This window comes from Oryctolagus cuniculus, chromosome 1, assembly GCF_051225735.1.
Source record: "Oryctolagus cuniculus isolate XC-2025 breed Fujian yellow rabbit chromosome 1, ASM5122573v1, whole genome shotgun sequence".
Lineage (NCBI taxonomy): Eukaryota > Metazoa > Chordata > Mammalia > Lagomorpha > Leporidae > Oryctolagus > Oryctolagus cuniculus.
In genome coordinates, this window is record NC_142867.1 from 97957942 (window position 1) to 98102120 (window position 144179).

Genomic DNA, 144179 nt, shown 5'->3' on the forward strand with positions numbered 1-144179 from the left:
ACTGGAGTTGTATGAATGGATCAGTGAAATGCAAACCAGCAAAAATCAGGGACTCTCTGTACTTGCCTCTCTTAAGTTATGGAGTTACTGTGAGAATCAAAAGGGAAATTGGGCACAAAAATCACAAGTATAAAGTACTTTACAAGCACAAGGTTTTGTGATTCTGGTTATCATTGTTTTTGAAATTATTTTGTGGGCTCCTATTTGTGCCATGATTTTTTTTTTTGTAATTGTTTTTTTTTTTTTTTTTTTTTTTTTTAGACAACATGTTGGTTTTCCCTGAGGAAACATTTACTAGCTAATGTCATAAACCTGAGAGTTGCAGGCTGGTGCGATGCCCAGCAGAAGCATTGGCCTTGTACTTAAAAGGAGAGCTGGATCTCCAGGAGGGTCTATGGAGGCAGCACCTGGAAAGATAGAGAAAATGAGACAAGTTTTGAGTGAAAGGCATGTGCATTTTCTGAAATTTTCAACAGCATTTTATGAAGTAAAGATATTATATAGTAATAAATGGAAAGCAATCACTACCAAACTCAATCTTTATCAAAATCCTTTAGTGTATCAATAATAGAACGAAATTTGGATAGCATTGGGGAAAACTGGATATTGTACAAATAGAAAAAATTGAAATTTTTAGTTTGTAATAACTTTAAATAACAAATTATTAATCTTTTCTTTGTAAAAGGGCTACACATTTTTTAAAAAGCAAGAAAACTTACATCAAATGAATGTCTTATTTCCCAATTTCCATGCTTCCCTATAACCCCTATGTTAAAGGTTTGCTATGTGTTTTTCAGCATTTTGATCTATTTTAACTCTCTTCAAGCATATGTACTAGCTCTCTTTCTCTCCAAATAAACACATTTATTTATATGTGTTATATATTTTTATGTTTATGTATTATACTTTATTATATATTATTTGTATATATAAACAAAAAGGAATTCATAATTTAACTGTGTTCTCATTCTTCCTTTTACTTTATTGTGAGTATTTTTTGATGGAAGTGTATTCTGCTCTATCTCATGGTAAAAGCAATTTTAAAAGCTAATTTAGAAATAGTGACATGGAGAATACAAAGTAATACTTGACAGTAGTTGAGGAAATGAAAAAAGGAAAGAAAATGAGTGGAAGAAATGGAAGCTAGTAAACAGAATGATTTGAACAATTATTTCTATCTCTTCATCTCTCCATCTCTGCTTCTTTATGCTGAGATCGTTTTTTCTTTATAATGTGAAGTACTTCAAGGACAAATGTTTGTTTCGAATATCCTTTAAATGTCTTGCTAGTAATTTTTATGTAAATGGACTAGAGAACACGTACAATGAGCATGCAGGAAATGAAAACCCAGCTATTTCTTTTGCTGTATATAGCCTCTTGCTAGAATCAACCAATCTATATAGATATCACTTTGGAAATGGGATTTATTCATGTTATTTCTATTGTTTTGCTTACAATTGAATGGAGAAGCATACTGTGACTTTTGCTACTTAAAAACAAGCAATGCTGTTGAAAAATATTTGACATACAGTGTTTTTGCAAAAAGAAAAAACCCTTGAAATAATATTTTACTTAGAGTGACCACTGTAATTCCAGAGATTTTTTTTTATGAAATTGAGTTTAGACTCTTAGACTTATCAGTGTGATCAATTGTGAACTGAAATTGATCACTTGGACTAGTGAGATGGCATTGGAACATGCCACCTTGATGGGATTGTATTGGGATCCCCTGGCATGATTCTAACTCCACCATTTGGGGCAAGTCCGATTGAGCATGTCCCAAATTGTACATCTCCTCCCTCTCTTATTCCCACTCTTATATTTAACAGGGATAACTTTTCAGTTAAATTTAAACACCTAAGAATAATTGTGTGTTGATCACAGAGTTCAACCAATAGTACTAGAACAAAAGAAAGAGAAAATACTAAAATGGATAAAGTATTACACTGTACATCAACAGTCAGGACAAGAGCTGATCAAGTCCCTGTTTCAAGTCTAGTGTCTGCTAATACTAGCTGATAGAATCAAAAAGGGAGAGAACGATCCATCATGGGAAGCAGGATACACAGCAGACTCATAGAACGGCAGATGTCCTAAATAGCACTCTGGCCTCAGAATCAGCCCTTAAGACATTCGGATATGGCTGGAGAGCCCATGAGAGTATTTTAGGCATGGAAAGCCAAGACACCCTGGGGAAAAAAAAGACCTAAATGGAAGATCTCTGCGAATGAGATCCCAGTGGAAAGAACGGGGCCATCAAAGAAGGAGGTACCTTTCTCTGAAGGGAGGAGAGAACTTCCACTTTGACTATGACCCTGTTGGAATAAGATCCAAGTCGGTGAACTCAAAAGGCTTCCATAGCCTTGGCAACTCATGACAAGAGCCTAGGGAGATTACTGATGCCATAAACAAGAGTGTCAAATTGTTAAGTCAACAACAGGAGTCACTGTGTACTTACTCCCCATGTAGGATCTCTGTCCTTAATGTGTTGTCCAATGTGAAGTAATGCTATAACTAGTACTGAAACGGTATTTTACACTTTGTGTTTCTGTGTGGGTGCAAACTGATGAAATCTTTATTTAATATATACTGAATTGATCTTCTGTATATACATATAATTGAAAATGAATCTTGATGTGAATGGAATGGGAGAGGGAGCTGGAGATGGGAGGGGTGTGAGTGGGAGGGAAATTATGGGGGGGAGCCATTGTATTCCATTAACTGTACTTTGAAAATTTATATTTACTAAATAAAAAATAAATTTAAAATAAAAGAAATTGAGTTTAGAGTCTCTAACAGGTCTAATAACCTAGATATTGTTAAAATGATTCTTAAAGGAGGTCTCTACACTGGCCAGTTGAAGCAATAAATTCAAATGCTTTTCCACTTTCTACTCCTGGAAATGACTCTGGAGATATGATTAAGGAATTGTTGGAATTAGCCGTGTGATGGAAGTAGTGCTATTGGCCCCTCTAAATATAGACTCTCTGATTTGAAATAAAAGACCAACTTTCTTCCACTTATTTCCAAGGTGCCTTAATACTTGACACAATTCTTAAATGGAGATAAGGATAATGAAGAAATGCATTTAGCTAAGAGTTTTCAGACACTTTATTGAACAAATAGGAGATGGAATGGGAATGGGTTGTGGGTTACAAACAAAAGTTTCAGTCAATGAACCAACAGGCAATGAAATCTTGCCTGCCAATGGAGCACTTATAATGCAGCTGTATAGCACCTGTTAGCAGGAGATGAGTGTTTAGGTACAGAAGTCAAACAACTACCTGAAGATCAATGTTAACATTTGGTATTATACAATATTATTTTTTTGTAGTGCTGAATGGTGGACAGATTCTGTGATCCCACCTCAGGTATTCACACCTTTATGTAGTCCTACCCCCTTTACCTCCCAAATGTGGGAGAAGTCTGTACCTTGCTTCTAACTAGTATAACAAAGGGCAAGGAATGTATGAGATTACGTGCACAAAATTAAGTAATGATTATAACTTCCATCTTGTCAGGAGACCCTTTCCTCTTTGCCAACTTTGAAGAAGCAAGGTTTCTTGTTTACTTCCTTATGGAGAGAGCCAAGTGGCAAGGAAATGAGAGCAGCCTCTGGTGAACAAGAAACTGAAATCTTCAGGTTGGTACCTTGCAAGGAACTGTGCAGTACTACCAATAATCATGTATAATCAGAAGTGGATGTTTCTCCTGTATAACCTAAATGAGAAAGAAGTCCTGGCCACCACTCTCTGTAGATGACCCAACTAAGCAATGCCTGGACTCTTGTCCCATAGAAACTGATATAATAAATGTGTATTGTTTTAAGATGCTAAATTTCTAGTAATATTGTTATACAGCAAGAGATAACTAATACATTGAAGCATAAAATTTATAGTTTGATAATTCTAATAATTTAATTGTATTTTTTCAATTTCTAAAAATAGTTTATTTTTTAAAACTATTAAGACAAAACTGTACCCTGAAATTAACTTTTTACATTCATCAGTCTTAGCAGGACATTCCAAACATTCCCAATAATCCACTCAAAAGTGGAAAAGATCTCTAGAATGTACTAAATCCTGTGCTATTAGCTTAATTTTGTTTCTGTCCTTATTTAAAAAGAAGCACTATATTTTCCTCTTCTGAGGCAAGCAGCCTTATCTGTAGCACTGACAGAGTATTCTAGGCTGCCTCCTTTAGGGGCAGAGTGCGTGGTACTTTTCTTCACTCATCATAAATATCATGGAAACAAGAGATCAGTGTCACAGTTTAGAGGTCCAGCTCTATAGTCAAGAGAAAGGATAGAGAGCAGAGTGCACATTCCCCTCTGCTGTTAGAGAGATAAGGCATCTTTAACTTGCAAGGACTTCTTTTTCTGCATCAATCAGTTGCCCTGAATAATTTGGAAGTTGGTACAATAAAGGGGCTTACATATGTGAATGTTTCTCATTGTAGAACTCTTGAGATTAGAATCTGTAGTTTGGGAAATTTTTAAAAAGTTTTCAGTTTCTTTTTTTTAATTTCAAAAGCAGGAGAGAGCATGCCACATGAATGAGAGAGAGAGAGAGAGAGGAAGAGAGGGAGAGCCTTCATCTGTTGATTCACTCCCCAAATGCCTATAACTCCCAGAGCTGGTCCAGGTTGAAACCAGGAGTTGGAAAATTAATCTGGGTCTCCCTCATATGTGGCAGATCCTTGAGTCATCACCTTCTGCCTAAGGGATTATTAGCATAAAGCAGGAAACAGAAGTGTATAAGGAACTTGAACCCTGTCACTCCAATATGGTTGTGGGCATCTTAACTGCTGTGCCAAACACCCACCTGAAGCTTTTAAAATGCAAGAGTGGGGCTGGTGCCATGGCGCAGTAGGTTGATCCTCCGCCTGTGGCACCGGCATCCCATTTGGGTGCCAGTTGAGTCCCAGCTGCTCCTCTTCCAATCCAGATCTCTGCTGTGGCCTGGGAAAGCAGTAGAAGAGGACCCAAGTGCTTGGGCCCCTGACCCGCAAGGGAGACCAGGAGGAAGCACCTGGCTCCTGGCTTCGGATCGGAGTGGTTCTGGCCATTGTGGCCATTTGGGGAGTGAACCAACGGAACGAAGACTTTCTCTCTGTCTCTCTCACTGTCTGTATCTCTTCCTCTCAAATAAATAAATAAAATCTTTAAAAAATAAAATGCAAGAGTGCTTCAAAAGTACATGGAAAAATGGAATTAAAATATAATTCATTTTGGTGAAATGTTTTTTGAAATCCTGTATCTTTTTATCTTAGCATACATTTTCCATGAATTTTTTGAAATCTTCTCATAGGAAGGATATTCATCATTTTTAAAGACATTCTCTCTTTTCGCCTGTTTTAAAGTATAAAATAATAGAAACTGAAACTATTTAAAAAATATTATTGCCTCAGGAATAGTGCCTCCTGCAGTGGCAGGAATTACTACACTGCTGTCACCAAAAATAGGTTTCTCAGAAGGTAGCCTCAAAGCCTTTTTCATTCTCTGCTTCTATTGGGAATTTTAGGGAGGAGGACAGTGAGCGCAGGATCCATTTCACTTTAAAGCTCATCCTTTCTGCCTCTCTGCATGCCTCACAATGAATTTCATGGACGAATCATAGAATTAACTTTGTTAACGTGTTCAGTAAGCGGAAAACAAGATGCCAACTCTGTGGACTTGAATGACATGGAAGAGAAATAGGCCAGAATTGGACTAAACTGCTAAGAAAGGAGGAAGACCAAGTTTACCCACTTAGAATTGGAATGAGTTTTTATTTTCTTTCTTTCTTTAAAAACAGATTTATGGCTGGCACCGTGGCTCAATAGACTAAACCTCTGACTAGTGGCGCCGGCACACTGGGTTCTAGTCCCGGTCGGGGCGCCGGATTCTGTCCCGGTTGCCCCTCTTCCAGGCCAGCTCTCTGCTGTGGCCCGGGAGTGCAGTGGAGGATGGCCCAAGTGCTTGGGCCCTGCACCCCATGGGAGACCAGGAGAAGCACCTGGCTCCTGCCTTCAGATCAGCGCGGTGCGCTGACTGCAGTGCGCCGGCTGTGGTGGCCATTGGAGGGTGAACCAACGGCAAAGGAAGACCTTTCTCTCTGTCTCTCTCTCTCTCTCACTGTCCACTCTGCCTGTAAAAAAAAAAAAAAAAACAAAACAGATTTACTTACTTATTTGAAAGTCAGAGTTACAGAGAGAGAGAAAGAGAAGGGTCTGATACCTTTCTTCACTCATCCTATGAATCATTGTCACCATTCCTATAACAAAATACAGATTAATAAGAGAAGAGCATAACAAATTAATTTAGTCAGAATTTTACAGGGCACAGGAGACTTAAATTCTGAAACTTCTGTAAAGATGACAGGATATGTGTTATGTGTGCATATGTGTGCATTTGTGTTTGTGTGTGTGTGTGTGTGAGAGGGAGAGAGATCATGAAAACAAGAGATAAGTGATGCAGCTCTACAATCAAGAGAAAGGATGGAGAGCAGAGGGCGCACTCCCCTCTGCTATTAGAGAGATAAAGCATCTTTAACTTTTGAGGACTTCTTTTTCAGCCTTCAGTTAGTTACCCTGAACCTATTGGAAAGTTAGGACAACAAAGGGGCTTATGTATGTGAATGTTTCTCATTGTAGAACTCTTGAGATTTGAATCTGTGGTTTTGGAAAGATCATCTAAATTTTTAAAAAGTTTTTCATTTTTTAGTTCAAAAGCAGAGTCCGCACACGTGTGTGTGTGTGTGTGTGTGTGTGTGAGAGAGAGAGAGAGAGAGAGAGAAAGAGTGTTTCCATCTGCTGATTCACTCCCCAGATAACTGCAATTGTAAGGGCTGGGCCAGGCCAAAGGAAGGCGCTTCATCCATTCTCCCACATGGGTGTCAGAGGCCCAAACACCTGGGCCATCTTCTGTTCCTTTGCCCAGGCCATTAGCAGGAAGCTGGATCAGAAGCAGCAAAGACTTGAACCAGTGCCTATATGGGATTCTGGCTTCAAATGCAGTGGCTTTATCTGCTGCCCCACCACACCAACCCCAATTTTTTATTTACAATGTTGTTTTTTCTTAGTTACCCCTACTAATAACTGTCTCAATGATTTAGATTATACAGTTTGTCTTTTTCCACCTAGCCATTCACAAAATACCACAATTTGGTAATGGCAAAAAACAGATAAAATCTCTTTCGAATATGTTTTCACACTAATGTTTTTCTATTTTACTACTCAGAATTGACTTATTAAGTTAATTGGGAATATTTGACTTAATGAACATAAGGGGTGGGCTAAAAGGGTCTTGCTAATTTGAATCCTTAATCATAAAATATAAAAGTGACTATAAAAGTATTTGCCGTGAAGAATCTTCAAATGGCTCTTATTGGGACAAATTATACTAGCACTTTAGCACACATTTTCCTACTATGAAGATAAATACTATAATTCCGTCTCATTTATCTATCATTTGGAGTCCTTTTCCTATGACACTTTGTGTTATTGATCTTAATTATTTAAAATTATTTCACTAACTTCTAAATATTTCTAGTCTCACTTGTATGATTCTATAGGATATTAAATATTTTCTTGTTTTGATTCTCAATATCTTTGACTTCTTGAACTTCCTGAATTGTATTGCCTACTACCCCTTGGATAAAACTCTGTATCTTTAATGGCCTACATGGCTGTCCAAGACAATGACCTCTATCTACTTCTTAGGTCTTGCAGCAATTCTTGCTGAGCATTTTATGATTTGATGACAGAATTGTTCATGCTTTCTCACATCCATTTTGCTATTTTGTATATTTGTTAATAAGAGTATACTTTCTTGGCCATTCCCTACTCTCTTACCCATCTTTTTCTGTTTTTGTCAGCTGACTAACTCCATCAGTTTAAAACCATAGTTCAATCTTTTCCTCTTTCCTGTAGACATCCATGATTTCCTCATTTTTTTAGGAACTCTACCTCTGTGTTCTCATGGTCACCTCTTCATATTTCTGATTTCCTGCATGTAGTGAGCTCATCTTCTATGGTGCTGTCTCCCTCCAACTTCTTGAGGACAGGAATCATGCCTCCTTCATCTTGTATCCTACTTCTAGCAATGTGCCTGATCCATAATGCATGTACAATAAATGTGGACTAGAACTCGGCTCCCTTGATTTTTCATATTTATGCCCCTAATATTTCAGAGACCCGCATTTTTCAATCTAGCTTCTTAGGAATTCTGACCAGCTTGTGCATCTTATTTTAACTCTGGATAGTAATTCATGTAGTCAGTTTAGTACCATTTTTAGTAGGGTGCCTATAAGTCAGGGAGGCTTTTAGACTTGGAAATTTTTGCACACCATGAAGTAAGTTCAACATATGAAAGAAGAGCTGATAGTACAATAACATGAAAAGTAGTAAAGCAGTAGAGATTTAGTGACTAAAATGAGGAAATCTTTAATTTTAATCCTTTTCTGTGATAACTGCAGTGCTACTTTAAGTAATTTTTTGTGACTCCTCTATTCCTTCTACATATAGATCTCAGTAATACACTTCACAGTTATTGTGAAGACCAACTCAACCAAGTGACTGAGAAATGTATGCTTCCTTAGAAATTCTTCACAAAAATATAATACTAGGATTTTTTTCTATTTATATTCATTGATTCTGCATCATACAGAAGTAGTATAATTCATGTCTGAGTATCTGGTGAGTGCGAGACCAGGGTAACTTAAAAGAACTTGGTGAGGCAAGTGCTGTGATGTAGTGGGCTAAACCTCTACTTGTGGCGCCAGCATCCCATGTGGGCGCTGTTTCTAGTCCCAGCTGCTCCTGTTCTGATCCAGCTCCCTGCTATGGCCTGGGAAAGCAGTAGACTGCACCCATGTGGGAGACCCAGAAGAAGCTCCTGGCTCTTGACTTTGAATTGTCAAAGCTCCAGCCATTGTGGCCATCTAGGGAGTGATCCAGTAGATGGAAGATCTCTCTCTCTGTCTCTCCCTCTCTCTGTCTGTAACTCTACCTCTCAAGTAAATAAATAAATATAAAAAAAGAGGGGGCCGGTGTTGTGGCATAGTGGGTAAAGCCGCTGCTGCAGTGGCGGCATCCCATATGGGCGCCAGTTTGAGTCCCAGCTGTTCTACCTCTGATCCAGGTCTCTGCTATGGCCTGGGAAAGCAGTAGAGGATGGCACAAGTCCTTGGGCTCCTGTACCCACATGGGAGACCTGGAAGAAGATCCTGGCTCCTGGCTTCGGATCAGTGCAGCTCCGGCTGTTATGGCCACCTGGGGAGTGTACCAGCAGATGGAAGATCTCTCTTTCTCTCTCTCTGCCTCTGCCTCTGCCTCTGTAACTATGCCTTTCAAATAAATAAATAAATCTTTAAAGAAATAAGAATTGCTGAATTTTTTACCTTAGCAACAATTTTCACTAAGGTTGATTTCTTCTGCAACTTTGCTATTAGCTAGTGAATACCAGAGCATAGAGATGAGGCTACTTCCTTCCTTCCGTTATGTTTGAAAGTGAGAAAGGAAGTTGACAGACTCCTTGAGAAGAATATTCTCCCACTCATTTCTGAAACCCTTTGGAATTTTATGTATTTTAGGGAATGTGTAGCTGCCACTAGGTTTGGAATTTGGGCAAATCTCATTCTTGCCTGGGCTGGATGTCCTTATCTTTGCCTTCACGGGAATGAAATTGAAAATTCTTTTTTTTTTCAAAGGGAGATATGAATTTTTTTAAAAAGATGTATTTATTTCATCTATTTATGTGAATGGGAGAGAGAGAGAGACAGACAGACAGAAAGAGAATTTTCCACTATTGCTTTATGCCCCAAGTGACCATAACAGCTGGCGCTGGGCCAAGTTGGGGCCAGTAGCCAAGAACTCCATTCCTTGTCTTCTTTGTGACTGGAAGGAACTCAAGTATTTTTGAGCTGTCATATACTGCTTCTCAAGTTTGTTAGCACAGAATTGTATTGGAAGTGGAGTAGCTGGGAATCAAACTGGAACTCTAATATGAGATGCAGGTGTCCCAAATGTCACCTTAGCCCACTGTGGCACAATGCCTTTCCCAAAACTGATAGCTCTTAAATTTTAACACATTATGGACTTTGAGATAACAGACATAGCTGAGTTCTGCAAGGACTTGGCAACATTGAGGGCTGTCTGGTACCAAGAGGCAGAGAATCCATACAGGTGTCTCCCATTCCTCTTCTCTGTCCACAGGACTGGAAATGGAGTTAGCTTCAGAGAGAAACAGTCAACCTTCAGGTTGAGAGAAGGCAACCACCGGTTTCTTTTGGAAAGTCTGTGCAAGATTCTTTTCCAATGGCTGGCCAAACTTTTCAGAAGTTATTTCCCCATTAAGGCCAAGGTGGGTAAAAATAAAGGAAATAGGAATAAAGGAAATCTGGAGTCACATACAACATATTTATATCAATGGTTTGTGTTTATTATTTGAGCTCCTGACTGGTTTCCTGTCTCATGCTTCTATAAGCACTCCTGGTGATAATACTAATGATGATTAAGATTTATGGGCTAAGAACCAAGGGTCATTCATTCTGAATGGTTCATATGAATTAGCTCCGTAAATTCTCACAAAGTCCTATGAAATTGGTATTTGTCTTATTTTAGAGATGAGGAAGCTGATAGATGAAGAGATTGAGCAATTTCCTCAAGGTCAAGTTTGTGGTAAGTAGGATATAAATCTAAGTCATCTACATCCAGAGCCTGTTCACACCATCACTGTGATATTCTGTCCCCTAGAATTATTCTAGGCTTTTGGCTTGGGAACATTTAATGTTTTGGTTTCTGTGCTTAGATTTGACTCTATAATGAATATTCAGGCATGTGCCCAGTACTGGACCTGAGCCTCCCTCTCTTTCTTGTCTACTCTAATCTCAGTTAAAAATTAGCAGCCATTTTGTACTTAAGGTTTGTGCATAGAGAAACCCACAACACCCCTGTCTTATAAAGACACTTGTTTTTTTTTTCTTTTGTTTTGTTTTTATTCTAAAGATTTTATTTGTTTACTTGAAAGTCAGAGTTACAGAGAAGGTAGAGACAGAGAGCGAGAGAGGTCTTCAATTCACTGGTTCACTACCCAGATGGCCATTACAACTGGAGCTGCACCGATCCGAAGCCAGGAGCCAGCAGCTTTTTCTGGGTCTCCCATGTGCGTTCAGGGGCCCAAGGACTTGTGCCATCCTCTACTGCTTTCCCAGGCCATAGCAGAGAGCTGCATTGGAAATGGAGCAGCTGAGACTCAAACCAGTGACCATGTGGGATACTGGCGTTACAAGCCAGGACTTTAACCCACTGCGCCGCAGTGCCAGACCCAAGACACTTGTTACTAGGTTTAGGATTCATGAAGATAATCTCCTCCTCAAAATTGTTAATTTAATCAGTTTTTTTTCCATGTAAGATATTTTGTGCACTTTCACTGAATAAAGTAATATTTATTTATAGGTTCTGGGGGTTAGGATGTTGATGTAACTTCTTGGGGGCTGCTATTCACCCACTACATGTGACTGCAGTTACTTTCCTATATGGGCCCATGGCAGACATTGACAACTCTTCCCTCAGCTCTAAGTAAGCCCAGATTTCTCTTCAGGACAGCATTCTGGGCAACCACCTTCAATTGACTTTGAAGATAAAGCCAGTTTCATAGACATAGCTTGGTATATGAGGCATCTTTCATCTTTTAACCCTTCCATTTGGTGTCTGCTATTCTTTGAAAACTGACAGCTAAGGCCAAGTTTGTGTATAGGTAGATAAGAGGAATTGAAGAACTTTACTTCTCTTGGATATTGGTGGGAATATAAAAGTGGTGATGTGATTTAATCATTACTGAGGAAAAAATATTTTTGCATGTATGCTAAAAATCTGCTTTCCTCAACTTACTATTTTATTCCTTTTAGTATTTTTTGTTCTACTTTATACCATTGGTTGAACTCTTTAACACACAATTATTCTTAGGCATTTAAATTTAACTGAAAAGTAATCCCTGTTAAATATAAGAGTGGGAATAAGAGAGGGAGGAGATGTACATTTCAGCACATGCTCACTCGGACTTACCCCTAATGGTAGAGTTAGAAACGTGCCAGGGGATTCCAATTCAATCTTATCAAAGTGGCATGTCCCAATGCCATTTCACTAGTCAAAGTGATCAATTTCAGTCATAATTGATCATAATGACAGGATTGTCAAAGGGATCACATAAGCAAGACTAGTGTCTGTTAATACTAACTGATAGAATTAAAAAGGAGCGAATGATCCAACATGGGAAGCAGGATACACAGCAGACTCATAAAATGGCAGATGTTCTAAAAAAGCACTCTGGCCTCAGAATCAGCCCTTAAGACATTCAGATCTGGCTAAAAAGCCCATGAGAGTATTTTAGGCATGGAAAGCCAAGACACTCTGGCAAAAAAAAAAAAAAAAAAAAATGACCTAAATGAAATATCTCTGTGAGAGAGATCCCAGCGGAAAGAATAGGCCATCAAAGAAGAAGGTACCTTTCTCTGAAGGGAGGAGAGAATGTCCACTTTGATTATGTCCTTGTCTAAATAAGATCGGAGTTGGTGAACTCAAGAGTCTTCCATAGCCTTTGCAACTCTTGACAAGAGCCTCGTGTGATTACTGATGTCATAAATAAGGGTGTCAAGTGTTAAATCCACAACAGGAGTCACTGTGCACTTACTCCCCATGTAGGATCTCTGTCCTTCATGTGTTGTAGTATGAAAATTAACGGTAAAGCTACTACTAAAACAGTACTCTATACTTTGTGTGTCTGTGTGGTTGCAAACTGTTGAAATCTTTACTTAGTAAATACTAAGTAGATCTTCTGTATATAAAGATAATTGAAAATGAATCTTGATATGAATGGGATGGGAGAGGGAGTGAGAGGTGGGATGGTTGCGGGTGGGAGGGAGGTTATGGGGGGAAAAAAGCTGCTATAATCCAAAAGTTGTACTTTGCAAATTTATATTTATTAAATAAAAGTTAAAAAAAATCTGCTTTCCTGAATTTGCTTAAAGAATAATGCTGCTTTCTCTAGCATACTACCTGTTCTTAGTCACTCTACTTATAATGTAGATAATTTTCATAAAAATAGAATCAAAAAATATGAGATCATCGTCCAGAAATTTAAAGAAATAATTTTTCCTGGGCCTTGTCTGCATACTTTAAGTTTTTTTTTTTTTTTTTTTTTTTTGACAGGCAGAGTGGACAGTGAGAGAGAGAGACAGAGAGAAAGGTCTTCCTTTGCTGTTGGTTCACCCACCAATGGCCGCCGCGGCCAGCGCACCGCGCTGATCCGATGGCAGGAGCCAGGAGCCAGGTGCTTTTCCTGGTCTCCCATGGGGTGCAGGGCCCAAGCACCTGGGCCATCCTCCACTGCACTCCCTGGCCACAGCAGAGAGCTGGCCTGGAAGAGGGGCAACCGGGACAGAATCCGGCGCCCTGACTGGGACTAGAACCCGGTGTGCTGGCGCCGCAAGGCGGAGGATTAGCCTAGTGAGCCGTGGCGCCGGCTCTGCATACTTTAAGTTTTTTTGACTCTTCATTCATTTATGTAATATTGATTTTAGTTTCCTGTTTCTAGGTTTAAAATTTCTCATAGACAATATTTTGACATTAAGTAAATTTTTAGGGTTTTGGACTGTGATAATTAGGAATTTAGAGATTTGATTAAAATCTGGACCCTGTCACTGGAAATTGCGTTGCAATGGGCAAGGGGAAATTATAGTACCTACTCCATCAGTTGTGTTGAGAGCCATAAATGACATAAAGAAGCCCCTTTAATACAGTTTGCTTCAAAAAAGTGAACATTCTCTACATGCTTTAGAGATATAGATGAAAGATAAAAAATTCATTTAACTTAATATAGTTGAAATTTTGAAAACACAAATATTTACATTTCAGTTCAGTGATTGAAAGCTCATACAACAGTATCTCAATTTGTGGAAAACGAAATTCTTATTTTGGTGCAAAGCATCAAAATCAATGCATATGAGGTTCATGAAAAATGTTCATAATGAAAAAAGTATTCATGATATTCAAAACTATTTTGCATCAAAAAACCTTATCTTTTAATTCCGTTTCTCACCGTTTGATGTATGCTCGTATTGTGTAAAGCTTGATCATCAGCCCAGTGCTTTTTAAGCACCGACATCTAGGGTAGCTATGCCCTATCATTAAATATTGGCATCACTGGGGATGAATAGTTCTGAGGGCACTTGTATTCCATAAGATATTTTTAGAAATAGAAGTGGTAGGAAACACATTGTGTTAAAACGACATTATTTCAATAGGAATTTCACTGCCAAAAAAGCAATTCTGTTCTGTAAGTGGTTGCTACATTGATTTTTGCTGAAGCATTATTATTTACATGTTGATTGTCTTAGAACCAGGATACTTACATATTTAAAGTGGTTGGCCGGCGCCGTGGCTCACTAGGCTAATCCTCCGCCTTGCGGCTCCGGCACACGGCACACTGGGTTCTAGTCCCGGTCGGGGCGCCGGATTCTGTCCCGGTTGCCCCTCTTCCAGGCCAGCGCTCTGCTGTGGCCAGGAGGTGCAGTGGAGGATGTCCCAAGTGCTTGGGCCCTGCACCCCATGGGAGACCAGGAGAAGTACCTGGCTCCTGCCATTGGATCAGCGCGGTGCGCCGGTGCAGCACGCCGGCCATGGCAGCCATTGGTGGGTGAACCAACGGCAAAAGGAAGACCTTTCTCTCTGTCTCTCTCTCTCACTGTCCACTCTGCCTATCAAATAAATAAATAAAGTGGTGAGGAAAAGGTTTCTATATTATGTACAGATTTCTGTACTTTAAAAATACAATATTTTAACATAATTCCTTTACTTCTGATTTCTGGTTCCTCAACCCTAAGTTTTACATTGTATTGTATTATTTTTATTGTTATTTTCATATCTACTTTCTGCATGGCTTATGTATTGTCAGAAAGGAAGCTCACAGAAAGAGCAGTGTTGCATAACTACCTTATTAAACCTCTGCATAATATTATTTGAACCCTGTGGGGGCACTGATGGAGACCAACTACTAATGTTAAGCACATTGATGTGCTCCTCAAATAGGAAATAAAAAGTGATTGTGGCTGAGAGAAAGTGCAAAGTGGTGTTTAAGAAAGACCACACACTTTTTTTTTTTTTAAAGATTTATTTATTTATTTGAAAGTCAGAGTTAGAGAGAGAGAGAGAGAGAGAGATCTTCCATCTACTGGATCACTCCCCAGTTGACCGCAACGGCTCAGAATTGTGCTGATCCAAAGCCAGGAGCCAGGAGCTTGTTCTGGGTCTCCCATGTGGGTGTAGGTGTCCAAGGACTTGGGCCATCTTCTACTGCTTTCCCAGGCCATAGCAGAGAGCTGGATGGGAAGTGGAGCAGCCAGGTCTTGAACTGGTGCCCATATGGGATGCTGGCACTGCAGGTGGTAGCTTTACCTGCTAAGCCACAGAGCCGGCCCCAACCATGCACTTTGAAGGCCTGTATTAGCGGTTCTTCATTACTACAGCAATGAAATATCTAAGGCCACTAACTTTATACAAGTTTATTTAGTTTATTGTTTGGAGGTTCAAGGCTAAGGCTGGGCAATCCCATTGGCATGGTCTCTGATGAGGCTGGAGGTTGGCAGTGGTGGAGCCTGAGTAGAGGAAGGAGCACACTATGAGCAGGATGGAGAACAAGCAGCTGGTTCCAACTCAGCTTCTATATCCAAGCTTCTCCTGGAGATCACCTTCCAAGGGCACATCCCCACTGACCTAAGGACGTCACACAAAAACAGTACATAGGATTAAATTTCCACCCTCCTAGTACTTTAATGTATATCTTAGGGGTTTAAATATATTCACTTGTTTGAAGGCCAAATCCTATTCTAACTGTAGCAAGGCCATAGAACTGTTTTTTTTTTTTTTTTTAAGATTTATTTATTTACTTGAAAGGCAGAGTTACAGAGAGGCAGAGACAGAGAGAGAAAGAAATAGAGAAAGAGAGAGAGAGAGAAGCACATTCCAAATATCTTACCTATTTTGAAGAGAATTTGAGGTAGCATGCAGAAGCTGATGCTAAAAAGCAAATAGTGTAGGAGTCTAGACTAGCAATAAAGAGTTTTTTTCTGGAGTCAGACAAGTGTGGATCTTTGATTCCTGCATGTGACAATTCTGACAGAGATAGGAAATACTTCTGACCCAAAACTAAAAGGTAGATGCATGTGCTGAAGTGTGCATGTGTGAACTTAAATTTTTGGAACAGGAAAGGAAGATTTGGATTACTTTTTTATTCTGAGATTAGGGGCTAGTGGTGTCCTTACTTCCCACTAGGTCTTGACCTCCTTGTTGACTTCACTGGAGATAGCCTCTTTTTGAGAGTTAATGGAACTGTGATTATATCAAAGTGTTGAGGTGCACCAAGGGGGAAGGAGCCATACTACAATTATAATAACTTAATTCTTAGGACACGTGAAAGTGTATCAGTAATATATCCCCCAGGGAAATGGTAAACATAACAAAATCAGGCTGGGGATGAAACCCTTAAAAGCAGGCATATATAATAAAAGTAAAAGGATTATACTGATTATCAATGAAACAAAATATTCGCATTTGTCAATGAGGCTAAAGGTTCATACATACTTAGCATAAGTCTGTGCAATTTCCATCTGAAATGTAGTGTATTCTTAAATGGCTGCTACTTTAATCCATTTAGGTGCATCCTGAGCTTTACAGATGAGGAGTCCACACCTGAGGGAACTCTTCCTGAAGCCACAGTTTTGGGTTGGTAGAGTGCAAGAATAGGTTACTCCAAGTACTAACCATCTGTTTATGCATTTTAATTTTACCTTCAGGATCTGCTCAAATTTTATGTGCTATGTAGCAGTTTTCCTGGATTATGCAGTGTTGCTCTGGCCAATTTGTTCACTCAGACACTATGAGTATTCCACATTCCTTTGAGAGTGACTCCATGACCTGCAGAAGCACTAAAGGTAAAAAAAAAAAAATCCCCCACTCATCTGAGCGTCCTTTACAACTAACTTCAAAATGCAGCAACCTAAGGGTTGGGAAGAAGTTAGACAAAGGCCAACTTTTGTCTCCCCCCCCCTCTTTTTTTTGCTGTTTTGTGCTAGATATCCACTTGGTGGCAACATAAATTCCTCTATGAGGAGCATTATGATGTTGGATCGTTAGAATCTGGGTGTTATAAAGCACTTGTGGTGGTGCTTGCTGCAGTGGGGGCTTTCTGATTTTGGCTCCCTGATGCGCATTGCCCTTTACTACTGAGTGTATTTTAAGACTTTTAAAAAGAGATGTTTTATATTCACAGCAAAATTGAAAGGAAGTTACAGATTTCCTGAATACTGTCTGCTTCAGACATACGTAGCTTCCTTCCTACTGGGTATTCTTGATTTTAACTGTAGAAATGGCAACTTTGCAAGCTGTTACTTTAGCGATCAGTTATTTAGTGTTCTAATAGTTATTTTTGGAAGCATAAGCTGGAATTCATTTTCCAGTATTTTTAATGATTTTAGAACGATTAATTTCTTGTAAATTCTATCCTGAATACAATACCTAGAGGGATCTGTTACTTACATTGAAACTTGACTGACACAGAACAGCTTCCTTCATGGGTGGAATATAATCCAATGCCCATTTCATGAAGCATCTTGGAGTATTCTCTGCTGTTGTCCTATGGTGAGATCCTTTGTCTCTAACTGGATCTGACTCCAATTTTAGGCCATGTTTATTTCAGAACCCTGGGAGCTTTCACTGAGATTCTACCAATGGGTCTCATCACTGGCAACAGAGTGTCTCCTGGTGCGGGCTGCTGACATGTCAGCAGTCTTTAATGTCTCTGGGTTGTTAGAGATAAGTGGGAGAGAAGCTTGTACAGCAGTCTACATCATCTCTTGCTCTTGGCCCTCCTCCAAGCTAGCATTGGTCTGGATTGCTTCTTAATTTTTGAGCCGTAAATCCACTGAGGTATATTTTGTCTTCAAAATTCAGAGGCTGAAGGTGCTATGTCATTTTGCTAGTGACACTGACTTCTTTACAGGGGATGTCGTATGTGACACTCTAGAGCCTGAATGTCTGGAAACAAAGGTTGTATCTGTTTTTTATTTTTTTTTTATTTTTTTGACAGGCAGAGTGGACAGTGAGAGAGAGAGACAGAGAGAAAGGTCTTCCTTTGCCGTTGGTTCACCCTCCAATGGCCGCTGCGGCCGGCACGCTGCGGCCTGCGCACCGCGCTGATCCGATGGCAGGAGCCAGGTGCTTCTCCTGGTCTCCCATGGGGTGCAGGGCCCAAGCACCTGGGCCAACCTCCACTGCACTCCCTGGCCACAGCAGAGAGCTGGCCTGGAAGAGGGGCAACCGGGACAGAATCCGGCACCCTGACCGGGACTAGAACCCGGTGTGCCGGCGCTGCAAGGCGGAGCATTAGCCTAGTGAGCCGCGGCACCAGCCATATCTGTTTATTAGTGACATAAAATGGATATTGTAACATATCTAGAAACTATGCTATGCATTTTAATAGGACACTTCTTTATTCTCTGAAATGCATACATAATAGCTAAGATGCCTAGGGGATTTGATACTTCAGGTTTACCAGGTCCTTTCTGCACTGTGACAACAATATAGTGGACTATTCTTGTATCTTATGTATTGATGGGAGTTGTATTTGTTTTCCTCACAAATGAAAGTGAACTATTTTTGGTATTCTTTTGATTATTGGGAAAAGGAAAAGGCATGTTTTGGAATATGAGCATATTCCAGACGCTAGAAATGTATTTTGATATCCATAAACTCCCATTTTGACCAAAGGGCCAGAAGTTATTGATTCCTTTTCCTAGTCTAAACTTGCCAGTTTCCTTAGTGTTTATCCAACTTGTCTGGATATAATTTATTTCTGACAAGATTTAGTCACCATCACTCAAAAAAGCAATCAATCTTTTTTTGTGAGATCACTGGTTAGTCCAAAGTGCTCCCCAGGAAACAATGATCAGACAGTATTTATGGACAAAAATACAAGGGACATTTAAAATTAGAGCACAAAATAGAGCCTATTGCTTGCTGTCTGTCTGTCTGTCTATCTATCTATCTATCTATCTATCTATCATCAAAGCTTTACTTCTTGCTAAGGGCTAAAGTGAAAAGAACTAGAATACTGGAAGTAAGGGCAGGAATCTGAGTGTACCCATGCTGGAACACAGTGGAGTCTGATAATCTCTCACAGAATATGGAGAAGCAAAGCAACATACGGTATGTACGATAAAGTCTGAATTGTGATTCATTATTTCAGACTAGAAAGAAGCAAAGTGATACAGAAGTAAGTAGAATAAACTCTGGAGGTTGCACAGTTATCTTAGGTGGACTTGTGAAGTGTAAAGGAACATGGAGACAATGCAGCACACATTGATGTTCAACTACCTAGAGTGAACTTGGAATTTACAGAAAAACAAAGATGTAAGCAATATAATTCTGGGGTCTTAAGATGTAGGATGGCCTTAAAACAAGCAAAGAAAAGTAGTCATAAGCAAGATAAACATTGGAGTCTGATCACCTAAAATGAAATTGAGATAGAAAAAGAACAAAGGAATAAATGGGACAATTCTGAAGGCTGAAGTTCTAAAGTATTCAAAACAAGCAAAGAAACAAATGTGATAAGCGATGGAGTATGATAAACTACATGAACAAGAAGCTTACAAAAGAACATAGAATTAAGTCAAAATATTCTGGAGTTCAAAAATCATGACTGAACTTAAGCAAAGGAACATAGTGGTAAGTGTAATTGACTCTGGAGTCTTACAGTCTATTATCAGTTTGGGAGAAGGAAAGCAATGTAGAGGTAAATGGGATCAAGTATGGAACTGATGATCTTTCACAGTCTAGGGGGAAGAAAAGGGATATAGAGTTTAAGTGAAATAAACTCTGGACTCCAGTTGTCTGGCATGGGCATTTGAGAAACAAACACAAAGGTAAGCGGAATAAACTCTGAAGTCCACTTACCTGAAACGAACTGGATTTACAAAGTACATAGAGATAAGTATGATAATTCTGGAGTCTGAGCTTCTACTATGGATTTAAAATAAGTAGAGGAATGTGTTGGAAAGTGAGTTCTACCCTGAATCTGATAGTCTATAATCAAATTGAGAGAAGCAAAGCACCAAAGAAGCTTGTGTGATAAATTCTGGAGGCTGTACTTATCTTGAGAAGCCGTGGAATTTAGAGGTAAGTTTAAAATGCTGTGGAGTCAAAATATGTAGGTTGGGCCTGTGAGTAGCAAAGGACAAACTAGAATCTGATGAACTAGAATGGACTTGAGATTTACAAAAGAACATATATGTATATATGATTATTCTGAAATATAAAGTTCTAGAATGGATTTAGGCACATGGACATAGAGTATGTGGAATTGACTTGGGAGTCCAATAATCTATCATTGAATTGGGGGAAACAAAGCAATGTAGAGGTATGTGTGATAAAATCCCCATGTCAATGATCCTCCTTAGGCTAGGAAGAAGGGGATGTAGAGATAAGGGGAATAAACTCTGGAGTTGAAGTATGTTAGCATAAACTTGCAAGAAGGAAAGGAACATAGAGATGATGGAATACACACTGAAGTTCAATAACCTAGAGTCAACGTGGGATTTAAAGAAGGATAGAAATGTAGTGAGATAATTCTGGAGACTGAAGATCCTTCATGTGCAAAATCAACTGCTCGTATCCTTATTAAATAAATTAATAATAAATCTTCATTAGGTCCATTTTCTTAATAGTATGGTTCAACTGTAATTTATCTTTGTAGATTTTCTGTCTGGATGACCTGTCCATTGATAACAATGGAGTGTTGAAGTCCCTGACTATAATTGTACTGGAGTCTCTCTCTCTTTTTAAATATAATAATATTTGCTGAATATATCTTGGTGGTCTTGTATTGGGTGCAAATATATTTGGGATTGTATGTCTTCTTGCTGAATTGATCCTTTTATCAAAATATAATGTCCTTTGTCTTTTTTTTTTATAATTTTTGATTTAAAATCTTTTATAAGAGTATAGCTATTCTTATTTATTTTTGGTTTCCATTTTCCTGGTATATATTTTCAGCCCTTTTCAGCCCTTCAACTTTAGTCTATGTGTATCTTTATTTGTGCAGTGAATTTCTTGTAAGCAGTGTATAGTTGGGTATTTTTTTTAAATCAATGATTCTTTCAATGTAAGCTTTTGACTGGTGAATTTAATCCATTTACATTTTATTAAGGCAACATAGAAGTAAATGGGATCAGCTATGGATTCTGATGATACAGTATGGACTAGGGAGAAGCAAATGGATATATAGATAAAGGAAATGCACTTCAACCTCTGATTATCTATTATGGATATTTGAGAAACAAAGAAACACGGAGGTAACTGGAGTAAACTCCAAAATTGGAATCTGATTATCTGAAACTATCTTGAGATTTACAAAAAACATAAGGATAAATGGGATAATTCTGGATTCTGATGTTCTATGGAGTTGAAGCAACCAAAGGAACATAGTGGGTTCATCCCTTGAGTCTGGTAACCCCTCATCAAATTGGGAAAATCAAAGCTCTATAGAATGATTTGTAATAAACTGAATACTGAATATTTATCTTGAACTAAGGAAAGCAAATGAATGTAGAGGTAAGTTTAACATAAACTCAAGTCAAAATATATAGCATGGTATTATGAGAAGTGAAGGAACACAGAGATGAGTGGGACAAATGCGAGAGTCCAGAGAGCATGGGATTTACAAAATAATATATATGTAATTGTGAAAATTCTGGACTTTGAAGTTCTATCTGGGCTGAAAAAAGCACAATAATATGGAGGTAAGTGGAATTGACTCTGACATCCAATAATCTATCATCAAATTGAGAAAAGCAAAGCAGCATTAATTAAGTGTCAGAAACTCTGGATTCCAATTATGTATCCTGGACTGTCAAGAAGCAAGGTGCTACAGAGGTAAGTGGAATTAACTATGGAGTGCAATGATCTAGCATTAACTTGTGAGAAGCAACGGAACATAGAGACAATGCAATACACACATATTTGATTACTTAGAATGAACTTGGGATTTACAGAAAAATAAAAATGTAAGTCGCTCAATTCTGAAGTCCAAAGATCAAACATGGCATTAAATCAATGAAAGAAAAAGTATTCATGAGTGGGATAAGCACTGGAATCCAGTCACCTTGAATGAAACTTGAATTTACAAAAGAATGTAGAAATACGCACAATCATTCTGGAATCCAAAGATCTACATAGGTCTTAAAACAAGAATACAGTGTTAAGTGAGATTGATTCTGGAAATTTATAATCTATCATTAATGTGAGAGAAGCAAAGCAACATAGAGGTAAATGGGATTAACTATGGATTCCAATAATGTAGCATAGAACAGGGGCAAGCAAAATAATATAGAAGTAAGTGGAATAAATTGGACTTTGATCACCCATCATGGACTTTTGAGAAACAAAGTAATAAATCCCACCATATAAGTAGGATTGTGGGGAGCAACTGGGAGCAACTCGGACTAGACTAAGTTACTCGAATTAAGACTTATTCTATGCATCTGCTCTCCCACAATATGGCGCTGAGAAGGGAGAAACAGCTTCTACTCAGCTGCCTCCAGTTCAACCAATAAACTGTAGGACCTGCTCCTGATTGGAGGAGAGCAGCGTACTCGGCGTGTGGGCAGCCGAGTTGGGATTGGTGGAAGAGGACTATAAAGGAGGAGAGAGACAACATGCACCAGGAACATCTATCTGAAGGAACACCTGTGCAGCCCCCAAGAGAGCCGGCCGGCGGTGTGCTGCTCCCCCGCGGAAGTGGGGAAAGTGGCAGGGGGAACCGCCCTTCCACGGAGGTGGAAGGGACGGTAGCCAACCCGGGAAGAACCAGCAGCAAACCTGGGGAGGGCCGACCAGACAAAAGAACAGTGCAGGGTCCTGTGTCGTTCCTCCACGAAGAGGGGGAGCGACATAGGATGAACTCTGGAGTCCTATTACCTAAAAGAAACATGAGATTTACAAGAGAATATAAGGGTAAGTAGGACAATTCTGAATTACACATTTTACTAAAGAATTGAAACAAGAAAAAGAACATAGAGGAAATTTGGATTGACCCCAATAGTAATCTATAAGCATACTTGAAGAGACAAAACAATATAGAAAGATTCATGATAAACTCTGGATGCCAGTGTTCTTTTTTGGACTGTGGAGAAGCAAGGGTATTTGGAGGTAATTTTAATAAACCCTGAATCAAAATATTTAACATGGACTTGTGAGAAGGAAAGGAACAGAGATAGTGGGACAAACTCTGGAATCCAATTTTCTAGAATGAACTTGGAATTTACAAAAAGCATATACACATGTGAGAATTCTGGAGTATGAAATTATAGCTTGGACTTAAAACAAGCACAGGGACATAGAGATAATTGGATTTGACTCCAGAGTCCAATAATCTATCACTGAATTGGGGAAACAAAGCAACGTGGAGGTATGTGTGGTAAAATTGGGATGCTGATGATCTTTCTTGGACTAGGGAGAAGCAAGAGGTTATATTGGTAACTGCAATAAATTATGGAGTATTACTATCTAGAATAAACTTGTGAAAAATAAAGGAACATAGAGACATTGGAAAACACAGTATAGTTTGATTACCTAGAATGAAGATGGGGTTTACAGAAGAACCAGAATATAAGTGGGACAAATCTGGAGTTTAATGATCAAGCCTAGCCATCAATCAATCATAGTAAAAAATAATCATTAGTGAGTTAAACAAGGGAATATGATCACCTAGGATTAATAAAATAACATAAAAATAAGTTAGAATAATTCTGGAGGCTGAGATAGATCTACCTATTAAGTGATATCCTGCATTCCAGCTAAACCATAAACTTTTTTCCAATAAAATCTATTCCATAAAAAAGAAGGGACCATTACATTGGTGTTCAGACACAGGAGACATGAAGAAGCAAGGTAACTTGATTCCTGCAAAAGAACACAATCCTCCAGAATTAGATCCTGAACTGAAGTAAATCTATGAAGTGACAGAATTTGAAATAATGAGTGTAAGGAAACTCAATTATCAAACAAAAAAATGAATATTCCTTGCTCATGGATTTAAAGAATCAATATCATTAAAACGTCTGTAGAACATAAAGCAATATACAGGTTCAAAGCAATCTCTATCAAAATACCAATGATATTCTTTATAGAATTAGAAAAAAATGTTAAAATTCATACTGAATCAGAAAAGATCCAGAATAGCCAAGGTAATCCTGAACAAGAAAAACCTGAGGCATCACAATACCTGACTTCAAAGCATAATTGAAAGCTATTGTAAGGGTTGGAGTGTGGATGGGAGAGAGGGTAGTATGGGATGTATCACTATGTTCCTAAATCTGTATATATGAAATACTCAAGTCTTCTGTAACTTAAATAAAATAAAATAAAAAAATAAAAAACAGTGTGATGCTGACAAAAAACTGAGACATAAATCAATGGAACAGAATAGAGAGCCCAGAAATTAATCAATATACATTCAGCCAAATGATTTTTGACAAAAGTGCAAAGACAATACAGCAGAGTAAGGACAATCTCTTAAATAAATGGTGCTGGAAAAACTGGATATATATATATATATATATACACACACACACACACACACACATACATATACATAGACATATATATGGAGAAGAATGAAATTGGATCCATACTTTTTTAAAGTATTTATTTAATGAATGCATTTTTTTCATAGATACAACTTTAGGGATATAGTGGTTCTTTCCCCCATACCCACCCTCCCCCACCAACTCCCATCTCACCTCCCTCTCCCTCTCCTATCTCCTTCTTCATTATGGTTCATTTTTAATTTGATTTTATATACAGAGGACCAACTCCATGTTGAGCATAGATTTCAACAGTTTGCACTCAATGCACACAGAAAACATATAGAGTACAGTTTGGGAACAAAATTTGCAGTTGATTCTCATAGTACAACTCATTAGGGACGGAGGTCCTACATGGGGACTAAGTGCACAGTGACTTCTGCTGTTCCTTTAACAATTAACAGTCTTATTTATGATGTCAGTGATCACCCAAGGCTCTTGCCATGGGCTGCCAAGTCTATGGAAGCCTTTTGTGACCATAGACTCCATTGGCATTTGGACCCAGCCATAAAAGTGGATGTTCGCTCCTCCTTTCAGAGAAGAGTATATCCTTCTTTGATGACACTTTCTTTCCACTGAGGTCTCACAGAGATTCTCTGTGTAGGATACTTTTTTTGCATAGACTCTTGAGTTTCCTTGCCTGAAATGTTCTCACAGTCATTTCAGCTAGACCAGGAAGCCTTAAGGGTTGATTCTGAGGTCAGAGTATTATTTATAGCAAATGTCATTTTAGGAGTCTGCTGTGTGGACTGCTTCCCATATGGGAGTTTCCTTCTTTTTTTTAAAAAAAATATTTATTTATTTATTTGAAAGTCAGAGTTACACAGAGAGAAGGAGAAGCAGAGAGAGAGAGAGAGAGAGAGAGAGAGAGAGGTCTTCCATCTGTTGCTTCACTCCCCATTTGGCCACAGCAGCTGGAGATGTGCCAATCTGAAGCCAGTAGCCAGGAACCTCTTCTGGGTCTCCCATGCGGGTGCAGGGGCCCAAAGACTGGGCCATCTTCTACAGCTTTTCCAGGCCATAGCAGAGCGCTGGATCAGAAGTGGAGCAGCTGGGACTTGAACCAGTGCCCATATGGGATGCTGGCACTGCAGGCAGCAGCTTTACCCACTACACCACAGCAGTGGTCCTTTTCCTTCCTTTTTAATTCTATTATTCTACCAGACACTTGATGTTATTTATATGATCACTTTTATACTTAAAGCTATCTATATGTTGACTTGAACTTTTAATATGATTATTTTAACAGTTAAGATGGCATTTATACCACTGAATTTTATGGGTTTGGAGTCCCAGGACAGGATTTTAGGCTGTATTCTTAGAAGTAAGTCTATAGGAATGTATGCAGAACTATACTGCTTTACAGTTATAGACTACCTCCTCCCTCTCTTATTCCCCCTCTTATTTTTGACAGGGATCTTTTCCCAGTTGACTTCAAATACATAAAATACATATGATTAACTATGTTACATAAAGAGTTCAGTGTATAGTGTGAAGAAGAGAAAAGAAAAAGAAAACAGAAAAGAACAAAACAAAATAAAACAAAAAGATATACAAAATAAAACATAGCAATGATAAACTGTTCCTCAATAGTCAGGTCAAGGACTATTCAAGTCATTGATTCTAAAAGTGTCTATTGCACTTGTATAACTTTCTTTTTTTTTTCTTTTTTTTTTTTTTGACAGGCAGAGTGGACAGTGAGAGAGAGAGCGAGACAGAGAGGAAGGTCTTCCTTTTCCGTTGGTTCACCCACAATGGCTGCTGTGGCCAGTGCGCTGCGGCTGGCACACCATGCTGATCTGAAGGCAGGAGCCAGGTGCTTCTCCTGGTCTCCCATGTGGGTGTAGAGCCCAAGGTCTTGGGCCATCCTCCACTGCACTTCCGGGCCAGAGCAGAGAGCTGGACAGGAACAGGAGCAACTGGGACAGAATCCAGTGCCCCGACTAGGACTAGAACCCGGTGTGCCGGTGGCGCAGGCATAGGATTAGCCTGTTGAGGTGTGGCGCCGGCCTACACTTCTATAATTTTCATTTTAGGAGTGCTATTAATTCTCCCAAATCCGGGAGAACATATGGTATTTGTCTCTTTGGGACTGGGTTATTTCACTAAGTATCGGGTTTTCCAGCTTGCTCCATTTTGTTGCAAATGACTGGATTTCATTCTTTTTTTTATTGCCGTGTAGGATTCCATAGTGTACATATTCCACAATTTCTTAATCCATTCTTTGGTTGATGGGCATTTAGGTTGCTTCCATGTCTTAGCTATTGTGAATTGAGCTGCAATAAACATAGAGGTGCAGATAGCTCTTTTGTTTACTGATTTCATTTCCCTTGGGTAAATTCCCAGGAGTAGGATGGCTGGGTCATATGGTAGGCCTATATTCAGATTTTTTAAGGTATCTCCATACTGTTTTTCATAGTGGCTTTACCACTTCACACTTCCACCCACAGTGGTTAGGGTGTCCTTTTCACAACATCCTCTCCAGCATTTGTTGTTTGTTGACTTCTGTATGAGGGCCACTCTAACTCATTGTGGTTTTGATTTGCATTTCCCTGATTGCTAGTGATCCTGAACATTTTTTCATGTGTCTGTTGGCCATTTGGATTTCCTCTTTTGAAAAATGCCTGTTAAAGTCCTTGGCCCAACTCTTAACTGGGTTGTTTTGTTACTGTGGAGTCTCTTGATCTCTTTGTAGATTCTGGTTATTAATCCTTTATCGGTTGTGCAGTTTGCAAATAATTTCTCCTATTCTGTCGGTTACCTCTTCACTCCGCTGTTTCTTTTGCTGTACAGAGGCTTCTCGATTCGAGGTAATTCCATTTGTTCATTTTGGCTTTCACTACCTGTGCCTTTGGTGTCTTTTCCAGGAATTTTTTGCCTGTGCCAGTGTCTTAAAGGGTTTCCCCAATGTTCTTGATTAATTTGATGGTGTTGTGGCATAGATTTAGATCTTTAATCCATGTTGAATGGTAGATCCATACTTTTCACCATCTACAAAAACCAACTCAATAAAGATCAATGACCTAAATTTAAGACCTGAGTCTATGAAGTTGCTAGAATAAAACATAGGGGAAATACTCCAAGACAGTGGTGTAGGCGATGACTTCTTGGACAAGATTCCCAAAGAACAAGTATCAAAAGTAAAGCTAAATAAATGTAACTATATGTAGAAGCTAAAATTTTAAAAAGAAAGATGCCTGTTTTTATCAGTACTGATGCAAATATAGTTTTGTGAAACTTTTATGCCTTTGTCAAATCCATTTTGATGACTGTGATAACTTTATGTTATAACTTTATGATATAGGGGTAAATGGAATAAACTCTGGAATCCAAGTGTGTAGCATAAACTTGTGGGAAGCAAAGAAACAGAGGCAGTGGAGTATATACAGATGTTTGATTTCCTAGAATGAAATTATGATTTACAGAGGAACACAAATGTAGGTATGATTATTTTGGAGTCTGAGATGTAGAATGGCCTTAAATCAAGCAAATAGTCAAAAGTGGGAAAAGCACTGGAATCCAATTACATAAATGAAACTAGAGTTTACAAAAATACAGAAATAATCTGGATAATTCTTGTGTCTGACATTGTAACTTAGACTCCAACCAAGTGAAACAAATATTGATGTAAGTGGAAAGAGAACTACAGTATGACCTAGTATGAACCTAATAATTATGAAAGAACGTAAGAAGTTGGATCATCCTGAATTCCAAAGGTCAACACTGGACTTAAGCAAAAGAACCTTGTGGTAAGTGGGATTAACACAGGAGTCTTACATTCTATAACCAATTTGGGAGATGCAAAGCAACATAGAGGTAATTGGAATCAAGTATGGATTCTGATGATCTTTCATGGAGTAGGTAGTAGGAAAAAGGACATAGAGGTAAGTGTATACAATAAACTCTGGTCTCTTATTATCTAGCATGGAATTTTGAAAAATAATAATAGAGGCAAACATGATAAATTCTGGAGCCCATTTACCTATAACAAACTTGGGATTTACAAGAGAATATAGAGGTAAATGCAATAATTCGAGAGTGTGAATTTAAAAGAACAAAGGAACATAGTGGCTAGAGGGATCAACCCTGGAGTCAAAAATAAAAAAAAATCTATTGTCAAATTGGGAGAAGCAGAGTATCATAGAAGGATGTGTGATCAACTCTGGATGGGATGATCTATCTTGAACTAGGAAGAAGCAAAAGGATATGGAGGAAAGTTTAATACACTCTGGAACTGAAATATATTTCTGAGAAGCAAAGAAACAGAGATTAATGGAACAACCTCTGGAGTCTGATTTTCTAGAATTAACTTGGAATTCACATAAGAACACATATGTAAGTGTGATAATTTTAGAATATGACCTTCTAGCATGTGCTGAAAAAAGTACAAAAATGTTGAAGTTAGTGGAGTTGATACTATAGTCCAATAATTTACCATGGAATTTGGAGAAGCAAAACAACAAACAGGTATCTGTAATAAACTTTGGATAGCAATGGTTTATCTTGGACTATTGAAATTTAAAGGGCTATAAGGGTAGGTGGAATGAAATCTGTAGTACATATATCTAGCATAAATTTGTGATAAGCAAAGGAAAATAGAATGGAATACACATTGAAAATCAGTTACCTACAATAATGAATTTGTGATTTACAGGTGAACTAAAATATGTTAGTTAATTCTGAAATCTGAAGATCTACCATGACCTTAAATCAAACACAAATAATAATAGATGGGATAAATATTGGAGCCCAGATTCTAGAATGTACTTCAGATATACAAGAAAACAAAGAAGTAGTATAATTCAGGAGTCCACAGATCTACTGTAGAATTAAAAACAAACAAGGCAACACTGACATAATTGGACAAGCACTGGAGTCTGATGAACTAGAATGAATTTTTTATTTAGAAAAGAACATATAAATATGTTAAATCATTCTGGAATCCAAATATCTGCATTACAATTAAATGAAGCAAAGGAACATAGTGATAAGGGGGTTGACTCTGGATTCATATATTCCATCATCAATTTGGGAGACACAAAGCATCATAGAGGTATTGGGATCAAATACAGTTTTCAGTGATCTAGTATGACTCTGGAGAAGCAAAAGATATAGAGGTGAGTGGAATAAATTCTGCACTCTGATTATCTAGCATGGGCACTGCAGAAACAAAGAAACATAGATGTGTTATAAACTCCAGAGTCTGTTTACCTAAAATGAACTTAAGATTTCCAAAAGAACATGGAAGTAAATGGCTTAATTCTTGATTCTGATGTTCTGCTATGGATTTGAAACAAGGAGAAGAACATAGAGGAAACTGTAATTGACCCTGGACTCTGAACGTCTGCCATCAAATTGAGGGAAGCAAAACAACACAGTAGGATGTGTGATAAACTCTGGATCCAATGATCTATCTTGGACTAGGGGGATATAGAGGTAAGGGGATATAGAGGTAAATTTAATATCCTCTAGAATGGAAATGTTTTGCATGGACTTGGGAAAAAGCAATGGAACATAGAGATCAGTAAGATAAACTCTAGTCTGATTATAATGATTTTGGGATTTACAAAAGAGTGTGTGTGTGTGTGTGTGTGTGAGAGAGAGAGAGAGAGAGAGATACACACAGAGAGAGGGAGCGAAAGAAAGAGAGAGAGAAGGAGAGAGAGAGAGAGAGAGAGAGAGAGAGAGAGAGAGAACCTAAAATTTATTTGGGATTTTAAAAAGAGCATAGAAGTGATTGAGATAATTCTGGGCTATGACATTCCAGCATGGGCATAAAACAAGAAAAGGATTATAGAATAAAGTTCAATCATCTCTGGAGTACAATAATCTGCCATTAATTTGAGAGAAGGAAAGAAACACAGAGGTGTGTGTGTGATGAACTCTGGATTCCAATGATCTAGCATAGATTGGGAGAAGCAAAGTAATCTGGAGGTAAGTAGGATAAACTTGGGAGTCTTGATTATCTGGCTTGGTCTTGGGAGAAGAAAAAGAACATAGAGGTAAGTGGAATAAATTCTGGAGTTTGATTATCTAGCATGGAAATGGGAGTATCAAAGGAACATAGAGCTAAGTGGGCTAACTCTGGAATCTGAAGATCTAACAGATTTGTGCGAAGCAAAGGAACATAGAGGTAAGTGGGATATACTCCAAAGTTTGGTTATCTAAAATCAAATTGTGATTTGCAAAAGAAAATATAATTATTTGGGATAAACTCTGGAGTCCCATTGTCTTTGAGGGACTTGCTACAGGCAAAGAAATATGAATAATCCTGGAGTCCAGTGATCTAGCATGGACTTGGGTGTAGCAAAGGAGATAGAAGTCAGTAGAATAAATCTGGGGTCTGATTATCTGGCATGCACAAAAGGGAAATGAGGGAACTTTTAGTTATATTGGAAAACCTCTTAAATCTGATTATCTAGCATGTACTTGCAAGTAGCACAGAAACATAGAGATAAATGGAATTAATTCTGGAGATATATCATCTAGGATGGACTTGAAAGAAGCAAAGGAACACAGATGTAGGTGAGTTAAACTCTAGAGTCTGATTGCCTAAAATGAACTTGCTATTTACAAAGAACATAGCTGTATGCAGAATAAAATTGGATTCTGATTATCTCTCATGGACTTGGGTGAAGCCAAGCAACATAGAGGTAAATTACTTCAACTCTGCAATCCAATTGTGTGGCATGCATTTGGGTGAAATTAAGGAACAGAGATTAATTGAGATATAGCATGGAGTATAATTTTCTAACATGCACTTGATTGAACCAAAGGAACATAGATTCAAGACATGAACTCTGGTGTCCAATAATCTATTGTTGACTTTGTAGAATCTAGCTACGTAGCAGTTAATGGGATAATTCTGGAGTCTGAAGATCTAGTATGGACTTGAAATAAGCAAAGGAACACAGAAGTAGGAAAAACTCTGGTGTCTACCATTGACTTTGGAGAATGTAGCCATACATAGAAACAAATAGGATGAACTTGGGGATTTGCTAACTCTGAAGGATTTTGTAGAAGAAAAGGGTATAAATGTAAGAGGATAAACTTCAGAGTCAATTGATGTAGCATGGACTGGAAAAATGGATATAGAGTTAAGTAGAGACAAATTAGCATGGACTTGAGAGAAAAAAAGGAACATACAGTTAATTGGAATGAACTCTGGAGTCTGATCATCTGCCACTGAGTTGGGACAAGTCACTCAGGTCAGTTAGACTCTCTGGACTTCAATTATATAGATTGGAATTGAGAGAAGCAAAGCAACATTTAGGCATATGGAATAAATTTTGGAGATCTACTATTTAGCACATACTTGGGAAAAGCAAAGAAATATTAAATTGGTTAATATATCAATGTGTAAATTGGTTAATTCTGGAGTAAGGTATCTAGTGTGAACCTGGAAGAAGCAAAGCAGCATTGTGGTGAATGAGATAAATTTTGGAGTCTGAATGTCTAGCATGGACTTTGGAGAAGCATAGAATATAGGCATAAGCAGCACATTTTTTTTTATTTATTTGACAGGTAGAGTTACAGACAGTGAGAGAGAGAGAGAGACAGAGAGAAAGGTCTTCCTTCTGTTGGTTCACTCCCCAGATGGCCGCCAAGGCCGGCGCTGTGCCAGTCTGAAGCCAGGATCCATGTGCTTCTTCCTGGTCTCCCATTCAGGTGCAGGGCCCCAAGCACTTGGGCCATCCTCCACTGCCATCCCGGGCATCGCAGAGAACTGGACTGGAAGAGGAGCAGCTGGGACTAGAACCCGGTGCCCATATGGGATGCTGATGCCACAGGCTGAGGATTAGCCTAGTGAGCCATGGCGCCGGCCCTGCAACACATATTTTTGGATCTGACTATCTAGCATAGACTTGGGAGGAGCAAAGAGGTAAGTGGGGTACACTCTTGAGTCCAGTTATCTATCATGTACTTAGTTCAACCAAGGGAACATAAAGGTAAATCAGATACAAAGGTAAATAATTTTGGAGTCTGAATTTTAATCATGGAGTTGAAAAATCAAAGGAACATAGAGGTATGTGGGATAAACTCCAAGTTCATATATGAAGCATGCCATTGGGAAAAGCAAAGGAACATGGAGGTAAGTGTGATAAAATCCAAAGTCAGTTAATCTAATGATGACTTGGAGAAGCAAGGGAATGTAGAGGTAAGTTGGATAAACACTAGAGTCTAATTTTCTAGCATGGTCTTGGTACAAGCAAAAGAATATGAAGGTAAATGCGAATATCCCTGGGGTCTGATGAACTAGCAAGTGTATATCAAAGGATGTAGAGATTACTGGGATAAACTTGGGGCCTGATTATCTGCTTACACAGAGGAGAAACAAAGGAACTTCAGATATATTAGAAAACATCCTAAGTCTGATTATCTAGCATGTACTTGCAAGTAGCAATGGAATATAGAGGTGAGTGGAATAGCCTATGGAGTCTGATATTCCAGCATGGGCTTGAGAAAAAGCAAAGGGACACAGATGTAAGTTTCTGCAGACTTATCATCTAGCACTGACTTATGACAAACAAGGGAGCATAGAAGCAAATTGTATAAACTCTGAAATCTGATAGTTGAAAATGGAATTGGGAGAAGGAAGGAAACCTAGAAGCAAGTTAAACAAACTCTGAGGACTATTTCTGTCATGAACTTTAGAGAAATAAAGCAACATAGAGGTGAGTTGGTTAAACTCTAGTGTCAAATTGTCTAGCATGGACTTGAGTGAAGCAAACAAACATAGAAATAAGTTGGATAAACATTAGAGTCTTAATATCTAATATCAACTTTGGAGAAGCATGGAACATAGAGGTAGGTGATATACACTCTGAAATCCAGTTATCTGTAATGTGATTATCATGGATATGTGAAAGCAAAATAATTTAAAGATAAGTGTGATAAACCCTGGAGTTCATGATCCAGCATGGCTTTGGGTGAAGCAAAGAACATAGAGGTCAGCCTTGGATAAATCCTGAAAACTAATTATCTAGCATGGATTTGGGAGAAGTAAAGGAATATAGAAGTAAGTGCTACAAGGTCTGAGGTCTGATTATCTAGCATTAAATTTGTTAAGCAAAAAAGCATAGAAGTAATTAGGATAAACGTTGGAATCCAGTTTTCTCATGGATTAGGAGAAGCAAGGTAACATAAAGAGAAACTGTATATACTCTAGAGTCTGATTGAATCGAATGGACTTGGGAACAGCAAAGGAATATAGAGACAAATGGGATAAATCCTGTAGTCCAATACCTAGCATGGACTTGGGAGTAGGAAGTAAAATACTGTAGAGGTAAGTGGTATAAACTCTAGATTCCAATGATCTAGACTGGTGTTGGCAAATTATCTTTTTTTCCAGGTGTCTTATTTTCCTAATTTTCTTTTTTTTTTAACTTTTATTTAATGAATATAAATTTCCAAAGTACAGAATATTGATTACAATGGCTTCCCCCCCATAACGTCCCTCCAACCCGCAACCCTCCCCTTTCCCACTCCCTCTCCCCTTCCATTCACATCAAGATTCATTTTCATTTCTCTTTATATACAAAAGATCAGTTTAGCATACATTAAGTAAAGATTTCAACAGTTTGCTCCCACACAGAAACATAAAGTGAAAAATACTGTTTGAGTACTAGTTATAGCATTAAATCTCAATGTACAGCACACTAAGGACAAAGATCCTACATGAGAAGTAAGTGCACAGTGACTCCTGTTGTTGACTTAACAAATTGACACTCTTGTTTATGGCATCAGTAATCACCCTAGGCTCTTGTCATGAGCTGCCAAGGCTATGGAAGCCCTCTGAGTTCACTGACTCTGATCATTTTTAGACAAGGCCATGGTCAAAGTGGAAGTTCTCTCCTCCCTTCAGAGAAAGGTACCTCCTTATTTTTCAAAATGGGATAAGTGACAGTATTGCAGGGGGTGAGTAGGAGGGATTTCAAGATTGATCAAGGAAAAGTTGTGATCACAAGATGGAAGAAGTATGCACAATCATTCTTCTTGTTCCATGTTATTTTATAATCTATAAGCTTGTTATTTATTTTAAAAACTTTTATTTAAGGTATACAAATTTCATGTAATTCCTATATACAGATTGAGGGACAGTGATACTTCCAAACATACTCTCCTTCCCGTCCTCACTCCCACCTTTCTTCCTCCTCCCTCTCCTATTTCCATTCTTAATTTTAGAAAGATCTATTTTCAGTAAACTTTGCACTCAGATTAACCCTACACTAAGTAAAGACTTCAACAAATAGTATGAAGGAAGAAACACTATTCCTCAACAGTTGAGACAGGGGCTGTAAGCAATTATTGTAAAATGTCGATTTTACTCCTATAGATTATCTCTTAGGTACTCTATTAGTTACCACAGATAGGGGAAAGTGTATGGTCTTTGGGACTGGCTTATTTCACTATGTATAATGGTTTCCAGCTGTTTCCATTTTGTTGCAAATAACAAGATTTCATTCTTTTTACCATTGTGTAGTATTCCATCATGTATATATAACAAATTTCTTTATCTAGTCTGTAGTTGATGGATATCTGGGTTGATTCCGTATCTTAGCTATTGTGAATTGTGCTACAATAAACATGGGGGTACAGATAACTCTTTCATATGCTGATTTCTTTGGGTTTGGGTAAATACACCAGGAGTGGGCGGCTGGATCCTATGGTAGGTCTATATTGAGATTTCTGAGGTATCTCCATACTGTATTCCACAATAGCTGTACTAGTTTACATTCCCACCAACAGCAGATTAGAGTACCTTTTCCTCCACATCCTCGCAAATATTTGTTGTTTGTTGATTTCTGTATGAGAGCCATTTTAATGGGGATGAGATGAAACCTCATTGTGGTTTTGATTTGCATTTCCCTGATGGTTAGTGATCCTGGGCATTTTTTCATGTACCTTTTGGCCATTTGAATTTTCTGTGAAAAGTGCCTGTTCAAGTTCTTTGTCCATTTCTTAACTGGATTGTTTGGTTTGTTGTTGAATTCCTTGAGCTCTTTATATATTGTGGATATCAATTCTTTATAAGTTTCACAGTTTGCAAATATCTTCTCCCATTCTGTTGGTTGCCTCTTCACATTGCTGTGTTCCCTTCACAGTGCAGAAACTTCTCAGCTTGGTGTTATCTCATTTGTCAATTTTGGCTTTGATTGCTGGTGCTTCTGGGGTCTTTTCCAAGAAGTCTTTGCCTATGCCAATATCTTGCAGAGTTTCACCAAAGTTCATCGATTTATGTCTTTGATTCTTTTTGAGTAGATTTTTGTGTATGGTGTGAGGTAGAGGTCTTGTTTCATACTTATGCATGTGGAGATCCAGTTTTCCCGGCACCATTTGTTGAAAAGACTGTCTTGCTCCAGGGATTGATTTTAGCTCCTTTGTCAAAGGTAAGTTAGTTGTAGATGTGTGGATTAATTTCTGGAGCTTCTATTCTGTTCCATTGGTCTACATATCTATTTTTTTTCTACCAATAAAAGGCTATTTTGATTATAAATTCCCTGGAGTATATCTTAAGATCTAGTAATGTGGTGCGTCTGGTTTTTGTTTCTGTTGTATATGATTGCTTTAGCTACTCAGTCTTGTGTTTTCATATGAATTTTAACATCATTTTTTTTCTATATCTGAGAAGAATGTCATTGGTATTTTGACTGGGATTGAATTGAATCTGTAAATTGCCCTAGGTAGTATGGACATTTGATGATATTAATTCTTTCAATCCATGAACATAGATTTTTTTTTCTCCTACACTTCTTTATTTAATGTTTTGTAATTTTCATTGTAGAGATCTTTGACATCCTTAGTTAAATTTATTCCAAGATATTTAATTTTTTTCTCTAGCTGTTGTGAATGGGATTGACCTTAGAAATTCTTTCTCAGACATGTGATTGACAGCATACAAAGGGTATTGAATTTTGTATGTTAATTTTATATCCTGCCATTTTATCAAACTCCTTTGTGAGTTCCAATAGTCTTTCAGTGGAGTCTTTTGGTTCCCCTATATATAGAATCACATCTTCTGCAAACAGGGATAGTTTGACTTCCTCCATTCCAATTTCTATACTTCTGATTTCTTTTTCTTGCCTAATGGCTCTGGCTAAAACTTCCAGGACTATATTGAATAGTAGTGGTGAGAGTGGGCGTCCTCGTCTGGTTCTGGATGTTAGTGTGGAGGCTTCCAACATTTTCTCCATTCAATAAGATGCTGGCTGTGTGCTTGCCATAAATTGCTTTAATTGTGTTGAGGAATGTTCCTTCTATACCCAATTTGCTTAAGGTTTTCATCATGAAAGGATGCTGTATTCTATCAAATGCTTTCCCTGTATCTATTGAGATAATCATATCATTTTTATTCTTCAATTTGCTAATGTGATGTACCAGAGTTAATGATTTGTGTATGTTAAACCATCCCTGCATACCAAGGATAAATCCCACTTAGTCTGGGTGAATGATCTTTCTATATATTGTTGGAATCCCTTTTCTTGTATTTTGTTGAGGATTTTTGTGTCTATATTCATCAGGGATATAGGTCTTTAGTTCTCTTTTTCTGTTGTTTCTTTTTCTGGTTTAGGAATTAAGGTGCTGCTGGCTTCCTGAAAGGAATTTGGGAGGATTCTCTCCCTTTCAATGTTTGGAAAATCTTGAGAAGAATTAGAATTACTTCTTTAAATGTCTGGTAGAATTCAGCAATGAAGCCATTCAGTCCAGGGCTTTTCTTTATTGTGAGGGTCTTTATTACTGATTCAGTCTCTGTCTTGGTTATTGGTCTGTTTAGGTTTTCTGTGTCTTCATGGATCTATTTTTATAGATTGTTCCCATTTCTTCTTGGTTTTCCAATTTGTTGGCATACAACTCTTTGTAATAATTCCTTATTACTCTTTTTATTTCTGTGATATCCTTAGTTGCATCTCCTTTTTCATATCTGATTTTATTGATTTGGATCTTCTCCATCTTGTTTTTTTTGGGATAGTTGGGCCAATGGTGTGTCAATTTTGTTAATTTTTTTTTCAAAAATCCAGCTCTTTTTACTGATCTTTTGTATTTTTTGTTTCAATTTTATTTACTTGTTCTCTAGTTTTAATTATTTCTTTCTTCCAACTAATTTGGGGTTTGGTTTGTTGTTGTTTTCCTAGGTAATTGAGATAACATTGATAGCTCTCTTACTTGGTGCCTTCCAATTTCTTGATGTAGGAACCAATTGCTATGAACTTCCCTCTTCACACTGCTTTTACTGTATTCCATAAGTATGTTTGGTATGTGGTAATGTCATCTTCATTCATTTCCAGAAACTTTTTTTTTTTAAATTTCTCTGTGACACACTGTTCATTCGGGAGCATGTTGTTCAGTCTCTGTGTGATTGTATATGTTCTAGAGATTCTAAAATTGCTAATTTCTATTTTTGTGTGTGTTGTTAATTTCCATTCTGGTCAGGGAAGTTGCATGGTATGATTTCAACTTTTTTGCATTTCCTGAGACTTGCTTTATGGCCTAGCAAATGGTCTGTCCTAAAGAAAGTTCCATGCACTGATTAGAAGAATGTGTCTTCTGCAACTGTGGGATGAAAAGTTCTGTAGATATCAGTTAGGTCCATTAGTCCATAGGGTCTATTAGATCAGGTGTTTCTTTTTTGATTTTATGTCTAGTTGATCTGTCCATTGATGAAGTAGGTGTTAAGTCCTCTATTAATACTGTGTTGGGGTATATTTCTCCCTTTAGATCCATTAATATTTCTTTTTTTTAAGACTTATTTGTTTATTTGAAAGTCAGAGTTTAAGGGGAGGGGAGAGAGGGAGAGGGAGAGGGGAAGGGAGAGGGAGAGGGAGAGGGAGAGGGAGAGGGAGAGAGAGAGAGAGAGAGAGAGAGAGAGAGATCTTCCATCTGCTGGATTACTCCCCAACTGGCCGCAATGGCTGGAGCTGTGCTGATCCAAAGCCAGGAGCCAGGAGCTTCTTCTGGATCTCCCACGTGGATGCAGGGGCCTAAGGACTTGGGCTAGCTTCTACTGCTTTCCCAGGCCATAGCAGAGAGTTGGATTGGAAGTAGAGCAGCTGGGACTCGAACTGGTGCCCATATGGGATGCTGGCACTGCAGATGGCAGCTTTACCAGCTATGCCACAACACTGGCTAATATTTCTTTTAAACTGCCATGTGCCCTAGCATTGGGTGCATATACATTTATTATAGTCACATTATCTGTTGACTTGATCCCGTAATCATTATATAGTCCCTTTCTTTGTCTCTTTTAACAGTTTTTGTATCAAAGTCTATTCTGTCTGATATTAGGATGTCTATATTTGCTCTTTTTGCTTTCCATTAGCAAGAGATATGTTTTACATCCTTTCACTTTCAGTCAGTTTGTATCTTTGTTGGTGAGATATGTTTCTTATAGGCAGCAAATAGATGTGTCTTATTTTTTAATTCATTCAGCCAGTCTGTGTCTTTTAAGTGGAGATAAACGTTACTAGTGAAAAGCAACAACTTGGACCTGCCATTTTTCTGTAAATATTCCCATTGTTTAACTTATAATTTCTTTGTACTTTTACTGGGAAAATTTCTGCCTTCATATTCTTTCATAATGATGACTATCTTTCTTTTTCCTGTGTATAGCACATCCTTAAGCATATTTTGTAATGCTGAATGAGTGGTGTCAAATTTTTTTAATTTCTCTTTGGTGTGGAGAGTATTTTTTCACCTTCATTCATAAATGAGAACTTTTCAGTATACAATATTCTGGATTGACAGTTTTTTTCTCTTAAGACTTGGACTATGTCTTCTATTCTCTGGCCTATAGAGTTTCTGATGAGAAATCAGCTGTTAGTCTAATAGGAGATCCTCTGAAAGTAATCTACTGTTTCTCTCATGCACATTTTACAATCTTTTCTTTATGTTTTATTGTTGAAAGTTTGACTACAGTGCATTGTGGTGCAGATCTTTTTGGGTCATGTCTAGTAGGAGTTCCATGTGCTTCCTGTATTTGGATGTCCCCTTTCTTTTTCTAAATTAAGAACATTTTCTGCTACAGAATATAGGCCTTCTAATCCATTCTCTATTTCCACACATTCAGGAACTCCTAAGACCCATATGTTGGGTATTCGATAGTTTCCATAAATTTCCATCCCTGGTTTTAATTTTTCTAATTTCTTCCTTCTTTTGCTTTCTGCTCTTCCTTCTTTTTGGCTTGAGAAATTTCCAAAGATTTGTCTTCAGATATTCTTTCTTCTGCCTCAACAAGTCTACTGTAAGGCTTTCCACCATATTTTTTATTTGGCATATTAAATTTTTCATTCTAATATTTCACTTTTTTCTCTTCATAGTCTCTTTCATAGGAAAGATTTTCATTCATATCATGTATGGATTTCATGAATTTGCTTCTCATTGCTCTGATTATGATTAATCTTTTGAATTCTTTCAAGCATTTCAATAATTTCCATATTCTAATATTGAAGTGTTTTTGTGTTCCTTTGAGTGAGGGTCACGTTGTCTTCTTTATTCAGAAACAAGTTTCTTGAATTTCTGCATCCTTTGATGTTTTTTTTTTTCTTTTAAGTTGTCTCTATAGTTTAGTGGCGTGTCTGCTCTTTCAGTGTATACCCAGAGAAGTGTACTAGGTGTGGCCAGGGAGGTCTGGGCATTGCTGCAGGGTGGGGCCTGTACCCACAGTGACACCCAAGTTGGTCATGAAAGATATCTTCTTGATAGCAGAAATGGAACATGGTTACCACTGTTGGCATAATTGTACCCTCACCTTTCTTCCAAGGTGATCAATGCCCAGGTGTTATCTCTCACTGGGTGCAAAATTTTTGGTACTTCCATATGAACTGCACAAAGGATCTGTGCACTCCTCAGTGTGAACATGGATCCTGCTGCGAGTAGGGAGCTCTGAGCATGTGGAGCTGCATACAGTGATTGCCTGGAGACCCAGTTACACTCTGCACCCTCTTACGCCATCACATTGTTCCACACTCTCACTCAGCACATAGGGCTCCCACAGTCATAGGGTGCAGAGGATCCACTCCACCTCACGAGCCTGTCCCATCCACAGAGACACTGAGATGTTCCCAGAAGCAGCTGACTGTGGTGCTCCACCAAGGCAGCTTGAGCCCCAGAGCCTGTGATATGTTTAGAGGCTGGGGTCACTTCACAGGCAACATGGGTGCCCAGCCCCCTGTCAATCCTTCCAGCCAGATTCAAACTCAGTAGGGAATGTGGACTTTTCCATCTGGTAAAATCCTTGGTTCACAGGCATGCACAATAGCTGCAGTCCACAGCCCTACTTATTTCACCTTCTTGCCTTTTCCCTGTCCAGTGCCAGGCATGTATGAGAGTCTCTGCAACTGGAGCTGATGATGGAATGGCTCCTTCTCCCTGCCTGTTGGTGGCTGCATGCACCCAAACTGCTGTGGGTGCCTCTGCTGACGAGATGGTGTCTTGTCCCTGTCAGTTGCTGGGCACACACACAAGAGCTGCCACACTACGACCTACCTATGTCCAAAATGGCACCCACCCTTTCTGATCTGGTCGCTGGGTGCCTTTGTTGGGGTGGATAGGGAGAGAGAAATGTGCCACTTTTTTTCTTCACTGGATTAATAGTTGCTCTGTTCCCCTCAAGGCTCTGTTTTGGACTCAAAGACAGTATAGTGCTAGGGTCTCCATCCGGCTCTATCATCATGGCACAGGCTGCTACAGTCTGATCTCACCTTGCCCTCCAAAGCTGCCACTTTCTCCGGCTCTGGGGTGCTGGGATCATCTGTCGTGTCTGTGCTCATTGCTACACATCTCCACCTTCCTCACAGATCCACAGTGTCTCTTCCTTCTGCAGAATCTCCACTGCAGTTTTCCCCTCTGACTCTCCCCTGAGAAGATGTGTTATTTCTTAATGCCTTAATTTGGAGCTAGCAATAAAGTATCTTCAAGACTCAGAATCTGGGACCAAAGTTGTGGTGCAGTGTGTTAAGCCACTGCCTGCAATACTGGCATCCTATATGGGTGCTGGATCCTGTTCCAGTTGTGCCACTTCTGGTACAGCTCCCTTCTAATGCACCTGGGAGGGCAGCAGAAGATGACCCAAATGCCTGGCCCTCTGCACCCTTTTGGAAGACTTGGGTGAAGCTCCACAGCTCTTGGCTTTGGACTGGCCCGGTCCCAACCTTTGTGGCCATTAGGGGAGTGAACTATCAAATGGAAGATCTCTCTCGTGTCTCACCCTCTCTGCATGTAACTCTGTCTTTCAAATAAATAAATAACTCTTTCCAAAAAGACTCAGAGGCCTATGAGGCATATGCTAATATTTCAAAGGCTGTGCCCATTTAGTAATGGAAAGCAAGAATAGATGATATGATTTGTTATTAGTTATGCAAGTTGTTTAGTAGTAGAATGATAACTTGGCTTTTTTTGGTTCATAGTTCTGGCTATCCATAACACTAATGCAGCCAAACATGTTAAAAGTGCAGAGACTTCGTTTTATTTACTTCTTTTGCTAGATATTTGAGGGGAGACTTGGCTTTAGGTGAAGGGAGGACATTGCATTTCCACCCCCAAATATACCAATTCCTCCTTCTTAGTGTTCCCTGAAAGCTAAGGTTTGTACTTCCTCTCCCAAGGTTATCCTTGTGAGATGCAGCTCTGGGCAGGGCCTGATACAAATCTTGGAGTCTGGAGAACTATTTTGGTTGGAGAGCCATCTCCCTTAGAGCCTTGGTAGGGACAGGAACTTTCTTGTTTGAGTGACTTTTAGTAACACTTCAGCTGGTACTGCCCAAGGATTAAGGTCTCAATATCCTTAGGGAAGGGGGTTGAATGACAATATCCTTAATGTTAGATCCAATTAAGGCAGCAACAGACACCACTCAAAGCTGCATTTAGCAAGCTTTTTTTGGCCTGCTACTGTGACTTATTGGCTCAATTATCTACCATGGTTGTAGCCAAGGATGAGGATTTCCTTTTTTCTCACAGTACCCTCAATCATGGATCTGACAGGGACAGCACCTCCTACTACAGCTCATAATAGGTCAGGGGTGACTTTCTCTTGGTGCATTCTCCCTTTTGTTTATTCAGTCCTATAGTTGTTAGGTCTAGCGTCTAGTGGTTGGGCTGACTTCATTCTCCAGGGATTTCAGTGTCTGTGACCCCAAAAGTTATCTCCAGCAGTGTGGTATCACTCAATACTGATGCTATAACTTGGCCAGGCTAATGAGGCACAGGGGAAACCAAGAAAAAAACAGAATTAGATGTAGTGCAAAGTAATGGCACACCAAACTGATGCACAGTCATTCTAAATTTTGAGTTCCAGCCACGTAAGAATGTTCAGGATTGCTTTGCCAATTGATTGTCCTGCTGACAAAACAAACAAACAAACAAACAAAAAACAAAAAAAAACCATAAGAACAAAACAAACAAACTTGTAATATCTTACAATCTTATATCTTAATTTGTGATCACCCAGATTCCATCTTTGCCATCACTTACTTGTATGGAGTTAATTTGAGGAATTTCAGGGCTGAACAAGTTAAAAAATATGACCATGAGGTGGCAGTAGCACACACTTTGACAGGTTTGCAAGGGGGATGGCAAGAGTTGCTTACAGCTAAAGACTGGCAAGGGAACATGTGGGAGAGAGATTCAGAGAGGTACTTCACTTGTCAGGCGATGCCATTCAGCAGCCAGCAGTCTCTGGGACAGAGAGCTTTGGGCCTTTATGGCTTGAAGTTTACCTGTTGCTGTCAAATGTCAGGGGTATGTAAATGAGGGAGCTTCTAAATTACTAGGAATCTGCTTGTTTGGGCAGCTTTAGTGTTAATTGGGTGTGTAAAAATTTTGGGTTAGCACCAATAGGTCCTTGAAATAAATGGTTCTCAGCCTGGAGTGAACAAATAAAAACCTAGGAGCTGATACAGCAAGGCCATCTTTGACTCATTTATATAACCATCGTACCTATTTCTGGGATGTTGATGGGTATTTAATCTGAATTCATGTGAAGCAATAAGCATAATACTTTATGTACAGTAAAGATGCAATAAATAGGGTCAGTATTGTGGCACAGCAGGTTAAGCCACCACCTTCAAAGCTGTCATCCCATATTGGAACAATGATATGAGTCCTGGCTGCTCTCTGGTAATGAGCGTGGGAAGGAAGCAGAAGATGGCCAAATTACTTGGTCCCCTGCCACCCATGTGGGAAACCTGGATGGGCTTTCTGGCCCCCGGTTTTGGTTTGGCCCCATCTCAGTCCCATTGCAGACATTTGGGAAGAGAACTAGCAAGTGGAAGATGTCCCCACCCCAGTAACTGCTCTTCAGATAAATAAGTAAATGAATCTTTAAAAACAGGAAGTAATAAGAATCTCGATTTTTCTTCTCCTTCTTCTTTTTATTATCTTATTATTCTTCCACTGCTTTCCCAGGTGCATTAGCAGGAAGCTGGATCAGAAGTGGACTGGCTGGGACTTGAACTGGCACTATGATATGGGATGCTGGAGTTAGAAGTGGTGACTTAACCCACTGTACCACAACACCAGCCCTGATACCACACTTTTTAAACCATTCATCCTGGGTCTAAACCTAAGTTGATCCTATACTTTGGCTGTTGTGTATAGTGCTGCAGTGAACATGGAGTATGGGTGTCTCTTTCATATCCTGAAGAAGTACTCTCTTACTGTCATACTCTGGCCATATGAAGCTTAAGAAAGAGAGATAACAAGACAAATATCAAAACTGAATAAATAATCAGCTAGTAGTCCTTAGTGGTTATTGAAGGACAACCAAGGAAGACACACAAAAAATATGCTGTTCATCAATAGAACTTCAGATTTTTTTTCTTTTAGCTTAGATGTAATGTGGTTCTAGTTGTTGATTTGTGAATTTGCTAGTGAGAAGCAATTCATAGAAACACAAATTATCTCTGAGAAATTGACTTTGTATTTTCTATGAATTTTAGGACTATTGAATGATGCATGTCTCCTCATCCTCCTCCAACCTTTGGTATTTTTTATTTTATTTTATTTTATTATTATTATTTTTTTTTGACAGGCAGGGTGGACAGTGAGAGAGAGAGAGACAGAGAGAAAGGTCTTCCTTTGCCGTTGGTTCACCCTCCAATGGCCGCCGCGGCCAGCATGCTGTGGCCGGCGCACCGCGCTGATCCGATGGCAGGAGCCAGGTGCTTTTCCTGGTTTCCCATGGGGTGCAGGGCCCAAGCACTTGGGCCATCCTCCACTGAACTCCCTGGCCACAGCAGAGAGCTGGCCTGGAAGAGGAGCAACCGGGACAGAATCCGGAGCCCCGACCGGGACTAGAACCCGGTGTGCTGGCGCCACAAGGCAGAGGATTAGCCTAGTGAGCTGTGGCGCCGGCCAACCTTTGGTATTAAAACATGCTCATAAGTATATCACAAAATCCTGTTTTGGTGATTGTTACATAAAATAGCCTCATATACAGACTATTTGCCATTGTGTTGTGAAATAACTATACTTTATTATGTGGTAGTTTGCTAAGTATATTTCCTAAAAAACTGTAACACATTCTATATTTCCCCCCAAAAAACTGTAACACATTCTATCTATTCTACAAAGAGACAGCTGGCTATGATCTGTATCAGACCTTGAACATAAAAGTAAAATGTCATGGCTCATCAAAACCAAATCCTAGGTATCAATATTGCCCTGTTGCTTGAGAAGTATGCTATCTGGAGTTTAAAAAGACATATTCAGAAAGATATTTTTTGTGAGAATTCAAAGAGAGCTATTTCTAATCCTTTGAGTTTCTTGTGTATAATTTACTGGACCATCCAAAAATGTTAGCATTATAAGGAGCAATGTGGTACACCAATCACATCCCCTAACAAAGAAATGCTTTTCGTCCTTTTACAGGAAATTCATCTTTCTTTTTTATGGACTATGGTACAATAATTTGACACATAATATAAACTGACCAAATTATATAATTAGCATAATTAGCATTTGTTTCCTTATATTTCTTTTGTGTTTGGAGCACATGAACTCAACTCTTTCAGTTCTTCGTACAGTATATAATAAATCATTGTGGACTATAATTGTCCCAGAGTGTTAGGAACTTTCTCTTACTGTTTTGGTATCCATTATCAAATTTCCCTCTATCCTCCCTGCTTGCACCTTCCGAGGCTATTGTAATCATTAAGATCAGATTGACTTTTTTTGTTTTTAACTTCCACCTATAAGAGAGAACATATGGTATCTGTATTTTTATGTCTGGCTTATTTCAATTAGCATAAAGATCTTGAGGTCTATACACTTTGCCCAAATGTCAGAATTTCATTCTTTTTCATTCTCTCTCTCTCTTTCTCTCTCTCTCCCTCTTTAAAGATTTATTTCTTTATTTGAAAGGAAGAGTTACAGAGAGGCAGAGGCATAAAGAGGGAGAGAGGTCTTCCACCCACTGGTTCACTCCCCAAATGGCCACAACAGCCAGTGCTGGGCCAATCTTAAGCCAGGAGCCGGGAGCTTCTTACAGGTCTCCCACAAAGATTCAGGGGCCTAAAAACTTGGGCCATCTTTTATTGCGTTCCAAGGCCTTTGGCAGGGAGCTGGATCAGAAGTGGAGCAGCTGGGACTCAAACTGGTGTCCATATAGGATGCTGGCACTTTAGGCCGTGACTTTACCCACTACACTATAGCACCAGCCCTCATTCTTTTTTATACCTGAATAATATTCCATTGTGTATTTATACATTTTCTTTCTTTAAAAAATGATTGATTGATTGATTGATTTGAATGACAGATTTAGAGAGAGAAGGGTCAAGACAGAGTGAGAGCAAGAAAGAGAAAGAGAAAGAGAGGGAGAGAGAGAGAGAGATCCATTGATTCACTTCACAAATGCTCACAACAGCTAGGTCTGGTACATGCTAAAGTCAGGAGCCAAGAACTCCATCCTGGTCTCCCACATGGGTAGCGCTGAGCCAAGTACTTTGGCCATCTTCTGCTTTCCCAGGTGCATCAGCAGGAAGCTGAATCAGAAGTATAGTAGTTGGGACTTGAACTCTGATATGGGATACCAGTGATGCAAATGGCAGCTTAAACTGCTGTACCACAACACTGGCCATGGTACCACATTTTCTTTATCCATTCATCCATTGGTAGACACTTAATTTGATCCCATATCTTGGCTATTGTGTATAGTGCTGCAATGAACATGGGAGTGCATGAGTCTTTTTTTAAAAAATTTTTTTTTAAGATTTACTTTTTTATTTGAAAGAGTCACACAGAGAAGGAGAGGCAGAGAGAGAGGAGAGGTCTTCTATCCACTAGTTCATTCCCCAATTGGCTGCAATGGCCGGAGTTGTGCCAATCCAAAGCCAGGAACCAGAAGTTTCTTCCAGGTCTCCTACGTGGGTGCAGGAGCCTAAGGACTTGGGCCATCTTCTACTGCCTTCCCAGGCCATAGCTGAGAGCTAGATTGGAAGTGGAGCAGCCGGGATTCAAACTGGCACCCATATGGGATGCTGACACTGCAACCAGAGGCTTTACCCCTTATGCCACAGCACCGGCCCCACATGTGTCTCTTTCATTTCTTTTGAGTACACATCCAGGAGTGACATAGCTGGGTCATTGCAGATCTTTATACTATTGTCTACGATCATTGTACTACTTTGATTTCATACCAACAGTATATAATGGTTCCCTTTCTCTACGTCTTTGCCAGCATACATTTTCTTGTCTGTTTTTTTTTTTTTAAATTAAGATCCATTCTAACTCGAGAAAAATGATACCCATTGTTCTTCTGATTTGCATTTCCCTAGTGGCCAGTGATATTAAGGCTTTTTCACAAATTTGTTGGTCATTTGTGTTTCATTTTCTGAAATGTATATTCAGAACTTTTTTCTTTTTCTTTATTTTGTTAAGGTAAATAGATATCACATATTTCTTATACACAGTTTAGGAACACAGTGATACTTCCCTCCCTATGTATGCTCCCAACCTTACTCCTCCTTCATCTTTTTTCCCTATCTTAATTTTTACAAAAATCTACTTTCAGTTTAATTTATTCTCATAATATTAACCCTACATTAAGTAAAGAGTTCAACAAATAGAAATATAAAACTCTTTATTTCAATACTAGAGACAAGGGCTATAAACAATCATTGAATCTTAAAATGTCAGTTTCACTCCTATACCTTACATTTTTAGAATCAAATCAGAATTTTTGGGTATATTTTATTTTTGTTTTTTAAAATTTTAATTTAGAATTTAATTAGTTTTAGCAGAATCATTGTTATTTGTAGATACAATTAGGAACAGAATAATATTCCCTTCCTCTTTCTCTCTCTCCCCCTCTCATCCTCCCACCCTTTTTCCAACTGGATCAGTTTTTTGGTTGTTGAATGTTTTGAGTTCTTTACATAATCTATATATTAATCCTATTTCATGATTATGAGTAGTTTGCTAAAAAAAAAGTTCTCCCTTTCTGTTAGTTGTCTCTTACCTCTGTGGTTTGTTTCCTTTATGTGTGGAAGCTTCTTAGCTTTCTTTAATCCTATTTGTCTGGCTTTGCCTTTGTTGTCTTCTTTAATTTGTCTAGTTTTGTCTTTGTTGTCTGTCCTTTTGGGTCTTATCCAAAAAATCCTTGCCTATATTAATGTCAATGTTTTCCCTCTATGCTTTCTTATAGTATTTTCATAGTTTTAGAACTTATATTTAAGTATTGGGTCCATTTTGAGTTGATTTTGGTACAAGATGGTAGGTATTGGAGAATTTAGTTTCAGTCTTCCAGTCTTCTGCATATAGTTATCTTGTTTTCCCAGCATTATTTATGGAAGAGGTTGTCCTTTCTTCAGTATATATTTTTGGCACTTTTGTTGAGAATTAGTTGGCTGTACATATGTGGATTTATTGCTGTTATCTTGTCCCTGTTCTTGGGCTGTCTTTCTGGTTGTTGCTGTTTGTTTTTGTCATTACCATGCTGCTTTGGTTTTTATAGTTCTATATTGCGTTTTTTTTATTTTTGATAGGCAGAGTGGACAGTGATGAGAGAGAGAGACAGAGAGAAAGGTCTTCCTTTGCCGTTGGTTCACCCTCCAACCGCCGCCGTGGCCGGCGCACCACGCTGATCTGAAGCCAGGAGCCAGGTACTTATCCTGGTCTCCCATGGGGTGCAGGGCCCAAGCACTTGGGCCATCCTCCACTGCACTCCCTGGCCACAGCAGAGAGCCGGCCTGGAAGGGGGCAACCGGGACAGAATCTGGTGCCCCGACCGGGACTAGAACCCGGTGTGCTGGTGCCACAAGGCGGAGGATTAGCCTATTGAGCCGTGGCACCGGCCATCTATATTGTGTTTTGATAATGTGTGATACCTCTAGCTTTATTCTTTTTGTTCAATATTCCTTTGCCTATTCTGGGTCTTTGGTACTTCCACATATTTTTGGTGGTTATTTTTTCTAGTCTTCTGAAGAATGTCATAGGAATTTTAATGAGGATTTCATTGATTCTGTAAATTGCTTTAGGCACTATGGACATTTTAATAATTTTAATTATTTAATTCTTCTATCCACAAAATGGGAGGTCTTTCATTTTTGTGTATGTATTCAATGTATTTTCATTAGTGTTTTGTAATTCTCATTGTATAGGTATTTTATATCCTTGGCTAAATGTACTCCTGTTCCAGGTTTTCTATTTAATTTTTGGTAACTGTTTGAGATTAGTGTTACAATTTTTATCTCAGAGAGCTTGTGTGCAAAAATTCTAGTGATTTGTATTATTGATTTTGTGTCTTGCAAATTTTACTGAATTTGTTTATTAGCTCCAAAAGTCTTTTACTGGAATCTGGGTTTTTCTAGGTATCAACTTGTATCATCTGCACATAGGGATAATTTGACAGCCTCTTTGTCTACTCTAATCATTCTTGATGACTCATTTTAATACTTAAAAATGAATGCAGTGGCCAGCCCTGTGGTGTAGCAGATAAAGCCACCGTCTGCAGTGCTGGCATCCCATATGGGCACTGGTTCGAGTTCCAGCTGCTCTACTTCCTATCCAGCACTCTGCTATGGCCTGGGAAAGCAGTAGAAGCTGGCCCAAGTCCTTGGGCCCCTGCATCCATGTGGGAGACCGGTAGAAGTACCTGGCCATTGCTGCCAACTGGGGAATGAACCAGCAGATGGGAGATTTTCTCTCTCTCTCTCTCTCTCTCTTTGCTTCTCCTCTCTCTATGTAACTCTGACTTTCAAATAAATAAATAAATCTTTAAAAAATGAATGCAACCAATATTTCCCAACGTACTGCAACCAGACTTTCTGCCCTTCTAAGATTACATGCTAAGTGGCTACTTTGGAAAGAACAAATTCTCGGGAGAACTGGGCTTAGCAGGTTTTCTGAAAAATCACACACAATTTAAACCCAATTCACACCTGCATGCACTTACTTTCCTGGAAAATGGAGTTAGGGAAACAGCTCAGATTTGAAAACAAAATGGGGCATGATTTATATAAGAATTACCATCATTTAACCTTTTTAATCCTTATTTTTCTCATCTGTTAAATACTAATGTAAACCAAGTATCTTGAATAAGATAGGATATATATTAGCTGCAGTATGGCCATAAGAAGTTGCAAACATGTAAAAAGAGAACTTTTTAAAAAATGAGTTAAATTCACTCCCTGGAGAAAGGACAGTTTTTTTTTTTTTTAAACAAATGATGTTGGGATAATTGATCTCTGCATGCAGAAATATGAAACTAGATCCCTATCTTATACTCTATACAAAAATCAACTCACAATGGATCCAAGATCTAAATCTAAAACTTGAAATCATCAAATTACTGGAGAAAATATAGGGAAAACACTGCAAGACATGGGCATAGGCAAAGACTTTTTTGGCTAAGACCTCAGCAGCCCAGGCAAAAAGGAAATAGACAAATGGGAGAAAACAACACTCTGATGAACATCCCCAACTTCTTGTCTCATAGTTCCATACTATGTAATTATTAACAGGCATCTGCTGTTGCAACCAGTTTCACATTCACACTAATCTGGAGTTCAATTTTAATGGAGCCTTTAGAGTAAAGTTTACAAACACAGAGCCATTTATTCACTGAGATGCAGAGTATGATCCAAGAGCATATGCATGTGGTTCAGGAAGATATGAGTGTTCGTTATTGAAGACTTCACTGTATATTCAGATATGCATTACCTGAACTGGCACAATACTGTTTATAGAATAAAAGTAAAATAGTCCATAGTTTCAAATGTTTCATCAAGAAAAAATATATAGAAAGAGAAAGTATACATGTTACAGATGGTAATTCTTGCCTAGAGGCAGAGGAATTATATGCATTCATTGTACTATTTGTTTAAATTTGAAATTATAATATTAAAAAATTTTGAGGCTGCCTCTGTGGCATAGTAGACTAAGCTTCTGCCTATGATGCCGGCATCCCATGTGGGCACCAGTTAGTGTCCCAGCTGCTCCTCTTCTAATCCAGCTCTCTGCTGATGGCTTTTGAAAGCAGTGGAAGATGGTCCACGTGTGTGGGCCGCTGTACCTGTGTGGGAGACCTGGCAGAAACTCCTGGCTCCTGACTTCGGATCAGCCCAGCTCTGGCCATTACAGCCATTTGGGGGAGTGAACTCACAGGTGGAAGACCTTTCTCTCTGTAACTCTATCTTTCAGATAAATAAAATCTTTTTAAAAAATTTTTAAGAGTATTTCATTGAAGTAATAGGGGTTGTGTGGAACTGCACAAAATTATCTTGAAATTTAGCCTTACAAGGTTTATTACTATAATGAGAATAGATTCAGATACAATTCTAAGAATATGACTATATTTCCTACCCTCCCTCCCTCCAATTCCCTCTCCTTCTTTCCTATCTTTTTCCTTTAACTTTTGCAATAACAGAATTTCATTTCAATTGACTTTATAAACACAGGCTTGATCCACTACTAACCATATGTTAAACAAGTAAAAAGTAGAAATACCACTGTTCCACAGGAGCATAGACAAGAGCTAAAAATAATCATCAAATCATAAATGTCAGCTTCTTTCTTTTATATATTTTTGTATTCCATATTAACTACCACACATCAAAGAAAACATGATATTTATGTTTTAGGGACACGTTTATATCATAGTAGGAGACACAGCTGATTATCAGGGTATGGATCAGCTACACTAGCAACTACAAACTGATACATACAGCAGGCCAGGTCCTGTGGTAAGAACTACAGATATTTAATCCTCCCAGTATCCAAAGCATATCATTCAAATCTCCTATAAATTTGTAAAGATAAATAGCTCTATTTTATAAATATGCAAATATTCAATCTAGGCTAGGCAAAGTTGCAGAGCCAATAAGTAACCCAGGTTTACTCCAGAACAAGGATATTATATAGCTCAGATTTAACAGCCAGAAAAAATGATACTGGTCATCACAAAACATGTTAAGAAGTATATTTCAGTGTGGGTATTAACAAACGAAAATAATTAGACCAATTCAACTATACATGAAGGTAATAGTGTGTGCAAGTACTAACAGAGGGACAATTAGAACAGGAACATGCACACATATTTGCACACAATGTATATATGTATCATTAGATTTCTTCTCCTGTGATTTAGCCCTGGCTAGTTTAAACATGGTATTGTTTCTATCAGTTCTTGAACAAAAGTGAGGGAAACCAGAACAAATATATTAGACTCCAGTGAGGGCATTGTGGTGCAATGAGTTAAGTTGCCTTTTGGCATGCCTACATCCCACATCTAAGTACCTGGAATCACGTCCTGACTCCTTTGCCAATCTAGTTACTTGGTAATGCACCTGGGAGGCAGCGGATGATAGTTTGCTTGAGTCCCTGCCACCCACACTGGAGACTTGGGTGGAGTTCTTGGATCCTGGCATCAGACTTGCTTAGTTCCCACTATTGTGAGCATTTGGGAAGTTAACTGCAGATGAAAGACTTCTTTTATTCTTCTGACCTTTTAATGTTCTTGTTTGGAGATAACAGGCCCAGAAAAAACTGGCACAGAAATAATTTATTTCCATATCTTTATCTTTGGAAAATCACTAGCAACTCTGAAAAATATAAATTAGCTGGTTTCTTCAATTGAGAGCTCCTTAGTTTGGCACCAAATGGAATAGTGACTTTTCACTTTACCTAACTACCATATGATAGAGAGACTAAATCAGCAGCAAAAATGTTATTTTCTTTGTCATTTAAGTTATTTGCAATGTTGTTCTTCTAAATTTGTCACTGTTATTTAACTTTTATAGTTTTTTAGTCTTAAAACAATCTCATATTCCCCAGTGGACCATAGGGAGTTCGGGGAGGTGGGAGCAGTTCTGCTTTCATCTCTCTATTTTTGGATCCATGTTTTCTTTCTACTGAGGATGCTGGATTATAGAGATCTTTGTTTCAATGGAAAAGGGAGATGACTCTCATCCTTGCAAAATGTTACCTCCCATATTGTGCTTAAGTTGTTTTCAGACAAGAGGTTCTAATGATGGTTGAGAGTGTCTAGGTGAAAGGGAATGTGATACAACTAATGAATCCAATGAAAATGGAGTCACTCTTGTACTTCTTTTTCTGTAAAGTAGTCCCTGGTCTGATATTATTTCGGGTGCCTTATCACTGGGTTAATGTTCTGTAAGCCTTAGGAGTATGGCACTGACAGAGGCCCAGAGAATACAAATGACAAACCTACAACTGGAGTAGGGTCCTTCTGCTTTCTGAGAATAAACTATTATTTAATTGTCTCATTGATCTCCTTAAGAAATGATACTGTATTGGTGACTCATTGTGATGTTTTTTGCATGTAGATTGGACTTCATGAAGCAACATTGGGCCAATAAGGCTGTTGGATCCATGTGTAATTCCAATCTTTGTTGCCATTGTCCCTTTATTCATATATTTATTGAGTCAATGTTGATGTAGTCAATGACAGAAGATAGATGACAAGAATTTTCTGAGACATATTGTCTATTTGGGATTTTAGTATCTCTGCCATTGTTGATGTTCCTTGGAAGGCATTAACATGTGATACAGAGACCTTCACACTTTCTGTGTATTCATCCAAGTGTATCTACTTCATACCTCGCTGTCAGCCAGTCCTTTTTTTATGATCCCTTACTAAAAGGCCAGGCCATTTTGCCGCTGCCAATGATTCAGTACATATTCTAACTGTGGACAATTTTTCTTTCTGCACAGAATGGTTGATCAGATGTACCAGTGAAAATTACCCAGCAGGAAGATTTTTTTATCAACACTGTCAATGCAGAAGTGTGAGCATCACCACAGCAGTCACTTTTTGTCTGCAGGAGATATATTCCAAGATGCCCAGTGGGTGCCTAAAACTGCAGACAGTTCCAAACTTTATGCATACTATGTTTTTCCTATACATACAGACATACATGCACTCATCAATACGTAAATTTAATTCATCTTAAGCACTTATTCACTGTGGTCACAACTTTTACAGTTTGAAGTATGACAACAAAACTAGCATCATGTTGTTTTCTCTTCTATTTCATGGATAGAAGATTTATTCTTAGCATATATCTCAGCAACCTTAGCATGTGACTTTATTTTATTTTCATATTAAGTTAAGAATTTTCATCTTTTTCATTTAAAGGAAACATTTTACAGTTTCTTTTTGGCATATCCAAATTGCCAACATCTTTATTCTTACTTTGGGAACATTATTAGGTGAAATAGAGACAAATGAGCTGATTTGTTAAGTGACTGTTAAATGACCAACAGGCAGATAATGTATACAGTGTGGATATCTTGGAAAAAGGCATGATTCACATCCTGGGGTGGGAAGTAGATGTCATTATACTGCTCAGAAAAATGCACAATTTAAAGTTTATGAATTGTTATTTCTAGAATTCCCCATTTTGTATCTTTAAACCACAGCTGACTGTGGGCAGCTCAAAGCAAAACTAATGGGGAACTACTGTATTACTTTCTAAAATTCTGCTGGCATCAGCCTAAGAGGATTTACTCTCTCTGCCACAGGAAATATAAAACCATGAAGAAGTAAAGTCCTTTCTGTCTCCTATAAGCAGGCATAAGGTTGCTCTTCCTCCAGCAACCTGCTTGGGTAGAAGTCAACACTGAGCTATCTGGCAAAGAAGAGTCCTTGGCAGAGTCTGAACTCTAATATCAGAACAGCATTGAAGTGTGGATTTTGGAGCTGAGCGTAGATAACATAATAACTGGAACAATTAATATTTCTGTATCTCTTTAGTCATGGACTATTTATACAATCTGGAAATTAGAAGAATCGCATATAAAGAATCAACAAAACAAGAGCAAACTGTGTCATGAGATTAGAAGTCTCCTTCAAAGCACACACCTTCTGTAACGGTACTTGCCCTTTTACCCTAAAGCTGCTGGACATTAGGGATATGTATGAGACTAGCAGAAGTAGGCATAGTATGGTGGTATGGAAAAATGAGTAGGCTAGAAGAGGTTTTCAGTTATTTAAGAAGATACCTGTGGGAAAACATAGCAAAAGCTCACCAAGCAGAAAGACATCCCCTACAGCAGAGAGGCTGCAGAGCAGCAGGTAGCTGCTCTGGTCTATTGTGAGAATGAGTGGTCTATAGCAGGTTGTCAGAGGTTTGAGAAGGTTAACTGTGGGACAACATAGCAATAAGGGCAGCAAGTAGAAAGATGTTCCTTATAGCAGAGAGGCTACAGAGCAGTAGATAGCAGCTGTGATTGATTATGAAGACACATCTCATGGAAGATATTCATCCTGGGTTCACTCATGCACCAAACATAACTGAGCATGACAGAGATACCAGAACTGGGACATTCCTGCCCAATGCCAGACCTCGCTAATGGATAATATTTGTTCTAGGGCTTCCCATTGGCTTAGGCAGGAAATTCTTAAAGCTTTCCCATATTTCGAGTCTCTTCTATGCCCGTTCGTTCCCTTTCCTCTCACATATGAATTTGTCACACGTGTATCACAGTCTGTCACTTGCCCCACTTACTCCTTCGTAAGATAAACTTGTATGTTTAAGTTCATTCTACAGTATGCTTTCAGTCATATCTGAATTGACATATCCTGCAATTCAAAATTTATTTGGAATAGTCCCCAATCATTTCATCTCATCTCTCCCTGTAACAATTTCTTGAAGATACAAGGAGTCCAGACTCTTCATCCCAAACTTTGTACTATTTTTTATTGGGGGAAGAAATTATAAAACAGTAAAAACAGAAATGAAATTGAAATCTCATTAAATTGTATATTCAAAAATAAAAATATAGTGTCTACTAGAGCAAAATGGCCAATATATATTAAGAGATATAAACCAATGTAAGTGACATATTCATGAGAAAACAGGAGAAAGAAAAGCAAAAGAAGTTAGAAAATTTCTCACAGCCAGTCATTGAATGATGACCTTGGAAATTCTATCTAATAAAGTTTAATTTTAAATTAAAGAGATGCCAAGAATAAAGATCTACATGGATACTAATATTTAATATGAATACCTTTAAACTTGCAGATGATATAATTCTGGCAATAACAAAAGAAATACCAACATTTGAAGTGTATGAAGATTATCCTTGGAACAAGAAACAATACACAATAAAGTACAAAGTCATATAAGACAGAGGAATAAAGAAAAAAATGTTACTGAAGATATAAAAAGGGAGAATGGTCCAGTGACAGTAATTGGTATTTACTTCAAAAGGTACACAGCAATTGGAAAATAGGAAAAAAAAATAAATGGATATATGTAGGAGTATATTTATCATAGGAAAATAGACAAGTCCTATCAATCAGATTCTTTGGCCAATTTACTTATATCACAGTGATACATAGCTCCCACCAATAGATACATCATTTCATTGAAGGTGGCATTTTTCATGACACTATAGAAAAGCAATGGAAACTTGGAGATAGATAATCTTTCACTCTCCAAGAAAAAAGCTAGGAATTATCCTTTGGTTGTCATTTGTTCTTTTTATCTGCTACACAATTAGCAGATTTGGAAATGAAAATAAATCCTTTAAAGTATGACTATCCAATGGAAATACTTTGGGGAAAGAATGCTCAGAAAAGAAAGGATATTTAAAAGCCAAAAAGGGAAACTTTTAAAAAATTGTGGAGATAGTGGCCAAGTTTAGGAGCAAGATTGAGGTCCTATGATAGGACAAATAGAAAGGTATTGTCAAGGGGGTCCTATTCTTAGAAGATGACCAACTCAAACATGTGACAATGAAAAGATCTCTCAGGGGCTGCAGGGAACTGATTTAGGATCCAGTGAGTATGTCTTGCAGAATATCTTACCTAAATTCTCTTAATAAAAGGCAAGACAAAATCCAAGGCAGGAGAGAGACAGTAAAGAGAATGTCACAGGTGGTAGTAAAGTCAACAACAAATCCTCACTGGATCATTTCAAACACAAGAGAATTGGAATTAGTTGATGAGGATTCTGAAGGACAAAAATGGAACAGAAAGGATTAACTGAAGATGATTCTGGGTCTTAGTATAAAGGAAAGAATAAGTATGAGCAGAGTTCATCTGGGGAGTTTGACTTCGTGGAATGAGGGGAACATGAATGTCTATATAAGAAGGTGAATGAAATACACAGATGAAAAAGAGAACACATAAAAATATGATGGTAAACTGAATGAAATGAGAACAATGACAAATTGGCTGTAAGAAACTGATGTTCAGTCTTTGTGGAAATTTAGTTTACATCAGATCCTGAAGAAATTTTGAAAATGTTAGGGGGAAAATTCATTGAATTCAACAAATATTTGAATCTTTGTGTCTGACTCAATCTTGAGTATATACCAATGAACGAGACTACCTCCCTAAGATGCAATTCGCATATGTAAACCCTCAGGACAGTACAGTGATTCATTCTCTGGAAAGAAGTGTATGCATTTTATATTTTTGAATTAGTACAAATTCAGTTGCATAAAACAATTCAAATTTATGTTTATATAGTTCAGAAATCTGAAGTAGGTCTCACTGAAGTAAAATCAAAGTAAGTGTTGGTGGGGCTCCTGGGTTTCACAGGAGCCTATAGGAAAAGCCATATTTTTGCCTTTTCTAGCTTTTTGGGGCTGCCTAATTGCTTGGGCTTTTGGTGCCCTTACCTCTTCAAAGCAAGAGGTGATTTGTTGAGTCTTGTGCTGAATCACTCTAATGGCTGTCCTGACTTCCTCTTCTACTTACAATGAACTTAGGGTCTACCTCTTGCCCTCCTCTTGTACCTGTAGGTTTGTAGCAGTCCTTAAACTTTTTTTCAATAACTTCTATAATAGGGGCATCTGATTAGAAATTTCAATCTGTAACTTTGATTTTTTTCCTCATCACATAAAATAACATTTTCCACAGACTGGAGCTTAGAACATGGTCATTACTCTGCCTACCACATGAGCCTACTTATAGGATATGGAGAGAAAAGAGTTTATTTGTTCAACCAGTATTTATTGAATAGCATTCCATGCCTGGCATGTTTTGAGCATTTTGTTCTATAAATTATGAGAACTTATTAGAAGCTTTTATATTGGAAAGGATGTGATAGGCTGTGTGTTTCAGAGATTAATTTTGGTTTCAATATACAAGTCATATTAGAAGTAGAGGATAGATCACAGAGACAGAAGCCAGAGAGGGAAGTATTGCAGTAATACAGAGGAAAAATGAAGATTCTGAGATAAAGAGGCACAATCTAAAATATAAAAAAGAAAGTTGAATTGATTTCAGTTTTTTTAATCTGCGAACCTGTGGAGTTTGACATAGTTGTAGGATATCTGCCCAAAAGTGTTCAGTAGTTATCTTTATCTAAAAACTTGCACTGGAAATACCATTTTATTTCAGTTGGCCTATAACAGAGGAGAAATTACCACTGCCAGTTCTTTTGTGTGGTCTTCCTATTTTTTCCAAAGGTGGAGTAGGGAGAACTTCAGTAATGATGCAGATTCATCACATTGTATTGTAATATGGACTCATGTGGTGTTTTCAGTTGTTGTTTGACATTTTTAGCACATAGAATAGAAAACTGAGAGTAATTCTCTAGCAAAGGTTTTATTAAGAGAATGATTCTGGATTACTGGGGGCTCTTCCCAGTTCATCCATGATTTGAAGGAGAGTTTGAGAAGAGAAAATGTTTATTAAACATAAACAAAAAGAAAGTATGTGTTCAGGCAATTCCTTGGCTGAGAAAGAACTGCTAAGATCAATCCCATTCAGATGTCCTAAACAGCACTCTGGCCTCAGAATCAGCCCTAAAGGCATTCAGATCTGGCTGAAAAGCCCATGAAAGTATTTCAGGCATGGAAAGCCAAGACACTCTGGCAAAAAACAAACAAACAAAAAACAAACAAACAACAACAAAACAAACCTAAATGAAAGATCTCTGTGAGTGAGATTCCAGTGGAAAGAACAGGTCTTCAAAGAAGGAGGTACCTTTCTCTGAAGGGAGGAGAGAACTTCCTCTTTGACTATGACCTTGTCTAAATAAGATAAGAGTCGGTGAACTCAAAAGGCTTCCATAGCCTTGGAAACTCATGACTGGAACATAGGGAGATTACTGATGCCATAAACAGGAGTGTCAATTTGTAAAGTCAACAACAGGAGTCACTGTGCACTTATGCCTCATGTAGGATCTCTGTCCTTAATGTGCTGTACATTGAAATTTAATGCTATAATGAATACTCAAACAATATATTTCACTTTGTGTTTCTATGGGGGTGCAAACTGTTTAAATCTTTACTTAATGTATACTAAACTGATCTTCTGTATATATAGAAAATTGGAAATTAATCTTGATATGAATGGAAGGGGAGAGAGAGTGGGAAAGGGGAGGATTGTGGGTGGGAGGGAAGTCATTGGAGGGGGGAAGCCAATGTAATCCATAAGCTGTACTTTGGAAATCTATATTCATTAAATAAAAGTTAAAAAAAAACAAAGTGAATTACAGACTCAATACATCCTATCAAAAAAAAAAAGATCAATCCCATTAACAATAGCTACAAAAACAATCAAATACCTAGGAATAAACTTAACCAAAGACATCAAAGAATTACAAAATCTTTTTTTTTTTTAAATATTTTATTTATTTATTTGAGAGGAAGAGTTATAGAGAAAGGGAGTGACAGAGAGATTTTTTTTTTTTTTGACAGGCAGAGTGGACAGTGAGAGAGAGAGACAGAGAGAGAAAGGTCTTCCTTTGCCGTTGGTTCACCCTCCAATGGCCGCCGCTGCAGCCAGCGCACCGCGCTGATCCGATGGCAGGAGCCAGGAGCCAGGTGCTTTTCCTGGTGTCCCATGGGGTGCAGGGCCCAAGCACCTGGGCCATCCTCCACTGCACTCCCTAGCCATAGCAGAGAGCTGGCCTGGAAGAGGGGCAACCGGGACAGAATCCGGCGCCCTGACCGGGACTAGAACCCGGTGTGCCGGCGCCGCAAGGTGGAGGATTAGCCTATTGAGCCACGGTGCCGGCCAGAATTACAAAATCTTAAAGAAAGAGAGGAGGATACCAAAAAATGGGAAAATCTTTCATGCTCGTGGATTGGAAGAATCAACATCATCAAAATGTCCATTCTCCCTAAAGCAATTTATAGATTCAATGCGATACCAATCAAAATACCAAAGACATTCTTCTCAGATATGGAAAAAATGATGCTGAAATTCATATGGAGGCACAGGAAACCTCGAAACTAAAGCTCTTATACAACAAAAACAAAGCTGGAGGCATCACAATACATACTACAGGGCAATTGTAATCAAAACAGCATGGTACTGGTACAGAAACAGATGGATAGACCAATGGAACAGAATTGAAACACCAGAAATCAATCCAAACATCTACAGCCAACTTATCTTTGATCAAGGATCTAAAACCAATTCCTGGAGCAAGGACAGTCTATTCAATAAATGGTGCTGGGAAAACTGGATAAAAACGTGCAGAAGCATGAAGCAAGACTCCTACCTTACACCTTACACAAAAATTCACTCAACATGGATTAAAGACCTAAATCTACAACCAAACACCATCAAATTATTAAAGAACTTTGGAGAAACCCTGCAAGATATTGGCACTGGCAGACTTCTTGGAAAAAACTGCGGAGGCACAGGCAGTCAAAGCCAAAATTAACTATTGGGATTGCATCAAATTGAGAAGTTTCTGTACTGCAAAAGAAACAGTCAGGAAAGTGAAGAGGCTACCGACTGACAGAATGGGAGAAATATTTTGCAACCGATAAAGGATTAATAACCAGAATCTACAAAGCGATCAAGAAAATCCACAACAAAAAAACAAACCACCCACTAAGAGATGGACCAAGGATCTCAATAGACATTTTTCAAAAGAGGAAATCCAAATGGCCAACAGACACATGAAAAAATGATCAGGATCACCAGCAATCAGGGAAATGCAAATCAAAACTACAATGTTTCACCTCACCCTGGTTAGAATGGCCACTATGGAAGTCAGTCTGGAGATTCCTCAGAAACCTGAAGATAACCCTACCATTCGACCCAGCCATCCCACTCCTTGGAATTTACCCAAAGGAAATGAAATTGGCAAACCAAAAAGCTATCTGCACCTCAATGTTTATTAGAGCTCAATTCACAATAGCTAAGACCTGGAACCAACCCAAATGCCCATCAGCAGTAGACTGGATAAAGAAATTATGGGACATGTACTATATAGAATACTATACAGCAGTCAAAAACAATGAAATCCGGTCATTTTCAACAAAATAGAGGAATCAGGAAAACATCATGCTGAGTGAAATAAGCCAGTCCAAAAAGGACAAATAATATATGTTCTCCCTGATCAGTGACAACTAACCAAGCACCAAAAAGGACACCTGTTGAAGTGAAACGGACACTATGAGATTCAGTGACTTGATCAGTCCTTGTCCTGACTGTTGATGTACAATTTAATACTTTATCCTGTTTAGTAATTTTTTTTGTCCTACTTAATACTATTGGTTGAACTCTAAATTAACACACAATTTTTCTTAGGTGTTGAAATTTAACTGAAAAGTGATCCCTGTTAAATATGAGAGTGGGAATAAGAGAGGGAGGAGAGGTACAATTTGGGACATGCTCAATCGGACTTGCCCCAAACAGTAGAGTTAGAAACTTGCCAGGGGATTCCAATTCAATCCCATCAAGGTGGCATGTACCAATGCCATCTCACTGGTCCAAGTGATCAATTTCTGTTCACAATTGATCATAATGATAGGTCTAAGAGTCAAAGGGATCACACAAACAAGACTAGTGTCTGCAAATATTAACCTATAGAATAAAAAAGGGAGAGAATGATCCAACATGGGAAGCAAGATAGACAGCAGACCCATAGAATGGCAGATGCCCTAAACAGCACTCAGGCCACATAATCAGCCCTTAAGGCATTCGGATCTGGCTAAATAGCCCTTGAGAGTATCTCAGGCATGGAAAGCCAAGACACTGTGGCAAAAAATGACCTAAATGAAAGAGTGAGATCCCAGCGGAAAGAACGGGCCATCAAAAGAGGAGGTACCTTTCTCTTAAGAGAGGAGAGAACCTCCACTTTGCTTATGGCTTTGTCTAAATAAGGTCAGAGTTTGTGAACTCAAGAGACTTCCAATAGCCTTGGCAGCTCATGACAAGAGCCTCGGGTGATTACTGATGTCATAAATAAGAGTGTTAATTGTTAAATCAACAAAAGGTGTCACTGTGCACTTGTTCCACATGCAAGACCTCTGTCCTTAATGTGTTGTACTATGAGAATTAATGGTAAAACTAATCTTCAAAAAATAAAAAAAAAGAATTAAGTGTCAAAGGGATCACATAAACAAGACTAGTGTCTGCTAATACTAACTGATAGAATTAAGAAAGATAGAATGATCCAACATGTGAATTTGGATACACAGCAGACTCATAGAATGGCAGATGTCCTAAACAACACTCTGGCCTCAGAATCAGCCCTTAAGGCATTCGGATCTGGCTGAAGAGCCCATGAGAGTATTTTAGGCATGGAAAGCCAAGACAATCTGGGAAAAATGGGACCTAAATGAAAGATCTCTGTGAGTGAGATCCCAGTGGAAAGAACGGGCCATCAAAGAAGGAGGTACCTTTCTCTGAAGGGAGGAGAGAACTTCCACTTTGACCATGGCCTTGTCTAAATAAGATCGGAGTTGGAGAACTCAAGGGGCATCAATAGCCTTGGCAGCTCATGACAAGAGCCTCGTGTGATTACTGATGTCATAAATAAGGGTGTCAAGTGTTAAATCCACAACAGGAGTCACTGTGCACTTACTCCCCATGTAGGATCTCTGTCCTTAATGTGTTGCACTATGCGAATTAACAATATAACTAGTACTCAAACAGTACTTTATACTTTGTGTTTCTGTGTGGGTGCAAACTGTTGAAATCTTTACTTAGTAAATACTAAATTGATCTTCTGTATATAAAGATAATTGAAAATGAATCTTGATGTGAATGGAAAGGAAGAGGGAGCAGGAGATGGGATGGTTGTGGGTGGGAGGGAGGTTATGGGGGGGGGGAAGCTGCTATAATCCAAAAGTTGTACTTTTGAAATTTATATTTATTAAATAAAAGTTAAAAAAAAACCAAAATATTCTGTGTGAGGAAATATAAAAAGATACAGGGATTGATCCACTTCATTATCAGCTTCTTTTGGGGCTTCCTATAATAGAAATGAAGGAACCCTCTCTTATTGCCTTCATGAAAATATCTTGAGTGTCTCTGGGTGTGTTTGTTGTTGTGTTAAAACCCAAATTTCATCTGCATTCCAGTGTTTACCAGGAAATTAGACAAGAGTGAAGTGGTGTACATCAATGCATAATTTGCACTCTTATGAGAAATCAACATTTGGAACATAGGATGATCCTGTAAGTGGGTTAAGTGGATTAAACAGATGTTTGAAGAATAAAAGGAATATAATCATTGAATTAAATTCATCTGGCATGTAGTTATTTCCTTTAATATATTAAAGCAGGTCAGGACTGCTGATGGGAAGTTAGACTTTTTTTGAATCTATATTTTCTGAAGTACCATTGGTGAAATTGTTTAACGAAAAATGTTCCTATGCCAGAATTCCAATATAAAAGTCCTTCTTGGAGCATGTTTTCTCTGACTTTTATATAGTGAATAGGGGGGTTGCAACCCTTTTGAGAGTTATTTCCTAAGCAGTGGATGCTCTCCAAAGGGGGTAGCCTCTATGGTCACAAATGTGCTAACTGACTGAACAAGTCTACTCACAAAATCAAAAATTTCCCTCTCACTTTCTAACAATCAGGACTCAAAGAACAACACCACTGCTAACTGCTGGTTCTATAAGTGAATCAGCCTGTATGCCACTCTAGTCAACTCAGCTATCCCCAAAAGGAAGTTTGCTGGGTTGATGAAATGTTTGATCTAGCAGTCTACTTAGCTTTCACCAGGATTCTGAAAGAATCTGCTTTACTTCAGTTTATTTTCCTCACCCACATAAATTCAGCCCATTTTACTTTAGTGAGAAAAAACAGAGTCCTTATTATAGTCCTTTAAAAATTTGAATTATATCTGTATAATAAGGTAAACAATGTTTTGAGATTATGCTTTGACTCTTTTTTTTTTTCCTTTTCCAATTCCCAGAGAGGCCTAAACAATTATTTGTGCATTGGAGAGGTCTGATGAATAATTTTGTTTTGGATCTTGTATACAATGCATGACTCTGGTTGTCATCTGTCTCTTCCTTTTTTTATAAAAAATATTTTACTTACTTGAGAGGGAAACAGAGAGGGAGGAGGAGGGAGAGAGAGAGAGGGAAATAGAGAGGGAGAGGTAGAAATTTCCTACACACTGGTTTACTCCTCAAATGCTCACAACAGTTGGGAACTCAATCTGGGTCTTTTACGTGGGTGGGGACAAAATTCCTCTAGCCATTAGCTGCTTCCTACTCAAGTTGTATATTTGCAAGAAGCTTAAATCAGGAGCAGAACTGGGACTGGAACTCAGGTATTCCAAAATGGAATATGGGCATCCCAGGCAGCATTTTAACCATTGGGCCAAATTCCCACCCCTCTGAATCCTCTTGAGAATAGACTGCAGTATTTCAATTTCTTGAAAAGACTCTGGAAATCATACCCTAATAGAGAGATATATAGAAGAGAAATTAAGTTTTTGTTGTTGGATTTTGAATTTAGAACAAAAATATTTGTAACAATTATTGTGTCAACCATCTATCAGATACTCTGCTCTATGTGAAGATATAAAGATGAATAAAATTCTAACTTCCCTCAAGGATTTTAAAGATTTGCAGGAAAATCAGACAAATAGAACAATAACACCACAATGAGATAAGAGTACTGGCATATGGAGCTGGTGTAGTGGCCCAGTAGATTGAGCTGCTGCTTATAATGTCAGCATCCCATATTGGAGTGTTGGTTTGAATTCTGGGTACTCCCCTTCTAATCCAGTTTCCTACGAATGCATGTAGGGTGTAGCAAATGATAACTCAAGTACTTGGCTTCCTGCTACATAGCTGGGAGACCTGGTTGAAGTTCTTGGCTCCTGGCTTCAGTCTGGCCAATCTTGGCTGTTGCAGGTATTTGGGGAGTGAACCAGAGAACAGAAGCTCACTTTCTCTAGCTCTCACTCTGTTATTCTGTTTTTACAATGAATAAATAATTAAAAAATTCTACTGAGAAATTCCTATACCTTTCATTATAGGAGCACACATAGACCTATAGAAAAGTAGTATCTTGTTGAATTGTTCAACATGATTTTTTATTCTATCACTCAGTTGTATTTGCTTAATTATGGAATATTTTTCTCTGTATGAAAATTTTTTTTTCTTGTTACTGGGGATGTGCAAATTAAGCTTAAATTAGAAGAATAAAAAATAGGTGATGAGAATAGTAATATGGATTAGATTAGCTAAGAAAGTGATAATCTTTCCAAATCTGAAATTCAAGGATTTGTTTGAAATTTTACTTATTTATTTATTTATTTATTTACTTTTAATTTGAAAGACAAGGAGAGAAGGAGAAAGAGAGAGAGAAAGAGAGAGAGAGAACCAAGAACCAGAGAACAGAGAGAGAGGACTGCCATCTTCCATCCACTGGTTCACTCTTTACTCCCTAAATACCCACAATAGCCCTCCAAAGCCAGAAGCCTGAACTCCATCCATCTGGGTCTCCCACGGGACTGGCAGAGACCCAAGTACTTGAGCCATCACCTTTTGTCTCATAGGGTGCACATTAGCAGGAAATCAGATCAGATCTAAGAAGCCAGGACTCAACCTAGGCACTCTGGTATGGGATGCAGGCATCCCAAGAGGGATTTAAACACTGCTCCAAATGCCTGCTTTGAAATTCCATATCCAGTGTAGGACTAAAGTTTATATAGTAAATTTGCATCTAAACTCACTGAGATCCCTTTATGAGACTGAATTCCTCATTGCCTGATGCCCGCAGTTTACCAGACCCTTCCCCATCGCCAAGTTGCAGTTGTGGTGATCCTCACTGTACAGGGTACTGAGATCTAGACCACTCAACTCCTGTTTTCTTACCTCTGATTCCATTTCTAAAAAGGTCAGTGACTCAAATTCTGTCACAACTACAGTCTTTAGAGACATCTTTCATTGCCAACTTCAAAATGATGCAGCAACATGTTAATAAGAGAAAATACTTCCGTATCCTGTATTCAGGCTTTTAAATCCGCTCTATCTGATTTGCATCTAAAAACATTAGGAACTTTCCATACTAGTTTCACAATTCAGGCCAGGTAACTAGATGTTTTATTTTTCTCAAGTACAGGATACTGCTTTGATACAAAAGTTTGTAACATAATACAGCAGTGACATATGTGGGCAGAAGGGGCTCATAGACAGGTCTTTTAAATTGTTTCCTGTGGTGTCTAACAAGGTACAGTTTTTTTCCTTGTATCTTCTCCAAAGATGCTTGATGATTTCAACTCAGGTTGACAAGAGAGATACACAAATCTAGATCTTTGTTCCTTAGATTCTTAAAATAGACCCAAGATATAATAGAATGAGAAAGGGCATGACAATAGCAGTTTTTGTGGAGGAAGTTTTTGGGAGGATGTTCAATGTCCGAATTCATTCCTTCATCAAACATTGACCAAGAAAGCTCTATGTGTCATGCTCTGTATTAAATCCTGGCCAATGGAAGGAAAATAGTACATGGTTCCTGGTGCCTAAAAGTTTTAAGTCTAAAGTTGACATAGATTTTTTTTCCCTATATCCTGGGTCCTGAAGAGACTTGGGGTGGTAAATTTCAATGTCAAGTGAAGTTAGATATAAAGTTTTAAGATACAACACAGGATTGAGAGTGAAAAATTAGTGCAGTAAAGCCAAAGTATTATTTCAGAAGCAATATATAGCTATGTTAATAAAAGCAATGCTCATCTTTACAAAGAGATGAGAATTCTTTTTGTAGAATCACTTTATGGGCTGGCGCCGCAGCTCAATAGGCTAATCCTCCACCTAGCTGCGCCGGCACACCAGGTTCTAGTCCTGGGCGGGGCGCCGGATTCTGTCCTGGTTGCCCCCCCCCTTCCAGGTCAGCTCTCTGCTATGGCCCGGGAGTGCAGTGGAGGATGGCTCAAGTGCTTGGGCCCTGCACTCCATGGGAGACCAGGAGAAGCACCTGGCTCCTGGCTCCTGCCTTCGGATCAGCGCGATGCGCCTGCCGCGGTGGCCATTGGTGGGTGAACCAATGGCAAAAGGAAGACCTTTCTTTCTGTCTCACTCTCTCACTGTCCACTCTGCCTGTCAAAAAAAAAATCACTTTATGGAGGAGCTATCAGAGACCAAAAAATCCTTGGGTAGAACTAGCTGCTTTTAGAAACTCTGTAGAAGTAATAGAAATATTCCATAATGGATTTCCCTGGCCATTTTATATCCTCCCTCCATCAGCAGGGTCAGAGCTCACTCCTTACTTCCTTTCCCTCCAACCCTTACTGCTAGACGTGATAAATCAGAGCCAGACTTTTTGCAGAGTAGCAAACACTAGGCGAAGGAGTGCGCATTGGCATTCTACAACTAAGAACGCAACACTTTATAACTCAACAGTCAAAGGATACCTGATTATTTCTGCTGGAATGTTTAATAGAGATAGTGACAGAGAATGAAGAGGGATATATGGATCAGAGGTAGGCTTACATGTGGTAAGTAGGAGGGGAAGTTTCAACTTTGTTGGTAGCAGGGAATATAAAGGCTCTATTTGTAACATGATACCTATTTCCTCTGCTACCACTTGAAACCATTCACTAAAGGGCTTCTTAAATCCTTATTGGTATCCAGCAGTTATTTGATTCAGTGAAAGGTAGAGGAGGCAGTTTAAAAAATATCCTACTGAGCAGAGAAAATCATCTTTTCACAGGCACATACAGAACTGAAAGAATAAAATTTCCCAAACTTCTGCCCTCTCAAAAAATATCTAGAGAAATATCCCATGGAGGAAAGCAAGTAATAAAACAGCCTGCCTTATGGGTTCTATATTATACCCCAAATAGCAAGTTTATACAAGGACAAGTGGTCTTCAAAATGTTCATGAAAATGTGTATTGTGAAAAACAGCCATGTGTGTATTTCAAATATTTTGCACCAAAATAAATTTATCTTTTGATTCCATTTTTCCATAAGCACTTTGAAGTACCATGTATGAAAAATAGCCATGGGAGAACGGAGGGTTCATTTGTATCTTTAGGACTCAGCTCAGACATCACTCCCACTGGGAAGCTTCCTTTTTAAAAATATTTACTTATTTATTATTTTATGTATTTATTTTTATTTGAGAGGTAGAATTACAGAGAGAGGGGGAGACAGAAAGAAAGTTCTTTCATCTGTTGGGTCACTCACCAAATGGAAGCAACAGCTAGAGCTGGGCCGATCTGAAGCCAGAAGCCAGGAGCTTCTTCTGCGTATCCTGCCCAGGTTCAGGAGTCCAAGCACTTAAGCCATCTTCCCCTCCTTTCCCAGGCCACTGGTAGAGTTGGATCAGAAGAGGAGCAGCCAGGACATGAACTGGTGCACACATGGGATACCGTGCTGCAGGCGGGGCTTAGCCTACTATGCCACAGCATGGGACCCAGTCCATTATATTTAATGTTGTTCTAGAAGGGTTTATTCAGCAATTCCTAGGCCATACTTATTTATTTGTTTTTTAAAGATTTTATATAATGAATGCAAATTTCATAGGTACAACTTTAGGAATATAGTGTTTTTCCCCATATCCACCCTCCCACCCCCAGTCCAATCCCACCTCCCACTCTTTCTCCCATTCTTTATTAAGATTTATTTTGAATTAACTTTATATACAGAAGACCAACTCTATACTAAGATTTCAACAGCTTGCACACACACACACACATGCACATACACACAACATATAAAGTACTGTTTGAGAACAAGCTTTGCAGTTAATTCGCATAACACAACTCATTGACAGAGGGCCTACTGGGGAGTAAGTGCATAGTGACTTCTGTTGTTAATTTAACAATTAACACTCTTATTTACGATGTCTTTGATCACCTGAGGCTCTTGCCATGAGCTGCCAAGGCTATGGAGGCCTTTTGTGACCACAAACTCTGTCAGTATCTAGACAAAGCCATAAGCAAAGTAGAAGTTCTCTCCTCCCTTCAGAGAAAATTACATCCTTCTTTGATGGCCACTTCTTTCCAAAGGGGTCTTATTCACAAAGATCATTTTTGCTACAGTGTCTTAGAGTTTTCCATGCCTGAAATGCTCTCATGGGCTTTTCAGCCACACCCAAATGCCTTAAGGGTCAAAGTGTTACTTTGATTTTGAGGTCAAAGTGTTACTTAAAGCAGTTGCCATTCTATGAATCTATGTGTGGACTGTATGGACTGCTGTGTGCTGAGTTTTCCTCTTTTTTTTTGAATTTTCTCACACATCACGTATTTATTTAGTATACTTGTAAATTTGCTTATCTGCTTTCCTATTCATTTGTGTATTGCTTGTATCTAGTATAATGCTTGATATATAGTTTTTGCACAATAAATATTTGTTGAATGCATGGATTACACAAATTTTGGGGAGTAAAGATGTCAGCTACTGGAAATATCTATAAAAGTTAGGGAATTAAAAAAAAATATCCAAGTGAGAGTAATGAAGTTTTCAAGTAATAATGGAGTGGATAAAATCAATATAGTGGGCAAGAAAAAAAATCAATAAAAGTTACAAATCCATCATTCCATGAGACAAAATGACCTAAACAAATGAGAGCACTATAGGGTTGTGAGCCAGAGGATAGGAATGCAATTGATCATGAACACACAGAAGTACAAGCTTACTTGGTGGGAAGATTATGTACAGATTTGGTCATATTACATTTATAGTATTATTAGAATGTCCTACTGTCTATGTCCTAATTTTGTATGTGGGACTGGAGTTTTGAGTACACTCATTGCAAATGAAGGAAATTTGGTAATCACCTGTTAGGGTATGGTATTTGAGGACAGAGAATGAATAAATAAATTTGTTGAATGATAAACTACAAAAGAAGTAAAAAGTAGAATCAATGATAGAAATTTGGGCAATATTTAGGTCTCAGGGTTTTGTGGAAAAAGAAGAACTAGAGAAAGTATAGAAGAGTCCGAGGAAGAATTAAAGTTTTTCTTGATCAAAGATACAAATAGATTAAGTTCCTGAAGCAGAGAATTGTTCCAGCAGCCATCAATTGTACAGAATGCAGGTTAAATATCAAAGAGACTCAGTATTCCCTCTCTGTTGCATTTATTGGAAGAACTTTTTTACTTAACTCTTTATTTATTTATTTATTTATTTTTTATTTTTTGACAGGCAGAGTGGACAGTGAGAGAGAGAGACAGAGAGAAAGGTCTTCCTTTGCCGTTGGTTCACCCTCCAATGGCCGCCGTGGCCGGCGCACCGCGCTGATCTGATGGCAGGGGCCAGGAGCCAGGTGCTTCTCTTGGTCTCCCATGGGGTGCAGGGCCCAAGCACTTGGGCCATCCTCCACTGCACTCCCTGGCCACAGCAGAGGGCTGGCCTGGAAGAGGGGCAACCGGGACAGAATCCGGCGCCCCGACCGGGACTAGAACCCGGTGTGCGGGTGCCGCTAGGCGGAGGATTAGCCTAGTGAGCCGCGGCGCCGGCCCTACTTAACTCTTCAATTAATTAATTTTTGTCATTTTCAAGCAGGCTCACTCCAATACTCATGGCAAATCAGAAAGATTTGCCAGGGTTTCACATTTGTCTCAACACTAATTAGTTATATGACATTAGGAAATTTACTTTTTATTTTTTGAATATCACTATATTTATGGATAAATAGGATAACAATACTTCCCTTGAAGAAAAGATAGAAGATTAAGATACTTAATTGCTGAGCACAGAACCTTGAATATAGTAAATGGTAAATAGGTATTGGTGATCTGTCCTTTTGCTTCCTTTGTCCCCAAATCATTTAACCCTCATGGAAAGTCTCAAATATTTATTCACATGTTCTTTTACCTAAATACAGAAAATTACAAAGAACATTAACCAGGACTTGATGGTAATAATGACAAACACTGGAGAGGCTTGCAACATTTAAAGATCTAGGCAATAGGGAAACTGGAAATGTCTAGGTTAGAATTCATACAGTTACTTTTTTCATCCCCTAATTTCCAAGGATGGATTGAAAAATCAGTAGAAAGAGAAGAATATTTTTTCAAGAGCCTCTTGAGCCTTAGATCAGATGGACTAAAACTAGGAAATTAATACTAGTAAGGTGCTTTTCTTCTGCCATTATTTTTGTACTGCTTTTGGATTAATTCTTGTCTTTTGTAAATGGGTTTACTGTTTATGCAAGGAAATAAGGTTGTTAGCAGTCAAATTAATTTGCTTCTATCTTTGGGAAACAAAGAATAATACAGCATTAGAAAAAAATTCCAACGAAGAATACAGCTGACCTGGCTTTCTTCTTATTCCTAATTCTGTAGTATTGACTGTGGCTAAGGCTGTGAGGTCTTAGTTTTCTCTGAATCTGGACTGTGAATCCAGTTCTGGGACAGGGTTGTAATCTCTTCCCATCTGATTGATAGGTGCTGAAGAATCAAAAATGAGAGCCATAACAATCATTATTTTCTTTCTAATATTTGTTTCATTTCCTTGCCTTAACATATTAGCTAGGACCTCTCAAGCAATATTGAATGGGAACAGTGGTAGTGGATATCACTGTTTTTTTCTTTCTTACTTTAATGGGTATGCTTCCATTACTTGCTGTAATGAGAGGGTTCCATTTAGTGATTGAGGCTAATTAAATTTTTCCTCCAAAATTTTTAAGATTATTGATCTCATTTAATCATTAACATGACTAAATTGATATAGTTTTACACATTAAATATATTTGGATCATTGGGGCAGGGCCTCGTGTTTATGATGTGTTATTCTTTTGCTACATGCAGAATTTCACTTATTAAAAAATAAAATTTTTGATTTGACATTTACAAATGACAGTGACCAATGGTTCTCTTGTGTTTTCTCTGCCTAGTTTGGAGATTACTCTCTGTTTAGTTTTACAAAGTGAAATGGGTAAGTTTCTTCTTTCTCCCAAACTCTGAAACAGTTTGCATAAAATGTGGGTTACTTGTTTCTGGTAGATTTGATAGAGCTGTCTGTAAGGGTTTGGGCCTGGTATATTTGGTATATTTTCTTAGGGAGAGGATCTTTAAGTATCATTTACCTTTTTAAAAATGCATTTATCTTTAAAAAGATAAATGTGACCATTTTAAAGTTTATAAATTAATTTTAGTATTTTTTCTAAAACATGGATTTTGATATATTTTTCATATATATCAACACACTTCATTAGAGTTTGTTTTTTTTTTTTTTGTCTTTTGAGTTCTGGTTTTCTGTAGTTATTTCCTTTTCCCCCACATTCTTGGTATGGTTTATTTGTGCCTTATGTTTTCCCCTTGATTCCTCTTATTAGAAATTTATTTTCTGGGCTTTTTAAATAGCCAGTTTTTGGTTTTGTTGAACATCTCTATTACTATTTTTAGTTTTAAGTTATTTTTATTCTTTTACTTTTATCCTTGGTATATTCTTCACTTTCTTGTATTTTCTATGATTTTTTATAAAGATTTATTGATCTACTTGAAAGGCAGAATTACAGAGAGAGAGTGAGAAAGAAAGGGAAAGAAAGAAAGAGAGAGAGAGAGAGAGAGAGAGAGAAAGGAAGGAAGGAAGGAAGGAAGGGTCTTCCATCCACTGGTTTATTTTCCAAATGGATGCAATTGCTGGAGCTGGGCCAATCCAAAGCAAGGAGCCAGGAGCTTCCTCTGGGCCTCCCATGCCAGTGCAGGGGCACAAGCACTTGTGCCATCCATACTGCTTTTCCAGGCCATCGCAGAGTGCTGGAGCAGCAGGGTCTCCACCAGTACCCATATGGGATGCGGGCACTGCAGGTGGCGTCTTTACCTACTATGCACAGCGCTGGTCCCTTTCCTATATACCTTTTTTTTTTTTTAATGTAAAAAAGTGTCAAGACAAATATTACTCAAAATTCATGATCTTGCAGCAATCATCCTCAAAGTTAAGTAAATATACTTTCAATGCCATTATTCATGCCTATATATGTATAGGTAGCTACTTAGAAAACAAGAACAATATTAGACAAAATGGATTAACATTAAATTTACATAAAGAAAATATTATTCGAATTTGATGAAGAAAGGAAACCATTATAAAAGTGAAGAAAATGCTTTACTGGCTTCCGACACTGAGTAGCCTGGGTCTCTTTCACTGATTTCTCCTCTCATTCTTAGCTGGCTGGATTTAATAATTTAATAGTATTTAGAAAATGATTCTTGGCACCGTATTATCTGATATTATTTATGTTTGAAAATATATGTCTGCCACCTGAGTACTTGAGCATAAAATGCATTTTGTATAACATCACAAGTCATATTTTTATCATAAATTGTATATACAGTCTTCCATCATTTTCTAGCATTTCATGTTGTCCTGTATTAATATGTGATTAGATTGATTTTTCTAGTTATTTTTTCCAGTTGTCTGAAGAATTTTTTTTTATCCTAAGAGTTTGACATCTTATTAGGAGGTGTCTTGACAGTTTTTCCTACTAATAGTTTCCAGAGCCATGTATGTGTGTATATTTTGTCTTTTTAAATTGGAAATTCTGTTTTACTTTTTATAGAGTTTGTTCTTTCTGTATTATATCTTTTTTTAAAAAAAAGATTTATTTATTTATTTGCAAGTCAGAATTAAGCAGAGAGGAGAGGCAGAGAGAAAGAGAAAGAGAGAGAGAGTGAGAGAGTTCTTCCATCCGATAGTTTACTCCACAATTGGCTGCAATGGCTGGAGCTGCGCCGATCTGAAGCCAGGAGCCAGGAGCTTCTCCCATGACTCCCACGTGGGTGCAGGGGCCCAAGGACTTGGGCCACCTTCTACTGCTTTCCCAGGCCATAGCAGAGAGCTGGATGGGAAGTGAGGCAGCCGTGTCTTGAACCGGCGCCCATATGGAATGCCAGTGCTTCAGGCCAGGGCTTTAACCTGCTGCGCCACAGCACTGGCCCCCTTTGTATTATATCTTTAAAAACTCTTTTTTTTCACTCTTTTTTTTCCACTTTTATTTAGTAAATATAAATTTCCAAAGTACAGTTTATGGATTACATTGGCTTTCCCCCCACCCATAACTTCCCTCCCACTCGCACCCCTCCCATCTCCCGCTCCCTCTCCCATTCCATTCACATCAAGATTCATTTTCAATTATCTTTATATACAGAAGATCAATTAACATATATTAAGTAAAGGTTTCATCAGTTTGCACCCACACAGAAACACAAAGTGTAAAATACTGTTTCAGTACTAGTTATAGCATTACTTCACATTGGACAACACATTAAGGACAGATCCCACATGAGGAGTAAGTACACAGTGACTCCTGTTGTTGACTTAACAATTTGACACTCTTGTTTATGGCGTCAGTAATCTCCCTAGGCTCTAGTCATGAGTTGCCAGGCTATGGAAGCCTTTTGAGTTCGCTGACTTCGATCTTATTCAGACAGTGTCTTAGTCAAAGTGGAAGTTCTCTCCTCCCTTCAGAGAAAGGAACCTCCTTATTTGATGGCCCTGTTCTCTCCACTGGGATCTCACAGAGATCTTCCATTTAGGTTTTTTTTTTTTTTTTTTTTTTTTCCAGAGTGTCTTGGCTTTCCATGCTTAAAATACTCTCATGGGCTTTTCAGCCAGATCCGCATGCCTTAAGGGCTGATTATGAGGCCTGAGTGCTGTTTAGGACATCTGCCATTCTATGAATCTGCTATGTATCCAGCTTCCCATGTTGGATCGTTCTCTCCCTTTTTGATTCTATCAGTTAGTATTTGCAGACACTAGTCTTGTTTGTGTGATCCCTTTGACTATTAGACCTATCAGTGTGATCAATTGTGAACTGAAATTGATCACTTGGACTAGTGAGATGGCACTAGTACATGCCACCTTGATGGGATTGTATTGGAATCCCCTGGCAAGTTTCTAACTCCACCATTTGGGGCAAGTCCGATTGAGCATGTCCCAAATTGTACATCTCCTCCCTCTCTTATTCCCACTCTTATATTTAACAGGGATCACTTTTCAGTTAAAATTTAAACACCTAAGAATAATTATGTGTTAATTACAGAGTTCAACCAATAGTACTAGAACAAAAAAAAATACTAAAATGGATAGTATTACATTGTACATCAACAGTCAGGACAAGAGCTGATCAAGTCACTGTTTCTCATAGCGTCCATTTCATTTCAACAGGTTTCCTCTTTGGTGCTCAGTTAGTTGTCGCCGATCAGGGAAAGCATATGATATTTGTCCTATGGGACTGGCTTAATTCACTCAGCATAATATTTTCCAGATTCCTCCATCATGTTGCAAATGACTGGGTTTCATTGTTTTTGACTGCTGTATAGTAATCTAGAGAGTACATATCCCATAATTTCTTTATCCAGTCTACTGTTGATGGGCATTTGGGTTGGTTCCAGGTCTTAGCTATTGCGCAGATAGCTTTTTTGTTTGCCAATTTAATTTTCTTTGGGTAAATTCCAAGGAGTGGAATGGCTGGGCTGTATGGTAGGGTTATATTCAGGTTTCTGAGGAATCTCCAGACTGACTTCCATAGTGGCTTAACCAGTTTGGATTCCCACCAACAGTGGGTTAGTGTCCCTTTTTCCCCACATCCTCTCCAGCATCTATTGTTGGTAGATTTCTGAATGTGAGCCATTCTAACTGGGGTGAAGATCACTAGCAATCAGGGAAATGCAAATCAAAACCACAATGAGGTTTCACCTCACCCCGGTTAAAACTCTTTTTCTATTCCTGTTGTGGTTTCACTGCTTCTGCCAATGCATTTCTCCATGTCTACAATGACAAACAGAAGGTCCAACTCTAGAGGAGTTTATGCCCTAAATCCTGGCACTGGTTAATAGGTTAGGTACATAGCAAGAGGGAACGTTCAGATATAATTATTATTAGAGAGCTCAAAACAAGAGTAGCTTGGGTATCCAGCTGGGCCCAACCTAATCACATATATACTTAAAAGCAGAGAACTTTCTCCAGCTAAAAGCTGAAGAATTACAGCTGAAGTCAGGGTAAGGTTGCAGGTTTTCAGTGCAGTAATTAAGATACTAACTCTCACGTTAGAGTGTCTGGATTTGAGTGATGGATTCATTTCTGACTCTAACTTCCTGCTAATGTTCACCCTGGGAGGGAGCAAGTGATGGCTCAAGTAGCCGGGTCTCTACCACTCATGCGAGGAAAAAAAGATTAGATTCTATACATTCCTGGCTTTGGCTTAGTCAGCCCTGGATTTTTCAGTCATTTGGGGAGTAAGACAGTAGATGAAAGACCTCTGTATCTGTCTTTCAAATAAATAAAAATAAAATAAATGGAATTCACAGTGAATTAAAGCACAAGATAACTTCAATGTGATATTGTTTGAAGATGAAGGGGTCCCCGCATTAAGAAAATGAAGGCTTTGGTATTCCTAGCACAAGGAGCTGAATTCTGCCAGCAACCTGAGTGTTCCTGGAGGCAGATTCTTCCTCTGAGCTTCCAAATAAAAGCTCAACATAGTTTAAACCTTGACTTTGGCTGGCTGTGTGAGACTGTGTGAGACTTGACTTTGCTACATGTAGAGGATTCAGCCACACTGCAGGGTTTTCTGATCCATAGAAACTGAGATAATATATTGTTGTTTTAAACAACTTAACTAAGTTTATACAACACATTTTTAATGCAGATGCAATAAACTAATACAGTTATCTCTTTATTTTTATTTTATAAATTATTCAATGTGACTCAGGCTTTTCTTTGTGATATTTTTAACTATTACTAGTATGTTTCTTGTTATATAATTTATTTAAAGTTATCCAGAGGATATTTCACTTCTTAGCTTGCTTATTGGCCATGAAATCTCTCTACTCATCCTATTAAGTTGATTTATACACTTGTCTCAGGACTTTTACCCTATTCAATAATTTTTTTAGTCAATTCTATAATATCAGGAGGTACTCCACACACAAATGGAATCAAAATGGACATCTTGCTTTTCTTTTGTCCCATTGAACGTATTATGAAGAATTTCCTAAACCAATGAAACCAAATCTAACACCTAGGAAATTGTCTATTCTTTTCCCTTTGCCAGAAGCTATATAGTGTAATGTTAATGCCACATGGTAGCTTTTACAAAGCTCATAGTTCCATTCAGTCCTCACCTGTGACATCCTCAACACCCAGTAACTTTCTTTGTAGTGCAGTTTTAGGGCACAATAAACAATACACTAGGACAGAAGGTTGAAAATTTCATTCTCTGAGGTTTTCTGAAATAAGCCTTTGATTCAAGTGGAATATCTATGTCACTAAATGTTGGGTACTTCAGGCATATGAAATTGATGCACAGAGGAAAGAATAGCTCAAGATACTGTAGGAAGTAGATAAAGGCTCCACTTAAAAATTTAGGTATGGAAGCTCACTAGCCCTAGGAAAACATGAAAAGAAGAAAAATTAATACAAGTGTATATAGCCTGTACAGGAACTAAGGTAGGAGCTCAATCTCATATCTCACATTTAAAGCTTATAAATTGAATGCAAAAATAAGTCTGTGTCAAACCAACAGTTTTCAGGCATGAAATCATGACTCTGTCCAACACCTGTACCCTCTAACCAAAAGCCTCAATAAACTCCCAATGTGGTAGATAAGTGCCAAGTTCTGGAAGTTCTATGGATTGGCCCATCTTCCACTGCCTTCGCAGTCACATTAGTAGGGGGTTTAGTTGGAAGTAGAGCATCTGGGAATCAAACTGGTCCTCCAGGGCCGGCGCCGCGGCTCACTAGGCTAATCCTCTGCCTAGCGGCGCTGGCACACCGGGTTCTAGTCCCGGTCGGGGCGCCGGATTCTGTCCCGGTTGCCCCTCTTCCAGGCCAGCTCTCTGCTGTGGCCAGGGAGTGCAGTGGAGGATGGCCCAGTTGCTTGGGCCCTGCACCCCATGGGACACCAAGAAAAGCACCTGGCTCCTGGCTCCTGGCTCCTGCCATCGGATCAGCATGGTGCACTGGCCGCAGCGCGCCAGCCGCGGCGGCCATTGGAGGGTGAACCAACGGCAAAGGAAGACCTTTCTCTCTGTCTCTCTCTCTCACTGTCCACTCTGCCTGTCAAAAAAAAAAACCAAAAAAAAAACCACAAAAAACTGGTCCTCCAATATGGGAAACCAGCGTTCCAAGCAGCAACTCAACCCACTGTGCCACAACGCTGGCCCCAGAATTTCAGAGGGACACTTCTTAACTCACTATAAAGAGAATACTAAGAGAAATTGAGTTATCTATGATTCACATTCATTTTTTTTGAAAGCGTGACTGGTTTCTCTACTTCAGGTCCAGCAAGGCAAAAGTCAAAGCTTTGGATGACTTGAGATTGTAGGGCTACCCTCCCTGCATACTCATTCAGATTGGTGGCAGAGTTCAGTTGTGAGTGGTTGCAGGACTGAGGTAATATTTTTCTTTCTAGCTGTTAGACCAGGCTAGCTGTAGAGGCTACCTATTTTCCTTGGTTCATGGGCCTTATCTTCAAAGCCAGCAATGGCAGGTTGTGTTTTTTTCATACTGCAATGTCTCCTGTGGCTTCTGCTTCTACCTCATCTATTCAAGTTGCTCTTCTGCCAAACATCTTGGATTTCCTTGTTTTGTATCTCTCTTCCTACAGTCAGAGAAATTTTGTACTTTAAAGGGTTCATGTAATTCCACTGTGTTCACCCAGTTAACCAAGGAGCATTTAGAAGTATCAAATTCATTATATTTGCAAAAATCTTTTTTGCTGTGTAATATAATATGTTCTCAGGTTCCAGGTATTAGGATATGGACATCTTTTGAAGGGAAAAGTAGTATCAGCCTACTATAAATGGTAAAAAATATAATGATTCTTTGTCTATTCATATTTCTAAGTTTCATATTTGTGACTAGGTTTTTGCCCCTAAAATCCTCTTGTTCCTTAGACAAAGCACACATTAAGGGCACTGATAATATTTTTGCTTTTCATTTCATTATTTTTTCTCTTCTATTTGTGACCAGTATGTTCTTATTTAAAGCTTGTGACTGTGAGCTTAAAGAAGCATATTAGTAGCCTTTGTTCTTTTCTCATGGAGTGCCTTAAAGATAAATGCTCCATAAAAACTATAAATTAACAATTTAATTAAAAAACATGTGAATTAATGAGATTGGAGATCAGATTTCCAACTGAGCTAATTCACTGTATTTTTTCCAAACTAGAGGATCAGTCATTTTTTTCCCTAGAAAACCCCACAGTACAAAAATTTGATAGTCTTTTTTCCTATGAATTGAACAATTTGAATAAAAAACTAAATAAACATTTTTGATTCTTGAAAGAACCATCTTCACTTCACTTGTTTTAAGATGTGGAATATAAGAAGAAATTAAAATATGTTAAAGAGGCAGGAATTGCAGCTTGAGGCCACCACTTGTGATACCAGTGTGTTATATTGGAGTACTGTTTCTAGTCTCAGATGCTCTGTTTCAAATACAGATCTCTGCCATGTACCTGGGAAAGCATTGGAATATGGCCTGAATACTTGGATCTTTGAATAGGATGGAGTTCCAGGCTCCTGACTTTGGCCTGGCTCAGTCCCGGCCACTTATGCCTTTCAAATAAATAAAATAAACCTTTAAAAAATCATGTACAAAATAAGTTTGTGATTTTCTTTACCTGTTTTAATAAGTTTATGTTTGTCTTTCTTGTTTTCAAAGGTGCTCTCCCATATTTCTATTAGATGAGAACATCACATTTGGCCTGATTCTCCTGAGATTAGAGATGTATCAACACACTGGTCCAGTATTTCAGATAATTCCTTGAGTTTCATTGTGTTTACTTCTAAAACTTATTTAAAGCAAGTATGTATAGTTAAACCTATTATAAGTCTAAATATTATAAGTATGTATAGTTAAACCTATTATATGTCTAAATATCTAAGAGTAAAAATTGGCTACAAATGTGGCAGGAATAATTATTATTGTATTTTTAAAGTATTAATGTGTTTTTAAAATGACATTTTCCATCTACATTTCTTGATTTGCAGTATAGATTTTTTTAACAGTTATATTCAAAACTAGGAACTGTGATTTAAAACCACTTTAAACAAATTCCCCTTTGGGGCTTGTGCTGGGTGGGAGAGGGAGTAGAAGGTAGGACGGAAGTGAGAGTGGGAGGGTGGGTATGGGTAAATCTGCCACCTGCAATGCTGGCATCCAATATGGGTGCTGGTTTGTGTAACAGCTTCTCCCTTCTGATCCAGCTCCCTGCTAACGGCCTGGGAAAAGCAGTGAAAGGTGGTCCAAGTGCTTGAACCCCTGTCACCCATGTGGAAGACCTGGAAGAAGCTCCTGGCACCTGGCTTTGCCCTGGACCAACCCTACATGTTCAGACCATCTGGGAAATGAACCAGTGGATGGAAGATCTCTCTTTATGACTCTCTTTGTGTGTAATTCTGACTTTCAAATGAATAAATAAATCTTTATAAAAAATCCACTCTCCCCCAAAGTATTAATATGCTCTAAATGCATGGAAATTGAGGAATGGACTGAATTTCTTTTCTGGCTCTTAGTGAGGATTTCACTTTGCTTTCCCACATCTCTAGGAGGAAATATCTCAGTTGGGATAGGGGTCTGGATCTTGTCAGGGGAGGGAAACTGACTTACACTTTGACATCTATCTCCCCAGCTATCAAGTTTCATTTCTTCATTTGCTCTAACCAAGGAAGGAAATACTGAGTTTGTCTTTTGGTTTTATGATGTTGCAACAGTACATAACAGATGATTAACAGAAGAAAGCAAGGCATTAGGAACTTAGATGGCTCTGAGATTGTAAAATGTCACTCCCCGTCTTCGTGGAGGAACGACACAGGACCCTGCGCTGTTCTTTTGTCTGCTCGGCCCTCCCCGGGTTTGCTGCTGGTTCTTCCCGGGTTGGCTACCGTCCCTTCCACCTCCGTGGAAGGGCGGTTCCCCCTGCCACTTTTCCCCACTTCCGCGGGGGAGCGGCACACCGCCGGCCAGCTCTCTCGGGGGCTGCACAGGTGTTCCTTCAGATAGATGTTCCTCGTGCATGTTGTCTCTCTCCTCCTTTATAGTCCTCTTCCACCAATCCCAACTCTGCTACCCACACGCCGAGTACGCTGCTCTCCTCCAATCAGGAGCAGGATCAGCTCCTGCAGGTCATCACTCAAGCTGGCGAGAGGCAGCTGCGTAGAAGTTGTTACTCCCTTCTCAGTGCCATATTGTGGAAAAGCAGATGCATAGAATAAGTCTTAATTCCAGTAACTTAGTCTAGTCCGAGTTGCTCCCCACAGTAAAACACCCAGGAATTCTCATAAATTGTCAAGGAGGATTACAAACATCTAAAGCTATTAAAGTGGGAATTTGAGAAAACTTTTAATAAAATCTCAGTCACATTAAACTTTTCACACTTCAATTTACCTGTTTAAAAATCAGAGAAAACAGGACCAACCTCAAAAATTTATGTACTTTATATATAATATATCATACACATGGCAAATATATAATATGTATTTATATATACTGTATATACACACATACACATGAGGGTATTTTTTTAAAGCTTTTATTTAATGAATACAATTTTCATAGATACAACTTTAGGAATATAGTGGCTTTTTCCCCCATACCCACCTTCCCACCCCCACTTCTGTTCCACCTCCTGCTCCCTCTTCTTTAAGATTAATTTTTAATTAACTATATATACCCAGAAGACCAACTCTATACTAAGTAAAGATATCAACAGTTTGCACACACACACACAATGTAAAAAGTACTGTTTGAGAACAAATTTTGTAGTTAATTCTCATAGTACAACTGATTAAGGACAGAGATCCTACATGGAGAATAAGTGTACAGTGACTCTGTTGTTAATTTAACAATTAACACTCTTACTTATGACATCAGTGATCACCCAAGGCTGTTGCCATGAGCTGCCAAGGCTATGGGAAGCCCTTTTGACCACAAACTCATCAGTATTTAGACAAGGCCATAAGCAAAGTAGAAATTGTCTCCTCCCTTCAGACAAAAGTACATCTTTATTTGGTGGCCCCTTCTTTCCACTGAGGTTTTATTCACAGAGATCCTTTATTTAGGATATTTTTGCCAGTGTCTTAGCCTTCCATACCTGAATTGCTCTCGTGGGCCTTTCGGCCACATCCAAATGCCTTAAGGTCTGAGTCTGAGGTCAGAGTGTTACTTAAAGTGATCATGAGGGTACTTTAGCAAGTTAATGGGAAAATGGGATTAAAAGTATGAGTTTATGTTGGCGCAAATAAATATTCATAATACATAGAAAACACATTTTATGAAGAAGCTATGTGTGGATTGCAAAAGTATTTTTGTAACAAAATAAACTCATATTTTAAGGTCCATTTTCCATGAACTCTTTTTGAAGTACTTTTGTATGTAGTTAGAAAAACAAGAGATACATTGAACTCTATCAGGGTCATTTATTAGTATTATTAAATAATTAATAACTAAATTGCAGAAAGAATTTAAAAGAAATAAAGGAAATTATATTACTAGATCATGAATATCAGTTGCCTCTGGTAGGCATTAAATACAGCTTCCTGGCAAGAATGGTCAACATTGCATTGTTGCAATGTTGCATTTTGCAAACAAAGAAAATTCTTAGTTTCTAATTTTAACATTTAATTTCTTTGCATTACAGACACACTATGTTTTCTGCCAACAAATCATGGTCAAGCTGTATTTGGTGGGAACCTTAGGGAGATAGGCATGATTACAGGAGTCTGGCAGAATCAGAAATTGTGTCATTTTGAAGGATATATTTGAGAAATCCAGATTTGGAGATAGGTTAAAGACATAGTTGTTAAAAAAAAGTATGGCATGTATCATATCAGAAGAGGGGATTATAGACAAAAAAGGCAATAAAAATGTTTTAGGAAATAGAGAAAAAGGCAGATAATGCTAAGTTTAGATTATTTGGGGGAAAAAAAAACTAAAAATTGAGCTTGAGGCATGACATATTCTTTACCTAAAACTTAAAGTATGAGTGTTTGGCAGAGGACAACAGATCCTTGAAACAACAACATGGATCTTCTTAAGAGCAAGGTAGTTTCTTTCCAAGTTTAATGTACTTATTTATTAAGTAAGCTGTTACTCTTACTGTGTATTCAGTAATACTTGATACCGTAAAGGATATTGGTGAAGCAGAATACATGTACATTTAACTTCAAGTAGTTTTTAGAATACATTACAGATAAATGACTGGTTATTAAAGTCTACCTTTATGACAATAACAATATTGAATTTTATCCCTAGGGGCATACAAATATGAAAACCTGCTCCCTACTTCATTGAGGAGGAAAGCAGCTGTGGAATCAAGGTAGCCATCAATTCAGTCATACCAATAGTAACGATAGTTTTTTTTTTTAATATTCAAGAGAGAAAACCCCTTAATTATCACAATATTTTGAAAAATCTCTTATCATATTGGACGTTCAATGAAAAGACCCTAATGAAGAATATTCCCTTAGGTTGTTTCTCCATGTTATGGTTCTATGCTGTTTCTGTCATTGATGGAGCTTCATTTTTTTTAAATTTTTTTTTTATTTTTTAAACTTTTATTTAATGAATATAAATTTCCAAAGTACAGCTTATGGATTACAATGGCTTCCCCCCCATAACGTCCCTCCCACCCACAACCCTCCCCTTTCCCACTCCCTCTCCCCTTCCATTCACATCAAGATTCATTTTCGATTCTCTTTATATGCAGAAGATCAGTTTAGCATACATGAAGTAAAGACTTCAACAGTTTGGATGGAGCATCATTTTAACTCAAGGCTGTATTGCAAAGGCTTACCATAGTCTACAGAAGCTTAATATGAAACTATTAATACAGTGAAATGTGTTATAGCCCATCTCTATTTCTTATTCTCATTTTCACAAAGAATTTCCACTTAATAAAGGTAGAAGCAGAAACATTTGACTCTCACTTGTTCTTTACATTGAGAGGAGTGACTTTGAATGGCAAATGAAGCAAGTTTCCTTTTTGGTAGGTCAGTTAAGCCTCTGCTATTTTTAATTTTTTAAACATTTATTTGGTAATTTATTTGAAAGTCAGAGAGAGAGAGAGAGAGGGAGAGACAGAGATCTTTAATACTCTGGTTTACTCCCCAGATGACTGTGGTGCAACGGCTGGAACTGAGCTAGACACAGTGCCCATTTAGGATGTTGGTGTTGCATGTGACAACTTTACCCACTATGCCAAAATCCTGGCTCTAGTCTCTGGTCTTTTTAGTTCTTTACTTGACATTGAGTGGAGACTTTTATCACCTGCTTCTTAGGATTTAGGAGGGAGATAGCAAGTCCCCCTTGGTTTTCCAGTTTATCTTTGGCAGTAGCAAATATCTGTAAAGGTATTTTGAGCTTCTTTTGGGTTCCTGAGGCTTATCATCTCTTTGTTAGCAACCAGCAGGAAGAAGGGAGTGAGGGACTAATATGTGCTTCCTAAACCCCTAAAAAATTGCAAAATAGCTTTAATCCTGATTCTCATCATGCTCTCTATGAGGTTTTGAACACATTACTTGACTTCTTTAAGCCATGTTTTCTTACTGGAAAAAAATGGCATTGTGCAGAATAAAACATCCGATCCAGATAGCAGCTTTTAGCAGGGATTCATAAATGTTGGCCTGTCTCTGGTCTTCATTTCCATCAGCTTTTCCCCATTAGGTTTATTCATCCAGCCTTCCTCTGAGGGCAGCTGTTTATCTTTGCATTTAGGAAAAAACAATTAGAAAAAGTGAGCGATTTCAGGCCTCTCTGCAGTACTATGTACGTGAAAGTGAAAACAATCTAGGAAATTGATAGCAGCCTGAACTTCTCCCTAAAATCAAACTGAGCTCAATTCCAAGTTTTTGGTATCTTAAACAGTTGTCATTTTCATCTAGAAGCCTCTTAGGATAATTTAAAGCTGAAATTCTTACAACAGATTGAATATGATGATATGTTGGTAAAAATCTATCCTCAGTTGGAACTGGAAATCATTGAAAACTTCTGTAATCACTGATCTGTAGCAAGCACTGATATTTTTCTCTTTATCTAGAAATAAATAGCTTAAAAATTATTTCTCTGCATACAAGAATTGCATTCCCTTTACAACTGCAATTACATTATATTTCTAACTTCAGAATTGAAAACATGCAATTTAAAACCAGAAATTAAGTTCATGGATAGAGGTTAGAATTAAGTTTTATTTTTCAATAAGTAAGAAAATATAGTTGTGAGGTTAGAATTAAGTTTTATTTTTCAATAAGTAAGAAAATATCATAGTTGTGCTATAATAATCCATGAAATTATTTGGGGATGGTTTTCTTGGGATAGGTGCTCCTTACTTGAACGATTCTGTCTCCAACTCTTTTTTTTTTTTTGACCGGCAGAGTGGACAGTGAGAGAGAGACAGAGAAAAAGGTCTTCCTTTGCCGTTGGTTCACCCTCCAATGGCCGCTGCGGCCAGCGCACCGCACTGATCTGATGGCAGGAGCCAGGTACTTATCCTGGTCTCCCATGGGGTGTAGGGCCCAAGCACTTGGGCCATCCTCCACTGCACTCCCTGGCCACAGCAGAGAGTTGGCCTGGAAGAGGGGCAACCGGGACAGAATCAGGCGCCCTGACCAGGACTAGAACCCGGTGTGCTGGCACCGCAAGGCGGAGGATTAGCCTAGTAAGTCACAGCACCGGCTCCAACTCTTAATGTATCCAAAACTTACTGGATTTTCCAGTCTAAACTAAGAATTCATTTCTTACAGGGCACTTTTTCTTATGAGTCAAGACTACCTAGTCCTAGTATATCTGAACTTCTGAGCCTATAGTCAGGTGCACAAATGGTGTTTCAGAAAGTAGCCCATTGATGTTCAGTCCAATCTATGTTTAAACCTTGGCTTTTCATTTATTATCTGCAGAACTTAAGAAAATTAGTCAATTCCTTTGAGATCCATTCTGGCATCAGACAGTGAGGGCTACCTGGTACTCATGTCTTTAGCTTTATTTCAAGAAAGAATTCAGGATCTAGTTCAAGAATAGCAAATAGTGAGCAGCATTCTACTATGAAAACATTTTACTGAGAAAGCAAGAGTACACACTTCACAGATTTCTGCTTACTCAGAAGGGAATGGGCCAATTTCAGTTGTGATTAATATTATATGGGTCCTTTAATGGGAGGGAAAGTACATTTTTTAAAATTTTACTTAAAATTCATATATTTCATGTATACAGATTTAGCAACATAGTGGCACTTCTCCTCCTACTCTCCTACCTGCCCTTGCTTCAAAATTTCCTCCCCTTACCTCTAGCATTCCTATTCTTAATTTTTACATAAATCTATTTTAAGTATAACTAATGATCATATAGTTAACCCAGATCTAAGAAAAAGAGTTCAATAAATAGTATGAAGAGAAAAAAAAACCCAATTCCTAAAAGCAAGAGACAAGGGCTATAAACAATCATTGAATCTCAAAATGTCTATTTCATTCCAATACACTACATTTCAGCTCCTCTATTAGTTACCTCAGATCAAGGAAAACATATGATATCTATCTTTTTGGAACTGGCTTATTTCTCTAAGTATGAGGGTTTCCAGTTGCATCTGTCTTGTTGCAAAAGGCAGGATTTCATTTTTTTTATTTTTGCAACTGGGTAGTACTCCCTAGTGTATATATCCCTTAATTTATTTATCCAGTCAACAGGTGATGGACATCTGGGTTTATTCCATATCTTAGCTATTGTGAATTGTGCTGCAATGAACTGGGGTACAGATCACTCTTTCATATAGTGATTTCTTTTGGTTTGGATAAATTCCCAGAAGTGGAATGCCTGGGTCATATGGTAGGTCTATATTCAGATTTCTGAGGTATCTGCATACTGTCTTCCACATAGGATGCACCAGTTTATATTCCCACCAACAATGGACCAAGGTACCCTTTTCCCCACATTTTCGCCAGTCATTTGTTGATTTCTATATGAGTCATTCTAACTGGAGTGAGGTGAAACCTCACTGTTGTTTTGATTTATGATTCCTTGATGGCTAGTGATCCTGAGCATTTTCTCAGGTGTCTGTTGGCCATTTGAATTTCCTCTCTTGAAAAATGTCTGTTCAAGTCCTTTGCCCATTTCTTAACAGGATTGTTTGTTTTGTTGTTATTGAGCTTCTTCAGCTCTTTATAGATTCTTGATGTTAACACTTTATCAGTTGCATAGTTTGCAAATATTTTCTCCATTTAGTTGGTTGCCTATTAACTTTGTTGAGTGTTTCTTTTGCAGGGCAGAAGCTTCTCACCTTGATGTAATCCCATTTGTCAATTTTGGCTTTGATTGCTTGTGCATCTGTGGTCTTTTCCAAGAAGTCTTTGCCTATGCCAATGTCTGCAGAGTTTCCCCAAATGTTCTCTAATGATCTGATGGTATTGGGTCATGATTTAGGTCTTTGATCCATTTTGAGTGGATTTTTGTGTAAGGTAGGCATCTAGTTTCATGCTTACGTACATGGAGATCCAGTTTCCCCAGCACAATTTACTAAAGAGACTGTCCTCACTCCAGGGATTGACTTTAGCTCCTTTGTCAAAAATAAGTTGGTTGCAGATAAGTTGATTGATTTCTGGATTTTCTATTATGTTCCATTGCTCAACAGGTCTATTTTTGTGCCAGGACCAGGCTCTTTAGATTATAATTGCCCTGTGGTATATCTTGAAATCAGGTGTTGTGATGCCTCTGAGTTTGTTTTTGTCATATAAGATTGTTTTAGCTATTTGGTGTCCCTTGAGTTTCCATATAAATCTTAGCATCATTTTTTCTTCTAGATCTGCAAAGAATGTCATTGGTATTTTGAGTGGGATTGCATTGAATTTGTAAATTGCTTTTGATAGTATGGACATTCTGTCAAACTTTCAACAGTTAAATGTAAGGAAAAGATTCTAAAATGTGTATAAGAGAAATACTAGATTACTTTCAGAGTATCTCCCATCAGACTCATAACTGACTTCTCATCAGAAACCCTACTTGCTAGAAGGGAATGGTGACATATAGTCCAAGTCTTAAAAGAAAAAAAAAACTTGTCAACCCAAAGTACTATATCCTGTAGAGCTCACACTTATGAATGAAGGTGAAATTAAGTCCTTTCATAACAAACAGAAATTTAAAGAATTTGTTGCCATTTGTCTAGCCTCACAAAACATGCCTAAGGATGTTCTACACAAGGAAACATAGAAAGATAGTCATCATCATGAAAAAATGTGAAGTCAGAAAATACCACAGGAAAATTACAGAAGAAATCCAAAGTAAACAATAGGAATATTTATGGAAAAATGGCAGGGCCAAGTTGTTACTTATAAATAGTCACCTTGAATGTAAATGGCCTCAACTCTCCACTTAAAAAATACAGACTGGCTGAATGAATTAAAAAACAAAACCCATCTATTTGCTGCCTACAAGAAACACATCTCACCAACAAAGATACATGCAGACTGAAAGCGAAAGGATGGAAAAAGATATTCCATGCTAACAGAAAGCAAAAAAAAAAAAAAAAAAAAAGAGCTGGTGTTGTCATCCTAATATCAGATAAAATAGACTTTAACACAAATCAAAGCCACCTAATCCTAGTATACCTGAACTTCTGAGCCTATAGTCAGGTACACATAGGGTGTTTCAGAAGGCAGTCCATTGATGTTCAGTCCAAAATGTGTTTAAAATTGATGAAGAAAAGCACTATGTAATAATTAAGATATCAATTCAATAGGAGGATATGACTATAATAAATGTATATTCACCCAATTACAGGGTTGGCTATTTAAAAGAAATATTAATGGAACTAAAGGGAGACATAGACTCCAATACAGTAATAATGGGAGGCTTCAGTATTCTGCTTTCAGCAATGGACAGATCAACCAGACAGAAAATTAGCAAGAAAACAAGAGTTAATCAACACCATAGACCACATGAACCTAACAGATATCTACAGAACTTTTCACCCCACCATGGCAGAATACACATTCTTCTCATCAGTGCATGAAACTTTTTCCTGGATAGACCATATGCTAAGCCATAAAGCAAGTCTCAGCAAATTCAAAAAATTGAAATCACACCATGCATCTTCTGTGAGCACAGTGGAATAAAGCTGGACATCATTCCAATTTTAGTATATGTTCTGCCCAAGCGAGTACTGGAAATCAACAGCTCGAGAATATCTAGAGCATATGCAAACACAGGGGAAGTACATTTTAATAAAAGGGAGGAATCTTCATGGTTTAACTGGGAAGCAGATATAACCTGATGTTTTCTGTCATGGTGGCTAGTAGGTGTATCATTTATCAAGCTAATATATTACAATGAATATATAATGAGCTGTTGGTCAGGCTTGGCCCCCTAAACTAGTATAAACTTAGTCCAGGCAGAGAGTCTGTCTTTGGAACAAGAGGAACCAAATCATATCCTGTATGTCCTGTGATAATAGGAATACCTACAGGTAGTTCAACTGTTCCCTCTACTTTCCTGTCTCACTTCCTTATTTACAAAATAGTAATAATAACTGTGTACTTTGTTATAAGTATTAAATAATCAAATAATATATTTAAAGTAGCCCCAAGAGTTACTGGTCAGAAATGTTAGACAATTTCCACTCACACATTTATTCATTCTATAAACATTATCAAGACATTATTATATGCTAAGAATTAGTGATATAATATTTTTTAAAAAGTAATTTCCTTCAGGAACTCATCATTTAGTGCAAGAGAAATTGATAAGCAAGAAAATTGGAATAAACTGGGATATAGTCTATCATAGATGGCCATATAAGGTACTAAGGGTCATAATGGAAGGTAGCTAAGCCAGAATGGAAAGGAGTAGTAAAGAAGAAAGGAAGTGTGGGGAGTGTCATAATAAATAAAGGAAGTGGTTTATGCACAGACAAGAAGGTGAGAAAGAGTCTTTCCTATTCAGATAACCCTGAGTGGCTGGATAATGGGAGAGATTTGCAATAAATGAGTTGGCAGGGATAAGGGTGGGCAGGGGATAGTTTATGAAGGAGACTGAAAATTAATACTGTGGAATTTGATTTGTTTTTTTTTTTGATTTTTTATTCTAAATGAAAAACTGATGAATTTTGAACTGGAAAACATGTGATTTCAGATGCATTGTTGGAAAGTTGAGTGTTAAATATGTGGACAATTTATTAAAGGGGAGGAAAATTATAGGCAAGCATTTTTTTTTTAAAAGAACTTGGTATAGTCTAAGTCCGCAATGATGAAAGCTTGAATTAAGACACTAATAGTGGAGATGGACAGAAGAATGGGGAAGTATTTGTGGAACATAAGAGAGTAAGATGTGTGAAGGGCGTTTGTCACTTTAATTGTGTTAATGTATGTGAATCAGGTTATTTCAGGTCACTATCCCTAAACCCTCGAATCTCATAATAAATACTCCTAGTCTTGATTCCAGATACATCTTCTGATTTAATTCTGATTTACCTGAAGTATTTCTAATGAGAGGTAAAGCACTAGTCAGGTTGATTCAAATAGCCATGGTACTTGTGTAGTTATGTTTCTTACTATAACCTAGTAAGTCTTTAATCTTGCTTATACAACAGTCTTATAACCTTTCATAATGTGACTCTTCCTTTGTGAAGCTTTTACCATTTTTGGTATTCTGATACATTGTGTTGTATTTTATCAAATGCCTTCTCGGCGTCTATTGAGATAATCATATAGTTTTTCTTCTGCAGTCTGTTAATGTGGTGTATCACATTAATTGATTTGCAAATGTTGAACCATCCCTGCATACCAGGGATAAATCCCACTTGGTCTGGGTGGATGATCTTTCTAATGTGTTGTTGCATTCTATTGGCGAGAATTTTATTGAGGATTTTTGCATCTATGTTCATCAGGGATATTGGTCTGTAATACTCTTTCAATGCTGCATCTTTTTCTGGCTTAGGAATTAAGGTGATGCTGGCTTCATAGAAAGAATTTGGGAGGACTCCCTCTTTTTGGATTGTTATGAATAGTTTGAGAAGAATTGGAGTCAGTTCTTCTTTAAATGTCTGGTAGAATTCAGCAGTGAATCCATCTGGTCCTGGGCTTTTCTTTGTTGGGAGGGCCTTTATTAATGATTCAATTTCTGTCTCAGTTATGGGTTGTTTAGGTTTTCTATGTCTTCCTGGTTCAATTTAGGTAGGTTGCATGTGTCCAGGAATCTATCCATTTCTGATAGGTTTCCCTGTTTGCTGGCATACAGGTCCTTGTAGTAATTTCTGAGGATGATTTTTATTTCTGTGGTGTCTGTTGTTACGTTTCCTTTTTCATCTCTGATTTTATTGATTTGGGTCTTTTCTTTTTTTAGTTAGTTGGTCCAATGGGGTGTCAATTTTGTTTATTTTTTCAAAAAACCAGCTCCTCGTTTGGCTGATTTTTGTAATGTTTTTTTGGATTCAATCTTGTTGATTTCTTCTCTGATTTGAATTATTTCTCTTCTCCTACTAGATTTGGATCTGCTTTGCTGCAGATTTTCTAGATCCTTGAGATGCACTGAAAGTTCATCTATTTGGTGCCTTTCCAATTTCTTGATGTAGGCACCTATTGATATAAACTTTCCTCTTAACACTGCTTTTGCTGTGTCCTATAAGTTTTGGTATGTTGTGCTGTTATCCTCATTTACTTCCAGAAAGTTTTTGATTTCTCTTTTGATTTCTTGAATGACCCAGTGTTCATTCAGGAGCGTGTTGTTCAATCTCCATGTATTTGCGTATGCTCTAGGGATTCCTGAGTTGCTAATTTCCAACTTCATTCCTTTATGGTCTGAGAAGCTGCATGGTATGATTCTAATTCTTTTGAATTTGATGAGATTTGCTTTATGGCCAAGTATGTGGTCAATCCTAGAGAAGCTTCCATGTACTGCTGAGAAGAATGTAAATGCTTTCTGTGTAGGATGAAAAGTTCTGTAGATATCTGTTAGATCCATTTGGGCTATAGTGTCATTTAAATCTACTATCTCCTTGTTGATCTTCTGTCCTGTTGATCTATTTCTGAGAGTGGAGTATTGAAGTCCCCTAACACTATTGTATTAGGGTCTAAGTCTCCCTTTAAGTCCCTTTACAAATCTTTTACATAAACCGGTGCCCTGTAATTAGGTGCATATACATTGATAATCGTTATATCTTCCTGTTGAAGTGATCCCTTGATCATTATATAGTGTCCCTCTTTGTCTTTCCTAACAGTTTTTGTGGTAAAGTTTATGTTGTCTGATATTAAGATGGCTACGCCCGCTCTTTTTTCATTTCTGTTGGCATGGTATATCTTTTTCCAGCCTTTAATTTTCAGTCTATATGCATCTTTGTTGGAAAGATGTGTTTCTTGTAAGCAGCAAATAGATGGGTTTTGTTCCTTAACCCAATCAGCCAATCGGTGTCTTTTAACTGGACATTTCAGGCCATTCACGTTCAATGTAACTATTGATACATAGTGACTTTGCCCTGCCATTTGCCAAAGATAAGTTCTAATATATGCTTTGAATTCCCTGTGATCTTTTGCTGTGAGGTTTCCTTCCTTTACCTTCTTTCATATTGATGACCGTGTTTCTGTGTTTCTGTGTGTAACACATCTTTAAGCATTTTTTGCAGGGCTGGACGAGTGGCAACAAATTCTTTCAATTTCTGTTTGCTATGAAAAGTCTTTATTTCACCTTCATTCACAAATGAGAGCTTAGCAGGATATAATATTCTGGGCTGGCAGTTGTTCTCTCTTAGTACCTGGGCTATATCTCGCCATTCCCTCCTAGCTTGTAGGGTTTCTGATGAGAAGTCAGCTGTGAGTCTGATTGGAGATCCTCTGAGAGTAATCTGACGTTTCTCTCTTGCACATTTTAGGATCCTTTCTTTATGTTTCACTGTGGAGAGTTTAATTACAACGTGTCGTGGTGAGGATCTCTTTTGGTCGTGTTTATTAGGGGTTCTGTGAGCTTCCTGTACTAGGATTTCTCTGTTCTTCTCCAAACCTGGGATATTTTCTGCCAATATCTCACTAAAAAGGCCTTCTAATCCTTTCTCCCTCTCCATGCCTTCAGGAACTCCTAGAACCCGAATGTTGGGTTTTTTAATAGTATCTTGAAGATTCCCGACAATATGTTTTAGATTTCTAATTTCCTCTTCTTTTCTTTGCTCTGACTGTATCTTTTCCTGTTCTCTGTCTTCTAAGTCTGATATTCTCTCTTCTGCTTCACCCATTCTGTGTTTAAGGCTCTCTAATGTGTTTGTCATTTGATCTATTGAATTCTTCATTTCATTATGATTTCTCATCACTATCACAGTTTCATGTTCTACTAGTTGTTTCATTTCATTTTGATTCCTCCTTAATATTTCATTTTCATGAGAGAGATTTTCTACCTTGTCCAGTAAGGATTTCTGTAATTCAAGAATTTGTTTTTGAGAACTTCTTAATGTTCTTATCAATTTTTTGAGATCTGCTTCTTGCATTTCTTCTATCTCATCATCTTCATAATCCTGAATTAGGGTGTCTCTTTCATTTGGGGGCGTCATAGTGTCTTCCTTGTTCTTGTTACCTCGGTTTCTGCGTTTGTTGTTTGGCATATTGGAGATATTCTTTGGTTTCTTTGGTGTGGTGTTTTTTCTCGTTATACTGTGACTCTAGATTAAGTGGACTGTCTGCTTTTGATGGATCCTTAGAGGCTGTGATGGGTGTGGCCAGAGAGCTCTGTTTGGTTCTTCAGGGTTAAGGGTATGCCAAAGGTGACTCACCCAGATTGTTCTCTCTCTCTCTCTCTCTTGTTTTTTTTTTTTTGTTTGTTTTTTTGTTTTTTTTTTTTTTTTTTTTTTTTTTGACTCATTTGGGAAGTAATTCCACACAGCTGAGTGGAATTGAGGGTAGTTGATGTATGAAATCTGGCCCCTGTGTGTATGCATCTGCTTACCCCTGGGACCACACAAAGAGTTTATGCAGCCCTCAGTGTGGTCTCAAATTTCTCTGCAGTCTCACCAGGTTGCCAGGTTACCGAGTTTGTGTACTCGGTGAGTTCTCTCGCCCACCCCTCAGATTTTCACAGTCTCAGTTCGTTAGCTCCACACTTTCACTAGGTCTTAACCTCCTGTTATTTCTCCCCACCAGAGTCAGGTTTTTCTGCTTGGTTAATGGCGGGCACTGCTTTACATATGTAAAATGGCGCCTGCTCTTTGTCTTGCTTGGCTTTGTAAGGTGAGTGGATAGAGAGGCTAATGTTGGTGCCAATTCCCCTTATTTATTCAATTTTTTCTCTCCTCCATTCAGCCTGGTGAATGTTCCCCAGTGGGGCTTCAGGCCTCGTTCCCTGTAGGCTCTTTCTGCCTTTCCCCGCCAATGTCTTGGGTTACGGAGGTTTTTGTCTCACCTCCCCTTCCAGCGCTGGCGCAGACTCTGCGGCTCGGCTCCTGCGGCTCAGCTTCCACGCAGTGGGCGACCTTGCTCTCCCCATAGGTCCTCCGTGTCACATCCACTACTTCCGGGAGAGTTTCCTCTGCAGTTTTTTCCTGAGCCTTTTCCTGAGGATACAGTAACTCCACTTTAAACTATCTGTTCCTGGACTATTGGTGTGCGCCCTCACTATTCCGCCATCTATTTTTTTAAAGTTTTATTTAATAAACATAAATTTCCAAAATACAGCTTATGGAATACAATGGCTTTACCCACCCAAAACCTCCCTCCCAACCGCAACCCTCCCATCTCCTGCTCCCTCTTCCTTTCCATTCACATCAAGATTCATTTTCAATTCTCTTTATATACAGAAGATCAGTTTAGCATATATTAAGTAAAGATTTCAACAGTTTGCACTCACACCAAAACACAAAGTGTAAAATACTGTTTGAGTACTAGTTATAGCATTAAATCACAATGTACAACATATTAAGGACAGAGATCCTCCATGAGGAATAAGTGCACAATGACTCTTGTTGAATTAACAAATTGACACTCTTATTTATGGCATCATTAATCACCCAAGGCTCTTGTCATGAGTTGCCAAGGCTATTGAGGCCTTTTGAGTTCGCCGACTCTGAACTTACTTAGACAAGGTCATAGTCAAAGTGGAAGTTCTCTCCTCCCTTCAGAGAAAGGTACCACCTTCTTTGATGGCCCATTCTTTCCGCTGGGATCTCACTTGCAGAGATCTTTCATTTAGGACTTTTTTTCCCCCCGGAGTGTTTTGGCTTTCCGTGCCTAAAATACTCTCATCGGCTCTTCAGCCAGATCCGCATGCCCTAAGGGCTGATTCTGAGGCCAGAGTGCTGTTTAGGGCATCTGCCATTCTAAGAGTCTGCTGTGTATCTTGCTTCCCATGTTGGATTGTTCTCTCCCTTTTTTATTCTATCAGTTAGTATTTGCAGACACCAGTCTTGTTTATGTGATCTCTTTGACTCTTAACCTATCATTATATCAATTGTGAACAGAAATTGATCGCTTGGACTAGTGAGATGGATTTGCTACATGCCACCTTATTTGGATTGAATTGGAATCCCCTGGCACGTTTCTAACTCTACCATTTGGGGCAAGTCCGATTGAGCATGTCCCAAACTGTAAATCTCCTCCCTCTCTTATTCCCAATCTTATATTTAACAGAGATCACTTTTCAGTTAAATTTCAACACTTAAGAATAATTGTGTATTAATAACAGAGTTCAACCGATAGTATTAAGTAGAAAAAAATACTAAAAGTGTTAAAGTATTAAGTTGTTCATTAACAGTCAGGGCAAGGGCTGATCAAGTCACTGTTTCTCAAAATGTCCATTTCACGTCAACGGGTTTCCCTTTTGGTGCTCAGTTAGTTGTCACTGATCAGGGAGAACATATGATATTTGTCCCTTTGGGACTGGCTTATTTCACTCAGCATGATGTGTTCCAGATTCCTCCATTTTCTTGCAAATGACTGTATTTCATTTTTTGTTGCTGCTGTATAGTATTGTATAGAGTACATGTCCCATAATTTCTTTATCCAGTCTACTGTTGATGGGCATTTGGGTTGGTTCCAGGTCTTAGGAATTGTGAAATGAGCTGCAATAAACATTATGGTGTAGACTGCTTTTTTGTTTGCCAATTTAATTTCCTTTTGGTAAATTCCAAGGAGTGGGATGGCTGGGTTGTATGGTAGGGTTATCTTCAGGTTTCTGAGGAATCTCCAGACTGACTTCCATAGTGGCTTAACCAGAGTGCATTCCCACCAACAGTGGGTTAGTGTCCCTTTTCCCCACATCCTCGCCAGCATCTGTTGTTGGTAGATTTCTGAATGTGAGCCATTCTAACTGGGGTGAGGTGAAACCTCATTGTGGTTTTGGTTTGCATTTCTCTGATTGCTAGTGATCTTGAACATTTTTTCATGTGTCTGTTGGCCATTTGGATTTCCTCTTTTGAAAAATGTCTATTGAGGTCCTTGGTCCATCTCTTAAGTGGGTTGTTTGTTTTGATGTTGTGGAGTTTCTTATCTCCTTTAGATTCTGGTTATTAATCCTTTATCTGTAGCATAGTTTGCAAATATTTTTCCCCCATTCTGTCGGTTGCCTCTTTACTTTCCTGACTGTTTTTTTTGCTGAACAGAAACTTCTCAGTTTGATGCAATCCCAATAGTTAATTTTGGCTTTGGCTGCCTGTGCTCTAGGGTCTTTTCCAAGAAGTCTTTGCCGGTGCCAATATCTTGCAGGGTTTCTCCAGTGTTCTCTAATAATCTGATGGTGTGCGTTGCATATTTAGGTCTTTAATCCATGTGAATGGATTTTTGTGTAAGGTGAAAGGTAGGGGTTTTGCTTCATGCTTCTGCACGTTTTTATCCAGTTTTCCCAGCACCATTTATTGAATAGACTGTTCTTGCTCCTGGAATTGGTTTTAGCACCTTGATCAAATATAAGTTGGCCGTAGGTGTTTGGATTGATTTCTGGTATTTCAATTCTGTTCCATTGGTCTATCCATCTGTTACTGTACCAGTAGAATGCTGTAAAGGGGCTGTTTTTAAAAGCTGTTAAACAAAGAATAGTTGGGGCCTGTGCCATTGCACAGTGGGTTAAAGCTCCAGCCTGCAGTGCCAGCATCCCATATGGATGCTGGTTCAAGTCCTGACTGTCCACTTCCAATTCAACTCTCTGCAATGGCGTGGGAAAGCAGTAGAGGATGGCCCAAGGCCTTTTGCCCCTGCACCCACACGGGAGAGCTGGAAGAAGCCCCTGGTTCCTGGCTTTGGATTAGCACAGATCTGGCCATTGCAGCAAACTGGGGAGTGAACCAGCAGATGGAAAACCTCTCTCTCTCTCTCTCTCTTTCTCTCTCCCTCTGCCTTTTCTCTCTGTGTAACTCTTTCAAATAAAGAAATAAATATTTAAAAAAAAACCATATGGTTATCTTAATAGGTGCAGAAGAAGCCTCTGATAAAATACAATATCCTTTCATGATAAAAACCTTAAGCAAATCCAGTGTAGAAGGAACGTATCTCAACACAAATAGGCAAAATATGAAAAATTCACACTAGCATCATATTCAAAGGAGAAAAGCTGGAAGCATTCGCAGTAAGATCTGAAAGTGATTTATCAATTATATTATGTGTCATGCTGGTAGTGTGATGTCAATAATGGTGTAAGCTGTGAATGTGTGGATGGGGGGCATTTGAATATTTCTGTACCCTCATCTCCATTTATTTGAGACCCTAAACCTGCTCTAAAAATAGTCTTCCAAAAATCCACACCTTGTGTTGTCTCATATACACTGAATACTTCAACATTCTCTCCCTTCCCTGGGTTTCTACTCTGTTTTTATTTCTTTGTGACATATTTACTCACCCTTTCCTATTTTCCACTATATCGATTCCTCCACCTGAAGCACTGTTCTCCTTTGGACTGGGTACCACTCATCTTGCACATTCCAGCTCAGTTGCCACTTCTTTAAGAAGTAATAACTGACCCCCCTCCCAGACGGGATGAAATCTCTCCATATGTGAGCAGCATCAAATGCTTCAAGGCACAATCACAGTTCTAACTTTACCCTTATTTTTATAATGATGTCATTTTCTGGGTATCAGGGCAGTTTCAGTCCTAGTACGGCACCTAATTAAAAAGATACTAAATGAATTTGTTTATTTGATGAATGAATCATTTTAAAGAGCAGCTGCAGATGTGGTGAGTGAGGTAGGAAGAACATCAATGGTCTTCAGAATCTGACTAGCAGGTGTTGTAGGGGGCCAGTAGCAGACTTTGATATCAAAGGTTTGAATCTCTTTTCTTCAATAAGCTAGCTATATGGCTGAAAATATTACCGTACTTCTCTGAATATCTATGTACACAGGACAAAATGAGGATAAAAACTTTTGCTCTTTCTGCAAATTGAAGCAAATAAAATAGGTAAATATTTAAAATAGCTAAATATCTATGTAAGCTTTTGTATAAGGCATGGATGTTGTAATGAACATTGAATTCAATTAAAGGTAAACAGATTCAGAGCTTAACTTACTTCAACATTCAAAGTTTGCACTGTGGAAAACAGTCAAAATAAGAAGGTATTTGAAATTATGTTTTTTTCAGCCCCATTTTCTTTCATTTTCACATCATATCAGGCTAATAATTACAGTATAAATGGACTTGCTGTTAGCCCATTTAAGAGATGAAGAAATGATAACAGAATGCTGAAGAAACTGTTCCTTGTGATAAAGAAATCTACAAATTCCTAAGGTATGAATGGAAAAATCTGCTTCCTTTGGTCCCAAATGTACAAGGTGGATTCTATGAGATTGGAAAGTGTTTGAAATAGTATTTTACACAGCTTTAATTTGAAGAGCTCAAAGCACTTTTTAAAAAAGTTTAATCCTCACCAAATCTTTGTTCAGAGTACTATTACCATGCCATTTTTACAATAACATCATAGTAGAGGTGGGAAATAAGCCTGCTGAAGCCACTCTATATCCAGAGTTCAGCCCACCTGAGGCAACTAGTATGCAGAGCTACCTGGGTTTCCCTTGTGAGGTGACTTGAGAATTAAAAAAAGTATACAGCTCTGGAATGACTAGAAACCTTTCCTATCAAGTCCCACAATCCTCATATTGCAGGAGAAGCTGAAATCTGAGACATTATGTCATCCGATTAAAGTTACACTCAAAGGGGCAAAATGTGCCCTTAGAACAGTATGCAACACATAGTAGAAACTCAACACAGAGTCTTAGCTGATTAATCCAGATGTATGTTACCTTTGGCATACATCTGGGTTAGTACTTAAAGGGGAGACCTTTAGCAGAATGATCTGACACTACTCCTAAGAGATGAATATGGAGACTGTAGCTCCTAAGTCCTCTGGGGGTATGTGTTTTCCCCATCAGATTCCCATATACTCTGGCTATTATCAGACTTCTGTATCAGCTGCAAAGCTAGACTTTGTAGTCTTCCTTTGAAAATGTTAGATGGCTCTGAGGTTTACACTTTAATTAAACATTGAACTCTCATGCTTCTGAGATGACAGCACGTGATTATGATGCACGCAAATAACATTTTGAGGGTGTCATGAAATGTATATTTATCAGTGTTCACAGACTAATTAATTACAGAGTAAAATTATGTCTAGTTTGAGCCTAGTTTTATATAAACATGTCAATTCATTTCAGCACTTGCTCTTTCCATTCGAGGAAATCTTCTATTCTTTTCGTCCAATGAGAGCAAAGTAAGATCAGATTTAGTTCTCCTTCTGCAACTACTGTTTTTCCTGCAGTAAGACATACAAGGAATGGGATGGATTGTGAGGTAGGTGTGCTATGGAGGAAGTGGTCCAGTTTTGCAGTCATCCAGATCTATGTTCAATTCTCCAGGGCAATTTGTCCACAGATAATCTTGGTTCCCTCATTTCTATGTTAGAAATAGTTGTGATACTTCTTTCACTGGCATTGTGAGAGTTAACATAACTAATCCTCTTAAAATCCCTAGCACTTGACAGGGATTGTTTATCAAGTTCCTACTAAGAGAGACCAGTGCTCCTGCAGAAGGAAGATAGGGGCTGACACAATTTGAAATGAGAGGCAGATTTGGGGACCCAGGGCTGGAGTTATATAATGGATTTCTTCTTCTAAACCAGAGAGTAATGAACTAGGTCAATGATATTTTCTGATATTTTCCCCGTTACCCAGGAAGTGCAAATAATGAATAGTTCTTCCTTCTTGAAAAAGTGACAGGAAAATCTGTGCTTACCTTTATACTTCCAGAAAGCATGAGGACTCCCACTCTTGAGTGCTACACATCATGCTAAACCTTCTTGTTGCCCAGCTTTCCTTTCTCCCCAGTACAGGGGCGTTGTTTGGAAATAGTTTATCTTTGTCTCCCCTTTCTCATCTGAAATTATTTTTTCCCTCCCTCTTGAATCATTCCTATCATTATACAAATACACTGCTCTTGTCCCCACACTAACATAACATCTCCAAATCTCATTTGTCCTTTCAGGTACCACCATATTTCTTTATTGCCTTTCATAGTAAAAATTTTGAAAGACTTAACTCCATTTATTCTCTCCAGTTCTTCTCTTCCTTTTCTGACCGTAAACTCTGATTCAGCTCTCCACTAAAGACATAACACTCTACCAAAAAGCTCTGGATTGAGGACTCTTATTTGGCTACATCCAATAATACATTCTTAGTTTTCTTACTTCCCCTATCAGAAGCATTTTTTGAGCTGATCACTCTCACATCCTTGGAGACATTTGATTGATTTGGTTTCTAGAACACTGTTATGTTACTCCTCCCTTTAATGTTCAATTTTCTAGGACAACGTCCATAACCCTTCTCCTTTTCAGTGACCTTCTTCAGCATGTTGATTAAAATGTTTATTTCTTATATTTATTTGTGGGATAAAGAAAGAGAGAGATGTCAGTGATCACCTGAGGCTCTTGCCATGAGCTGCAAGGCTATGGAGGCCTTTCATGACCACAAACTCTGTCAGTATTTAGACAAAGCCATAAGCAAAGTAGAAGTTCTCTCCTCTCTTCAGAGAAAATTACATCCTTCTTTGATGGCCCCTTCTTTCCACTGGGGTCTTATTCACAGAGATCCTTCATGTAGATCATTTTTGCCACAGTGTCTTGACTTTCCATGCCTGAAATGCTCTCATGGGCTTTTCAGCCACATCCAAATGCCTTAAGGTCTGATTCTGAGGAGAGAGTGTTACTAAAAATGTTACTTGTCATTCTGAGTCTGCTGTGTGGACTGCTTCAAAACTGACTTTTCTAAAGTTTAACTGTTTTGTTCATAACCATAAAAATAGCATAATACAACATAACCATAAAATAAAAATAGGATTTTTCTACATAATCTTTATTTTATTTTTGCATATTTTGGATAACGTGTTGAGTTATGTTTCTGAAAATTATAATGGTTTGATTTGGACTCCTGCATGAGCACAATTTAATATGGGGATACTTTATTTTGTGGAAAATTTGAATTAAAAGTAAGTTTATTTTTGTGTAAATTTTAAAAATCAATTCGTAGTTTTTTCATTTTACACACTTTCCATGAACTTTTTTGAGGACTTTTTTTTTTTTTTGACAGGCAGAGTGGACAGTGAGAGAGAGACAGAGAGAACAGTCTTCCTTTTCCACTGGTTCACCCCACAATGGCCACTGCAGCTGGCGCTCTGTGACCAGTGCACCGCGCCGATCCGAAGCCAGGAGCCAGGTACTTCCTCCTGGTCTCCCATGGGGTGCAGGGCCCAAGGACTTGGGTCATCCTCCACTGCATTCCCGGGCCACAGCAGAGAGCTGGACTGGAAGAGGGGCAACCAGGACAGAATCTGGCGCCCCTGCCAGGACTAGAACCCAGTGTGCTGGCACCGCAGGCAGAGGATTAGCCTAGTGAGCCATGGCGCTGGCCTGATGACTTCTAATATGCATGGATTTTATTTATTTTTGTATCAAAACGCTTTTCTTTTAATTCTATTTTCTGTTTTTTTTTTTTTTTTGAAGTATGCTCATATTTTCTCTTGGGAGCCCCTGTTTTTTATTTATTCACAAGTACAGCAGAGCTGTCAGAAACAAATCCCTGACTTTAGTGATAAGATTCAAATGAATTTTAAAATTGTGTTTCTGTGAGTCTACTATGGGCCAAGCACTATGCTAGGCACAAGGCAATCACAGAGATGAATTAGTTTCACCCATTCCTGGAGATTATCTATGCACCCTCTACCCTACTTTTGCTATTTCTGTCCTGTTCATATTGTGAGATCATGTGTGCCAATATATTTGGTTTTAGGTAAAGTTCTGCTTCTAAAATATATTCTTCTCTATTGTCAAATTCAGATTTACCACTATAATTATAACATGGGACATGTAATTTGGAATTTCTCACTGTAGCCCTTGAACATGGTAACAGAATGAAATGACCAAGTATATGGTGCTGCCACATTGTTGGACCCTGCTGGATTATTTAATACTTATGTTGAAATCTTTGCTCTGATAATTATGTTGTCAAGAATAAAAACAGATGATAGAAAATAACAGACCCCTAGTGTCCTAAAGTACTTTACAATTTCCTGTGGAAAATTGAATATATACACCTTTTAGCATCCCCTCTTTTACAAAGTCTTATTTGGTGACCCTATGTCAACAGGCACTTAGAAGTTTGTCTCTCTTGTTTCTTTTCTTTCCCCTTTATTGACTTCTTTGAAGTCATGAAATGTGTTGGTCTCTGACTTAGTGACATAGTGGCAGAAATGAAGCAACCTATGTATTCTCCATCCTAAAGTAGCTACTTTAGTATTCTAAACTTCATTATTCTCTAATAGAAAAAGAAGGATGATATTATTAGCCAAAGGAAGATTTAGGATCAAGTGATCTTGTGTCTTTTTCCGTCCAAAGATCCTTGACATAAATATCTGTGATCAGTTCTGATAGCATGTGTTTTTCTATACAGTCTTGAAACCATAAAGCATTCATAAAGATTAATTCATTTAAGCCTCTGTGATGTCTCAATTCTCCACTAATTTATGTGTAATCAGAATAAACAGCAGCTAGGATTTGCTGCCTTTATCTCTGACTTTCTTCTCTACTTTATCAGGATATATTTTGCTTTCCATGAAATATTTCCAGACCACTGTTCTCTCAGTCATAGTAAGGTGCCAGGCCTTGTGACAGAGTGGGTAAAGCTGTCGCCTGCAGGGCTGGTATACATAATGGGTGCTGGTTCGCATCCTAAATGCTCCACTTCCAATCCAGCTCCCTACTAACAACCTGGGAAAAGCAATAGAAGATGGTCCAAGTGTTTGGGCCCCTGTTACCCACATGGGAGACCAAGAAGAAGCTCCTGGTTCCTGGCCTTGGGCTGGTCCAACTCCAGCCATTGTGGCCATTTGAAGAGTGAACCAGTGCCTGGAAGACCTTTCTCTCTCTCTCTCTCTCTTTCTCTGTAACTCTGATTTTCAAATAACTAAATAGAACTTTAAAAATATTTTAAAAAATACATAGTAAGTGAGTTGTTGAGAAAATTCTGGTTAATGATATTTAACACTGTATGGTTTTAGGGTTTGATTTTCATATCTGATAGGATAATGAGTTTCCATGCTTTCTTCATTGTCTCAGGCTGATACAGGAAGGAAGAAACAAACAAACAAACAAAAAATCTGCCTTCTTGTAGCAGAGCGAAAGGAATATAACTTTTAAGACCAGCACGGTATTCTTTGAGTTTATTGATGTCCTAGAATTCTAGATATTCCCTGTTGCAGTGTCATTGAGCCTTTTGAGTACAGGCAGGTGGCCTAGAGTTCATATGTTTTCTATCAACTGCAAGAGCAACCTGAGGTAAAGGTGAGTGGGAGTATAGATGAGTATAGCAGAATAAACATAAAAATTTTGGATCACAAGATGGGCATAACTGTCTTGATTGCTGTTCCATACAGCAATTCAGAGTCACTTTGTTTAAGAAGTAATAATCCTTAGCTGGCACCGCGACTCAATAGGCTAATCCTCCACCTGCGGCACCGGCACACTGGGTTCTAGTCCTGGTCGGGGCACCAGATTCTGTCCTGGTTGCCTTTCTTCCAGTCCAGCTCTCTGCTGTGGCCCGGGAGTGCAGTGGAGGATGGCCCAGATCCTTGGGCCCTACACCCGCATGGGAGACCAGGAGAAGCACCCAGCTCCTGGCTTCAGATCAGTGTGGTGCACCGGCCACAGTGGCCATTGTGAGGTGAACCAACAGAAAAGGAAGACCTTTCTCTCTGTCTCTCTCTCACTGTCCACTCTGCCTGTCAAAAAAAAAGAAGTAATAATCCACTAAGGATGAGAAGAAAAAGCTACCTTGACAAAACATAGCTTTGGTGTCTTCTTGCCCTCTTACACAGTCCTTTTCTTTCCCTGGCATTGTGATATCTATCTTGTGACAGGTTTTTTATCTTAATGCATTGTCAAATAAATTCTACAAAGGTGTTATCTCATACAAGGACTTGTTCTGTCATTGTACTTTGATGTTGTTTCTTTATATTTTTTCCAAAGTCCTTTGACTTACTTTATCTTATTTACTTTGGCAACAACCCTATAAAATATTTTAATCTCCATTTTAAGACTATAGGAAGTAATGCTATAGGTTATTTATTGAACATCTCACTGTCAAGGGTAATTTGAATTACATTAACTCACATCCACACTATATCCATTGTTCCCTTCTTTGGGCCACTTTCAGGGTAGTTTTCATTCCAGAGGACACATTAAACCTCAGAATGAATCGATATTTAGGAGAACAAGTCTGTTCAATATTTCTTCAAACCTCTTCAGGTTTGGCTATGTCTCTGGTCCTCCTGAGACAATATCTGCGATTTCACCACCTCTTGTGGTTGATTACACCCTTATAATCTCTAGAGGAAGCATTCAGTTACTGGGTCAGGCTTGAATTCACATTTTGGAGCCACTGTTATTTGTGTACGTCTCTGAGACACTTTAGGAATGTAAATATACGTATCAATGTTGGTAATTGCATTTCAACTCCTCTCAAACTCTCAATAGATCATTAGTTTAGATCATTTTTCCTTGAAAAAGATTCTGAGGCTTTATCTGACCTCAGTGGAGAAGTATTATGATTGATTATTAATGTCTGCCAGGCCTCTGTGCTCAGGGAATAGACACCTGTAATGTATTTGACATTTCTGACAAATACTAGGAGTTTTCAAAAAGTTCATGGAAAGTACACATTATCTTTTAATTGCATGTTTTCATGACCTCTTCAAAATACCTTCATATACAGATATAGCCTATTAGCCTGAGAATGGGTCCCAGACATCACTTACCTCAATCTCTATGTATTAAAAATTAGGGAATTAAGGTTTATAGAGGGAGAGGGCTTTAGCTAAACCTTGCTGTAATGGGACCATGCCACTTAAAGCCATAGTACATTTTTTAATCTGTAATTTTGTTTTTAATTATCTTAAGTCTTGTGATCACATGATTTGTAAATTTTGTACCGATGGTATATCTTCTGTGCCTTAGTCCTTCTAGTGATTTGGCAAAAGCACTATTACTAAACACAAATATGAATTAATTCCCCAAGTTCATGTGTTTCCAAATAGCTGTTGACAGACAATCCTGAATTATAGCTTAGTCTAAGGTAGTAAAGAATTCAAAAGTGAAGTTTAACTTGTTACTCTGTTTGATCATGCTGGTTTTCAAAGCACCTGACCTTAAAGATCACATATAAAATGTGAGAAGTGTTAAATATTCTTTCCTTGCTGTACATAAAATGCCTTTCAGTAAGTAAAAGGCAGTAGTTTAGATACAGGAAGTTCTTACTAGATTGACATAGTTAAGACCAGAAATATGAAGTAGACTTTTCTACCTATCTTCAGCTCTTGCCTTGGGCAGGCTAAAGAGCACAAACCAGAATACAAGTGAATCTTGCTTAGTTCTGAGACAGTGAAGAGATTTTCCCAGTATTTAAATATAAATCCAATATCCTGACAGGTTTTGAGATGGCATTATCATTTTTGTGAAAAATTGCACATTGTTAAGTCCAATCATATCCTTAGAAGGGAAAAGAGTGAGTACATTTACTGAATTAGAATTATCACCAAAATTTTAATAAGCCCAATCATATTTATTTAACCACTAAAGGCAATCTTACCTAAATCAGAACTGCTGAACAAAAATCTTCTGACAGGCATTCATAATCTGAATTCTGATATATAGAACTATATGGTACACATAAAAATGTCATGAGGCATTCCTGTTTTGTAATAAATAAGGCAGTAGCCAACAAGCAATCAAAAGCACTAGTACTTTTGAGATAAGCTATCAAGTATGTCCTTTCATCCTTCTTAATGCCAGTAAAGATGATTTGTTTCCAGGGATGTATTTCTTGGATTCTCCAAATGTTCCATCGGTATCCTCTCTCCTGATTTCTTATTTTGTTTGTTTTTGTTTCTTATTTTTATTTTAATTTTTAATGTTTTTACAATTCTGAGCACATAATGACATTCCCTTCCTCCCTCCCTCCCCTACCTTCTAACCTTCCCTACCTCCTTCCTTTTCTGTTTCTTTTTTTTTAAGTTTGAGATAAATTTACATTATATTTAAAAGGCTTAATATGTCACTGAATATGTTAAACAAGTAAAAAGCAAAAAGATTCTAGGTTAGTGGTAATGTAGACAATGCATATAAATAGTAATTTAATGGAAAAATGACCATTTCACCCATATACACTAAATTTTAAGTAATCATATATCACTAAAACTATAGTAGTATAACATTCCTAAGCATTGGTTTCATTAAGGTATTAAAACAAAGTTTTACAAAACTATATTTGTAGCAATACTGAAACATACAGGAATTTCTTTCTTATTTTTCTTTTTATTCTTTTCTTTTTTCCCTCTAAATTTTAGCTCTGCCATATCAGGGAGAACATGTAGTATTTGTCTTTCTGGGTCCAGGTTATTTTACTCAACATGATGTCCTCCAGTTGCATCCATTTTGTTGCAAATAAAATTTCATTCTTCTTTTTAATGACTGAATTATATATATTTATATATTATTTATATATATATATATATAGTATGATGGACAACTTGCTGATTACAAGTTTTGGCTTTTAGGCTATTTTGAACAGTGCTGCTATGAACATGAGGTACAGGGATCTCTTTGACACATTGAGTTAAGTCTTTTGGGTACATACCCAATTGCTGGATCATATGGCAAGTCTTTAAGCTTTTCCCCATTCAGTATGATATTGGCTGTTGGTTTGTCCTAGATAACCTTTATAATTTTGAGGTATATTCCTTACATACTAATTTGTGGAGAGATTTTATCAGGAAGGGGTATTGAATCTTATCAAATGCTTTCTCTGCATCTATGGAGATGGCCATATGGTTTTTGTTCTTCATTCTGTTGAGATAGTTTATGACATTTATTGATTTGTGAATGTTGAACCACCCTTGCATTTCTGGGCTAAATCCCACTGGATTGTTATGTATGATGTTTTTGATGTGGTTTTGAATTTGATTTGCTAGTGTTTTGTTGAGACTCTTTGTATCTATGCTCTTTAAGGATATAGGTCTGTGGTTTTCTTTTCATGTCTTGTCTTTGGTTTTGGTATCAAAGTAATACTGGACTCCTAAAAAGAGTTTGCCAGAATTTCATCCTGTTCAATATTTGGAATAGGTTGAAGAATATTGTAGTTACTTCCTCTTTGAATGTTTTGTAGAATTCAGTAGTAAAGCCATCAGGTTCTGGACTTTTCCTTGATGGAAGACTTTTGACTATTGCTTCAGTCTCATTGCTTGTTGTGAGCCTGTTTATGTTGTCTATATCTTCTTGATTTAATTTTAATTGGTTATACAAATCTAGGAATTTATCCATTTCTTTGAGGTTTTCCAGTTTATTAGCACATAGATCTTTATAGTAGTTTCTTATGATCCTTTGTATTTCAGTTTTGTCATTTGTAATGTCTCCTTTTTCATATCTAATTTTATTTATTTGAATTCTTTTCTCTTTTTCTCTTTGTTAGTGTGTCTAAGCATTTATTTATTTTGCTTAGCTTCTCAAAAACCTAGCTTTTTGTTTTGTTGAACATTTATATTGTCTTTTTTAGTTTCAATTTCATTTATTTTTGTTCTGCTCCTTGTTATTTCTTGCCTCTTGCTGATTTTAGGTTTGGTTTGTTTTTGTTTTCTAACTCTTCATATGCATTATTAGATTTTTAATTTGAGCCATGTCTTTTTTTTTAATGTAAGCACTTAATGCTATAACCTTCCCGCTTAATACTGCTTTTGTTGTATCCCACAGGTTTTGATATGTTGTTTTCATTTTCATTTGTTTCAAGAAAGTTCTTGATTTCTTTTTAACTTATTCAATGACACATTGATCATTCAGAAAAATTTTGTTTAATTTCCAAGTATTTCTGAGTGTTCTAGTATTCTTCTTGTTGTTGAATATTCTTGTTGTTGATTTCTAGCTTTATTCCTTTATGCTCTGAGAAGATGCATAGTATGATTTCAATCTTTTTAAATTTGCTGAGACTTGATTTGTGGCCCAATATGTGGTCTATCATAGAAAATGTTCCATGTGCTGATAAGAAAAATGTGTGTTTTGTAGCTCTTGGATGAAATGTCCTATAAATGTCTGTTAGGTACATTTGTTCAATAGTATATTTCAATTCCAATGTATATTGATTTTCTGTCTGGATGACCTGTCCATTGATGACAGTGGGGTGTTGAAGTCACCCACTATTATTGTATTGAATATCTCTCTATTCTATGTATCCCTTTAGATCTAATAGTATTTGCTCTTTATATCTGTGTGGTTTTGCATTGTGTGCGTATATATTTATGATTGTTATGTCTTCTTGCTTAATAGAATATTTTATCAAAAATATAGTGTTCTTTATCTTTTTTTACAGTTTTGATTTAAAGCCTGTTTTATCTGATATCAGGATAGCTTTGCCTGCTAGCTTTCAGTTTCCATTTCCCTGATATATCTTTCCAGTCTTTCACTTTCAGTTTGTGTGTATCTCTGTGAAGTGAGTTTCTTATAGGAAGCATATAATTGGATCATGATTTTTTTTTTTTTATCTATTCAGCCAACCTAAGTCTTCTGGTTGATGAATTTAATCTGCTTACAGTCAAGTTTTTTATTGATAGGTAAGAACTAAGACCGTGACTTTGTTGATTGGATAATTATTCTACCAGCTCTGTCAGTGACATGACATGTGTTTGGTGGGGACATGTGTTTAATGTTTACTGTTAATGCAGGTTGACCTTCAGAGTTTCTTGTAAGGCTGGTCTGCTGGTGGTGAATTCTCTTAGTTTTTGCTTATCTGGAAAATATTTTTCCTCCACTTTTAAAGGATATCTTTGTTGGATATAATATTTTTGGTTGGACTTTTTTTTTTTTCCTCTTTTAAGATCTTGAACATATCATCCCACTCTCTTTTGGCTGTAGGGTTTCCACTGAAAAATCTGATGTTAACCTAATTGATTTACCTTTATATGTAACTTGACATTTTTCTCTGTCTTTATGATTCTTTCCTTGGCTTTAACTTTCGACAATTTGATGACAATAGGTATTGGGGAAGACCTTTTTGGTTGTCTGCTTAAGGTTCATTGAGCTTCCTGTATCTGTGTAACTATGTCTCTTTCAAGGCCCAGGAAATTATTTTTTTAGAAAGCTTTTATTTAATAAATATAAATTTCGAAAGTACAATTTTGGATTATAGCGGCTTTTCCCCCCATGATTATCCTCCCACCCACAAACCATCCCATCTCCTACACCCATCCCATACTTCATTAAGATTCATTTTTAATTATCTTTATATACAGAAGATCAACTTAGTATATACCAAGTAAAGATTTCAACAGACACACGAAATACAAAGTACTGTTTGAAGACTAGTTTTACCATTAATTCACATAGTACAACACATTAAGGATAGAGATCCTACATGGGGAGTAAGTGCACAGTGACTCCTGTTGTTGATTTAACAATTGACACTCTTGTTTATGATGTCAGTAATCACCCGAGGCTCTTGTCATGAGCTGCCAAGGCTTTGGAAGCCTCTTGAGTTCACCAGCTCCGATCTTATTTAGACAAGGCCATAGTCAAAGTGGAAGTTTCTCTCCTCCCTTCAGAGAAAGGTATCTCGTTCTTTGATAAGGCCCAGGAAATTTTCAACTGTTATTTCATTTAGCAGATTTTCAATGCCTTTTCCTTTTCTTTCTTTCAGGAATACCTATAGTATGAATATTTGGTGGTTTTTTTGCTGGGAGAGAATTCCATAGTCACCTACTGACTTTTACTTCAGTATGGGGAGCTGACTAGTGTCTGAGCAACTGCCTGGCTTGGAGCAAGGAATCTGCTTTGCTTTCCTTTCCTCCTCTCCCCCACACAAAGAATGACATACTCAGCAGTGAAAAACTGTGCTGCATGCCTCTATTCTGCTCTTCCAGCGTCGGTAGTCAGAGTCAGGGTGACATGTGGGGCAGAGGACAGATCCCCTAAATCCTTTTGAACATTAACCTCAGAGCTATGTTCACGCACTCTACATGAGACAGGGGATTTACCTAAGCTACTGGGACCTAACACCAGAAGCAGCCCATAAAAAATTCCGCTCCAACCCCAGGAGATCTGGGTAATGACTTCAATATAGCCCACAATACCAGGACTGTAAGAATTCATTCTAAATGTCATGGTACTACTGGAATCTACCTAGTGGCCACTTGAAAAAGCTGCCTGTGTTCCACCTCTCTGGATACATATGGTCCACAATAAGATCTTCTGTATACCTTGTAGTCTCTCTGTAGGACTGGACCAGGGTTCCCTTCACATCCTCTGGCCCTAGGACTAGAGCTGTTGATATTATAAGCGACAGTACCAGCTGGACTCTTCTAACAGGGACTTAGGAAGGGTCCATCTGTATCACATAGAACTAGAGCCACAGTAATTGGTGTGAGAAATCCATGCATCACTAAGGCTTTCTAGTAGGACAAGGGGGCAATCCCATTTGTTTCCCTTAGCATAAAGAACAAGGCCTTGGCTATCACATTCGCCAGGGAGATTGACACCAAAATCTCTGTGGGCCAATGATGTATACCCAAGGAAACCCTTATTCATCTCAAAGCCACACTTCCATCCTATGAACTGCAGCAGACTAGAACACTGTGTCATTTATAGACACAGTTGACCTTGATTAAGACAAAAGAAAACACCCAGAGACTCACTTAGAACCAAAGTGAAAGCAATAAGCCAAGTGATACCCTGCATTCAGTTAAACCATGAACTTTTTTTTTTCTGTTATTATTTTTTTTTAAACTTTTATTTAATGCATATAATTTTCCAAAGTACGACTTATGGATTACAATGGCTTCCCCCCCATACCGTCCCTCCCACCCACAACCCTCCCCTTTCCCACTCCCTCTCCCCTTCCATTCACATCATGATTCATTTTCGATTATCTTAATATACAGAAGATCAGCTTAGTATACATTAAGTATGGATTTCAACAGTTTGCTCCCACACAGAAACATAAAGTGAAAAATAATAGATGATTTTTTTAAATGATGATGAAATCAGAGCAGACCTATTGTCATGTTTAATCCCAGTGAGAGTCAAGTTGGGAATTGATAATTTCTTTTTTTTTTCTTTTTTCTTTCTTTTTTTTTTTTTTTTACAGAGGATCAGTTTAGTATGCATTAAGTAAGGATTTCAACAGTTTGCACCCCCATAGAAACACAAAGTGCAATATATTGTTTGAGTACTCGTTATAGCATTAAATCTCAATGTACAGCACATTAAGGATAGAGATCCTACATGAGGAGTAAGTGCACAGTGACTCCTGTTGTTGACTTTACCAATTGACACTCCTGTCTATGGCATCAGTAATCTCCCTATGCTCCAGTCATGAGTTTCCAAGGCTATGGAAGCCCTCTGAGTTCTCCGACTCTTATCTTGTTTAGACAAGGTCATAGTCAAAGTGGAGGTTCTCTCCTCCCTTCAGAGAAAGGTACCTCCTTCTTTGATGACCTGTTCTTTCCACTGGGATCTCACTCGCAGAGATCTTTTGCCAGAGTGTCTTGGCTTTCCATGCCTGAAATACTCTCATGAGCTTTTCAGCCAGCTCCGAATGCCTTTAGGGCTGATTCTGAGGCCAGAGTGCTATTTAGGACATCTGCCATTCTATGAGTCTGCTGAGTATCTCACTTCCCATGTTGGATCACTCTCCCCTTTATTTACTCCATCGGTTAGCGTTAGCAGGTACTAGACTTGTCTATGTGTTCCCTTTGACTCCCAGTCCCTTCACCATGACCAACTGTGAACTGAAACTGATCACCTGGAACAGTGAGATGGCATTGGTACATGCCACCTCGATGGGATTGAATTTTTTCCAATAAAACCTACTCCATGAAGAAAGGACAAATACACCAGATGGGCAGATGTCAATGTAGGAACACAGAAGACATGAAGAAACAGGATAGCATGATACCTCCAAAAAAAATCTTCCAGAATTAGGTTCTGAACTAAAGGAAATCTGTGAAATAACAGATGTAGAATTCAAAATAATGATTGTAAGGCAACTGAATGAAATATGAGAGAATACAGATAGATTAAAGAAATGAGGAAATCAATGAGTGCCATGAATGAAAATATTACTAAGGAGATAGAATCATTAAGAAGAACCAAATAGAAATTTTGGAGATGAAATTTTCAATCAGTGAAACAAAAAAATATGAGTGAGAACTTTAATAGCTGAATAGACCTAATGGAAGAAAGAATTTCTGACCTTGGTGCCTTTGTTTTATTGGCATCTGTGTAAGAGAATCCAATGATCTGAACTGTCTTCCACTCAAACAGACCTTGGAGATTTGGTTCAGTGTTGTGCTTTCTTTTCTTTGTGCACTGGGCACATTTCTGAACAAAATCTTCTTGCCTTTCTCAACATCACTCATTTTTAATTTGCTCATTGGTTGCTCATGCCACAAAGGTCTGCACTCTGAAGCAGGATGTTCCTCTCTCTGAGCAAAGTACAGTTTTGACCTAGTTTGATCTTCTAGCTTGACTTCTTGCTTCCCTGCAGAAAGTGCTATGCACTGAGTAAAGAGCAGGTAATATGCTACATTTTACATTCCCATTGAAGCAATTATTCTTAGATTTCTGTTCTAATATTCCAGTTCTCTAGGACTCTTTTGCTACTTTTCTCTGTCACCTGCCTTTTGTTGCTCTCTGCTAGGGTTCTGCCTGACCCTGCCTTTATATCCTATGATGCAATTTTCAGACCTATCCTTCTACCCAATTCATTTCCATCCAAATGGACCTATTTTACGTTTCTTTTGTTATTTCATACATGATCAGATTAAGAGATAAGCATTGCGTAATACCTTACCCCTCTTGTGGGCTATTTAGGTCACAAGAATGGGATTTTTAGAGACTTTATATCTCATTTCCAAGAGAAAATAATCAAATGGTTGGAATTTGAGGTAACAGAGGAAGTTGGTCCTTTTGAAACTTGAGATGTTTTGCAGCAGCTTCACAGCAGGACATTCCTGAATTCATAAATGCATCAATATATTTTGTTTCATCACCTCTCACTCATTGAATGTGCCAACTTTTTGATCATCTTGCTTTTATTTGGTTCATGAGAATTCCCAATACTTGTCCACATTTCACAGCTGCTAAAATCAGGCACACAAAATTGATGATTTGCTGTGAGTCACTTGACAAGTTACAGGCAGGGCTTGGATGAACAGTTGCTGCCTGCAGTTCCGCAAATTCCCCTCCCTGCTCCTTTGCCCAAGAACTACCCTGCTGTTCTTCACACTTGGATAAAAAACCATTTTTTTTCCATTACTCTGCTTTACAGAAGCTCAGAACATATCAATAGGATCTAAAGGTATTGAGTGGCAATTAATGATATTTGATTTTCAAACATACAGTGATACTTTAGTGGATAAATATTATATCCAGTCTAAACTTTCAACCTTTATTTAGGCTCAAAGATTCGTGCTGGCGTGAAGATGTGGGATTAAAAAACAGCCATTTCTTCAGCAGTTCTGAAACATAGAGAAGGAACAAGCAAGCATTGTGTCACTATGCCAACTACATGAACTTTGTTTGGTTCCAGATGTTGGTCACAGGCATTGCTCATGGATCGAAGAATATAGCCATGGTTCTAATCTTGCAAAACTTCCTTTCCATAGGAGAATTTATGCAAAGGGGGTAAGATCTGCTAACATTAAAAGTCTGTAATTCATCTAAGGATTGTATCTGGAAAGAAAAGGTATTTAAAATTGTCAAGATAGCCAAATAAGCATCTGTACCGTGTCTTGAATTGGTATTAGAGATCTATAAAATGATAGTTATCTTCCACATGTCAGGTTTTTTGATATAAAATGCTTACAGATATTATTTCTAATTCACACAACATATCACAATTCAATGTAATAAATCTATTTGAAAGATCCAAGGCTAAGGCATATTACTATCATTATGGTAACTCAACACCCAAGGGTGGAATCAGAATGTGAATTAAGTTCTCTCTGACCATTCTGGTTTTTAAACCTAAGCCATCCATGGCCTAAATGTTTAGTTCTCTGTCACCTATGTGAGAGACCTATATAGAGATGAGCTCCTGACTAGACTGGAGTGAACCAGTGCATGGATGATATCTCACTCTCTTTCTCTCTCTCTCTATTTCTTTCTCTCTCTCTCCACCAACCCCTTCTGTCACTTTGTCATTCAAATAAACACACAAAAACTTAAAAAAAATGAAGGCACTCTGACTCTTTAATATGTATGCAGTTTGTGTAATCCCAGCCTAATGAGAGACCAAAAATATGTTAGAAACTGTTTCATGTATTACATTTTAAGGAATCAATTAATATTCTGCAGCACTATATGAGCCAACATGAGCTTTGTAATATAAATGATGTTTAGCAGGACTGAACTAAAAAGAAAATAAGGAAAGTGGAAATTATATTATGTGACTTGAGTAGCAATGAAAAGGTTATTCTTACTACAAACAACTATCTAGTCATCTTGCCTGAGCTTTCATAAAATTGTTGACTGTCATTATTGAAAGAAGCCTTAGAGCTAATTTTATGTGAGCTAATCAGGCTCATATTTGTAAAGTGACATCCCAAGACCTCATATCTACTTAGTGTAGAGAGTCATGGCTTAATGTATATAAAGGTTTTAGGTCTTTCAGAGTCCTGACTGAAAAACGCAAGTGCATATGGTGAGTATTGAAAATAGATTTTATCATGTGCTGACTCAGATCCACAGATCGTAAATAACTAAAGTATTACATTGACAATAATTTGGAGGCTGCATCTAGTATCAGCAGGAAAAAAATGCATTGATTCATTGCTGATGTCTGTGCTATCTACAGGAAATGGAGTCAAATTGCACATTTGCTCAATATTGTCTATTTCTGACTTCTGAAATGAAAAACTCTTGATTCCTTACCATCAGAGTGGGTAAATTCCAACACTACCATCAGAATATCTGTTTTCATGTCTTGACTGAACTGTGTCACTGAAGCTTAGTTTTCTCATCTATAAAATGGACTAATTTCAATTGCCTTGCGTACCTTATAGGATATCTGAGATAACTCAAAAGAGGCTACATCTAAGGATGTACCATGTCGATATAGGCACTTTTCTTTTTTTAAAGATTTATTTATTTGGAAGTCAGAGTTACACAGAGAGAGAAGGAGAAACAGAGGCAGAGAGAGAGAGAGGTCTTCCATCTGATGGTTCACTCCCCAGTTGGCCGCAATGGCTGGAACTGCACCGAACTGAAGCCAGGAGCCAGGAGCCTCTTCCAGGTCTCCTATGTGGGTGCAGGGGCCCAAAGACTTGGGTCATCTTCTACTGCTTTCCCAGGCCATAGCAGAGCCTACATCAGAAGTGGAGCAGCCAAGTCTTGAACCTGTGTGCCCATATGGGATGCTGATACTGCAGGTGGCAGTTTTACCTGCTGGCCTCAGGTACTACTTTTCATAGTTGAAAGCGCAGAAGTTACTGGGCCCAGAAGGATGGAAAGAGAAATCAAATTGAAGGCAGAAATAATAGTTTCATTTTTTTCTACAAATTAAAAGATTGGCCAGAAGTCTAGGTTTCTCCAGGAAGGAAGAGAGTCACTACTGATGTTCAAGTAAAGAATTTTGTCCCCTTAAGTGTGTTCTGAGTTTGATCTGATCAAATAGTGGTGAAAAAAATGTTAATTTTTTTGAATAATCATTTACTTTTATTTAAATATAAATATTCGTATTACCACGTTATTTTAAAACAATGCTGTAACAATGCTATAACAGTACCGCTATAACAATATAGATCCCATTTTTACCATAAAGATAAAAACCTAGCCAGGAGAAATTTCCTGCTGCCTTAACAGATTTTTAATGAACTTGCACCCATATTCTTACAATCAAAGGGCAAAATGGCCATCTGTATTTTTTAAAAATTAGTTTATTTATTTGAAAGTCAGAGGGAGAGAGGAAGAGAGGGTAACAGAATGAGGGAGGGTGAGAGAGAGATATGTCTTTCATCTGTTGGCTCACTCCCCAAATAGTTGCAACAGCTGGTGCTGGGCCAGGCTGAAGCCAGGAGGCAGGAACTCCACCTGGTGCTTGCACATAGGTAGCAGGAATTCAAGTGCTTAGGCTATCATCTGCTGTTTCCAGGTACATTAACAGGGAGCTGAATTGAATGCAGAGTAGCCAGGACTTGAAACAGAACTCTGGTAAGGGACTGCAAGTGTCCAAACAGCTGCTTAATCTGCTGAACCATGACCATCTCTATTAAAGGATTACTCAGGCTAGTCCAAAAGAAGAAACTGAATTATTCATAATCCCACAAAGTTGCTGCTGGCCTCTTACACCAGCTGTTTTCAATTAGGTTCCCTCTTTAGCCACCTCTAGGAAGTCTCCTTGACACCAGTGCTGAATCAGGTGCCCCTCCTATGTATTTTGCAGTTTCTGATTGGCTTACCAAAAATGTCAATAAATACGCATTGTTGAATTTCGCTTCCCCAAAGACTTGGCCTCACATTTCTGACCTGTGTTGAGAGATGTACCTCCAGCCCCTTCTCTGCTTGAGGTTGCCTGGATCGCTGCAGATGAAGAGGAGACATGCCTGGAACATGTAGCTGAGGCACTGGCTAATCTGCTGGGGGGATGGGGAGCTTCTCCCCAGAAGTGGCAGGCGGAAAGGAGGATGCCTGTGAGAGGCTGCGGGAAATAGGAATGAGAGCTGTTGATCCAGAGGGGAGCAGAACCCAACTCTGTTAATTCTTACAGGAGTGGATGAAGTGTTGAAGGTTAATTTTTTTTTTAAGGAGTGCAGTGGCCAGCTGTCTGGCTAACATTTTTATCTTTCTCTAGCTCAGGAATGATGCACGACCCCAGAGGCACACCTGGAAACCTAGTCTTCTGATAGTCGTGATGTTCAGTGCCTCAGTGCCCAACCTACATAGATCCAGGGGAAGTCTCCTGACCCCAGGGAACTCAGTCGTATCTTCCCTAAGCCACACCACTGAGCAGTAAGATGAGCTGAATCGGCTCCCTGCACAGCAAGATTTCTAAGATGGTGGCAGCGAATGCAGGTAGGAGCCCCTAAGGCAGGGCCAGAGTCTAGCAGGCTGTTCCTTTTCCTCTAGTTTTGGGGTAATATAGATGTAAGGAAAACGGTGCTCCCTGGTTTGAGGGGACTTAGGCTCCATGCCCTGCTTGTCCTGAGGCTTGGCTAGCCTACACTACCTCCTTGTTTGATTTCTGCCACCCATTTTGTACTGAATGGTTTGGTTAGGAGCAATATAATTACTTAACCTGTGATCCTAGGAAGATTCCCTCTCTTAACCACACACATACACACAAAATGCTCTCTTCTTAGTGTCTTTAACATCATAGCTTCCATGAAAAAACTGGGTAACTTTTTGAGAGGCACTAAAACTAGTCCAGGTTGCTGGGGAGTTTTTCAATATAGACCCTAATTTCTTTATTTTCACTTTTTTCCTGAGGATGTGGTTCACATTCTCTCTTATAATTCTTTTAAAGATTTATTTATTTATTTGAAAGTCAGAGTTACACAGAGAGAGAAGGAGCAGCAGAGAGAGCGAGGTCCTCCATCTGCTGGTTCACTCCCTAATTTGCTGCAAAGGCCGGAACTGCACAGATCCGAAGCCAGGAGCCAGGAGCTTCTTCCGGGTCTCCCATGCAGGTGCAGGGGCCCAAGGACTTGGGCCATGTTCTGCTTTCCCAGGCCATAGCAGAGAGCTGGATGGGAAGTGGAGCAGCCGGGACTTTAACCAGTGCCCATATGGGATACCGGCACTGAAGGCAGTGACTACCTGCTACACCACAGCACTGGCCCCTTTAATAATATTTTGGTATGCTTTATGATAACCAGCTACTTCAGTAACTAATCCAGTGCCATGGGATCTAAACCACTCCCATGATATGGGCATTAATCCCTTTGAGTGGTGGTGCCTTCCTCACCTAACGGCTTCTCTAATGTTCTACCACCTCAACATTATCATAGTTAGAATCAAATTTAAACATGAGTTTTGGAAGGGACATGCCATAACAACATGTACTCTTGTATTTCTCCCATTTTTCTTGATCTCTGTTGGAAACCTAAGAAACCTTAGTTACTTTTGATATTTCCCTATACTTTACCCTGACCCACCAATTCTGTTAATTACTATATTTCCTGAATCTAACAATTTCTTTCCATCATAATTGCTATCTATCACTCTGGTTCAGGCCAGGCATATTTGTCATCGGCATTCTTGGATTACTCCATAAGCCTCCTAACTGTTTCTATGTGCCTCCTGGAACTTGAGTGCTCTTTCTAAAACAAGAAATCATGTTTTATCCTTTCAGTGGTTCAATGTCCTATGAACATAAAGTTTACAAGTTCACATAAAGCTCTTGTTAGACTTCTTGGTGCACTTCATATTCTCGAGTTAATCCCTCTGCAATTCATACAGATCCTAAAAGTCATATACTCTTTCTTACTTCTGGCTCTTTGCATACACTGATTCTTCTCTGTGGAACACTTTGTTGGCCCTCTTCAGCTGACTAACTTCTTAGTCTTCAGGGTTTAATTTAATTATTAGGTCCTCAAGTGGGTATTCTCTAAAACAATTTTGATCTTTTTCTTTGCACATGTCTCCCAAATAGCATGCATTTCACAATTATCATATGTTATCATAATTGCACATTTGTCTTTTTCACTAGCCGTAACTCTATTAGAGCAGAGAGCTTTGTATAACTCATTAATGATTGGATTCATAATTATCAGATGTTTGTTACTGCTTAGTATTCATTGAGTGAGTGGATAGATTCTTTTGGAAATCAGTGGATTACATCCTACTCTTTAAAGTTCATCTTAATCTATTCTATAGATGTTATTCTGTGATTCTCCACGTGTTTGTGTAATGTACTTACAATTATTTCTTTTTTAAAGACTTATTCGAAAGTCAGAGAAAGGGAGAGAGAGAGAGATCTTCCATAAACTGGTTCACTCCCCAAATGGCTGCGATGGCCAGGGCTGGGCCAGAGCAAAGCTAGGAGCCAGAAGCTTCATCTAGGCTTCCTATGTGGATATAGGGTCCCAGGCATTTGGGCCATCTTCCACTGCTTTCCAGATGTGTTAGCAGGGATCTAGATTGGAAGTGGAGCAGCCAGGACTTGAAAGAGGACTAATGTGGGATGCCAACACTGAAGATGGTGGCTTAATCGGCTGTACCACAGCTCTGACCTCCCTTACAATTCTTTAAGATATTCTTGAAGCTACTTGTGTTTTCCTTCTTTTGCCTAGCTTGAGTTGTAGTTGTTGTTATCTTTTGTAATCCTCTCAAAGGGAAGAGTGTCTATCTTATTTACCTTTGTTCTCCCAGTACCCATCTCAGAGCCTTGTAGATAAGATATTAAGGTAGGGTTGACTAATAAACTGCAGGCATTTTACAGAAAGATAATGCTTTAAAAGCGATTACTTTTCAGAACACATAAGTATTCATGACTAGAATTAAGATAATTTAACTAGAGCATTTCTCCTGGTTTTAGCGTTTTGTGACTACTTTAGATAATATGAAAAAAAGATGACTACAGTTTGAAAATATACTTTCCAATATGCAGCAGTTCCCCAACTCACAGATATCATGATAAAAATCGGCAAGTACTAGTTCTGCAATGTACATGTTTATGCTAAATATCACATTTGATCTTTTTTCCACTGAAAGTCCATGAACGTCTGTGCATACACAGGATAATCATGTACATAGTGTTTTCTTGTCCACATGTGTGTCTGGAGGACTGGGTGAGCACTGAGATTTCCTTGGTTTTGAGCTAGGATTTTATACACTAATTTATTCAAGTAGAAAGTAATCTTCAAGTTTGGAACATGTGTCAGAATCAGGAAATAGAAGTCAATGCCTAAACCTTCTTGTTTTTACCATCTTTTTTCTTTTTAAGATTTTATTTGTTTGAAAGGCAGAGAGACAAACAGGGACAGATAACTTCCATCTGCTGATTGATTCCTCCAGTATCCACAATGGCTGGGGCTTTTCCAGGCCAAAACCAGGAGTCAAGAACTCCATCCAGGTCTTCCACATGAGCGGCAGGGGCCCAAGAACTAGTTCCACCTTTTGCTGCTTTCCCTGGAGTATTAGTGGGGAGTTGGATCAGAAGTGGAGCAGCCAGGACTCACACAGATACTCCCATATACAATGACATTATGACAAACCACAGCTTCACATGATGTGCCACAACACTGGATGACGGTTACCATTTTATTCTTGACTAAATTAATGAACTTGACTTATTCTTGAAATTGTGGACACAGTATGCAGGTGAAGTCTGTTGACCAAATAACCTAGACTTTCTGAATCTTAGTTTTCTCATCTGGAAAATTATGGGAAAGTAAGTTGTTTGGGCTTTCTTAATGGAGAGTTGACTAACACAAGGTTTTAGAATAGGTTTACTTATAAGTAATTATAAGTAATTTAATTCCATATATGGAATTAAAACAGAACCATTTGATAATTTCAATAAAAACTGGACTTAATGCTTTGAGGGCCCTTAAACTCAGTGTTACTTTTTTTTTCTCTCTTTTTTGACAGGCAGAGTTAGATAGTGAGAGTACCACGGAGAAAGGTCTTCCTTCCATTGGTTCACCCCTCAAATGGCCGCTACGGCCAGCGTGCAGCAGCCGGCGTGCTGCGCTGATCTGAAGCCAGGAGCCAGGTGCTTCTCCTGGTCTCCCATGCAGGTGCAAGGGCCCAAGCACTTGAGCCATCCTCCACTGCCCTCGCAGGCCACAGCAGAGAGCTGGACTGGAAGAGGAGTAACTAGGACAGAACCGGCACCCCAGCTGGGACTAGAACTCGGGGTGCCAGCGCTGCAGGCCAAGGATTAGCCTAGTGAGCTGCGGCGCCGGCCAAGTTTGTTTGTTTGTTTGTTTTTTTTTTTTTTTTTTTTTTTTTTTTTTTTTAGTACTGTGAAAAGCATAGTCTTTTCAGTCACATATGCAGGCTCCTTGCGGCAGGGATCTTTATTTGTATTCAGTTTTTAGTAGCTGATCCTACATGAAGGAGGCATCTAGTACTTACTGGGCAAGGGAAGAGGTCAGTTCTGGCATTCAGCAGTCAGAGCAAAGGATCCTCTCCTTCCACACAGTCTTGAGCCTTCCCTCAATGGTGCTGGGAAACCTGAATTTTCCCCGAGACTAAACTACTGTGATCCTGTACCATTTTTGTCCAGAGAGCAGCACTTTCAGCAACATTTATTGTGCCTCATGGCTGTGAGCAATACAAATTGAAACAGTTTGATCTGAAGAGCCATAGCCATGAGGTCCTTTTCCACGAATGTAAAACTGGGCAGAGGTCACCAGTGTCTTGAAACTGGTACTGCAGGGAATGGTGCTATTTTTACACTTGTGATGAAGACTTCTGGGAGACTTGTACCCAGATTCTTGCCTTACATATTCTATGCTTAGATCAGTATCCAATAGTCCATGTCCCTAAACAGTAGCCACCTTGTTGGAATGTTGAGCTTGCACATGAATTTCTTTGGGTTACACATATACCGTACAAGGAAGAATGAGATCCACAGAGGAGTAGATTGGAATTTTGGCTCCAGCAGTGTTCTAGTGATGTTGGGGATAAACTGATGCACACAGAAGAATATAAAATGACCGAGTTCATAAATAATGAAAAAAGGTATGCTGTTTGAGCTGTAAAGTAGCTTGTAAATACATAGTTTTAAAAAAGATTTGGGGGCCGGCGCTGTGGCGCAGTAGGTTAATCCTCTGCCTCTGGTGCTGGCATCCCATATGGGTATTGGTTTGGTTCTAGTCTCAGCTGCTCCTAATCCAGTGCAGCTCTCTGCTATGGCCTGAGAAAGAAGTAGAAGATGACCCAAGTCCTTGGGCCCCTGCACCTGTGTAGGAGACCCAGAGGAAGCTCCTGGCTCCTGGCTTCCAATCAGTGCAGCCCTGGCTGTTGGGGCCACCTGGGGAGTGAACCAACGGATGAAGACCTTTCTCTCTCTTTGCCTCTCGCTGTCTGTAACTCTATCTCAAATAAATAGATAAAATATGTTTTTAAAAAAGATTTATTTGTATATTTGTAAGGCAGAGAGAGAGAAATGAAGATCTTCCATCTACTGGCTCACTCCCCAGCTGGCTGCAAAGCCCAGGGCTGGGCCAGGCAGCAGTCAGGAACCTGAACCTTGATCCAGGTTTCCCATGTGGGTATCAGGGGCCCAAGTACTTGGGCCATTTGCTGCTTTTCCAGGCTCAATAGCAGTGAGCTGGATCAGAAGCAGGGCAACCAGACCTACAACCCAACCCCATATGGGACGCAAATTTTGCAAATGGGGATTATCCTATTGGGCCGTAACATCAGCCTGAAAATATATAGTATTAAGTGAGTATCCATTAAATAGTGGCACTGAGGTATTCATAGTTCTAGCTTTCTATGATAGCCTGTTCTTGCCTATGTCTTTCTCTGCTCAGGGCACAACTGCAACATTGAACAGATAGAAAAAACCTGTCCAATGAAAGAGTAGAACCAATTTATTTTTCTGGCATGTTATTTTACTTCATTCCCTGTTTGCTTTTAAGTGTTCACAAAGCTTTAGTCACTGAATTTTTCAGATGCTCAGAAGTTTTAACTTACGATTGATTTTTATTTAGTCCCAATTTAAAATTTACAGAGATGTGTTGATATATTATTTCAATGGTAACCTGAAAGGAGGAGCTTGGAAATCCCACATTATGAGATCAAGTTCGGTTTCTTGGTACCCATTTCAATATTTTCTGATTCATACTTTGTACTGTTATTGTAGCACTCTTGCCTTATATGTATTGTGATGCTTATTTCACATGGATTAAACTGAGGATCTGAGAGGGGTGCTGATCTGCTCATGGTTACACACAAGCTAACAACTGCAATGAAAAATACATGCACTACGCATAACTGAATCCAAGGTTGTTTCCAAATCACAGCTGCCTCTGCTTTATTGTAGTAGTTTCTCATACATCAACATCAGCCAAAGCAAGACTCTCCATCTGCTCTTTGCCTAGGCTGTCAGTCTCTCAGGATATGACCTTGGCAATGAGGAAGGAGGCAGGAGAAATCCTACGAGCTACTAAACTCGAGTTGACCTGAAATTCTAGAGAAGTCAGAAGCAAAGAATTCAATGGAGTTGGCTGTCAGCAGCCTGCAAAAAAGGAAATTTAGGTGCCAGAGTATGACACAAACCAGAGAAACAGCAGCCTTCTAAGATCAGCAGGGGTGTTGAGACTGTGGGCATGTGACATTCTGTGACAGAGGGTGTCATTGCATTTCTCTGAGGTGCTTATAAGAGATTAGAGACTTGTCAGAAAAGGGAAATGTTTTAAGCCAAATAAAAGGACTTAGAAAATACAAGGACATGTATAATTAAAAGAAAAAAAGATATTCTGAAGTAAATTTAGTGAGAATTGGACAACATTGCAGAAGAATGACTGTATCCTCTAATTCAATAATAAGAATGATAAAATATGTCTTCTGCTTCAAAGTCATTTGAATTGTCATGCTTTTGAGTATGCCATTAAATTAATTTATGCAAAAACAAAATTATCCCTTCCTTCCTTTTAGTCTCCTTTCATTTGAAGTAATTTTCATGTATCATGAAAAGGAAAAAGATTCTCAAGCTTTAGGACTCTCCATCATTTCAATTATTCCTCTGAGTAACTTTAATGTAACTTTGTAAGTTAGAATCTCTAAATATTAGCAATTGCAGACCAAGCAAGAATCCATCTTTTAAACGGTTTGGGAATCTACTTATAGAAAATATTCATCAAAGTCAACTAATAGATATGAGTTTTGTTCTCAAACTTATCGGAAACATTCAGAAGACTGGTATTGCCATACTCTGTGGATAATATAAAGGAATTTATTATACAGTTCCTGCCATTAAGAAGTTTATGGTCTCTTGACATGCATGCTTAAACAAGGAGCAAGAAATATTGGGTAGAATTAGATTATATCTCAGAGACTATTTGCAGTAGTCAGACTGGAAAAATATGCTCTGAAGGAGAGGAGGAGGGTGTGGAGAGCAACTCAGACTAGACTAAGTTACTGGAATTAAGACTTATTCTATACGTCTGCTCTCCCACAATATGGCGCTGAAAGGGAATAAACAACTTCTACGCAGCTGCCTCTCGCCAGCTTGACTGATGAGCTGCAGGAGCTGATCTTGCTCCTGATTGGAGGAGAGCAGCGTGCTTGGCGTGTGGGTAGCAGAGTTGGGATTGGTGGAAGAGGACTATAAAGGAGGAGAGAGACAACATGCACCAGGAACATCCAGATAACATCTGAGCAGCCCCTGAGAGAGCCAGCCAGTGGTGTGCCGCTCCCCCGCGGAAGTGGGGAAAGTGGCATGGGGAGCCGCCCCTCCACGGAGGTGGAGTGGTCAGCAGCCAACCCGGGAAGGACCAGCAGCAAACCCGGGAAGGGCCGAGCAGACAAAAGAACAGTGCAGGGTCCTGTGTCGTTCCTCCGCAAATGGGGGAGCGACAGGAGGGCTTCATGGACAAGTGGGCTTCCAGTGGAGTATTCAAGGAAAGATAAGATAGGGATAAAGAAAGAGAAAGACTCTTAAGGTGGAAGGACACAGGATCAGGAATGAGAAAGTCCTAAAATAGGTGATAGAGTACGTTGATTATAATTCGGTATTAGTCCAATTGTGCGGAATAGCAGAAGGTAAGCTTCTATAGCAGGTACATGGTCAGTATTCACTATGTGTTTGTAGAATGAATGTGTAATTTTACATACATTCTTCACTACTCTGTGTGCTCTTCGAAAAATGTTTCAGGTTCTCCATTTCTCTGACTCTTCATTTATAAATGAGCAACAACATAATCAATTTTAAAGTATTATTGTGACTACTATATTCATGTAAAGTAATAAGTGCAGTGCTCTAGTAGAAAATAAACACTCAACAACAATCTCGCCTCCTGTTGTATTTGTAATCTCAGCACATTGCTCAATCTTTGCTCAACATTTTTGTTAAATCAAAAGAATGTGGGAAGTTAGCAAAGGCAGGGAAATAAAGGTGTATTTTAAGATAGTGAATAAGTTAGTCTAGTGGGTAGTGAGGGCTTAAAGGGAAGTAAAGGGAGATCAGATTGTAAAGTTTATTGCAGAGCAACCGGAGGATTTGAGTTAGAAGACCAAGGCCATATGGTGCCATTAAAACTTTTAGCAAGTGAGACTTAATAAAAGAATTAAAAAAAGAAAATTTAAGAAAATAATCTAACAGAAGCTAGAAGCAGCCTCCAGAGTTTCAGGAATGTTATAAAGAAAACAGAAGATGCCTTTATTTCAGAAGAGTTTTAATTTTAATTTGTTCCTAAACATCTTCTGGGTCCCAGTACTTTAAGAAGCAGCTCAGGTCAATCCAGGTCAGAAGAAATGGGATAGACATCTGAGCCTCCCTTCAAATGAAGCTATGTCATTACTTATCGCTCCTTCCCACGATTAAGCATTCTCTAATTCTTAACTCTGATTCATCACATTGTTTTGTGACATGTTCACTTATACAAGTCTGTGGTTATTTACATCAGCTTCTTTCCTACACACAGAAATTTCTTGTGTGTGTCACCACTTTCCCCTGCCCTTCTCTGCCTCCTCCTGCTTCACTGAATATTCACCTGGGTTCAGCTCTGAGCTTAATTTTTATTCACCATTTTCACCCAATATGATCACCTGTTGGCTTGGATCATAGTTCTAAACCTAGCAAGGCCTTGGGTTTTGTTTATTTCCTGCCGTTTTTCCCAAGCACTGTACAGAATCAGATATATGAATGTTACTTATTTATCTATCCATTAATTCATTCTATGAATTTAATAAAAATATATTGAGAATATTATGCTTCAGGTGTATGAGGTATTTTGGAGAGAGAATGAGAAATAAATGTAGACATGTCTACTTTCATGAAGGTTGCAGTCTTGGTGGGTCATAGACATGAGCTGAATGGATTACAATATATAAATTTGCAACAATGATAATTGTTCATTGTAAATTATAATGTTCTTTCTGTAGCTGTGCTATTTCCAGCCAACTCTTGTAAAATTAACACTTCCTGAAATTTATTTCTGTGGTATTTTATATGTAGATATAGGAGATAAAAGGGGCAAGTCTATAAATCAGTATGATGATTGGATTCATTAACCCAAAATATATTTACTAACTATTATGTTCTAGACTCTGTGCAAACATTATTTTGTAGAATTAGAAGAGAGAATGTCCTAGAATAGAATATTAAGAATTGCAGCTGGCACCGCAGCTCACTAGGCTAATCCTCTGCCTGCAGCGCCGGCACCCCGGGGTTCTAGTCCCGGTTGGGGCGCCAGATTCTGTCCCAGTTGCCCCTCTTCCAGTCCAGCTCTCTGCTGTGGCCAAGGAGTGCAGTGGAGGATGGCCCAAGTGCTTGGGCCCCTGCACCTGCATGGGAGACCAGAAGGAAGCACCTGGCTCCTGGCTTCAGATCGACGCAGTGCACCAGCCACAACGTGCCAGCTGTAGCAACCACTTGGGGGGTGAACCAACAGAAAAAGGAAGACCTTTCTCTCTGTCTCTCTCTCTCTCTCTCACCGTCTAACTCTGCCTGTCAAAAAAAATTGCAAATACCTGAAGGAAGGGATGTCTGGATTATCCAGAGGAATATCAAGTTGTCATGGAAGATTACTGACATGTATCCCAAAGACAAACCATTCTGATTCTGAGTTAATGACTTTGCATTCCTTCAGTAAAAATGCCTCTTCCCATGCCAATCCTCTAGTTCTTCTGCTAGAACTAACTTTTTAAAACACCTGACATTCCTATAGCATGTATTCTTAAAAATTTTCATTGCTCTTCAGTGAAAATTGTTCTTAAGGATGCTTTTCTCAATATAATCTCAACCTACCCTCTAGGATCATGTCTTTCTGGTCTCCTTCAGACTCCTGTACTCCTGCTACAATACATTCCTCACTTAGTCTTTGAGCATTCAATTTCTTCTGCCTAATAGATCTTTCCCTTCCATGATCTGCTCCAGTGCCTTAGCTTAGAGAAATCCTATTCAGCTGGCGCCATGGCTCACTTGACTAATCCTCAGCCTGCGGCACCGGCATCCCATGTGGGCGCCAGGTTCTAGTCCTGGCTGCTCCTCTTCCAGTCCAGCTCTCTGCTGTGGCCTGGGAAGGCAGTGGAGGATGGCCCAAGTGCTTGGGCCCCTGCACCTGCATGGGAGACCAGGAGGAAGCACCTGGCTCCTGGCTTCAGATTGGCACAGCGCTGGCCGTAGAGTCCATTTGGGGGGCGAACCAATGGAAGGAAGACCTTTCTCTCTGTCTCACTGTCCAACTCTATCTGTCAAATAAAGAAAAAATAAAAAAGAAGTCCTACTCAACCATCAAAACCCATGTACTGTTTGTACATCCCACGTGAAGCCTGGCCCATTTCCTCCAGCCACTCTGTTTTTCCTCAGTGTTCTCAAGACTTTTTTCTCAATGTTCTCAAGGCTCTAATTACTTTTTTTTTATAGCTTTGGATTATAAAGTTTGTTTTTATAGCCGTCTTCCCCATTAAAGAAAAGATTGTCTCTTCATGTGTCCAGAGCTTAGCATAGCAGCTACACATAGTAGTAGCAATTTGATAAATGTTAAACAAATGAAAAGTGCATTTAATGATGATTAATAACTTTAATATATTTTATAATGTCCTTCAAACACCTTTAACAAAGCAATTAGCTTTTTTTTTTTAAAAGGGATATTGAGGTGGATATTATGATATAGGAGATTAAGCTGCTGTTTAGGAAGCCACATCCCTACTGGAGTGTTGGCCTGAGTCCTGGCTACTCCTTTTCCAATCTAGTTTCTTACTAATGTGCCTAAGAAGGCAGCAGATGATGGCCCAAGTATTTGGTTTCCTGCCACGCAAGTGGGAGTTGCAGATGGAGTTCCTGGCTCCTGACTTTTGCCTGGCCCAGCCTCAGCTGTTGAAAGCATTTTGGGTGAGAATCTTTTCTCTCTCACTCTAAGTCTCTCCCTCTGCCTTTCAAATAAATAAATACATTTTTAAAAATATAAAATAATGCAGAAAAGAGGTGAAGGATATGAATAGAAAAGCTTCAACTATAGGAGCTATTTGGATTTCTTTAGTAAAACATCTATTAACCAAGCAAAGTACAGTGTGTGTATTCCACATTCTCTGATTCAACAATTATAGTCTGAAAACATTAAATTGCATCTGGGTGCAACATTGTGGTGGAGCAGGTTAAGCTGCCACCTGCAATGTTGGCATCCCATCTGGGCACTGGTTTGAGCCCTTGACTGCTCCATTTCTGATCCAGCATCCTGCTAATGCATATGGGAAAGCAGTATAAGATGACCTTAATGCTTGGGCCCCTAAACAAATATGAAGAACCCAGATAAAGCTCTTGGCTTTGGTCTGGCCCAGCCCTGGCCATTGTGGCCATTTGTGGAGTGAACCAATGGATGGAAGGTCTCTCTTTTTTTCTCTCTCTCTCCTTTCCTCCATAACTCTGCTTTTTAAATAATTATTTTCTTAAAAATTGCATCTGAATATGTACATATTTTTAAATGTCATTATTGCCTAAACAATATAGTAGAAAAATATTTATCATTTGCCTTGTATTAGCTGTTATGATAATCAAGAGATGATTTAAAGTACAAAGGAGGATATGTGCAGGTTGTATTCCAATACTATTTTATTTTATATGTGAGATTTGAGCATCCATGGATTTTGATATCTGTTGAAATCAATCCCCCATAGATACTGAAGGATGATTAAATTAATGAAAGTAAATTTTTTGTCTTAAAGAAAGGCTATAAATAAAATATTGGTAATGTTCAGATAATTCTGCTTAGATAAGGAGTTTCAACTGAATGATAGTTCAATCCTAAGCATTAAAAATAAAAACTTGAGTAGCAGGATTATTTCTTATACCATCTTTGAATTTCTTATAGTACTTTATTACTTGCATAAATTAGATAATTAGTTACATTTTCAAAGAGCCTATGTGATTTAGCTGGGCTGATAAATGCACGTGTGTGTGTGTGTGTGTATGTACTAAGTCACTAAATTTATTCTTGATATTCAACATCATAGGTTTATATTTTCATGTAACCACTCCTTTTCAAATTATGAATTTATCCTGCTTCTTTATGATAATGATTTGTAAGCATCTTGCAAAAATACTCCATAAGTATTCCAATAGTTTTTGTTACAACTTATGACTAAATTCCTGCTTAATACCTAACCTTTTTTCTTCCTTACACATTTTTAACAGATTTCCATTGGGGATATGCAGTCTGTCTTTTTACTTATACTTTCTTGATTTTCATACCTTCTCTCTCACACTATGTGAATTTAATGAGCTGTTTATACCGATTTCCTAGGCAGGATGACAGATATCCCAACTCCTGTGCAATGGATGTTTGCATAATCACATTTCCTCAGAGATGTCCAGGCCCATACTCCCTGTTCTTTGGTTCCTATTATTTGAGACATCATCCTCAAGGGTGCCATAAATGAATCTTTCTTACTATTTTTACCACCTGAATATCAAGAAGCACACATATTCCATCACAAAATGAGCTTGACAGCAGTTCCCCATTAAAGAGCTTCAGAAATGCCCTCTCACCTTGGATGCAGAACAGTTTGATCTTGTTGAGTTTCATTCATGCACAAATGGTCAGATAGAGATGACTTTCATTTCCCCAAAGAATATATAATGATTATTTTTCTCAATGTTGATAGTGATCATTGACAATCACCCTCAATGATACTCATTTGTTCTGTGTGAACAGTTGTGTCTCTAGGAAAGCGGTTGACCTAAGTTTAGAGGAAATACTAAGTAGTAACACTTTTAAGACTAAGGTAAGTGAAGGAGCATTGAACGTTGATGAATCAGTGAAGCAGTGGATGTTTGTTGTCATTTCTCTGATTTTTTTTTTCAAAAAATGGGGCCTTGCCTAATTGAATTCTATGCTTTTCAATTCAATATCTTCCAATTCATGCTCTATTCTGGCAGATTCACACTTTTAATGATTTTTTTCTCAAAACAAATATAATTACAACCCCCTTATAATTCTTAATGGTTATCATAAATTCAAGATATTTTGTCACAACTAGGTCCTTAAGTTATTCTCGGTATCTAATTAAGAGAAACTAGAAGCTTTAAGGTGGAGTCTATTTTTACTCTTCTGCCATCAGACTCCCCAAGTTGTTAGCAATGTGTTTATCTTTTCTTTCTCTTAGAATGAAAGAGCTGGCATTCTTACTCTCTCCACACTTCATATTTCATCCATTTTTACTTTTAAAGGGGTATATTCAGTGTTTTGACATGTTAATATTAATTTTGAAGGGTCAATTAAACTGTCCAGTGGAGATATCAAATAAAAGAACAATTGTGTGTCGGGGGGGACCCTAGGAGTTACTTGTACATCTAGTATTATTTGCAGCTATGATGGCCTTGATGAATGTAGATGGAAATAGAATGTGTGGGACTGTTGATGGGTGCTCTGTCATCTACAGCTTCAGCAGAGGAAGAAATGTGCCACCACTGAGAAGGAACAGCCAGTAGGGTAGAAGTAAAAGCAAGAGTTGTGATATCATAAAGTTCAAGAAAAGAAAGTATTTGAGTGGTCTAAAATGCTTCTAGTGTTTAAGATGAGAACCGATATGTGACTTTACATTGATAACGATATGGTGGATGGTCCTTGGTGTCACAATGAAGTAGCTGAGTCTTGGGGACAGAATTAGAGGCAAAGAGTGAATTATAAGGTGCACTTGTAGAAGTAGAAGCACTTGTCATAGGAACCTCCTTAGAGAAACTGGTATGGAGGCATCAGACAAAAAAGATAATATAACATGGGGAAGGTAAAAGGATAATTTGTTTTCCTTGCTTGTGGGCTCTTAGAACATTTTTGTATATTGAGAAACTGAGATATAGAGAAATTAGTGGTACAGTGATCTGCTTCTTATGATCCTTTTTTCCCTCTATTGTCCTTTTTCTCTTCTGGTAACATCTCATCAGAAATTACTCCTGTTCTAGTCTATTTTATTTTAAAGGAGAAGAAACATTTCTCAGAATAGTTCATGATGCCTTTTCCAACTTCTGCTTGCTCCATCCATTGTCTTCTAGCTTCAGCCTGTGACACAGTACTAAATGTATTTTTTTTTTTTTTTTTGCTAAATCAAATGGAAACCTTTGGTCTTTATCTTACTTAGTACCTCAGTATGGTAACATTTCTCCCTTAAAAATATCTTCTCTTGGCTTCCTTGTCACCTCCTCCTCTGATTTTCTTAGCTTTCTCTCTTGGGTTTCTCTTCTTTAAATGTGATGTTACTCAGACTCTCCTTTCTCACTATATGTTTTCCATGGATAAAAATTGACTTTCAGGATGATTATTAGTTGGAATCTTATGAATCTATACAATATTTTGAGCCAAGATATTTAAGATATTTTCTTAGTCTGTTAGGCTATGATAGCAGAAAACTTTAGGCTGAATAGCTTATAAACAACAGAAATGTGGAGTCAATGTTGTGGCGTAGCCAGTTAAGACACCATATGTTATACCCGCATCCCATATGGTGCCAGATCATGTCCTGGCTGCTCTATTTTTGATAGAGCTCCCTGCTAATGTGCCTAGGAAAGCAGCAGAAGATGGCCCAAGTACTTGGGCCCCTGCTCCCACATGAGAGACCCTGGCTCCTTGTTTCAACTTGGCCCAGCCCTGGTTATTGTGACCATTTGGGAGTGAACTAGTGGGTAGGAGGCCTCTCTCTATAACTCTACCTTTCAGAATAAGTAAATATATTTTAAAACAACAACAGAATTGTATTTCTTGGTTCTGGAGACCAGAAAGTCTAGGATCAAGTGCTGGAAGACTCAATGTCTGGTGAGGACTCACTTCTTGCTCCTTAGACGGTATCCTTCTTGCTGTAATCTCACATGGTAGAAGGGACAAGGGATCTCTCTGGAGTCTCTCTTTCATAAGGCTCTCATCCTGTTCATGGGTGCTCTACTCTAATGATCTGATTACTTCCCAAAGACTCTATATCCAAATACCATAGCATAAGAGTTAGATTTCAATATACAGATTTTAGGGTATATAGACATTCAGTCTATAGCAAATACAAACACATATATTCATTTTTCTACTCTATTTCAATTACAAACAAGTACTTTGAAGGTTTTTAAAGATCTATTTTATTTGATAGGCAGAATTACAGTGGGGGTGAGAGGGAAAAGAGGAGGGGAGGAGGAGGAGAAAGGGGAGAGATCTATCTGTTGGTTTACTCTCCAAATGGCTGCAATGGCCAAGACTGAGCAAAGCCAAAGTTAGGAGCAAGGAACTCCATCCAGGTTTCCTACATGGGCTCAGGAGCCCAAGTACTTGGGCTACCTTCCACTGCTTTCCCAGGAACATTAGCAGGGAGCTAGTCTGAAAGTGGAACAGATGGGATTTGAACCAGTGCTCGTATGGAGTGCTGGTGTTGAAGGCAGCAGCTTAACATGCTGCACCATAATGCTAGCTCTCATACTTTAAGCTTAATACGATAAAGATAGTGCATCTTACCTCTTACTATGATCTTTGTCCTGTATTCACTATTTCTTTTTTTTTATCTGATAGGCAGAGTTAGAAAGAGAGAGAGAGAAAGGTCTTCCTTCTGTTGGTTCACCCCCCAAATGGCTGCTACTGCCGGCACGTTGCGCCGATCTGAAGCCAGGAGCCAGGTGCTTCCTCCTGGTCTCCCATGCAGGTGCAGGGCCCATGCACTTGGGCCATCCCCCACTGCCTTCCCAGGCCACAGCAGAGAGCTAGACTGGAAGAGGAGCAACTGGGACAGAATCCGGCGCCCCAACCAGGACTAGAACCGAGGGTTCTGGCGCCACAGGCGGAGGATTAGCCAAGTGAGTCGTGGCACCGGCCAGTATTCACTATTTCTAAGACTGACACCACAACCTAAAGTTTTTCTACTGTAATCCTCACACTTTCCTCATCTCTTCTTCCTTTGCCACATATAAACAATCAATCATAAAGTCTTGTTAAAGCCAAATCTTGCAGGTCATTTGAATTTATCTAACCTTCTCTACTCTGAAGAAAAAGGCAGGAGACAAAGGCTATGTTTTCCTTTTCCCAGATATTCCTTTTTGCTCTGTATCATCAGAACTAGATTAGATCCTAAATATTCACTGGACTATTCTCATCCATGTGCCTTTCAATGTGAAGAAGGATAATAGTACACAAGTGGCAAAGAGTTAGCCTTCATTTCTAGACTTGAATATATTTTGGACTGACAATTTGAAACATCTTTGCATTAATACAGAAGCAAAGAAAATGTAAAGCATGAAATCATTTATTTGGGTTTTGAATGAGGTCACTGTATGAAGAATAGATTGGAATAAAGGTTGAGGGGAAAATATAGGAAATATGAAACTTATTTTAGCAAATAATCAAGAAAGCCAGAGTTTGGGCTTAGGCAAAAGGATTTTTATGTGTATATAAACTTCTATCCTTTAAATTTCTGTAATTGTTAAGTCACATTGAGCTCTTAAAATTCTACCTCGGTTTGCTCAAAGTCATTTCTGATAGTTAACCTCATTTTCACTAGCTTCCTAAGAATTGGGAAGACCTTTATTTTTTGTTTAGCTAGATTCTTTTTTTCTTTCCACACACACACACACACACACACTTTGGGTGACTATTGATTGAATGTTTTAATCTTCTCATAATCATGTAACATTATTGGAAATTTATAGCTATAATACAGATTTTTGACATTGCTTCAAAAATGTCTTGAGTAAATTATCAGAAAGCATAAACAGAATTTATTCTAACATAAATCTTTAATGTAGAACTAAGAATTGTGTTCATCTCAACTGTTAGAATAAGAATTCATGTTATCAATACAATTATTTTAATTAAAATTTCAGAGCATAACAGCCTTTTTTCAAATGCTGTGTTCTCATTTAAATGCTCATAATAGCTTTTAAAGTTTAAAGCATTTAATTATTTAAAGATTTAAAGTAAAGCTTGAGAAAAGAGGCATAATATGGTGAACTTTACTTTTATAGGTAGTATTGGAGGGCTTAGGGCCGCCAAGAATTAAAGAGAACTCTAGGAATCTGCATGGATGACTACTAAAGAAGTGGGGTGGTGGTGGTAGAATTCAATTCAACTGTGTGAATGAGACTTCTTTGACTTAGACTCAAGTTTTATATAGGAAATGGTTACCTTCTATCACTTGATACTAAATCTGGACACCATGCAGAGTTGCATTACTTTCTATGAGCTCAAAATTACAGAATATATTTGAACTGAGCATACCATGGAACCTGAGCAAGTAATCTGATCAGTTTATCCTGTGACTCCATTGCAATTTCTAGGATTCGGACATGAAAACACATAAAAGAATGTGCCAAGTCAATTCAGAGTATTGGTGGTTGTCTTACATTAGGTCTTGGAACAGAAACTGAGGACAGTTGTCAATTATCCATCCCTTGGAGTATATGGATCCAAGGAGGTTGTGGGTTGGAGTGAGATGTATATAGGAAAGGGAGCTTAGGGCACTGTGATATGGACAGGATAATTTTAGAGGCATGGCTGGATCTTAGATGATAATTTTAACTGTTATCTCTGCTTTTGAGTTATCAGTACATAGTTTACATAAAAATATTTAAAAAAATCATGATACTTCATATTTATATTTTATAGTTCTTAATGTGTTTTAATTGTATTTTATTTGTATATATAAATTGAATAAATCATTGACTTTAAACCAGAAACAGGACAGACAGATATGCTAGTAAATGCTTGTTGCTTGACCAAAGCTGGTATAAACAAAAGCACAATTTATGTGTTCCATTTTGTCTTCTTCTTTTGAATACAATAGGCAGATCACCAGGAGTCTTCTGTATTTGGCATGATTCAATCAGGAATATAAAAATGTGCATTTTAAACACTGGGGATTTGATACAGGGAATTGGTTACAAACACTGAAAGACTAGAAGAGCAGAGGAGAGCACCAAGGTAATACAGAGATAATAACTACAAGAAGCAACTTCTACCCTTAGTAAGGGAGGTGAAAATGTATTTGAATGTATCAGAATCTAGGTGCTCAGCTGTCTAAGGGAGGGTCATATCTAGTTGTTGCTAGGCATTTGAGGATGAGATGAGGCAGATCTGGGAGTGCCAAGGGAAACTGAAAGCTGGAATCAAGCTGACAGAAATGGGAAAAACCAAGAAAAAAGTCCCTTCTCTCTACCTCCTCCTCCTAATACTTCTATAGTGTCTCTATTGACAGAACCCAATAGGAAACTAGCTAAATTTGAAGTCTGGAAAATGTAGTTCCGAGGGCTATGGAGGAGAAGGATGGGTTGGGTAATGAAAAATAATGTATAAAATTCTGCATATCCGTTTTAAAGAAAAACCAGACCAGCTGTGAATTACATATAAAGTAGCTGTTGCCTCAGGATTTCTTTTTTTTGGTTGAGGTATCATTAGCCACCACTTGGTGAGTTCAGCTGCCTTTTCTATTGGAAACTTTAACTTCAATTCCTTAGTTTTCCTGACTTGCTTTCCAAGCAATTTCATATAGTTTTTTTTGTTTTGTTTTTGTTTTCTTCTTCTTCTTCTTTTTTTTTTTTTGACAGGCAGAGTGGACAGTGAGAGAGAGAGAGACAGAGAGAAAGGTCTTCCTTTGCTGTTGGTTCACCCTCCAATGGCCGCCGTGGCCGGCGCACCCCACTGATCTGATGGCAGGAGTCAGGTACTTCTCCTAGTCTCCCATGGGGTGCAGGGCCCAAGCACTTGGGCCATCCTCCACTGCACTCCCAGGTCACAGCAGAGAGCTGGCCTAGAAGAGGAGCAACTGGGACAGAATCCAGCGCCCCGACCAGGACTAGAACCCGGTGTGCCGGCGCTGCAAGGCAGAGGATTAGCCTAGTGAGCCGCGGCGCCGGCCTTTTGTTTTCTTCTTGAATGATACCATTTTCCTGTTGCTACAACCCTGAAATTTTGATTACACCACCCTTGGAAAAAGATTCTGCCTCTCCTTTCCCAATTGTTTTCCTGCCAGTGCTCTCCTGTCCTCTTGATTTTCCGGCATGACTAGGTCAACAGGGTCTACTGCTGCCTGTCTTCTTTGCCTATTTCAGCCCACTAATATTTGTGTCATATATGGCTGGTTGCTTTCCAGTGATTAGGTGCCTGCAATTTGAAGAAGGGCACAACTGAACAGATGGATTTCATATGTTTGAGATTATGTCACTATTCAGAATCTCCAGGCCAGTTTTATATTGTTATTTGTGGGTCTTCCAAATACTAGTATTTCATGAGACACATCGTTATTTAAACGTTTTCACATTAGTCCAATTTTTTTTTTTGACATCAGAGTGGACAGTGAGAGAGAGAGAAAGAGACAAAGGTCTTCCTTTTGCCGGACGCTCGCCAGCGAGAGTCCAGCATAGTAAAGACACGATCGCTGCTTACTCGGTTCTCATGGAACTTTATTCATACAGATGCAAGGTGAAAGAAAAGAAGCCAAGCCCCACCCTGCACAATCCTATCCCCCTTATATACCCAAGGTTCCCCTAGCAGGACAGTCCCAGCCAATGGCAAGTCTGTTCAGATGCAGTCCATGCAGGCACAGTCCAATCAAGTTGAAGGGCACATAGTGCCTCAGGTCAACAGTTCTTGCTCCATCGGGGCTGTTTGTGTGTCTTCAGGACATCCTGTGGTTAGTACTTCCTTGACTTGTTTTGCTCAGCAGCCAGCACTTTCTTAACTTGTTTTGCACAAGTTGTTACAACAGGCCATGCAAACAGCAAAGTGAGGAAGTTCCCACAGGTGGCCAGCCTGCGGTTCCCCACACCTTTGCCATTGGTTCACCCTCCAATGGCCACTGCGGCCGGCGCGTAGCGCTGATGCGAAGGCAGGAGCCAGGCACTTCTCCTGGTCTCCCATGGGGTGCAGGGCCCAAGCACTTGGGCCATCCCCCACTGCACTCCCAGGCCACAGCAGAGAGCTGGCCTGGGAGAGGAGCAACTGGGACAGAATCCAGCGCCCTGACCGGGACTAGAGCCCGGTGTGCCCGTGCCGCAGGCGGAGGTTTAGCCTATTGAGCCATGGCGCTGGCCAACACATTAGTCCAAATTTTGTTTTCCTAAGGGGAAACAATCCAAAGGGAGAATAAATTCTAAGTACACAGATTTAATCCTGAATTTTATGCTAATAAAATTAAAGGCAATTGCTTCAGTGCTATCCAAAATATGTGAGTGTATCTGCCTTAGGCAAAACAAATTTTAGAATCTACTTAATTAGAATCTACTTAATACTATTGGTTGAATTCTGTAATTAATGCATAGTTATTCTTAAGTGTTGATACTTAACTGAAAAAATGATCCCTGTTAAATATAAGAGCGGGAATAAGAGAGGGAAGAGATGTACAATCTGGGACATGCTCAAGCTGACTTGCCCCAAACAGTAGTGTTAGAAACATACCAGGGGATTCCAATTCAATCCCATCAAGGTGGCATGTATCAGTGCCATCTCTCTAGTCCAAGTGATCAATTTCAGTTCACAATTGATCATAATGATAGGTCTAAGAGTCAAAGAGATCACATAAACAAGACTAGTGTTTGCAAATACTAACCTATAGAATAAAAAAGGGAGAGAACGATCCAACATGGGAAGTGGGATACACAGCAGACTCATAGAATGGCAGATGTCCTAAACAGCACTCTGGCCTCAGAATCAGCCCTTAAGGCATGTGGATATGGCTGAAAAGCCCATGAGAGTATTTCAGGCATGGAAAGCCAAGACATTCTGTCAAAAAAAAAAAAAAATGACCTAAACGAAAAAAATGACCTAAACGAAAGATCTCTGTGAGTGAGATCCCAGTGGAAAGAACGGGCCATCAAAGAAGGAGGTACATTTCTCTGAAGGGAGGAGAGAACTTCCACTTTGACTATGACCTTGTCTAAATAAGTTCAGAGTCAGTGAACTCAAAAGGCCGCCATAGCCTTGGCAACTCATGACAAGAGCCTAGAGAGATTACTGATGTCATAAACAAGAGTGTCAATTTGTTAAGTCAACAACAGGAGTCACTTTGCACTTACTCCTCGTGTAGGATCTCTGTCCTTAATGTGTTGTACATTGTGATTTAATGCTATAACTAGTACTCAAACAATATTTTTCACTTTATGTTTCTGTGTGGGTGCAAACTGTTGATCTTTACTTAATATGTACTAAACTGATCTTCTGTATATAAAGAGAATTGAAAATGAATCTTGATGTGAATGGAACGGGAGAGGGAGCAGGAAAGGGGAGGGTTGTGGGTGGGAGGGAAGTTATGGGGGGGGGAAGCCATTGTAATCCATAAGCTATACTTTTGAAATTTATATTCATTAAATAAAACTTAAAAAAAAATTTAGAATCTCTTTTATATATCTGATTAGTTATACATAAATTATACACATGTATTTATGTGCTAATATAGTATACAAGAATATATACAAGAAATTTTTAAGAAATTTTTAATACATTAGATTCTAAGGGTCACAGTAAATGAATAATTATCGCAACACAATTCTCATGTTAATACAATATTAAAACAAAGATAACAGATTCAATGTAGTTCTTAGATTTAATTCTTTTTTTTTTTTTATTTTTTTGACAGGCAGAGTGGGCAGTGAAAGAGAGACAGAGAGAAAGGTCTTTCTTTGCCGTTGGTTCACCCTCCAATGGCCGCCGCGGCCCGCGCACTGTGGCCGGCGCACCGCGCTGATCTGAAGGCAGGAGCCAGGTGTTTCTCCTGGTCTCCCATGGGGTGCAGGGCCCTAGCACTTGGGCCATCCTCCACTGCACTCCCTGGCCACAGCAGAGAGCTGGCCTGGAAGAGGGGCAACCGGGACAGAATCCAGCACCCCGACTCGGACTAGAACCCGGTGTGCCGGTGCTGCAAGGCGGAGGATTAGCCTAGTGAGCTGCGGCACTGGCCCTAGATTTAATTTTAAGAATATAATAATTTTCCTTTTGTTCACCGTTTCTTCTCATATGTCCTCTATCCTTTCTTCCCTTTACTTCTTTCTTTGTTTTTAATTTTTGAAATAGAATTATTAATTTACATTAGAATCAAAGGCTTAATGCTACACTAAATAAAGAATTCAACAAGTAAAAAGTAAAATATTCATAGTTCAGCAAGAATATAGGCAAGAACTATAAACAGTAATCAAATTAAAAGATGTGTATTTCACTCACACAATTTTAAAATAATCATAAATCATCAAAATTATAGTGGTATATCTATAAATATTCATTACTACATAAGAGAAAGCATAATATTTTTCTTTTTGGGTCTTATTTCACTTAGCTTAATGATCTCTGGTGGAGACCATTTTGCTGCAAATGTCAGGAATGTATTCTTTTTATAGCTGAATAATCTTCCATTGTGTATACTTACCATATTTTATTCATCCAGTCATCCAATAATCAGCTGATGGAAATCTAGGTTGATTTTAAATCTTAGCAATTTTGAATTAATCTGCTATAAACATGTCAGTGTAAGTAAATTCTTTCATATATTGCTTTCATTTCATTTGGGTATACTCCCAAGACTGGGATAGCTGGGTCATATGATAGCTCTATTTTTATTTTTCTGAGGAATCCCCATATTCTCTTCCATTATTGCTATACCAGTGCACATTCTCACCAACAGTGTATTAGGGTAACTTTTTCCTCTACATTCTCACCAACGTTTATTATTTTTCAACTTTTGGATGATAGCCATTCTAACTGGGATGAAGTTATATCTCATTTTTTTAAAGATTTATTTTATTTATTAGGAAGTCAGAGTTACACAGAGAGAAAAAGAGAGGCAGAGAGGGAGGGAGGGAAGGAGGGAGGGAGGTCTTCCATCAGCTGGTTCACTCCTCAAATTGCTGCAATGGCCGGAGCTGTGCCGGTCCAGAGCCAGGAGCTTCTTCCAGGTCTCCCACGTGGGTGCAGGGGCCCAAGCACTTGGGCCATCTTCTACTGCATTTACAGGGCATAGCAGAGATCTGGGTTGGAAGTAGAGCAGCTGGAACTAGAGCCGGTGCCCATGCAGGATGTCGGCATTGCAGGTGGCAGCTTTACCCAGTATGCCACTGTGCCAGCCCCACCTCATTTATTTATTTTCATTTCCCTGATGGCTAGTGATCCTTGGCATTTTTTGTGTCTTCTTGTCATTTGTATTTCCTCCTTTGAAAAATGCCTGTTCATATCTTTAGCTCATTTTTTGACTAGTTTGTTTTGTTATTGTTGGGTTTCTTAAGTTCCTTATATTCTGGATGCTAATCCTATATTAGATGCATAGTTCACAAACATTTTCTCCCATTCTGTTAGTTGCCTATTGACTTTATTGATCATTCCCTTCATTGTGCAGAAGCTTATGACCTAATATGCCAGAATGCCAGGCCTGAATATATATGTATATATTTATATAAAAATAAAAAATATATAAATTTTATATAAAATATATAAAAATATTTTTATATATATAAAATTTTGAAGGCTTTGTTTTTGGAAATGTGTCTTTCTGGGTTAGTGGAGTGCCTATGACTTGCACTATGGTTCCAAGGCTGTGTGCTGGCTGATGCCAGCAGTCCAGCATTCTCCAGGTCGGGAAACAGGTGGCTGCAGCTCCACATTATAAAATTGAGACTGGTGCTGTGATTGGAGGAGAGGGAGATAAAACACTTGATCTGCCTTCATGGACTAAAATAGTTGCCCAGCCCCCTAGCCAATTCCTCAGTGCAGCCTCAAAGTCAGTGAGGACTGTGCATTCTCCTTCAGTCAAAGCTGCCAGTAGTGTAGGCTGTGGAAGCCTCCTCGCACTGTGCCTGGGTTTATGGTGCTTCTCAGTTAGGTACCAGATGTGAATATTCAGGTGTCACTAGCAGTGTCTGTTATCCCTCCTCACTGCTCCATGGAGTCTCTTCTGTTCTTTCCATTATCCACTAAAAATTTACCTTAATCAGTCCCCTGGTAATGTGAATCCTTCGTTCGTTTTCCTGGTATATCTCTCTATGACTGAAGCTAGTGTGGCTTTTCCCTATTCAACCATCTTGAATTTCCTCACATGAGAAATTTTTAAAATATGAATCTAAAATGTTACTATCAGGGTAGGCATTTGGACTAGTGGTTAAGATACCTCCTGCATCCCACATTAGAATAGAAAATTTCCTGCTAATGCAGAACAAAAACTAGCTCTTTATTTCACTGATCTTTTGTGTTTTTTCTTTAAATTTTGTTAAATTTTTTCTCTAATTTTAATTTCCTTCTGCTAATTATGGGTTTAGTTTGTTATTTATCTAGGTCCTTGATATGTATTGGTAACTCATTTATTTGGTGCCATTCTAATTTCTTGAGGTAGCCACCAGTTGCTGTAAAATCGCCTCTTAACACTCTTATGCTGTATCCCATAGTTTTGATATGTTGTATTATTGCCTTCATTCATTTCCATAAATTTTTTGATTTCTTCCATGACCCTCTTTTCATTCAAGAGCATGTTTAGTCTCCATGTGTTTGCTTATGTTCTGAAGATCCTTGAGTTGTTAATTTCCAGCTTCATTCCACTGTGGTCAGAAAAGATACATGGTATGATTTTTTTTCTTTAATTTGCTGAGACTTGGTTTATGACCTAGCATATGGTCTCTACTTGAAGTATTTCCATGCACTGATGAAAACAATGTTTATTCTTCAACCGTGGGATTAGAGAGTTTGTAGATATTAGCTAGGTCCATACTGTTGATTAGCTTTGTTGTTTCTTTTCTTTTTTTTTTTTTCTGCAGCTCAGTTCACAATAGCTAAGTTATGGAAGCAACCCAGGTGTCCATCAGCTGATGATTGGATAAAGCAATTATGATTTTATATATATATATATATATTTCATTATATATATATATATATATATATATATATAATGAAATACTACTAAGCAGCTAAGAAAAGCAACTGGAAAACATTATACCAGTGAAATAAGCCAGTCCCCAAATGACTGATATCATGTTTTCCCTGATCCATGTAACTAACTGAGTACCTAAATGTGATGTATTTGGAGGGAAATTGACATTGTGGTATTCTATGCTTGTTTATAGCCCTTGTCTCTACTATTGAGGAACAGTATTTTTTTTCTTCATACTATTTGTTGAACTCTTCACTTAGTTTAGGGTTAATCTGATGAGTATACAGTAACCTAAAAAGAGATATTTGTAAAAAGAAGGGGAATAGGAGAGGGAGGAGGAAGAAGGCTGGGAGCTTGGGTGGTAGGGTATGTAGGGTGGGAAGAATCATTATGTTCCTAAATCTGTATATATGTATGAAATGCATGGAATTTGTATACCTTAAAATTAAAAAAATTAAAATTCAAACTTATAAGAGCATAAAATTAAATCATGTTATTGCATTTTTAATATATCACTTTTTCTAAAAAGAAATTACATGATATTGGGGTTATCTCAGGACATTTCCAAATCTCTAACTTAAGTTTCAAATGTACTCTGTTAATTATTTCTGCTCTACCTTCCACATATAAATTGACTTGTTAGACTGTTGACTACATCAAATATTTTTGCAATGAATAGAAGTATTTCCCAGGATCTTTGGATTTAGGATTTCGAAGACCACCCTTTTCCCCTATGCTGCCCTTCCATTTCTGTTTTCTCATATAGGTGCAGTGGCTGTTTGCTCTGTCTTTGTGTGCCCTTTGCTTGTTCTTTAAGTGTACATTGAAGAATCTAATGCTATTACTCTTCCATATTGCTGAATCAGAGTTCCACATCTAAAGGGAATAACTCTGAGGTCCAGTATATTTCTTCCCCCAAATCGCACATCAAGTGACTGTTCCTACCTACTTCCCAGGAGCATTGTCTGACAATGTTTTCTCCTTGCTGGTCTCTCCAGCCCATCTAAAAGCTACACTCCAGAACAAGCAACAATAAAATTGGATGGTTTATTGGCTTATATATCTTTCCTGGAAGTGTTTTCTGGAGCCACAAATCTGAGCAAGTTATTTTCAAACATTTATTTCAGGCAGTATAACTTCAAATACAATCTTACATGGTAGTCCAATAATGAAACAGATAAAAATTTGTTGCTCTGGTTGAATGCAAAGGGAGACTACAGCCCTGTCTACTCAGTGCTTCTCAACCCCTGCTCCTCTGCCTAGAATAGTAGTCGGATCCTTGGTGACAGTAATAGAGTTGAGGTCTAATGAGGAGAGGGTCACAAACGGTGGATCTCAATGAGATGATTCTCCAAAGTATTTTATGTGGCTTGCACTGTGTTGCCCCTGGCTGTTTCTATCCAACTTGTTTATCTGTGTAGTATATTCTTAAGTATCATTTATAAGGCTGGCTGATGCTGACAAATTCTTTCACTTTTTGTTTGGAAGGTCTTTATTT

General features: G+C 38.5%; 1 long non-coding RNA gene across 1 annotated transcript; it reads left to right on the forward strand.

Moving 5' to 3' along the window:
• Window positions 1-28099: 28099 nt before the first annotated feature.
• LOC138850538 (uncharacterized) lies at window positions 28100-80689 on the forward strand. The gene is made up of 3 exons (XR_016219792.1): window positions 28100-32556; window positions 79912-80055; window positions 80457-80689. It is a non-coding gene; the product is annotated as an uncharacterized LOC138850538 (long non-coding RNA).
• The last annotated feature ends 63490 nt before the right edge of the window (window positions 80690-144179 follow it).